We start from the raw sequence: 144,179 nt of genomic DNA on the forward strand, positions 1-144,179 counted from the left end.
GCTGACCTTTCTCAACAAGGAGCGCTCCCCAGAAGGAGCATCCATGTTTTTCACAGGAAGGACCTGTGGCAGACCCCTGCCCATGGAAAGCTCTTGTGACCTATCATTACCCAGGAGCACCCGTACCCACACATTCCCCACAAGGAACAGCTGTTTTCATCGCCCCCTTTTCTCACAGGGAGCATCCATGGCCACTCATTCCCCACAGGGAGCAACCGTTTTTATGGCCCCCTTTTCCCACAGGGAGCAATTGTCTGTTCACCCATGTTCATCCAAGGCCATCAGTGGCCACCAGTTTCACACAATGATCACCTCTGTCTGCCAGCTTTCTTGAAGGAAGCAACCATGGCTGACCTTTCTCTGCAAGGAGCGTTCCCTAGAAGCAGCATCCATGTTTTTCACAGGAAGGACTTGTGACTGATCCTTGCCAATTGACAGCTCTTGTGGCCTAACATTACCCAGGAGCACCCGTACCCACACATTCCCCACAAGGAACAGCCGTTTTCATGTGCCCCTTTTCCCACAGGGAGCAACCGTCTGTTCACCCATGTTAATGCAAGGCCATCAGTGGCCACCAGTTTCACACAATGATCACCTCTGACTGCCAGCTTTCTTGAAGGAAGCAACCATGGCGGACCTTTCTCTGCAAGGAGCGCTCTCCAGAAGGAGCATCCATGTTTATTACAGGAAGGACTTGTGGCTGATCCTTGCCAATTGAAAGCTCTTGTGGCCTAACATTACCTAGGAGCACACATACCCTCTGGTTTCCAACAGGGAGCACCTGTGACTGACATATACCTGCAAGAAGCATCTGTGTCTGCACTCATGCCGAACAGTTTCTCTTAGAGAACACCCATGCCTGCTGGTTTCCAACCAGGAGCACCTGTTGTTAACCCTTCCTGGTGAAAAGCACCGGTGGTCATCCCTTCTCTGTCAGGAGCATCTGTGTCCAGCTGTTCTACAAAGGAAGCTTCCATGCTAATTTTTTTTACAGGGATGACCTGTGGCTTGCTTAAGACCACAGCAAGTTCTCATGATCATTTCCCAGAAGAACCATCCATGCCTGCTGGTTTCCAACCCTTCACTGCAAGGAGCCCTTGTACCTGCCCCTTTCCACAAAGAGCACTTGTGCCCACAAGAAGCTCATGTGCTCAGCCATTCCCCAGAAAGAGCATCCATGCCCACAGGTTTTCAAAAGGGAGCACCTGGGGCCAACACTTACCTTCAATGAGCCACTGTGCCTGCCCCTTCCCTGCAAAGAGCATCTGTGCCAATCCATTGCCTACAAGGAGCACTTGTGCCTGACAGTTATTCACAGGGAGCATCTGTGCCAACCCTTCCCCACAGTAAGTACCTGTGCCCGACAGTTCCCTACAGGGAGCACCAGTTACAGCTCTTGTTCTCTCCATACTGGACTACTGTAATGCTCTTCTAGCGGGCCTTCAGGCATGCACTATCAAACCCTTGCAACTGATCCAGAATGCAGCGGCGAGGGTGGTCTTTAATGAGCCGAAGAGAGCGCACGTCACGCCTCTCTTCATCAGTCTGCACTGGCTACAAATAGCCGCTCGCATCAAATTCAAGGCACTGATGCTCGCCTTCAAAGCAACCACTGGCTCTGCACCAATATACCTAAATTCGCTTGTTCAGACTTACACACCCTCCAGGAACTTACGTTCTGCCAGTGAACGACGCCTTGTGGTGCCATACCAGAGGCATGAAATCGCTCTCACAAACCTTTTCCTGGACCGCCCCCACTTGGTGGAATGACCTGCCTATCTCAATTCGTGCGGCCGAGTCTGTAGCCATTTTCAAAAAACCTCTAAAGACACATCTCTTCCGGCAGCACCTGACCAATCAAGAATAGCACTTATCATTCTATTCATTTTCTGTCTGTCTAATTTATAAAAAATAAAATAAAAAAACTGTTCTGTGCTAGATTAACTGAGACTTGTTACAGCACTTGCATATTGTTGCCCTTGACTGTTCTAGTTGCTTCTATTGCCCTCATTTGTAAGTCGCTTTGGATAAAAGCGTCTGCTAAATGACTAAATGTAAATGTAAATGTACAGCCCCTTCCCAACAAGGAGCACCCATGATCAGCAATTCCATGTGCATTAGAATAAAACCTGTGCTTAGAGGAGAATCTCTTTCTCACAAAGGACACCTGTGCCCACATTTTCGGCACACAATTTTGAACAGAAAACACCTGTGATCATCCAAATATATATATATATATATATATATATATATATATATATATATATATATATATATATATATATATATATATATATATATATATATATATATATATATATATATATATATATTTTTTTTATTTTTTTTTTTTTTTATTTTGTGGAAATATTACAATAATATAATAATAATACAAATATTAGTTATTTTAAATCCCTTGTGCTGTCCTTGTTTTAGAATCACACTTGTGATCTCATTGGATGACTTGTAAACAATAAACAATAAAAAAATGTTTTTGGTATTCTGACCTCATTAATTCTTTTTCATATTTCATATTTTTTATTTGACAGAATTACACCATTTATTGACACATAAAATAACAGATTTTATGTTATCAGCAATACATACATTCATAATAAGTTAGGTTCATGCATGCGAAAATATAATATAATATAAAAAATGTATATAATATAATACAATTAGAATTTTGAATGCCATGACTTTCTATGTGCTGGGAAAAATGGGAAACAGGAAACAAATAGGCAATAAAAAAAAATACAGCAATGTTTTTTTGTTTGTTTTTTTACAATCTGTAAATCAACCACAATGTAGAAGAAAGCACATAGAAATGAAAGGGTGGGGAAATAAAACACAGACAGTGCAAAATACACACACACATAGAGTTACTTCATCTCTGTTCATCTGGTGACCTTGACCTCAGATCAGATTGTTATTTCTAATCTGTGAATAATAAACATAATTTTTTTTCTGTTCCTCTTCTGTTCCTCAAGTGCGATTCACTTTCAGGATCCAGTTAGACTATAGAGGTTCAGAAAGTTGATTCCAAACCCAGTCTATAGATCACTCACTGGAGCAGAGAAATTTGGTTTTTCCTTGAATCCAAAAACACATGGACAACACGAGGAGTTCACTGAAAACCCTGTAGGTCATTTAGGAAAAGTCAGAAAAGAAAATTAATTGTATCTGATGAAAATACATAAGTTCAATGACGTCAGCCTCAGAGCAGAACATTTTCCATGCCTTTCTAACACACACACACACACACACACACTGTATGACTCATTTCCCATGTAGCAACAGTGAGGTTTGCTGAGCTGGTGTTGGTTAGGATGAGATAAGCTCTGCTGGAGTTTAAGACACGGCAGGAGTGGTGGTTTTAATGACATCATGAGTCTGGCATTTCCAAATATTCACAGAAACTGAATCGGATTCAAATAAAACCTCTCCTGCATTTCACTTTACCTCTGCACACATTGTACTGCTCATGTTCCTGAAAACATCTTGAGCTTTAAGTTTGTTTCCAAGTCTAGAAGTATCTGAATGACTGTAACTAGCTGATTAATCAGAGGACAGGCTGAGATTTATTTTAGAACATTTATGAACAGTGTTGGGGGTACAAGCAGAGGTGGACAGTAGTGATTTTTTTTTAATTCTATTTCAAGTATATGTACTTTATGACAGTTTTTCTTTGGAAAACTTCTACTTCACTTTATTCCAAAGCACTATGTCGTACTTTTTACTGCACAATGTTTCATAAATAAACTTTTTTTTTTTTTTGCTTTAATACTTAATTACATTAAAAATGTAGTACTTTCTTATACAGTGGGGAGAACAAGTATTTGATACACTGCCGATTTTGCAGGTTTCCTACTTACAAAGCATGTAGAATTCTGTCATTTTTTATCATAGGTACTCTTCAACTGTGAGTGACGGAAATCAGATCAAATCAAAAATCCAGAAAATCACATTGTATGATTTTTAAATAATTAATTTGTCTTTTATTGCATGACATAAGTATTTGATCACCTACCAACCAGTAGGAATTCCGGCTCTCACAGACCTGTTAGTTTTTCTTTAAGAAGCCCTCCTGTTCTCCACTCATTACCTGTATTAACTGCGCCTGTTTGAACTCGTTACCTGTATAAAAGACACCTGTCCACACACTCAATCAAACATACTCCAACCTCTCCACAATGGCCAAGACCAGAGAGCTGTGTAAGGACATCAGGGAAAGAATTGTAGATCTGCACAAAGCTGGGATGGGCTACAGGACAATAGGCAAGCAGCTTGGTGAGAAGGCAACAACTGGTGGCGCAATTATTAGAAAATGGAAGAAGTTCAAGATGACGGTCAATCTCCCTCGGTCTGGGGCACCGTGCAAGATCTCACCTCGTGGGGCATCAATGATCATGAGGAAGGCAAGGGATCAGCCCAGAACTACACGGCAGGACCTGGTCAATAAACTGAAGAGAGCTGGGACCACAGTCTCAAAGAAACCCATTAGTAACACACTACGCTGTCATGGATTAAAATCCTGCAGCGCACACAAGGTCCCCCTGCTCAAGCCAGCGCATGTCCAGGCCCATCTGAAGTTTGCCAATGACCATCTGGATGATCCAGAGGAGGAATAGGAGAAGGTCATGTGGTCTGATGAGATAAAAATAGAGCTTTTTGGTCTAAACTCCACTCGCCATGTTTAGAGGAAGAAGAAGAAGGATGAGTACAACCCCAAGAACACCATCCAAACCATGAAGCATGGAGGTGGACACATCATTCTTTGGGGATGCTTTTCTGCAAAGGGGACAGGACGACTGCACCGTATTGAGGGGAGGATGGATGGGGCCATGTATCGTGAGATCTTGGCCAACAACCTCCTTCCCTCAGTAAGAGCATTGAAGATGGGTCGTGGCTGGGTCTTCCAACATGACAACGACCCAAAACACAAAGCCAGGGCAACTAAGGAGTAGTATGCTCCGTAAGAACCATCTCAAGGTCCTAGCCAGTCTCCAGACCTGAACCCAAAAGAAAATCTTTGAAGGGAGCTGAAAGTCTGTATTGCCCAGCGACAGCCCCGAAACCTGAAGGATCTGGAGAAGGTCTGTATGGAGGAGTGGGCCAAAATCCCTGCTGCAGTGTGTGCAAACCTGGTCAAGAACTACAGGAAACGCATGATCTCTGTAATTGCAAACAAAGGTTTCTGTACCACATATTAAGTTCTGCTTTTCTGATGGATCAAATACTTATGTCATGCAATAAAACGCTAATTAATTACTTAAAAATCATATGTGATTTTCTGGATTTTTGTTTTAGATTCCGTCACTCACAGTTGAAGAGTACCTATGATAAAAATACAGACTTTGTAAGTGGGCAAACCTGCAAAATCGGCAGTGTATCAAATACTTGTTCTCCCCACTATATATAAACTTGTCACATTAAACTGATGAGATGAATGTGTTTCACGATCGTCAACTCTTTGGATCTCTCAGCAGGATTACAGAAAAAAAAAAGAACAGACCAATCTGTAAAAACATACATTTTATTGAGGACGTCTGATACTTTACAGAGTTGTGTTATTAACAGTACATAATAAGATTTCCTCTTCTGGAATCCAGACATGTAGTATCAACATACAAAATTGCGGCAATATAAGAGGCATTTACGATACATGATATTTATATGTATAGCTTTAAATGTTTGGAGTCTTCTGAAGAGGATTTGAGATGGATATTTCAAATAAACTCAAGGTAAGATTGCAGAGCTCCTTCTTACAAGCATAAGCTTTAAGCAAAGTAATGAACCTTTAACCCATAATCAAACAAAGATGGAATGAAACATGAACCCTAACCATGAAAAAAGCCCTAAAATTTCATACACACAATTCAGCATTTGTTCAAAAAGAAAAATAACGGAAAAATAAAAGTCAAAAGTCAATTGATACACAAGGCTCTTACAAAACAGAACAGTACAAAACAATAAAACACAACGTCAATGTTGAGAAAAGGAAAACTTCAAACTTGGTCCTAGCTTTTGCATTTAAAAAAAACATGTTCCCCTGTGTAATCCAGCTATATAAATCCACACCGGCCATGCTCAGACAGCTCAGTCCGAGATGCTATGCTTTTGTACTAAAGGTCCATTCACCACCTTCCTCAAAATCAAAGCATCTGTGCTTTACAATATATACCACAATCAATGAACCTTGTAAGAAGTACAAGCTCACAAACGATGGCAAGCAGTATAAAGGTTAATGCAGTATTTTTACACTTATTTCGAAAGCATGTTAGATCGTTTGCTAAAGCTTTGCTTTACATTGCAAACATGCATGCGATCACAAACGTGCATGTGTGTATGTGCTGGGGGTCTAGCTGCACCGGGACAACTAAAGGCTCCCAGAATTGGTTGCTATTTATGATGAAACCTTTTCTCATCCCTCTCACTCTCATTCAACTAGTTCCCTAATTTCCTCCTCAGTACAGACCATGTGCTTCAAAAGTATTCTAGATGCAGAGATCTGACATTAACTAAATGAATAATCCGCCCCAAACTGAACGTTTTGTCATTTACTCACGCTCACGTTGTTCCAAACCCATATCCAAAATGTTTTGAAGAATCATCATGCAGATCTTCTTCATACAAAGTCCCTAGTGGCTATGTCTTGATGAAATGCAACCTTGATATGACAGCTAGAGCGAAGGGGAATATGATAAGTCTTAAATTTCGGTTTGTACCACACGCAGAACTATTATATGTATTCATTAAACTACATTTACGGTGCTTTTTTGGCAGCTACTGCATACAAAAAATAGCAGCATACGGGTTTGGAACAAATCAGCGCAAGATAACTAATGACAGAATTTTCTTTTTAGAGTGAACAATTGCTTTAATAAACTCAAAAACGAAATCCAAACTCCTATTTCCTGTCTGACCTCAGCTAGAGTATTTAGGTGTTAGTCTTTGGCATGGTATTAGAAAAGCCATTTCAGATTTATCTACAGGCATAATACTCTCATCTAAATCTATAATAGATAACTACATTACATAAATGCTTACTTGTGCAGTAAAAAGAAGAAAATGTCCCTTAGTGCATTGCTCGGTGGAAAGAAACTTCTTAGAAGTCTACAGTTTTAAGTCATATGTGAAAGCGGTCAAACCCTTGACCTTCATTTACACACCCAAGGTTGTCATTAGTGCTGATCTAGTACAAGTTTTTCCATCTCCAAATGACAGTGGATGAAAATGGGGCACTGATCTTAAATTAGCACTGTAATTCTTCAGACACAATATCAGCTGGTGTGTCTTGGGAACGGAATGCCTCAATCGGCAGCAAAAACGACGGGAGAACATGTATCAGAACGTGTGATGAGGCGCAGTGTGGAAGCAGAGTGTTTTTAAGACGACCAAGCTGCCCAATGACATCCACACACAGCCCCTGCTATAGCCTTCACGGCGAAGCTAACAGCAAGAGGCAGGACTTATTAAGGAGTGTCCACTACGATTCTCATTGGCTAACGCGGCTCTGTTCAAACCTGTGCTCCAAACCCAGACTCGACAAATCTAGATTTAGCTCACATTTAGCGGGGAACACAGCAGATCCAGTCCAGTTGAGTCTAGATTTGTTCGGCGTGAATGTGGGCGACAGGTTTTGATCCATGAAGAGATCACTACAGAACTTGTGTGCATGTAACCGTTGTAACCTGTTCCGTTTCATTTCAAAGAACTTTTATAAAGAAAAGGGCAATAAAGGTTTTACATTAGCAAAAAATAAAACAACGACAAAAAAAAGCTGCTAAAGAGTTGCAGCTATAAAAACAAACAACAATTAACAACAATAATACATAAAAAGATCATTGAGTATTAACATTAGGGAGGCAAAGTATCCAGTTGTGTCCCTTCTTCAGGTGAAGCGGCTCCCTCAGAGGGTTTGGCACAAGAGTCTGATCAGCTAGAGAGAGAGAGAGAGAGAGAGAGAGAGAGAAGGAGAGGAGAATATGCTCTACACATCCCTCTCTACTCGCCTCTGCCGCACTGAAAGAGAAAACGGAGACGTGTTAGTAATCGGATACATTCACGGCGCTCTCGGTCAACATTCTGTGAGAACATGCTGTGAGCTACGTGAAACTTTAATGAGATCAGCCCATTTAAGAGGCTTAATAAATCAAAGGTGTGTTAGTCAATCCTTTATCCTGTTTCAAAGCTACACACGATTAACAAATTCAGCCAGAAACTTGTTTGGTGCCATGAACAATCAGGTCCCCCTTTACAAACGGGCCCGCACTATGATCCCGGGGATAGTCATTTCAAATTGTAGCAGGTTTGCTATCAGTTTTCTGTTACAGTGCGCTAGCACTACTTTAGCCTGTTCATATTCTGGGTATATATTAAAAAATGTATTGTTTCGCAGTTTATTATTTTGTATGTTCTTACCAGATGTACAAATAATAAATATGTGATTTAATAAGCTAGCTGGCTAGCAGGATGCTAAGCAAGTGAGCCAAGCAGTGAAAGAGAAATATACAATTTTACAAAGGTAAGTATTTATTTACAACTTAAAGGGCATGTATAGTCATATTAAAGGTGTGGTATGTAGGATTGACAGCTAGTGGTCGAAATAGGTACTGCAGTTCAATATTAGAGATTGTCGTTTCCCCTGCCCCCTCCTCCTTAAGGCCTGTACACACCGGGACGAATATCGCACGCGCTTATCGCCAGCGTTTTTCGTGACGTTTTTCGGCGCGTCTTGAGTGTTCACACCCAAGCGATTTCCACTGGCGATGCGCCGAGTGAACGTGCACATTCAGTAGATGCGCTCCCGGTACACAAGGTGGTGCTGCGGCACTTACGCTTCTGACACTCGCTTGTCACACAGAAGAAGAGGAGAGACAGTATTTACGTGCTTGCCAAAATCACAGATATATTATGTCTATAGCAAAACCATTCACACACTTTTTGCTAACTGGCAAGCAGCATTAGCAGTTCATCTTCTTCTTTGTCTACTTACTACTTCTTCGTCGTATCAATGTGTGCTCGGCAAGACCGATTTTGTGCTTGAGCGCCACCCAGTCGTGTTTTACTGTCACTTCAGCTGCTCCAGGCACATGAACAAAAGCGCTGATCTCATTGGTCGGCCAGTTTTTAACGCGCCGCGTCAAAATAAAAAAACGAACCCGAGGCGTTTTTTTTTAATGACGCTTTTACGCCTGGCGTTTTACGCGTCGGTGTGAACACTCACATTGGCGGCCATTGTTTAGTCACAAGGCGTTAAACGTCGGCGATAAACGCGCGTGAAAATCGTCCCGGTGTGAACAGGCCTTTAGACTCAAACACTCACGTGGGTTGCCAACTTATGGACACAACAGGAGCGAGCGCAATTGACCTATCGGTAAGCCCCGACCCTCAAATGCAGATAAGCCAATTGCAGTTGAGTATCAGTTGCGCTGAGACCGGAACTTGGACATCTTTAGGTTTCAGCGCCATAGAGAAACATTGGAAAATCCGAATCTCTCATCGGTTTGATGGTGTTCATGCTACAAAAATGGTAAAATGATGAGCCTGGGGTACTTAAACACTGATTCCAGGAATCCTGAGAGGATTTTATGCTTGTCATACTCTCATTAAGTTACGATTAAAGTTACTGAGTCCCTGCTAACATACAAACCGAAATAACTAACTGTTCTCACGTCATGTTACATTAACAGTGTAGGTTAAAAAAAAAACATTAACGAATGTCTACATTTCAGTGCCTCTCCATATTAAACTGGTTAAATGTAAATTAATTTAATTTTATATATAAATTAAAAAAATCTTTTATATATTTAAGTCCCACTTGAATGCTCCTCGATGAGAGGTGGTCCTTCTGTGTCACAGACTTTGTGATTTATCGTCTAATTTGTTTTTGTATACATTTCTTATATTTCTGTGAGATATTAGATATGTTTAAGGTCTACATTATCTGTCTTATTAAGGAGGACTCCTATTTTGATGCGTATTATAGTCTATGGGGAGTGAAAGGGAGAGCTAGCAGTTTATCGAAGTTGTTTTCAGATCGTCTCGGTTACGTATGTAACCCTCGTTCCCTGAAGGAAGGGAACGGAGCCGCTACGTCAGTTACTGACGGAATAGCGAAACCCCCATTCCGTCAGTAATTGACGCAATTCGTAGTGTACTGACTGAAGAGGAAACAAAGTTTACAGTTTATTAGCACCCCCGAAAAGGCATACGGTCTGTATGTTTATTTACTGTTAGATGTATGAGTGTTTTGTATAATTTGCTGTGTATGTTAATGACAAGGCAACTGAGAGAGAGTTTGTGAATGAGACGTTAATGCGCACTTCTGCTTTGTTTGTTCAACTCTTAAAGTGATTTTTTTGGAGTGAAAAATTAAGTAATAAACTTCATAAACCATCAGTAAACTTTGGCCATCATTCAGACGGGGTCCGCTACATTCTGTGTCCAAAAACATCTTGGGATAAGGATTTCACTAGGGCTGGGCAAATTAACGCGTTAACGCGGGCGATTAATCTTTCAGTTTAACGCGTTCAAAATATTTTACGAAATTAACGCAGCGTTCGTTTTTATATCAATTTTTGCCCAGCATTACATTATATGATCATGCTCTTATTCATGTAAATGCTTTTAAACCATTTAAGCGTGACAAGACACAAGAGAACGCACTGTCCTGTCGGTGTGTGTGTGTCATGTCAGCTGGGACACACACATTCGCCGCACAGACAGACTCGCGCAAGTCTCATGGCACGTGCACAGATCGAGTTCTCTTTTGCTCTTGAACAAACAATAACAACAACACGGAGAATTTTGCCAAAATGCCAGTTTTGTCGAGTATTCTCACATTAGGAGTCTTAAATGAACTTAAAGAGTTGTGAGGAAATGAGATGCGCGCGGGACAGCGTCAAGTTCGTCAGCGGCCGTTCTTAAAGTGACAGGAGCACCGAAGATGGCTGTTGTTAATGTTCATCATAGAACAACAGGAACAGAGGAAAGTGTTGCTTTAATGATGATTCATCTACATTTAATTTATTATTTATGCAGTTAAGAAAGGTGTTTGATAACTATTACATTTTTGTATATGTGTAACAGGGAAGGGGTAACATAATGGGTTTATGTACAGATTGTTTTAAGTTCACTTAAATTAAAAGTTTTTTTTTTAAAGCCTAATAAATGTTGAAATTGGTAGCTTTCAGTGATACTGTAATGTAATGTCATTGATGTTTCATAGAGACATTAGTATCAGTGATACTGGCCTTCAGTCATAAAAAGATGACAACACATATTTAAAATATGCTGTCTTTAAATTGTTTCTACATTAATTTGGAGAGTAACTGAAATTAATACAATATCAAAATATTAAAAACTTAAAAACTTGCAATTAATCGCAATTATTTACAGAAAAAGATGCGATTAATTCATTTTTTTTAATCGATTCCCAGCACTAGTTTTCACACAAACAAGTGGTCATTGTAAGACTACAACTATGTTTGTTTGTCCGAGTTAGCAACAGTAACTAAGGGGGGGCAGGGCTTACTGATAGGTCAATTGACTATGAAAGCCACACTATAAGTTAATGAGTTGATTTATCTGCCTTTTAATTTGCTCTTGTTCATAGAGATTTTTAGATGGATGCCGAGGCTTTTTAGGTCGGGTAAAATCTGCAATCTCTAACCCAGTTTGTTTGCTGGCTTCCATGACAGCAATACGCTGTGATTTACGCCAACTGGCAACCTGTGGTGTTGAAATACTATTGGGTAAAACTGGTGGGCGTGCTGTTTCGCACAGACCAAAACAAAAACAGACATTACGACACGGAACGCACATTTAAAAGTAGATTATCTGACTGTAGCATTATTTTTCTCAGAAACAAGTAGGTGAAGTTAGCATGTTTTCTACATATCTTTAGTAAAGTGAAAAACTAACATACAGCACTTTTAACAGCCTCTACATCATTTACCCACCCTCATGTCAGATATTTTGAAGAATGTTGGCAACCAAACAGTTGATGCATATTGACATCTATTGTATGGGCACAGTAAAACACAGACATTTCTCAAAATATCTTCTTTTGTGTTCCAACCATACAGGTTTGGAACGAAAAAATGTACTGGGGTGGGGCTGAACTATCCCTTTAAGACTTCATATATAAATATGCATGTCAAATCTGCAGGTTTTCTAATTAGGAGTAATTAGAGTACAAATTAAAATACCTTTCGCCTATTTGTTCAGGCTGATGGCACATATAGTCTCGGGTGACACACCTAAAGTCCGTTTACCTGATTCATGTTGGAGTCAAAAATGATTCAGTTACACTTCTGACCGCTAGAGGTCTGCATAGGCTTTAAACTGAAGCCAAAACCTGGCCTGAACCCGAGATTGTTTGATCCAATCCAACCCGACTGGTACTGTTAAAGTTTAAGACCGAATCCGACCCGAACCCGAAATCCGTCGCTGTAGAGATGTACCTGCATTCGTGCTACCATAAGCCAAGACAGCTTTGTACCTACAATGCACATAAACCGCTGAGCAATTTATTGGTTGAAACGACAAGACCATATCGTACAATGTTTTTAAACATTTAAATACACATCACATAGTAGAAAATGTGTATGATGTAGTTTTTTTTTTTGATGGCAGCTATGGGATCAGTTTGCCGCCAAATTTATTGCAGTCACGCATAAAAAAATAATAAGCATGAATCAAAATTTTAAAAGCACATGTGAAAATATAACGCACAAAACTGAAAAATCAATGCAAAATTAACCAGAATCACAAACAACGCAGTCAAGGAAATAAAAATAATAAGCGCAAATCAAATATTTAAACAAGTTTAAAATTATATTGCTCAAAACTGAATCATGAATTCAAAATTATCCAAATCGCTCACAAAATCATGTTTTCTGCTCTTATTTTAATTTTTTGCATGTCCGTGCTCTTTTCTCCTTTGCTCGTTTCCACATTCTGTGCTTGCGGTTTCAAATGTTGCAGTTCAAGTTTCATGTAAATTAGGGGCGGGTCTTAGCATCACCATTGGTCCACTAGTTTTAGATTGACAGCTCATCCTCAAGCCAATCAATTGAAGAGAGAAGTTGACGTCACTCCAATGCGACTCATGCCGCAGTTCAGCCAGCCGCTGTTGAGCTATATACGAGTATAACGTGTTCTATATCTGCAAGGAAATACATTATTGTATTGTTATAAATATAATCTTAGGACTCTCTCCTTTTGTATGATAGACGTTTTAGGGGGGTTTCCTCACAATTAAAGCAGTAAAATGAACATGATCACGACTGGGTGCTTAAAGCTTGGCTGTGAGCGAAACGCTTTCACTATCCGTGCTTCACTATGCACGGATGGGCTTTTATTTTATCCGCAACCTTATCACAAAATCCGTCGGCCCCAACGTTTTTTGACCAATGTTCAAAGCTGCACCCGCCCGCCATCCGCTGATTGTAGCTAAAGCCTTGTTGGGCGATGCTGACGCCAGCAATCGTAATGCAAGGGACTGGCCTACATTAAACCTTTAACTAAAATAGTTATTGAGCTGTTTACACTGTCATATACAATAAAAGAGCCTGCACAGCGTCAGGAAAGGAAAATAACGCAAAAAACCTGCCTACCATAGCCTATAGAGCATTTGACTGAAGGAGCTCATGCACCGCTCACTGGTAAAACGACGTGCGCTCAAATCCCGCTCCAACATGACATTTCTCTGTACTGTAGCCTACTTTACTTGTTTTAGTTTCATATGTTTAAATATTATAATGTTATTTTTTTTCATTTCATTTAGCCTACGTTGATTATGAAATATTATTATGATATATGTGAGAAAACATGGGGGACAGAAATGATTTCGTTTTGTATAAATTGTTTCTTCATTTTAATCAACGTTTTGTCAACCAATTTCGAGGATTTAATAAATAATAAGCAAATATAGCAGACAATGGCATGGAGGCACCAGCGCAGCACGAACGGCTTAAATTAACAACTAGGAAAAATTAAAGCAGTAAAATTAACATTATCACTTACTGACGCTTGACTTACACTTACTGCAGCCTGTTGAGCTATAATGCGTTCGCTATCACCAGTGGTGGAAGTAATAGGCTACAAATAACCAGAGACATATTGACTTTAGTAAAAGTAGAAGTACCACAATGACAACCCTACTTAAGTAAAAGAGTACCTGATTTGAAAAGTAGCCTATACTTGCATGACAATTTATTCTATTAATGTCTATTCTAATAATTTTAAAAAGTTTAATTAATTTAGTTTTGGGTTAATGTAATTGTGCTTACCATCTGTGGCCCAGTTTGCGTAGAAAGAGCGGTAATTTTCCTCCAGAGCGACTTTCTGAAGATTTATTTAATTTCTGAAGCTCATTCCGCTCGCAGCACCCTCAACCCAGAAAGCCCTTTGTGACATGCGCTGGTTCGAATATAGGCTATCTGAAATAGCTAGGACTGCCCCCAACTAAAAAATAAAAATAAAATAAAAATTCTAGTAGCCTATTCATTCATTTAAGTCGTTGTTCACACAGCGCTGGCGCCTGTCATTGTCGGCTTACTCTGCTATATTTGCTTATTGTTTATTAAATCCAGGCAAATGGTTGATAAAACATTGATTAAAATTAAGATACAATTTATTTAAAACGAAATTCACTGAAAAGAAAGGCTTTCAACAAAACAAAACTTGTTTTGTCAAAAAAAAGTTGTGTCAAAATCAGTTCTGTCCCCCATGTCTTCTGACACATTGCGCATCTTATCCTGTTCACTTTCATAATCAACATAGATTAAATAAATAAAAAAAATTATAATATTTGAACATACGTGTTCTCGTTGTGCTTCATCGAGTTTTGATGTGTTTTATAGATGCGATAATGTTTATTATTCATATGCGGTTACATTCCACCACTGGCTGTGAAAAATATTTCTTTGGAATGAGAGTGGCACTAACCAACTATTTGGGGTCATGATTAACCCCTCTAAAATGTTGATTGTGTAAATTGATATATTTAATATATTCATGATTGTAAACAAATATATTTCCTTGAACAAACAGTGGGCCTTAGAGATGCGCGGTGGGTGGTTACAGCCGCGGACTCCGCGGATCGGGCGGATGACGTGACGAAAAATGATATTTTAATATTTTAAATTCGGGCGGGTGGTTCAACCATTCAAATTAATTATTAAAAAAAAACATAGGCCTACATTGTTAAATATTGTTGCAGCGCCTGGTAGGCCACTAAGCAAACCTGCAAGGGAGCCCGTACACTGCCTGGGTTTTGTTTCGATATTAGTTATATCTTAAAACAGCCAGTCATTGTAGTCACTCAGGGAATAGGCATTTAAAAGAGAGAACGCAAGAGCTAAACTTATACAAATTCAATAACATCCACAGCAGAAAACTAAAATATAATTGGAAAACTTTGCCCATTAATTAGACGTGCAAGGCAAGCAGGCAAGTTTTGGAGTTGTTATGGACAATTAAAAATGTGAACATGCGTTGCACAGTTGTGCGGTGGACTTTCAGCGAATTTCAGTGAACGAATAGAGTCTGTTTTTTCTTTAATATCAAGGCTCCATTGTTTATTGATTGTTAGGCGAAGACGCGCTCTCTTCCCATGCAGTCAAAATAACGGTTTAATTTCTTCAGGCTCGTCCTAGTAGTCACCCTGACATGACAGTGCGTAGAGTTAATTAGCCTATAATGTGAATGACTTGTTATTTTATTCTTTTTGGAATAGGCATTAATTGGTAGTAGGATAAATAGCAGGATGTTGAAATGATGTGCCAAATTGCGTTTATTACAATGATAAAATTGTACAGTAACATTCAGGTAACGTCAGGTTTGCCGATGTGCGTTTTATTTATGGTGTCTATTTATTTTTGTCCCTGTGCGCCGATCGGTTCCCTGCTGATATTCTGGGGTACAATATAGGCTATTCATAGCCAATATAGGCTAGCAGCACGGGAAGTGGAGGTGCTGCAAATTTGAGTTAATTTACATGTATTTATTTTTAGCATTTAGTAATTTATTTGTTGGGGAGAGCGGGGCACAACCTAACGCTTTTTGACTTTCCCAGTTTGTGTAAATCCACTTGGGGTTCAGAGTAGGCTATTTATTTTTTCCCCACATGAATTGCACACATGTCTAGTACAATTATGTGGTTTTGTTTCATTAATACAGTGTTTACTTTTTTCTTGATTTACCCCGAAAGAATGGAAGTTAAATGTGACAACATGCCCCATAGGTGGGGCACAATGTAACATGACCAAATAACTTCTTAAAATGTTACATGATCAAAAAAATATACAAGACAAACTAAAATATTTTGTCAACAAAATACAATTATTAACTTTTTAAAATAAAATAATGGCATTTTTTAATCATTAAAAATATAAGCATTTTTGAGTTTGACTATAAACACATCGCTAAATACAGCTATACAGCATAATTCAAAACAATAATAATGAATAATTTCTGAACATTAACTCTCAGACATTATTCACCCTTTTCTCATTCTCAAAAGAATTCATAAAAGTATATAATATATGGCATACTTCTAATAGGGGCTCATTGTAACGCAGTGTTAACACACACACCCCATCTGCAACTGGATTTAAATCTTGGCTCGTGTCTTCTGCTGGTTAGATCAGCATTAAAGAACAATAGCAACTGTTAAATAACAGATAAGATTAAAATAATATCGGATTTGTCTTATTTTAAATAAACACAAAAAAACAGAGATGAAAACTAAACTTAAGTAAGAAATGTACTTTTGCTATGGTTAAAAACATGTTCAGTAATATCTTCCAGAAATTTTTTAATTTTGGCGCTATTTTTTCTCTAAATAATGTTGATATGGCAACTAGTAAATACACTAAGTTTTGTAATTCTGGTATGTGTGGAAAGGGTTAAAACATGCGCGTTACAACTAACCCCGCATTAGGTTCTGCTCCCCTACACTTTACGTGGCCATTAAAAAAGGCTTAATATTTATATGTTGAATTATGTTTTTAAAACATACATGAGGTCATATTGTGACCATTGCGGTGTGCATACGGAATGCCTGAGCAGTAATATTTCCTATATATATATATATGAAATGTATAGCTAGGGCTGCCCCCAGCTAAAGTTTTTTTTCCTAGTTGTTAATTTAAGCCGTTCGTGCTGCGCTGGTGCCTCCATGCCATTGTCTGCTATATTTGCTTATTATTTATTAAATCCTCGAAATTGGTTGACAAAACGTTGATTAAAATGAAGAAACAATTTATACAAAACGAAATCATTTCTGTCCCCCATGTTTTCTCACATATATCATAATAATATTTCATAATCAACGTAGGCTAAATGAAATGAAAAAAAATAACATTATAATATTTAAACATATGAAACTAAAACAAGTAAAGTAGGCTACAGTACAGAGAAATGTCATGTTGGAGCGGGATTTGAGCGCACGTCGTTTTACCAGTGAGCGGTGCATGAGCTCCTTCAGTCAAATGCTCTATAGGCTATGGTAGGCAGGTTTTTTGCGTTATTTTCCTTTCCTGACGCTGTGCAGGCTCTTTTATTGTATATGACAGTGTAAACAGCTCAATAACTATTTTAGTTAAAGGTTTAATGTAGGCCAGTCCCTTGCATTACGATTGCTGGCGTCAGCATCGCCCAACAAGGCTTTAGCTACAATCAGCGGATGGCGGGCGGGTGCAGCTTTGAACATTGGTCAAAAAACGTTGGGGCCGACGGATTTTGTGATAAGGTTGCGGATAAAATAAAAGCCCATCCGTGCATAGTGAAGCACGGATAGTGAAAGCGTTTCGCTCACAGCCAAGCTTTAAGCACCCAGTCGTGATCATGTTCATTTTACTGCTTTAATTGTGAGGAAACCCCCCTAAAACGTCTATCATACAAAAGGAGAGAGTCCTAAGATTATATTTATAACAATACAATAATGTATTTCCTTGCAGATATAGAACACGTTATACTCGTATATAGCTCAACAGCGGCTGGCTGAACTGCGGCATGAGTCGCATTGGAGTGACGTCAACTTCTCTCTTCAATTGATTGGCTTGAGGATGAGCTGTCAATCTAAAACTAGTGGACCAATGGTGATGCTAAGACCCGCCCCTAATTTACATGAAACTTGAACTGCAACATTTGAAACCGCAAGCACAGAATGTGGAAACGAGCAAAGGAGAAAAGAGCACGGACATGCAAAAAATTAAAATAAGAGCAGAAAACATGATTTTGTGAGCGATTTGGATAATTTTGAATTCATGATTCAGTTTTGAGCAATATAATTTTAAACTTGTTTAAATATTTGATTTGCGCTTATTATTTTTATTTCCATGACTGCGTTGTTTGTGATTCTGGTTAATTTTGCATTGATTTTTCAGTTTTGTGCGTTATATTTTCACATGTGCTTTTAAATTTTTGATTCATGCTTATTATTTTTTTATGCGTGACTGCAATAAATTTGGCGGGAAACTGATCCCATACAGCTATTTGATTTACGAATGCGCTGTGTATATCATTCATAGAGTTTTCACTCATTCGTCTATAAATATTATCGTCTATCATATCGCCTCTCAAGGCTTAATACATTTAAATATACATATCAAATAGAAAATGTTTATGATGCAGTATTTTACTGATAGAACTCTTCACAAAGCTCAGCTATTTGATTTGCGCTGTGCTCCGTTTACACTCATTCACTTCACACACAAAATTGCGTAGTCATTTTAGAGGTTTATGTATAATTTTGTGCAATCTCCTGGCTCACCTGTTATCAAGTAAACACGAGGAGTGACTGGGACTGATCAATTATTTTCCTATTATTCGATATAATTAGCTGCAGTGCATAACTGTTTCCTCTCAGTAATTGTTTGTCTTACCACACTCATACTTCCTGCTCGTGCGCTCTTTCGGCCATAAAGCACACGGCACGCAAACCTTAAATAAATATATATAGTTTTTCTTAGTTACAAACCCAAATCTGAAGATATTAATGAAACAATAACCCGAAACCCATCAGGCTGTAATTACTTTTTGATTTTTAGTAAGCACATTTTATCCAAACCTCTACGGGGTTCTGTCTGTGTGGGCAGTGATTGGAGAGAATACGCAGCAAAGTGGACCAGACTTTATGCTGCAAGTCAAACAACTTCCTACACAAGACTACTGCTCTGTAGCATGTTAGTGTTTTTGTGCTTGTGTATGCAGTGGATTGTGTGTTTGGTTAACCAGTGTTGATTATTTCACATCTATATAAGGTCTGAATTCACAACAGTGAGGATCTGATAACTTATCACACTGTACAATGTACAGGTGAGTCAAACAAACACTCTTTAACAAAACTCACATCACGTCTTACAACATGTGCTGTTAGCATTCATGCCAAAGGGTAAATGCCAAACCCATGCGCTCACACATAATACCTAAAGACACTGGAATAGAGCTCGGTGCATGACATCATCTCACACACGTGTAAAGCACACCGAGTGTGTGTGGTATCATTATAAGTCTGGCGAACAGGAGACAGATCCAGACTTCATCCAAGAAACAGAGAAAGGAAGAGAAAGTCCCATGAATAAAAACCATTTCAAAGGACCTTATTCTACAGTTTTATAGTATCTTTTTTGTAGTAACCGATAACTTTCCGGCCCTGTTTACACCTGGTATTAAGATGTGTTTTGGTCAATTGGATCACAAGTAGATGAAGGAGACATTCCCATTTACACCTGGAGTTTAAATTTGTCTCTTTTGTCCACTTTGGTTTTGATTTCTTCGAGGGTAGGGTCTAGGGCCGGGTAAATGTATGGGCTTTTTCAGATCTTTTGATCTAATACAAAAAAGCTAGTGCAATTTAAAAATGAATGTAGAAGTAGACAATGGAGATGGAGAGCTTTTATTTCTGCTCTGACTTCCACAAGACCACATTGAACGTGGTGAGTGCATGTCAGAAATCCGAAACCAAACTTAAGTCTTCAATCGACAAAGTTTCAATTTGTCCACTGGTGATCGATCGACCAAAATGCATCTTAATACCAGGTGAAACAGGGCCTCTGTTTGGCCAATGTGTCGAAACTTTTATTTGGACTGCGCACAATCAACAAAAATCATTGATTTCAAACTATGCCGCGCTATAACCAGCTAGCTGCTGTCATATTAACGGTACTGCATGTAAAGTTAGCGCTACCTTATATTTACTATAAAAAGTGCTCACTTAGCAGAATGCACTGTTGGATAGAGTGATTACTTCTTTTTATTCTTAACTTTATAAAAAAAAAAAACTACTATAATAGGATTACAGAATCAAGAAGTATCCATCTAAATCAGTTTTACAGATTTATTTTCAAATTATGATTTTCATGTAATTCATTTATAAAGCTTTTATTTGTAATTTAGTAAATATTATGTAAAAAATCTATATAAATAAAAATTTTAGCCATTGTTATGCATTTGTTTTATTGTCTTTTAATTTAATAGTGATCATTTAATCGCCATTTCACCCTCATATATCAGCATCGGCCATAAAAAAAATAAAAATATTGGTTGACTGATATTGGTTTTTAGTATTATATTTCACCCTCTCTCTGAACTTAATACAGGCTGTTTTTACTACTGTGACTTTAAAACCTATATATGTAAACTCTGTTATGACTGGCTAACATCATTGCTTGTGAAATATTTAACAAGCTGCTGAGTACTGAATATGTCTTGATAAGTAAATTACAGATGTGCATCAGTAATGAAGTGGAAACATGTTTTTAAAGGGATAGTCCACGCAAAAATGAAAATTACCCCATGATTTACTCACCCTCAAGCTATACTAGGTGTGTATGACATTCTTCTTTCAGACAAATACAATCAGTTATTTTAAAATATGTCCTGGTTCTTCCAAGTATTCATTTAATTGGAAGCTCCAAAAGGGCTTCAAATTCAGCCTTCCGTATTCAACTTACGAAGAAAGTGTAACTGGCGCGACAATGACGTCGGACGTAGCCTAAAGGCCGATTTATACTTCTGCGTCGAGTGCACGCAGAAGGTACGGCGTACCATACGCATAGACGCATTCGATAGGCCGTACCCTACGCCGTACCACGACGCGCACCTCCCCAAAAATGTAACTCTCTCATTTCTGCTTTACAATTTGAGTAATTTCAATAAAAGTAACTTTTTTTCAATATCGATCAGCTCTAATTCCAACACGATCTGCTCAGTTTCATTCGTCATTTTTTTTGCCCGAAAGAGACAACACAGTGGAGCATAGAAACCCCACCGCCCACTAGCGTTTTGGTGGTGTAACTGCAGAACAACGCAGAAGTATAAATGCTCACGACGGCGTCAGCTACACGCGTAGCCTACTGTGTACACTTGACGCAGAAGTATAAATTGGCCTTAAGCGTTTTGAACTGCGCAAGGCATTACACTTTCTGTGTAAGTTGAATACGGAAGGCGGTCCGCCGGAAGCTAGATATTTTACTTTATAAATTTTTGAATATGGATATTTTCTTAATCAAACCAACCGATTCGCTTCAGAAGGCCTTTATTAACCATTAATCATTAATAACTTATTAATCATCGGGTAATTTTCATTTTTGGGTGAACTATCCCTTTAATCAAAAAGTTTCTAAACAAAGTCTCACTGCTTTCCATATTAGGACCACTATAAGGCTTTACCATGGTAAAAGCAAATTCTGTGGGCGGAGTTCTGAGGAAGCAGCATTGCTTTACAGAATGGCAAATGACAAATGACCTGTGCCTCTGTCAATTAGAGTGTATGGGTGTTAGGTCATGTTCTTACCCAGGTCGTTGTTTTTTGTGATTGCAGCAGCGGCACGGGCTCTGGGACCCTGCTGGGTGAATTGGTACCCAAATTTCACAATGCTCGTATTCTGCTCCAGCATCTTGGCGATCTCCATCTCTGCCGATGTACCGAGCTGCTGCCGCTGAGAACCAACATCACACACATCAGAAAGATCTCTATTAGACAGGCTTATGTAAGCCCACACACACACAGACATTTCACTACGAGTAACATTTGCATGCATAGTGTCTGAAAATAGCCAGGTTTAAAATCCTTTTCCATGTATTTAGTACCCAGACAGTGCTGAACCTATATTCATCACTAAATAACTGAATTAATACCCATTTATGCAGTGGCCTACTAAAAATTAAATACGGTTTTATTTTTGTAACAGAAACATTTCTTCATAAAAGAATTTAGATTTAGATCTAGATACTGAAATAGTCAACGATACAAGCAAGAACAATGAATCAAAAACATTATGAGAATTTACTGCAGCTTTATCATTACTAACATTTGATTTATTCAATTGATTCATTTTATTGGATTTAGTGAGTATGATCAGTTTGAGTTATTAAGCATTAAGGTATACAGTAGCTATATTATTATGATGTGGCCATTTTTGCTGGAAATTCAACCCCAAAATGCTGAAAACGTTTACAATGAGCAACACATTTGTTACAGAATTTATTCTTCTACTTAACATTAATTCAAATGATACAACTGTTCATTGTTAGGTCATAATAGTTCGGATCCATTAAATAATGTTTACAGATTCAACTACTGTTTATAACAATGTATTAGTAAATGTTAAAATCACTAACACGAATTTCTAATGAATAAATGCTTTGGAAATTTTTGAAAGCGGTTTTTCAATGTTAGTTCATATTAACGAATGTAGTTAACTAATGTTAACAAATGAAACCATAATGTAAAGCGTTAGCATTGTTGCAATTTAAAAAAAAACATTTTCTATTTTAATATATTTTAAAATGGGAAAAGCTTAATTTTTAGCAGCCATTATTTCATTTTTCAGTGCCATATAATCCTTTAGAACTGTTCTAATATGATTTGTTTTGGTGCTCAAGAAACATTTCCTAATATTATCAATGCTTAACACAGATGTGCTGCTCAATTTTTGTGGAACTGTGATAATTTTCTTTCTTCAGGATTCTTTAGAACAGAAAGTTCAAAAGAATCACATTTATTTGAAATAGAAATATTTTGTAACAATGTAAAGATCTTGACTGTCACTTTTGATAAATTTAATGCATCCTAGCTGAATAAAGGTATTCATCTTGTTCAAAAAACTGTATGCCATAAAGTTGACAAGGCAAAACACATTGAATATGCTGTAAAATATCCAAAAGATGCAAATCCTTGAGTAATCGCACATCATTTGATTTCTGTATGAATGTGGCAAGTTGCTCTGCACTGGTATGATCTGTATGTGACAGTCTGAAGAGTAGAAAATGGCTTGCTGGTTTTAAAAGCATGTGGTTGAGTCCATGTGGCGGTACCTGGTTGTCGATCTTGATCTCTGAGAGCGTGTCATTGTCCCGCAGAGCTTCTACCAGAGCCAGAACTCCTACACCAGTGATGAAATTAGACTCCAGATTCAAACTCTTTAGCGTCTTATTCTCTCGTAGCATGTCTGAGAAGGCCTGCAGTGAACAGAGAAACACACAAAGCTTTACAAGAGAACCGCATCTCTTCTATGATTACCTTTCGTCTCAACAAGCTACCAATTGTCACCGATCACTTGGTTTATATTGCTGTTCATGCTGGATAATCTGTATTTTACACATCAAATATGTTTTAAGATGCGTTTCAATGCAAAGTGAAGAATTACTTGAATCCTTACAACACCAGTAACCACAATTACAAGGAATTACATTGTAATGTATTATTTAGAGTTCAATATATTTAAAACTGGTTATACACATTTTGGTCAGAGGATTAATAAACCCTGGCTATTTAAAATGAATTGTGTGGTGCTGGAAACCACCAGCAATGATGGAAAAACAACAGCAGAGGTTTAGTTTGGAAAACACACGACATGCAGTACTGTACTGCACATGGAAGAGTCAATGCACTGTTCCAATCTCAACCCAGAACACACAAACATCTCAAGTGAAAGAATGATGTCCCTAACCACGGCAACAGGGTCATTGCTCCTGGTGGCAGCCAGACTGAACTTCTTCACATGAGAGTTCCTCTCCATGGCTTTGGCAAACTCCTTTAGAGTCGGGATTGGAATGTTCTGGAACAAAACAGAAAAGAAACATTATTGTTGTTGACAATTAGATGTTGACTCCAATGTCACTAAACTCATCATCATGGTCTTCAGATTATATAACAATCTCCATTTTGTGGGTTAGGAGTCAATAAGTGCCATTTTAGGTCCCAGTGAAAGAGATAAAATGATTAGCCATAATTTAATCATTAAAAAGTAAAAATGTTGGGTTGGGAGCTGTTAAAAAATAGATATGTTTTCTAGTTCTGGTTTGTGTCTGTTTATTGCATTTATAGAAAATATTTAAATGATTTTTAGACTTTAAGCAGCTAAAACAAATGGGTTTTTATACTAATGCCCATTATTTCTAGTTCTATTTGGAACAAGTACATCTTGCTTCGCCATTAAAAAAATGCAATTCTTTAATACTTAAATTTACTAATTGGATTTTCAGTATAACAATTTGAGTAAAAAGTTGAGAATGATTTAAAAGTGTTGTAGTATTCTCAGCATAATTTGAGAATGTTTTATGGAGCATCCTGTCCAGCAAGAAAATCAGGTCATCTGTACAAAGGAGTCACATGACCAATGTTACTAATTGAATTACTGACCTGGGAATACTGTAACGCACATTGCAAAACATTATTGATCTATTTAAAAATGTTGTTAAAAATCCCCTTCACACCCCCAAAAATATAATTTATTTCCAATCTTAATTTACATTTTTAATCCTAGATGTTTGGATTAAAGTGTATCTGGTAGTATTTTGCTGGTCATAGTAAATATCAAGATGATTTTAATGCAATTTTTATTTCGCCATTACATTTCATATGGTTTGTGTGTAATGGGGCATCATTTTAACATATTCTGTGCACTAAACTGATTCTCATTACCTTTATGTTGTTCATATTAACTTCGGTCAGTGAGGAATCATTGGACTTTATCCGCTGTAGGGTTTCCTCCACGTTTGTAGGGTTTGGTGGTTCATCGAAAACAGGCTTTACCTTCTCTCCTTTAATAACATCTATGACACAAACACGAAATCAACAAATGAGCTTTCACCATGTATGTTTACATGCACTAATTTTCATCATCCCAAATAAATCTAATCTGATTCCAGATTCTGAAAGTTCTGTTTATATGAGCATAATTGCAGTTTCTGGTGACACATTTACAAGGCAAGCTGACAACAGAAGACCCTTTTTAGCAAATAGTAAAAATTCTGTCTTCTCTAATGACCAATTCGTAAGATGCAAATAAACATATACACATGTTCATAAGGCATAAAATGCATGTAAATATGCGCAGTGCACAGGTGTGCAAGTCCATTGGTGTGAGTCAGATTAAAGTGTTAACATGCCATTAGACTACCTTTACAACTAGATGGGAATAACATTTGGATCGTTTGAGGTGTTTACATGAAGACATTTTAGTCCAACTGAGCCATCAATCCAATTATAAACAAATTGTCTGTTTTCCTTGACAGCAAATGTGAAATATATACATGTCTGTTTTTCTCTTTTTCACAGATGTTGACATTTTTAAACATTTTATCAAAGTGTATGCTATTAATCCACTGGAAAGATCAGTATGTTACCATTAAAATGTGTGCATCTAACCTCCAAACCACAAAGAATTCAACTGTGATCGAATCTCTTCCCAAATTTTAGGGAGACGAAAAGGTCAATAGATGTATAGTTTTTGTTATCACAAACTTTTTTTTATTTAGTTATCGTTTCGTTTTTAGTCAGTGAAAAATTACTGTTGACAAAAATTATTCATCAACAAATCAACACTGCATGTAAACACAGCTACTGTCACCTAAGCATAAGACATTTACAACTGAGGAAACAAGAAATAAGGAATTGAAAAGAACCATGAATATGATATTTTCTAATAGATGACATTAACTTATAGAATAAACTCACTGTTATAACCGTCTTTACAGGTGCTGTCATAACTGTGTGTGCTCGTCACCAGTGTGTTCACTCCAAGAATAGCTAGACAAAACAACACAAAACTGTTATTACAATATACACAAACAACAAGTACTTAAAAGAGCCCATGATAGGATTAAAATATTATAACATTGTACAAAGTATTGTAATTTGTAGCACATTTAAAATAAATGCTCTTTAACACTTATTTCACTACTATTTTTCATGCTATTATGCATGACACAGCATGAAGCCACTTTCACATTCCTGTTTTTAAGCACAGCTGACCAAAAAAACATGTTCAGCACCTGAAAAGAATAAAGCGTATCAGGTTTATAATGAAGCATGCAGTGAGGGAAACCAGCCATCTCTTAAAGCAATGTGCTAAAAGAGGCTGTTTAGAGAAAGAGGATGTTTGCTGTTTTATTCTGGAGCTGTGATGGATGCATTGTGGGCGTTCAGACCCACAGAGTCACAGAGGAGAGGTTATTGCAGAGAGAGTGATAAAAAAAACACTAGAACAATAGACGACACCACAAAGCTGTTCATTCCGGATGCTCATTAGAGCAATAAAACTAATCCTAGTGATATTAGTGTCCGCTTGTTCCCTCTATTTATGAGTCTCTATAGCCGTTTTTACCTGCCAGGTCACACAGTTCTGTGTCAGTAGCGCTAGAAAGTGCCTCCTCCAATTCCGGGTCAAGGGTAGTGACTTCCTCATGACGCAACTCGATTGGTTTCTGTTTGGGAATCCATACTTTTCCTGTAGAACGAAAAGACAAAAGGTGATCAGTAACATAAATCGCATGGCTTGTTGATTGGCTGAAATGATGATTCCTTTGATTAAGAAAAAAAAATACATTCATTTAAAATAAATATTCAATTAAAATGAATCCTTTAAAGCATTTTCAGAGCACATATTTAAATGGGTAGTTGATAAATGGATATACACTATATTGCTAATAGTATTGGTACAACCGTCCAAATCATTGAATTCAAGTGTTCCAATCACTTCCATGGCCACAGGTGTATAAAAATCAAGCACCTAGATATGCAGACTGCTTCTACAAACATTTGTGAAAGAATGGGTCGCTCTCAGGAGCTCAGTGAAATCAAGCATGGTACCGTGATTGGTTGTCACCTGTGCAATAAGTACAATCATGAAATTTCCTCACTACCAAATATTCTACGCTCAACTGTTAGAGGTATTATTACAAAGTGGAAGCAATTGGGAACAACAGCAACTTAGCCACAAAGTGGTAGGCCACGTAAAAAAAATTAAATATTCACAGAACGGGGTCTACTAGAGGTGCACAGTGCGCAGAAATTGCCAATTTTCTACAGAGTCAATAGCTACAGACCTCCAAACTGTTGTGGCCTTCAGATTAGCTTACACTAAAAGATCCGGGAAAATATTTATTTATTTTATGTGTCTCTCATGCCCTTAGCCATCTTTGGGAAGTAACACCTACGGATTAAGAATGGGATGTCATTAAAGTTCATGTGCATGTAAAGGCAGGCATCCCAAAACTTTTGGCAATATAGTGTACATACAATTGGAGTTGTTTTGTTTAACTTCTTAACCCGCACCGGTTCGTGGGCGGGGGGGGGTTGACGGAAGTGGGGGGGGGGGTGTACTTTTATTTACTTTTGTTTTATACAAAATATTCAATCAACTATCACAAACTATGCATCATTTGAAAGCTAAAACACTCAAGATTCATGTTCTGAACTTGTTTTTGCAATAAATACACCAGAGAGGAAAGGGTTAAATGAAACGCTAAAGGACCGTCCATGTAAACATTAGCAAAATATCAGCGTTACTCATCTTTCATCTCCTGTCGTTCAGATCAGATCGGACGAATCCAATAAACACCCGCATACATCTCTGTGTAAGAGTCCATTCTTCAAAATGCATCCCACTTTTTAATCCAAAACAACGAAAAAATAGGGAAAAAACTAAAAATCCTCCGTTGTTTGCAAGAGAGTTTTGAGTTAGCGTGATCAATCATGTCCATTTTCAATGAAATATCGATTCTATTCCGTGTCTGGCAAACTCCCCCTGCTAGAATAGTTTCTCCCACGTATTTTAAACCCTCCCCCGTCTCTCTCCTTCAATCAGAGTCTCTTCTGGGATGCATCATATAGAGGAAGTGCCTTACAGGCTTGGTGAGCTGTCAATCATTGCGCCCATGGTTTTCGTTGGATAAAGGCACTGGGTGCCCAGCCAATGCCTTTCCAACAAAGGTTTGATTGATGGACTTAGTAACCAATCAAAAGGCATTATCTTGCGCAGTTTGCGTAAGTAGGCTTTGGTGAATACTGTTTGTGCGCTGGCTGCGCGCTCTCCATGGCGCAACTGCAGTGGAGCGCGCAGTCTCTCACTGACGCTTCCCATCAGCTAAATGAGTTTTTTACACTTTGTAATCTCTGTAAATAGTTGCTTTAGTTTTTCAGTAACTGTTTATCCATTATAATTTGTAGTATATTGCAGTTTATTGCAGATTTATTTGAATGAAAAACTACTCTTTACAATAGCAAATGTTCTGAAATAAATGGCCTTTTTGAAATGACGCCTAGACTTTTCTTGACATAAAAGCTCACAGAAGCTACATTACTGAGAGAATCATCCTCATATTTGAATCATGACATGATTAGACATTCAGTTTTATATTTAAGTTATTTTCAGGCTCTTAACATTAAATTATAATATTTTTTTCCCTAAGTGAAAACAAAAAACAAAAAATGTGAGTCACTTACATGTATATTTACATGTATATTACTCTGTTCCCATATTACTTTGAGTTATTATGACTCTTGGGTAGCAATATTTCAAGTGTCTAGTTTAAAATAAGACCAGGTTTATGAATATAGACCATAGGGTTTAAGAGCTGCAGACATTTTCATTTGGGTATATCGTTTTCAAAGAATTCTCAAAAATGGGGCGCTTGTTAAGAGGTTAAGGTACAATGAGATTAGATTGTTATCATGATTTTATCAAGTTTTTCATGATTTTTAAACAAAATATTCCATTTAGTTTCTAAATGTTTTACAATTTTAAAAAGGCTGTTTAAAAGGAGTTAAGGCACATTCACGCCATGCTGCAATTACAGGATTACATCAGGATCACATCCTCGCAGAACTCTTAATTACAACTAGTAAACTGGGGATTTTCTGACAGCCCCCACTTGTATCACCTTAACGCTGCAGAATTATTGGCTCACAGTAAAATAGCATGTGTTGTCATCTCATAATTACGGTACTTACAACATGGTGTGAAAGAAGCATTAGATGGAGTTTAGCATGTCACGCCATAGGACATGTCGAGGTATTACGTTATTTTGACACATTGTTTTGAACAGTTGGACTCGTTTTTACTGTTATTCACATAAATACTGTACATTGAGATTTAACTTAGACAGCCGTACAAAAGTTGGGGTTTGCTGATATTTTTTTAAGTCTCTTATGCTCACCAATGCTGCATTTATACAGAACACAGTAAAAAAAGTATTATTATTATTATATAATTACAATTTTTGATAACCATTTTCTATTTGAATATACTTTAGAACATAATTTATTCCAGTGACCGCAAAGCAAAATTTTCATTAGCCATTACGCCAGTCTTCAGTCACATGATCCTTCAAAAATAATTATAATATACTGATTTGATGATCAAGAAACATTTATTATTATTAGCATTGTTAAAAACTATTGTGCTGCTTAATTTGTGGAAACTGTTGTGCATTTTTTTTGCAGGTTCTTTGATGAATAGAAAGTTTTAAAAAAAAACTGCATTTATTTCATATAGATTTTTCATAACAATGCAAGTCTTTCTTGCTAAATAAAAGAATAAAAAAAAACATGTTCTGACCCCAAACCTTTGAATGTTAAAGTATTTTATGAGAATTAATGCTGGGTAAACAGACAAAATAAGGAAGAAGTTCCACTTAAACAATACTAGAACTCAGCCTCTTCCTACCATAAAATAAATAATTTATTTGCTGCTCATCCAAATGATAAAAACATGAGAGAAAAGTGAACAACCCTTTACTTCACTGAAAATTGTCAAAGACTATATTGCTACCAAAGACCACATCAGGGAGAGTTGGTTAGTGGTCAGACATGATGTCCAGCTGTATAAATGGCTGCCGTTTATGAACTCGACAGATGATGAGGGCGTACAGCAAGCCCATCATGATAATAGCTCACCGCTTGACCTCATCCCAACTCCAGTCAGACTATCAGGCTCTCTCTGTGTCACTGATAATGAGGTTGGGTAATATGATGCTGGTCTTGTGACAAGCTCATTCTTTCTGGACAGTGAAAAACACACTCTCCAGCTTTATTCAGGACATGTGACTGCTGATCTCTCTCAAAATGAATGAGTGTTAAGAGAGGGAGAGAGGATGTTCTGCTAAGCTGAAAGCATTCAGCTTGTTTTCCAATAAAGCCCCACATAAAAGTTTCACAAAGAATATAAAGGCTACCGGAAATTAATTCTTCAATGTCCATCAAAATTTGTTCCGCTCCTCCTCAGCCCATTAGAAGCAAATATGGAATATTCCAACTCATGCTGGATTCTGAGACAATTAAAGGATCACTTTCCCCAAAAAATAATTTAGAATATTAAAGGGGTGGTTGCATGCGATTTCACTTTTTTAACTTTAGTTAGTGTGTAATGTTGCTGCTTGAGCATAAACAGTATCTGCAAAGTTACAGCGCTGAAAGTTCAATGCAAACGGAGATATTGTCTTTTAAAGTTATGGCAGTTTATTGCCTACAAAAACGGTCGGTTTGGACTACAACAAGCTCCTTCCCGGGTTGTTGACATCATAAACCCTTGTTATTAACATAAACACTGCCCCTGTGAACACACAACAAAGTGGGCGAACACGTCGCAGTCATTATGAAAGAGAGAGAGCTGTTGCTGAACTACAAACTACATTTGGCCATCTAACCAATCTAAGACCATTGCGTTTTTCGGAGGGATGGGCTTCACAGAAGCAGGAAGCAAACGAGCCGTTCAAAGGACAGTCGAGACAGCGATGTGGAATAAAGGTAAATTATAAGAAAAATATGGCGTTTAAAAAAAAAGAAGTATTAAGACATGTTATACTGCGCCCCATAAACACAACCAAGCCTAGAAAAAAAACACGGAACCACCCCTTTAAGTTGCTTGGACAAAGTTTAAGGTGCTTCTATGGTACTTTTTAGTGGCCCTGGTCACTATCCGCTTTAATTTCATTTAATTCCTTTTTCAAAAGAGCAGCGTTAACATTTCTGAAAACATCTCTTTTCAAGCCCCATGGAATAATGAAAAATAGTCGTATCTCAAAGTAATAATTCCATTCCATTCATTTTCTCCACAGGGAAATTGAACAATAACGTTAAAAGACAGACCTACTAAGAGCTATCAGGTTGTTTATATTATATGCTTTTGTTGCATTTTTTCAAATAATTTTTTAAGAGAGGACTAAAACAAAAACACATCATGAATTCACTATTATTCTGCTGAGAAATCTCCAACTATCAGAGAACCGTAAAACAAGCCAAAAGAACACTATGGCACCCACTAAATCCCATAAAGAACTGTGAATGATGTAAAGTCCTATGCTATCAAACTACTTAATGGTGAGAAATATGCATGCAAACATTTAGCTCATGTCAACACCGATATGTTTTCGTTTGAAAACGTATATTTTTCTCTCCGTTTTGGCCTTCCATCCACACTGAGACGGCGTTTTAAGTCAACAAAAACGTAGCTCCAAAGTGGATAAATTTGAAAACGCCTTCTTCGCGTCGTAGTGTGGACTGTGAAAACGGAGGAATTTGAAAACAATGACGCATGTTTAGTCATGTAACGCATATTGTACCAATAGGTATTCGTAAATACCGCTATGGTGCCTGTTATGTGCCATGTATAAAATATGTTACTTCGCGCACTCTTCATATCACAGTCCTGCAAAGATGACAATGTTCTCGCAATTGCCGTCCTGTGGCAAAAAATTGCGTTTTAGACCAAACACATTATGTTTTTTGATCATAATATGATGCGACCTGGATGCATCATATTTTGCTTAATAAAAATTATCCTGCCAGAAGAATTGTGTGATAACCTGATAATGTCTTGTTCGGTCTGTCATCTCAATGAGCTTTTATGAGGTTTAACGCATGCACAGTAAGGTGAATTTTGCGTTTTCCAACGTTTCAGTGTGGACAAGAAACTGTTGGAAAACGCATGATAATGCTAGTGTGGACGGAGAGCGTTTTAAAACGAAAACGTCGTTTTCAAATGTATCCGGATTAATGTAGAGATAGCCTTAGGCACACAGTCTTGTACCTTTGTCTTTTGTCTAATTTTCAAAAACTTTTTTTGCTTAAAATCAAAGTCCCTAATGTTGTGGTTCACCTTGTAGCTGGTCGAATGAAGACTTTTTTTAAAAACCCTTATGGGGAAAACAAATGGGGAAAATACTTTCTGAACCAAGGTCACAGAAAAGTTGAACAGGCTTTGTTGCACTCTAAAATAATAAAAGGTTTGAAACATGGCACATTTCATTTATTGGTAAAGTATTCCTTATTAAGGACCCAAGACGTTAAATGATGATTCTTGAGACCTTTATGTATGACAGAATCTTTCCAACTGTCATCAAAGCAGCTGCCAGCACAGAAACCTCTCATTACACATGAGACGTGAATAAACCTCAGCTCTGGCCTGGGCATACACTAGAACCATCTACTCTGCCCTCATATATAGTTTCTTTCCTCTCTGTAAAGGACGGCAACAGTACGTCACTCAGGCCTGTGAGGTTTGGAAACACAAACCACGCGGTTCAGAGACCACATTTTGTGTCACTTATTCTTCTGCTTTATTCCGGATTCAATGACTGTAAAACCCTTTAATGACTAAAAGAAAAGCAATAAGCCACTCTGTGTTACAGTTTTTGAGGGGGGCTGTTAGACACAACATGGGTTGTTGTTTAGTTTTTAACTATTGCTCTAGCTCTGGAGACAAGAACAGGCTTTGTGTTTGAGGTGTGGCTAAATTCCAAACACATGTTATCAGTGCAAAAATTAATGTGAACCAGGAAATAAAACAAAAGATCAGTGAAAACTATTTGCAGAGCCACTGGTGTGGAAATCATAGACGGCTGTGTTTTAACAAGAGTATTATAGAGTATATTCGCCATAAACAGATGATTTAATGTGTGTTTAGAGGATATCTACCATACACACACAGTCAACTACAATCAAATATTTAATAATATTCACATTAATTTCCACAGACAGATAAAGAATTAGTTTTTTAGTTTTCTATGTACCACACAAGGTTAATGCCTTCAAAACTCTGTGATTAAAATGAACAACATGAGTTAACAGTATGGGTTCTTATGCAAGAGGGGGAGAAAAAAAAACAGAACTGAAGTGAAAACAGCAGGACAGAATGATGCAGGTTAGATCACTCCTCAACTATTTTAACAAGACTAAATTAAAACATGCTTGAAATTAGCGAATTCTCTCCTGCTGTAGTAATGGAGACTCTGTTTTCCTGTACGGTTATGACCTCTTCATGTAAACACAGTAAAAACGGGTTTGGTTATTACACAGATGCTGTTATTTAATGTGACACAGACAGTATAACATTGGCAGCACAGTTTCTCTTCTCTAGTAACCTACGTTCTCATTCCTTGGTCACCTTTATCGGAGCTCAAACCTGCCTGATAATCAACCAATAGGCTTGCATGTGACTAACCTAGTCAAGTCAAGTCACCTTTATTTATATAGCGCTTTTCACAACACCGATTGCTTCAAAGCAGCTTAACAGTGATGATAGGAAATTAATTTGGTTTTAGATGAAAAGCTAAAGTATGTCTTAGTGTGTGTTTTGGTCATAATTTATACTTTTTAAAATCTCAGCTTTATCACATAATTAGGATTAGATTTTTAAAGTCCCAATTTCAACTGTTCATCTCAATGACTTAGCATGTCATATGTTTGACTTTTTATCTAATGATAAGGACTTTTAAAGTCATATTTTCAACATTTTATCATATAATTATGACTTAGCATGTCGTATTTTCAACATTTATCTCACTATTATGACTTTTAAAATCATATTTTCAACATTTTATCTCTTAATTATGACTTTATGATATATAGTTGAATATTTAGTGTCCCCAACTGAGCAAGCCAAAGCCAAAGGTAAACCTACACTACAATTGAAAAGTTTGGTATCAGTAAGATTTTTGTTTTTCTGAAAGAAACTAATACTTTTTTCCAGCATAGATGCATTTTATTTTTATTAACTTAAAAAGTGAGAGTAAAGATTTATAATGTTACAAGATTTCTATTCCAAATAAAAGCTGTTCTTTTGAATTTACTATTGATCCAATCCTTTTTTTATAAAAAGTATAAAAAGGTTGTATCATGTATCCTGGTATCACAAAAAAAATTAAACACAGAAAATAATAAGAAATGTTTCTTGCGCACAAAATCAGCATATTAGAATAATTTCTGAATGATCACGTGACACTGAAGACTGGAGCAATGATGCTGAAAATTCAGCTTTGCCATCGCAGGAATAGATTACATTTTAAAATGTATTGAAACAGTTAGAAAACCGTTACTTAAATTGTAATATTAAACAATATTATTGTTTTTACTGACTTTTACTAAGACTTTTTTTTTTTTAAAACATTTGTTAAAAGGTAGTTTGATCTATTGTTCAAAATGTTGGGATCAATAGGATTTAAAGAGCACCTATCATGGAATTTTGAAATTTACCTTTCATGTAGTGTGTAACATAGATCTAAGTGAACAAAAACATCCTGCAAAGTTTGAAATATGACAGTGCACCGTATATATAGTTATTTTCTTTCAAAAGTAAGAGTCGACTCAGTCATTTTTAAGAATCGTTAGAAGACCGAAGCTTTTTCTCTGACTAGATGACGTCAACTTGTCAAGTTATTTGAATACGATACGCCCACTTATTGCGCTCCAAGACGCCAGTGAAAACTAGAAAACATCATGGCCACGAGACGCTGTGTTCTGAAGTGCGACTCAAAAGCAAACTTTTTTCATCTGCCCAAGGATGAGCATTTGAAGACTAAGTGGCTTGAAGACAAACCATACATCGTCGCGATTGTGTGTTTATTAGTCTTCAAATGTCTCTATTTGCATGTTTCGCGATCTCAGGAAGCTTTTATTATGGACTTCTATTATGGCACATGGCATCTTCTCGTCTGTCTGTACCATATATGGACTACATGTGCACAGAGCGCCCTCCGGCTGCCAGTATGAATTGAGAACAACACATAAGAGACTCAATCGCTCATGATTAGGCTATCTGCGCATTTTGAGGAAGTATTTAATATAAAATACTCCTCTGTTTAGAAATTTGACACAGACATATGAGAATCTATCAATATGTCTCCTCATCTGCACACTTTTGAACTAAAATCCCTGAGGGATGTTGATTTGTCGCGAGTCTTTGTGAGGAGAATAGAGTTTTTTTATGAATGAAATCAGCTGAGGCTCATATTACAATCAAACGGTACCGACGCAGTTTTCATATTCATAACTCCTGACACATATTAACAAATTACTGTCACTATAAGACTTTGATGGGCGTTCCGTTTCCGAAAATATCTGCACAGACTATACCAATCACAACTGACTGGGTCATCGGACCAATCACCGCAGATTAGCGTCACGTAAAGGAGGGGTTTTGAAAAGTGAATCACTAAAGGAATCATTTGAGAATCGCTGTCAAAACAGGTAAAAATAAATGCATATTATAAGAAAACTAAAGTCTTTTTTGTCATTGCATGCATGCAAAACTGTTGTTGGGGACTTCTAAAACAATATTTGGAACATTTTAAATGCCATAATAGGTGCTCTTTAAAATGATATATACTTTTTTGAAAAAAAAAACAAATCTCTTATGCTCACCAGTGCTGTATTGCTTTGATCAATGACAGAGCAGATCTGATGCAAGAGCCAAAGTGAAAGTACTAAAGAAGTGAACTGGCAGCTTAAAACTGCTGGTTTTACAGAATAAATCACTTAGGCTATGGGGTGCAATAATGTCCTCAGCATAAAAGTTTCCAAAACAACAGCATCTTAGGGGGTATTTACACTTCGGCACTTCATGCATTTTTCAAGATTAGATAACTATCTGTAAATGCATCCGATTGTTCATCTGCTTATGAGTAAACTGTACTCCTTCCAAACAGATCTATGCAAGCATACAGTTGGTTTGGCCAGTACGTTTGGGAGCCCAAAGACAACCAATGAATGAAAACTTTAGAAGCTTGTATAGATTTTGCTTGACACATATAGTGTGTGTGCGTGCGTGCGTGCGTGAGTAATGTGTGTGTGGAGTAATGTGTGTGGCAGCCTTCGGTTTTCAACTTACTTTTATAATGGATGGAGAACTTTTTTGGGCTTCAAATTTTGGGCTGCCATTCACTGCCATTATAATGCTTGGAAGAACCAGGACATTTTTTAATATAACTTAGATTGTATTCGTCTGAAAGAAGAATGTCATATACACCAAGGGTGGTTTGAGGGTGAGTAAATCTTGGGGTATTGGGTGAACTATCCCTTTTAAACAAAAAGTTGTCATCTATTCTGAACTGGACAAAATTTTTTTTACAGAAATCTGAATCTGAAGGCCAGATATGAACAGAGCAGTTCTGTACTGGATCTGAATGCCCCATCTTTGTTAAGCAGACCTCACACAGAGAAAAGAGGGAAAGCTTTATTTAAGCCCTTTATTTAGCGGTTGTTTTTTGTTCTGTTCATGTAAACCACTGTGGTACAGAGAAAAGCCTGCAGCACAAAACCAGTCAGAACCAGAAGAGAGGAGCTCAGCCCCTCACAGTGGGTCTCTTGGGCTCAGCTGTGCCGCTGGGCTGATCTTGGCTGACCTCTACCTCCCAAACTACTTCCTGTTCTTTCCCGACCCAATCACAGTTTCCTCCCCTGTGGACCAGTACAGATGAGTCTTTCTGCTTAGGCTGTCACAAGCCAACTGTACTCTGAATGCTCCAGCAGGACAGGAGAGCAAATAGAGGAAATCAGAAGATCCATGGGCATCAACAAATCCATGGAGTCAAGTTTTCCACTGTACTAACTCACTATCAGTCAAGTAACAGATCTGGCCAAAGAGGTGAGTCCCATGATGCCTCAGCAAAAAACCATTTGTGGGGCATGTGTACCCTCCCTTACGGCATTACCATGGAAACATACAATATAAAGAAAGAGATAGACAGCACTTGGCAGAGATGCCTATCTCTCAAATTCTCTCTGTCGCTAAGGGCCGTTAAAACTTCATCCCAGAGGAATTCCAGGACTTCCTGTTACCTCATTTGTTCTCAGACACTGCGATTGAACAAACACTCTCAATTCCAGTCTCACAAATCCTAAACTAGAAGTTGTGAAAACACTTGTTAATGATTATCAATAATCATCTAGTGGAATTTCAAGCAGTTACAAGGTGAAAAAGACTGTCAAAATATTACAAAAACCATTTAATCAGAATAGCTTTTTTTTTTTTTTTTTAAGTTGTTTTAAGTGCAGATCTAAATTGAGAGGGAAGTACAATTTTAAGATTAAAACAAGAACAAATATTTGCAAACTTGTTAGAAAAGTTAAGTTTAAAGAAAAATAAAACTCTTATGCTTGCTCACCAAGGCTGCATTTACTTGATTAAAAATACAGTAAAACAATAATATTGTGAAATATTAATACAAAATTTTAAATAATGTTTTCTTTTTTTAACATACTTTAAAATACAATTTATTCTTGCAAACCTGAATTTTTGGCACATTACTCTAGTCATTAGTGTCACATGCTCCTTCAGAAATCATTCTAATTTGTCCAATTGGTGTTCAAGAAAGATTTATTTTTTCAAAATTGAAAACAGTTGTGCTGCCTAATATTTTTTGGAAACAGTGATACTTTTTTTCAGAATTCTTTCAATACAAACAGACATTTTCTGCTTTTTTTCCCCCAGTCTTTTTATCTAACGCAATTCTGCTTTGTTTTTTGCTAAAAACATATAAACATAAGACCAAAAAGAGTTTTAACAGAGTTTGCATTTGGACTTTGGACAGACACTAGACAGTTTTCGACAATCTGACCAGCTGTGTTGCGTTACAATCAAAATTGTAAATGAGAGGAGAAGGAGATTGATCGATAATTTGTGTCAAACCTTACTTTCTGCTGCCAATTCTAAAGATTGAATGATGAATAATTATATTTCATAATTATAAATAATAATTATTTACTTTAACACTGTAGCCTTGGGCAGCCATTTTAAGTTCCCTCCAACAGTATCGGTGGTCATTTGCCCTATATGGGTAGACCTTCATTCATCGCACCAACAAGCGGAAGAAATATGCTAGCGTTGTCACACCCCTTTACTGGAAACTCTCAGAAACTCAACAGCTTTATAAAAAAATTGAGAAAACTGCTGCTGGGGGTGAACTGCAACAACTGCAAAGGAGGCGGACAATGAACAGGCGACTTAAATGAGTACTAGAGCAACTGCTAAACTGTTGCTGTGTTTCTACTGTATCCGTCCTTTGGATGAGACTTTAAACCGAGATCCTGACTCTCATTAAAAATCCTAGGACGTCTTTTGAAAAAGAATAGGCCCATTGGCCTATTCGTCATCATGGCTTCCCAATCATCCCTATATACATATTGATTGTCTTCATCCCTCTGTCTCCTCTCCACCAATAAGCTGGTGTGTGTGTGTGGTGGGCGTTCTGGTGCAATATGGCTGCCGTCGCATCATTCAGGTGGATGCTGCACATTGGTTGTGCTTGAGGAGATTCACCCCTTCCATATATAAAGCACAGAGTGCAGAGAAAATCACCATAATAAATATAACAAATTATTACTGTAGACACTTGAATTAATGAGCATTCAGTGGCCTAAAGAACATAACACAATGCAAATGAACCGTGACTAACAGGAAAAGGGTGTGGGGGAAAGACAATTGCGTGAGTGTGTGCACGTGTTGGTCTGATTTTCACAGGTCTGAGCTGTAAATAACTGAATTTGAATCAGTATTACTCATTTTCAACACTAATATACGCACACTACGGTTCACACTAATGCTAAAACTGGAGTGTGTTAACCATTACAGGCTAATCTGATGTGTGTGTGTGCTGAAAGTAAGAAATATGATATTAAAACCATCTGAGATGATGGATTTAACAGACGAGAAGCTCATGCCAGGCAGCGAAAGATTAAAACATACTCTAAAGATCTTTAGATCTCTTTCTGTAGAGTTTTACTTTCCTGACAGTCCAGAAAATGGCTGGAAACATTCCCAGTATTCATAAAGCTATGACTAAAATCCTTCAGATGAGAATGACCACAGGTGATCAATACAGTCATCATCCTCTTCATGGACTCTTGTATTTGAAAATGGCTTTAAAGTGTTCAAAAAAAGCATTTCTCATTTGAGTCATAGGCAAATAATACCAGTAACCTGTTTTTAGAGAGTTTTTCCTGCTAAAATATATTGGCATTTCGATAGAATTAAAAAGAATCACAGTTCACAAGAGAGACTGACAGTGGAGATTCTAGCCGTTTAGCGTAGATCAGTTGTACACTCGTTATTGCAGTGCATTGTGGGATTGACTGAGTGCACTCGATAACATCCACTATGGTTTCGGACACCAATCATCCCCATATAAACTATTTAAGGTATAGGGGGCGATTTCATTTTTATCAATGCAGCGGTAGGGTTATGCTCATGTCACACTGCAGTTCTTCGCAATCATGGAAGTGTATTCACACACTGTTCTGACATGCGCTTCAGGTTTACACACTTTGAGAAGTGTATGCACGCTAAAGCGCACGCAAAGAACAAAAGAACACATTTCCTATTATAAATTATGATTCCGCTTAGTTCGTTGGGTCAGATTGCTTTCTCACCTCAACCGAACTGCCCTAGAGTTCGCTTTCAACTGGGACGAGGCCCAAGACCACTTCATTCAGGCAATCTCGGAGCGATTGTTTTGGTGCATATCCAGATGTAATTGCCCGCGTATATATATATATATGCCTAACTAACCAAACTAAGGGAAAAAACGCACCAGGCTCCAAAACAAATGGTCCAAACGAGCCAGGCAGTGTTCCTGCAAAATTGGGCTACTTTTAAGTAGTTGCCACGTAAAAAAAAATTAATTCTGCGGGTTGATTTCCACCCCTGTACATACAATTTCTTCACTCCACCACCGCAAAACACCCCCCAGATGTACAAATTCAGTGGAGAATTTGGCCGCCCGATGGAGAAAATCGCATTGGGCTATTTTTGGGCTACTTTTGTTGCACAGACCTTGCAACCCTGGAGCCAGGTGTGAAAATGCCCTTAAAAAACCAACATGAAAAAGAATCATAATATACTGATGTAACAGCAGCAGCTCTGTGAGCATGTGACCAAAAGCGCAAATGCTATTGGCTGGCCAGTTTTGTTCACAGTGCGATGGAAAAGAGATTAGAATCCCTCTCCTTCAAAAAAATCTGTTGTGTCTTGTTTAAATGTTTAAATCGCACTGAATCGTCGCACCAAATATTCGTTTTGGTGTGAACAGGCCTTGAATGCGCACACACAAAGCTAAACTTTCAGCGTTACTGTTAGACTTTTATTTAAGATCCTGTCCCTCCAAACACTATCTGCATCATGGAGCGTGCGTCTCAGCAACTTCAGTAGATAAAAAAAGCAGTGTGTATTTACTAGATGGGACATTCACGTTCCAATCCAACACTTACATACACACACAGACAATCCCACAGACAGATATGGGGCATCCGAGGTGCAGTGTGTGGTTATATAAGAACAGACAGTATTAACTAATCCTACCTGCAGATACAGCAGAATTTAAATCACTACAGGAGCTGATACAGCACTCTCACTACCACACACAGGAGGAGGACATAGAAGGTTTAAGGCCCTGATATGCTTTAAGCAAAATCAAAGAATAAACTGGTGTCGAGGTTTGCTTGCGGTCCATTTTCAAGAAGTACACATTTCCATGTCCTTTTCATGTTTTTCCCCAAAGTAGGCTATTTGCTATGCATATAATCCAGATTTACCAAGTTAATTTGCATCTGGGTTGCACAAACACTTTCATACGCAATTTATGACCCTGACTCATTTCCACAAACGAGACAGGGTCATAAATGTTCTTCTTTGTGTTGTTTACTGTAACACTTGTCTATACACAGGTTGTGTTACCGCCGCCGCTGACTGGAAGACTTCAGCAAACTACGGCAACTCAAATAGCTCAAAATACACAGCATTTTTTCCCCCTTGTGAACATGTCTGGCTAGCGCAACCATATCCTTATTGCTATGATCAGATTTTTTGTTTTGTTTTTGAGAGGAAAGCGTGCAGCACATATTTACATATTCCTCTAAACGCAGCTCTCAGCAGCGTGGCCGGCGTCGAGATGCTCGCAGAAGAAGCGAAGAAACAAAAATAATGTTCTGAGTATATCGGGGCCTTTACACACACAGTCTGTGCAGCGAATGATACACATAACAACTAAGTTCTGAAAACTTTGCCAAAACATCAACCAACACGAAAAACAGAATAACCCCATCCGGTCCCATCCCCAATCATATCAATGGCTGGATCTAAAAAGTTCCCTTATAGTAGGTGAAAAACAGTATGTGAAATAAGTAGTATGTCCGAATTCACAGTTTTCATAAAACAATAGGCAAAAAGTACCCGGATGACCTACTACTTCTGGTAAGATTCTGAAGTGGACACTTTACTATCCCAAGAGACCACAGGAGAGGAGTATGACAATAACATGAAAAATGTAGCACATCCAGATTACATTCATACTATATATAGAACATGCATTTTTCAGTCACACAGTAAGTACTTATTCAAAATAAGATCACACTCAGAGAGTATGCAAACCAACTACCATTACAGGAATAGTTTACTCAAATTCTGTCATTTATTTACACACTAAACCCGTATAACTAGATTTTTTTCCATATAAACAAAAAAGGATGTAATCGGTCAAGCTCCAAAAGGACAAAAGCACGTCTCTTAACCAGAGCTGCTTTAAGGCGAGCCAACTGCGGTACAATGGAGAAGAGACAAGAGGTAATTTCTTTTAATGGATGTCAAAGGAGAAGAGGCTTCAGTAACTGAATTAGCTGCTATTGTGAGGAAACAGCTTATCACTTAAATCAACAGCATATTGGCTAATCTTTAACATGTTTGCCATTAAACATTCATTTTGCATTCATCAATTTTTTTAATTTACTAAAAAAAAACTGCTGTTTTATCAGAGAAGACACAGACCATTAGGATTCAGTGTACAGCACTATCACACAATTCTGACAGAAATTAAATAGTTAAGGATGTAATGTGATTGTTTTCAAGGCACACATGATCCAGGATGACCGTTGTGCTTTCTCCAATGGTAAATCCATGGAGATAGAGCCATAACAATAAGAATAATACACAAAGATATGATGCCATTTTGGAGTTTGGCAGCTCATTATTTGGAAAAATAACTACCAACTACTAGAACTATTCTACTAAACATCTTTTGTGTTCCTGGAAGAAAAGTAAGTCAAAAGACTCTGGAATGACATGGGGATGAGTAAATGACAGACTTTTCCATATTTGACTGAACTATTCAGATCTTCAATCAAACAGACTCTTTTAAGCACTCAACTGTGCCATGTCATACAAACTCTGATTTATTCATTCTAAGAAACTCTACTAATTTGGAATTTAAATTTCTTAGTAATTTCTTAGTTTAGTAACAGTCATATATGTTAATTGAATAACCAGTGTTATAACAGTTGTGATAACTGAAACTCTTTTGTTTTTGTCATTAAAAACAAAAGCTTAGAATGGCTCTTCCTTTTGCTTTTAAAGTCTCTGCCTCAATAACTGAAATGACAATTATAGTAGGGCTGCGTATTGACACAAACTTCACGATTCGATTTCGATTCACAAACATGGAATTTGATTCGATTTCGATTTGATTCAATATCGATTATTTTGGATATATATCAGGTACAATGCATGGCAAATTTTCTCAAGGAAACAAATCTCTTAACTAATGCTGTAAACTATGGGAGTCAGTCGGTACTACATCCTACTATAATATTGAAGGTAGAAATTAACTGATTTGTATACAAACAATTACAACAATTACACTCAATTATGTTTTTTTTTTAGGGATGGGTAAATGAACGCGTTAAAGCGGGCGATTAATAATTAAAAATATTTAACGCAATTCACGCAGAGTCCGTTTTTATACCCATTTTTGCCCAGCGTTACATTATATGATCACGCTCTTATTCATGTAAATGCTTTTAAACAATCTAAGCGCGACAAGACACAAGAGAACGTGCTGTATGTCAATGTCCTGTCTGTGTGGGTGTCTCAATCCGCTCCCTAGTTCAGTAGTCAGGGCACTGATCAGGGAGTCATCCACATTCATGTACACTATATACTGATTCACCACCTAGGAAGCTAATCGAGGGACACCCTGACACACACACACACACACACACACACGTGCCAGTCTCGTGCACACATCAAGTTCTCTTTCGCTCTTGAACAAAAAATAACAACACAGAGAATTTTGCCAAAATGCCATTTTTGTTGAGTACTCATATTAGGAGTCTTAAATGAGTTAAATAACATCTTAAATTAACTTGTGAGAAAACGAGATGCGCGGGACAGCGCGTCAGATCCGCGTCATGTTCGGCAGCGGCCGATCTTAAAGTGACATCAGCACTGATGATGTCTGTCATTAATGTTCATCAAAGAACAACGGGAACAGAATTTTTTTTTTAGCTTTAATGGCGATTAATCTATATTTTATTTATTATTTATGCAGTTAAGAAAGGTGTTGATAACTTTATTCAATTTCTGTACAGTTTATGTCTAACAGGGAAGGCAATGGGTAAATATAACATTTATTATAATGGGTTTATGTAAAGATTGTTTTAAGTTCACTTAAATTAAAAGTTGTTATTTTTTAAAGCCTAATAAATGTTGAAATTGGTAGCTTTCAGTTATACTGTAATGTAACGTCATTAATGTTTCAGAGACATTAGTATCAGTGATACTGGCCTTCATTCTTAAAAAGATGCCATTACAACAAATATTTTAAATATGCTGTCTTTAAATTGTTTATTCATTAATTTGGAGAGTAATTGAAATTATTACAGTATCAAAATATTAAACTCCAATATTTTTTAATTGCGATTAATCATGATTAATTACAGAAAAAATGCAATTCATTAGTTGTTGTTTTTTTAATCGATGCACAGCACTAGTTTTTTTTATAATAATAAAGTTATAATATTAACTTTACAATTACATAATCATATTTCTACTCCAATTCGTTTTTTAAAATATAAACATTTAAATGGTGGCTGTCATAAAAACTTTCCAGATTTATTCAAACGTGCATTAAATATTGAAAAACATAAAAAATGTATAATGAATATGCAATATGGTGCATACATTTAGCAATATGCTCCTCTCTAAAGTACTTTTTTCTGGCTGACTAACGAGTTTATGGACACAGTTTATGGAGTTTTTTCTGACGTAAATATATTGTTACATGAAATTGTTTACAAGCTGTTTTACTGACGTCTTTCCATGGTTGAAACACTGATTGAGCGATTACATGTGACATGATAGGGATTTCAGTCAGTAAGTATCTTTTAACACACTTTCAGATGCTCATTCATGTCTGTTTTTTTTGCGCTGTAACTGGTATTAAGGCGGAAGAAAAGATCAGTTCACGTGCGCTGCCTCTTCTCTTGAGCTGAGCCAGAGCGATCTCATGCCAAAGTGGTATTTATGTTTTTGAATTTCGTTATAAAATGGACATTTGAAATCTGAGACTTTGTTTCATATCAATAGTAACAAAGCATAAAGATTATTGTGATTTATTGAATGGGAGGCACTACAATGTCCTGTTCATTCATCAACTGAAAGCAGGATGAATCATCGACTCTTGGGATTTAAGAATCGATATCGGTTTGTAAAAATTGATTAAAATCAAGAAATCAATATTTTTATTTACCCAGCCCTAAATTATAGTGTCAATTATAGTGACACTGAAGCGTGTCAACAATGCTCAATGACTAAACAAAACTTAAAACATATTCCATAAAGGTAAAAACTGTAACAACTTCCAAAATCCTCTTATCCATTTTGAATGTCTCGCACTGCTGCTCGCGTTGCTAAAATTGGCACCACTTGACGTCACGTGATAATTGGTTACATTCAAAAGCACACAGAATCGATATGGCAACTGCTGTATCGATACGCGCATCGTCAGAAGTTCATGACGATGTATGGTTGTCTCGATATTCTGAGCACAGCCCTACTAATAAGTTAATAAAGCTAATCTTCAAGACCTGGGCCCTTCCTGATAAAGTAACAAAGTTTAAAACCAGGCTGATATCAAACACGTCTCATCTTATTCTTGTACCTTTCTTCTCTCCGGTGAAGGGGACGACATCATCTATGTCTTTATGGTCCATAGCCTCCTTCTCCAGATACTGCAGGAGTTTGTCACGGTTAAAAGCACCGGTGGCCAATTTTGTGGTCTGGTCCTTCTGCCTGAGTCCGGCTGGCAGGAGAGCATTCTGGGTAATGGATTCAGAACAGATGTACCAGTTATAGTATGAAACCGAACCATCACAATGTTCACATCAAGTAAAAAATCCAATGACGTGTTTACTTTTTAAATAACCACCATCATTTGCATTTGTGTCCTGATGATCAATGGTCGATCTGAACACAGAATGTCAGAATTGTGTTGTTTACCGAGTAATCTTTGCTTGGTAGGAAAAAAACTGCAGATATATTTTTGCTTAAGAGGAAGCTCTTGTGTATAGGAGCAAACTTGAGCTCTGATAAACAACTCTCTGTCTGTTTGTTTATAAGTAAACAGAGGTCTTAACAGAAACTCCAGAAAGGCAGATTTACAGTTTGGAAAACCACTGATTTCTCAGCACTTTATCACTGCAGTTCAAACAAATTACATATGACCACACCCATAATTACAATAACGTTATTGTGAGTTACATCACCCTGTGATTGGCAATTTACCAGAAATGACAGGGCGATTGTTTGTTTCTGGTTTTTCTACTTCAGATTATTACATTCCCATCTTTAGGACCGGTTTTCCACACATTTATTACAAGTGCTTCAAGGGATATTCTATTTTCAAAAAATTCTGTCATTATTCACGCAACCTCATCTTGTAGCTTTCTTCTGTGGTACACAAGATATTTTGAGAAATGTCTCAGTGTTTTGTTCTTGTATCCACAATAGAAGTCAACGGTGACCAAAACTGATACCAACACCCTTAAAAATGTAATTTATGTTCCATGAAAAACATCTCTTTGATCCCTTTGTTTAAGCAGTGTAATCAAATTCCAGTACATTTCCATCAGCTGCTGTAAAAACAAGATATCAACACAAATGCAAGGAGACGTACTTCTACAACAACTCTTTTTTTATAATTTTGCCTCTGCTAATGCCTGTGGTGCTGAAATCATCAATCAAACATCTAAAAATAGTGTCACAAAACCCCTGTCTTAGCACTGGTCATTCACTTCACACTGCAGATTTGAAAAAGAAATGGCCGTGTAAAGCTAGGAAGAGGGGAGACAACCCTTTTGTTGTCTTCTGTGTATCTGAATAATCATCACGTTCATGATCAGACATTCCGCTGTATCAGACAGTGATATTTGCACATATTTATACTGAAGATGCGATGAAATATGTGCACATAGACAGTGCTGGTTTATGTTTGCTATATGAAATGTCGCCATAAACACTTGCTCCTGTCCTGTCCTGTGATCCACGTTGCAAGTTTTCAGCACAGAAACCAATTAATGAAGCTTGGACAGATTTGATCAAACGGTCTGAAAGTGTGAAGAAAAGTGTGTCTCACCTCTGGGTCGATCTCATCTAGAGCACTCTCCAGTTGCTTGAGCTCCTCCTCTGACAGCTTGTCCAAAATCTCATCCTCATCGATCTCCTTATACTTCTCCAGATCTTTCTTAAAAGGAAGAGCCATGATTCACACTGTCCGTCAGAGAGAGACCGGGGTCCAGTTTGATTGAGTGTCTGCACAGAAAAAAAATGTGTTACTCCGGTAACTAACTATAGAAATGTCAACAGTTTAACTAACTTACTCAGCAAGATATTCTTCAAACTGTTACAATGACAGAAGACATGAGAAAGAAAACTGATTGTAAAAGACAGTACACTAATGTACACTAATTTTTTTTTTATCTTTAAAGGGGCTATATGCAACTTTTTCCCCAAAATAAACGTAACAATAGCCTTTTTATTTTACCATTTATGACTCAAACATCTCCTGATGAGCATACTGACACCTTGTCCGCTCACAGTGGGTGCACCTATAAGCCTGTCTCCTATTTTTCCTATTTTCTGGCGGGTCGTCTTTTCCCGCGCTGTCTGCGGATGTGACGTCACCACCGCTGCGAGAGCGAGCAGAAAATGAGAGCAGTTCTGTTTTTTGGCCACAAGTGTCAGTCGCGAGTTTAAATTTCAGAAAAACGCATATAGCCCCTTTAAGAAACTTTTTGTTGTAATTGAATTCATTTAAGGACAGACAATTTGTTCAGTAACAAATTACTGTTCAGTTTTTTTATTTAAAAAAAAAAGTATATTTCGTTTTTCCGCCCATGCTATACCGAACCCATACCAAACAGTGACTTCAAACCCGAGGTATGTACCGAACCATCAGTTTTGTGTACCCTTACACCCCCATGACTGACGAAATATTAATTTAATATACATGAAAACAATGTTCTGCCATCAGAATAAAGGCCTGTCCATAAAAATTCAGTCCAACTTTTGCATACAATGAGCTATAGGCGTTTTTCCCTATTTTGCACCACGCTTTTAAATTGCTAATTTGAAAGTGAAAAGTAAAACGTGCACAGCCGCACTGGCATTCATAACGGTACGGAGCACATTGAGTGTTTTTAATTTATTCATATGGATGTTGATCTTTCATAGGAATGAATTGAAAACTCTCGCTCCACGCACCCTTATGAATACATTATTTAATGTACATTGTGATAATCAATTATCAAAACTTCGTTGCGAAAGGTAGTCAGTGGAAAGACAGTGGTGTATCAGAACTCACAAGTATTACAGTGACAGCTCTATATACAAGCAAAACATGAGGACTTGTTTTTTCACATCCTCGTCTTTGTTTCTTATATAGCCTGTGCATAAATTTGCCCACGATCCCACAATAAATACACGCGGAAACGCATACTTTGATGTGCTCTGTGTCTACTTCCATGTGATGGCGTGCTGCATGACGTAGCATACTTGTGTGCATACTCAGTTCTGGGAAAATACCGGTATATATTTTATTTCAAACAGAACAAGATCATGATTTTGCTCATTTCGGTATATATGCTGCTGTTCCGAAGTTCACCGCTAGGTGGCAGTGCGCTACCCAAACTGACATGAAACCGGCAAATGTGGCAACATAGAACAACAAAATGATTACAGCAGTTGAATCTCACTCAACACACACAAAACTAATTAATAAAGAGAAGAGTAGACGTGAAATTTGGAATTACTTTGCTTATAAAACTGATGAAGAACTATCAAACCTTGCCAAGCATCTGTCACTTGCCATTCCGGTCTTGTACAAGACATTAAGATTGACAGGTCAGTGCGCAACTCAAACAATCTAATTTAGACAATTATTTTCTTTGAACACTGATCAACGCACATACATAAGATCGTATTGTTTAAATATCATAATCTCCAGCGTTCGATTTCAACCAGTGACGTTTAGATCTCATAATATTTGCACGCATGCTATTGCACTATTTACATTCACGAAAGACATAACCAACTGTGTTTATGTGACTACTCACAAAAAAATGAAATTTTTTACATAATTTTGTGTGTATTTGACTAAGGAATACCAACTTAATTTGGAATGCTAGAGCTCTTTAGGCTCTTCGGGTGTTTGTTGTTGGTATGAGTGCAAAGATAACTCTCTCAAAGAGCTCTCATCCCATGTATTACGAAATGCTATAAAATCGCAAGTGATTTCCGTCAGCTCTCCCGAAATGAAAGCGAAAGTGTTGAATCCGAGCACGCAGATTGCTTTAATAGTGCAGGTGCGATGTAGCTTTTGAAGCTAGAAGCAATTTGCTCATTTTGAGAGCTAGGGAAGGGAGTATTGCTGAAATTACTTCTCACAAGAAAGTTTCCAAATGACTGATTTGATGTGATAATCTTTGTTCATTAATTTAATAATAAACATTTGCGGTAATTTCCCACTTCATAAAACCCAAAACTTGCTAGAGTGAGTAAAATTATGCGCAATACCCGTGCCAAAATTCAGACCCTGTATGGTATCGATTTAATATCGGTACTTCGGTATTAGATTGTGGTACCGTACCTAGGCCTGTCGCGATAGTCAATAAATCAATTAATCGCACGATAAAAATAATGAGCTCAATCATTTTTCCGGCCGCGATAATTTCCAGCGACCGTTTTTATATACATTTTTTGCAGAGCGTTATATTATATGATCACGCTCTTATACATGTAAATGCTTCTAAGCGCGACAAGACACAAGAGAATGCGCTGTATATCAATGTCCTGTCTGTGTGTGTGTGTGTGTGTGTGTGTCAGTGTCCTGTCTGTATGGCTGCGTCTCATGTCAGCTAATCGAGGGAGTGTCTCTGACACACACACACTCGACGCACAGACAGACTCGCGTAAGTTCTCTTTTGCTCTTGAACAAACAATAACAACAACAACACAGAGAATTTTGAGTACTCATATTAGGAGTCTTAAATTAATTAAATAACGTCTTAAATGAACTTAAAGAGTTGTGAGGAAATGAGATGCGCAGGACAGCGTCAGATCCGCGTCATGTTCATCAGCGGCTGTTCTTAAAGTGGCAGGAGCACTGATGATACCTGTCATTAATGTTCATCAAAATTGTCGCTTTAATGATGTTTAATCTAGATTTCATTTATTATTTATGCAGTTAAGAAAGGTGTTTGATAACTATTACATTTCTGTATAAGAAATGTAACCGGGAAGGCACAGGTAAAAATAACATTTATTATAATGGGGTTATGTAAAGATTGTTTAAAGTTTTCCCAGCTTTTTATTCAAGTGCATTTTTTGTTAACAGACTGAGAGTCCATTGCTTTTTTTTGTTTTGGTTGTTTTACATTTAAATGTATCTATATTTATGCATTAGATTTACGTTTTGGTCATTTATTGTGGATATTTAAAATGCTTTCCGCTTTCAGTGTTAAATAGTCTTTAGAAATAAAAGTTTATTGATCTTTGAAAAGATGTACCTGCATTATTATGCCATTATCATTATTTTAGATGAAAATGGCCTCAGAACGACAATATTATCGTTTATCACAATAATTTCTTGGCCAATTTATCGTCCAGCAAAATTTGTTATCGTGACATGCCTAACCATACCGAAGGCAAAATTGTGGTATCGAGCCATCCCTAGTCAGTTAAGGACCATGATCGGTTCACACTGGAATCTGATATTAGCCACATTTAAAACAACACAGTGAACAGCTATACAAAAAAATAAAAATAATCAGAACTGAGCAATAAATCAGAATTGATCACGAAGGCTGTCGTGTAACAGCTTTATCTTCTATACACTGCGCTGCACCGGAAGTTGAAGTGGCCACTTAAGGGGCTTGTCACACACTGATCGTTCCATTGACTTTCATACGAATGCAAATGTGGGAGACAGGAAACTAATGCTTGTGTGAATATTACTGCGTTTACTGGGTTCCAAATTCATAGGCCAGTCAAACTCTGACCTGCGAATTTGTATCATGTGAAAACGTGTGACCAATAGAAGATTGATGCACTATGCGCCAAGCAGAATTAAAATCATTTACATTTTGCATGATTTATATGTTGAATTTTTTTTTTTAAGAGGCTAAATGCGGACACAATCAGTTCAGAGTGCATTTGTCTGTTCAGACCAATGCATTAAAAAAAACGGCAGACCGGCTGAATGAAAATGCACAATCACTCTGTAATAAGTACACACATTTATAGACTAACATTAGCCTACATAACTAACATTTTTCCACTAATCAATGAGAGAGAGAGAGATTACTGAATTGATACTATGTCCTCTGTGTGATATCTGACAGATGCTCCCCATGTAAACCTCCCACTCATGACCTTTAACCTCAGGCTAGATCTTAATTTTCTTAATCTCATTCCCATATGGAAACACCTTGACCTTTGAACTTCACTCCCCTGCAGAACTGCACCATCTCCAAATTCCTCAGCTACTTCGTCAGGCTGCAGTGTTTCAGTAAAGATATGAATCAACATCATTGCTGTAATCTTGAGTGGAACACTCAGCTAGACACAGCAAAAAGGGTCTTGATTTTTGGGTTGCGAATTGTGACTAAGGTTGCGGTTTTAGACAGGGAAGCCTAAATAAAGCCCTGCCAGCTCAAGTCAGCCATCAGACCAATAAAACGTGAGGAAATTCCAGCAACCAAAAATACTGCAGGAATAACTGATGTCATTTATTGACCAGTTCATGAATAAATTGTCCTTTTGGCCAACAATTCAAAGACTAAAAAAAGGGCGTCCTAAACACAAATTAGATGTTGCCAAAGTATGTAATGACAAACCCTGGGAAATACCACAGCACAAGATTATAGTTTATTCATAGATCCTGCAATTACAGAATTTCTTTGTTTCAATTATAACTTTACTTGAGCTCTTCTGACTGAGTGAGTAATGAAACTAAACCTAGCAGTCAGTGTTGTTCAGTGGTTAAATTGGCTTTTGTAGGGAGGGGGAGCCCTTATTTACGGTGAATGGTCATTCAAAATCGCGCCGGAAAAATACTTAATGTGTTTTTACACCAAAGGGGCTCTTTTTCCAGTATTACTGTGTAAGTTAGAGTTGAGTTATTCAAACAAAGAGAAATACTTTACAGTTCACTTAGGACCACAAGCAGGTTTTTTTTTTAAATCAGTGAAGTCCCAAATTTGAGGTAGTTAGGGGGGTTCGGGGGAATGCTCCCCCGAGAAAAATTTGATTTCTCTGATCTACATTATGTGCATTTTTAATAAGTTTGAAGGCCAAAAAATGAATAATAAATAGCTTGTCAGTGGGCAGTCGATTATTTGACAATACTCCCCTAAAGATGAGTGTCCCTGAAAAGGGTTGGGAACTTTTTTTGACCAAAGAGCCATTTTTTTTTTTCATTTTTGTTAAATGCATTTTTCCAAAAGAGCCACAATCAAAAATTATATAAAATTATTATTAAAAAGCTTTTTTTTTCCCAATAAAATGTCAACAATAGTAATTATTAGGTCCACAACTAAAAACAAACAATTATGCAGCAAACAATAAATAAGTTGCAATATGGAATTAATTGTGCAGGGCTCTCACTGTGAGGTTGGCCAAATGATGAGTATAAATCCTCTTCGTGTGTGTGAACGCCCACAGTGCTTACATCTACTATGTTTATGTGAATACTCGAATACTTTTGATAGCCTATATTTCTGTGTTTATTTGGCCGTTTAGGCGCGCAACCGAAGACAAAGGCTAGAATGCTTGTCCGTTTGTCCGTGTTGCGCTCGGAGCGCGCACAGCATCCTGTCAGTAATTCAGTTGTCTTTCGTGACTTATTATGCTTTTATTGTTTATTTTATCATGACACTCGCGAACAGCACTGAACACACAACTTGAATATTATGATAAACTTGTCATTAACTTCGGTAGGCTGCACAACAAGGGAATTGTAATTGGCTGCTTTTTTCTGCAGAGAACGGATCTCTGTTGATGCGTGTGTCTAATATTTTTATCGATCATGTTAGTAAATGTTAGATATGTTGGTAAAGTGTGAGAGACCTGGCGAGCCATAGGTTCCCGACCGCTGCTCTAGCAGTTCGCGGATTTCCATGGTAACTCACTGTTAGAATTGTGACGGGTTTACCTTAATGGCTGTTGGCGCGGTGCTGAACCAGAGAACGCAGCGATTAATGCCTTATGGCATCTGATAATTCCATATAGCCTGTATTTGTCAGGAGACGAACAATAATTAAAGTCTAATAATAATATTTCGTGCTGAAGGAGACGGAGCTGAGCTCCAGCAGGGTGTGTTGTGGACCTGAGGAGGCGGAGCTGCGCTCCGGTGCGCTCCGGCCCAATTTAACCTCTGGTGTTGTTAAATAGTTTAGAGTAAATGTGAAGGTGGACAAAAGCATTAAATCAGACTGTGGCATTGGAATAAAACGCTGTATTAATGATGGAAGGAGCTGTATTTAACCGGCGCTTCAGCCAAAGCAGAGAGAGAATTCAAGCCGTGCGCCGATCCATCAATGAAATAGCATCAGTGTTTTTCATGAAGAGTTTTAAATTCAGTGTTGTTATTGTGTTGAGCCAAATGCTATAACAAAACACAGAAAGACTTTATGTTCAACTCAATCTAACTTATGAGTGCTTAATGGATAAGTAGACTTCCGCTAATACTAAGAAAAACCTGTGGTAAATCCGGTAAAATGCCATTGGGCTTCTCAGCAGGATTGGTGTCAGCTTAACTCTCAGTCTTAAGATGAGGTGTAGAAGACCCTCACAAGGTAAAGATCCATAATGTTCACATTAACTTCCAATTAAACATGCAAACGTGCATCAAGGAAGTTACATACTAGCAGCAGCTGACTAAAAAGCGAATGCATTGATTTGAAGGATTCCCTACTCACAATGTTTCTTGTTACTGTAGAAGACAAAGCAACACTTAAACCAGAAGAAAACAGGGGCTAATGTGGCTTATGGCTAAATGGTGCTAAAACTGGAACGAATTCAGTATCCCTTTTGAGCCTGGGCTGTCCCTTAGATCAAACTGAGATCCTTAACCACAAGCCTCTTTCCTTTTCCTGAACACGTCCAAATACGAAAAAGAATCGTATTAAGGATACTCACAATTAGGGCTGTAAAAAAAATCCTGTTCGATTTTTGAGACACAAGTGTTCATTGAATCGATTCTAAAAATCGATTTTAAATGACGTTTTCATTTTCAACGCTAAATATAGCCTACGCCAATCCACGGACAACTAACGGGCATTAGGATGAAAGTAAAGAGAGCGCTTGAGACGCACAAGTCAGCAATATTTCTGATGATTTATTTTGTGCACAATGACAAACAGGAGTGCAACATTCTGGGAAAAAAACAGGCAGAGTGGACTGCCATAACGTCAAAGAAAAACATTAGCTACAGACTTTAACATGGCTGTGTTTACGATTATAAATTCCACAACAACAAAAAAAATTGTAGCCCACGAAAAGAGGTTGAAAATAAAGCTTAAAAATTTACTAGCCTACACTGAATGTGAAGTTCGTGTGGATAGTAATTTGACGTAATTATTCAACCGTTCAAAATGAAACTTTGAATTAACTTAGCTTGCGAACAGGCCATGTGTTTTTTTAATTGAACGTAACCGACACTTAGGCTATGCAGGCATTACCGATGCATACAATGACATGGAGGCGCTGGCTTCGCGTGAACAACGGCTTAAATGAACAACTACTACCCTACTACGAAAAAAGCTTTAGTTGGGGCAGCCCTATAGCCATTTATTTCAGATAGACCTATATTTGTTCCAGCATGTCACAAAGGGCATGTCGGGTTGAGCGAGCGGCGCTGAGAGGAATGAGAAAGCTGCTCTCCATTCTGGAGGAAATAGCGCTCATTCTTTTCTACGCACACAGCATTGTCACCATATGACCTCATGCAAGTTTTAAAAACATATTTCAACATATTAATAATACCTGTTAACAACTTTTTTTATTTGTTTAATTCGTTCATACATATTTGGTTAAAATCGATTCCCTATTTTCGTTTTCGAAACTTGTGATGGCTGGTCCGATCGGTTTGTGCAATCGATTTTCGAACGTAAAGTGACAGCCCTACTCACAATTAACCGGTTAACCATTAATGACAGTAAATCACTGTTTTCAAGAAACATTTGCTGCATGGTTAAAAAAAATACGCTACACATATTTATTTATTTATTTTTAAACAGGTTACAAAAAAGGTTACTTTTAACCTTTATGTAATTTGTACAGTGAAGATTATATACAGTTTTGTTTTACATTTGATTATTAAATGCATGTACCTGAAAACTACTGATTATTTCATTTATATCTTTGTTCTATTGCATTTATATATTTGTGCTATTGCTTGTAGAATTATTTGTTCTTTTTTTTTATTAATGATGGTTTACGTGTCTTTAATCATCTTTGAAATGTACATTTCTCACAGAAAATCGCACAGTGTGTACCCGCCTTAAGACTACCTAGCAACCAGTACAATCTAACAATCAGCCACTAGTGGCACTTTTCCACTGTGTGATATGGCTCGGTTTGCTTATCCACTGCAGTTTAGTACCGCTTCAAAGTGGGTGGGATTATAGACTGATCATTATAGTTGCGCCACCTCTACTGCTGTGTCATAATCGTAAACGCGACAAACAAACGCACAACATGAGCAATGGAGCATATCTATGGAATGGTGTTCTTGATTCTCGGCATGTGGATGTTTTTCACTGCGAGGCGAAGAAGTTTGCTTCTAGAGGGTTTGGGGCCTTGTTTCGCAAATCCAATGACACTGTTGGTTACGATCCTCTCTGACCAATCAGTGATCTGCAGTGTTTACACATTTTAGTATCGGTACGGCTCGCTTGGAACCTTAACTGAGGTGATAAGTGAGGCGTACCGACCGAGCCGTATACCATGCACTGGAAAAGCACCAGCAGCCTCATCTCTGAGACTTTTGCATCACTCTCTCTTTAGAAAATATCAAATCTAGTTATGCAAGTTATTCTCTGTGACTGTCCATCAGACAAACCTTATCAACACCTCTTAATCCGGCAGACAGACAAAATACAGAGGAAGCCAGTCCCGCTCCTTCCTCTTGTCTGCTGTAAGTGCATTACGGGACAAACCCATAATAAGGATGAAAAGAGAGGGCAAAAGGTCACAACCACGACAGAGAAGAACAAGACATCAGCTCAGAATGGAGCTCAGAATGACAAGAAGTTGTTGTTGTTTTTATTGATTAAAAAATAGTTTGGTTCAAAGCTTGATTATACAACCTTTCCTAATGTTACTTTCAAAGTAACTTTATCTTCATTCATAGACACTACATTTTTATTGTTTTGATGCCTACACTGTTGTAGAGTTGTATGTAACACTTTATTTTACAGCGTCCCTGTTACACATCTTACATGTACTTAATACTTACTATAGTAAAAACAGTAAATTATGCATTATTAAAACTAACCGTACACCTAACCTTAACCCTAATTTCACATTGTAACAAGGGCACCTTAAAATAAAGTATAACTGAGTTGTAGCTTGTAGTGTTGATTATTTTAGGTTGTATAGATTTTTAATGTTAGTTATTTCTAAGCCTTACATGATATACAGTACATTACAATTCAAATGTTGGGGTTAGTAAGACTTTTAATGTTTCTGAAAGAAGTGTATTATGATAACCAACTCATTTATTGTTGTAAAATATTCTTACAATTAAAAATAACTTCTCCATTTTATTTTTTAATACATTAAAGGCACAATAAGTACGATTTTTTTATTAAAATATCCAAAAACCACTAGAACAGTGTTATATATTTTGTTGACGTGTGTACACATTATCCCAAATGTTTCCAATAATGTTTAAATCCAGAGAAATAAGCAATTTTAACAAGGACACAGACCGTGTCTGTGCGTCGCCTATCAATGACATCATACCCGCGTTACCCTCGATTTTATCTTGTAGAAACCATGGAAACACCAAACACGTTAATATATTATGAGTTTTATCAAACAGATGAGCAACTGTTTGGACACATTCATTGACAGCAAACTAATCACTGTTATAGATCTCAACACAGTCTTATTGTTTAAATCTCGTTTTCATGATTTACTGCAAATACCATGTTTTAGCATGCCTAATATTGATCTAGCTTACTGCATTGTGCAACAAGTGTCTCATAGTAGCTGCCGAGCGAATGCACAGAGTAGCATTATAAGAAATTTCAACACACTCAGTTTTTTTAAAATGTTGAAAATTGAACTCAAACTTTTTAAAGTTAATGTTTAATATTGACTTACTGGTGTCAATATTGGTTCTGTATTCACGCAAATTCAATTTAAAAGAGGAAATGTAGTTCTGCTTCATTACTCTAGAAAGGGAAAAAGGCTAAAATTAGCTGGGCTCCTGAGAGTGACAACATTGAGAATCTTTCTGCGGTTCTCTCTCACCCAGCACTTCCTCTGAGAGACAGAGACCAAGGCTTATGGAACCCAGATGGAGGGTGGGTTATTTTGAAATGTTTATTGCGTAAGAGGTACAACAAGCAATCGTTACTTTAGACAAGCGCTCTTTAATGTGCCATTTCAGGAAGAGAAAAATGAATTACAAACAAATGTATAATGTTGCTGTTTGAGCATAAACAACATCTGCAAAGTTACAACGTTCAATGTTTAAAGCAAAGGGAGATATTTGCTTTTAAAGAAATCAATTTATAAGGACTACAGCAAACGGCCGGTAGACATTCATCCAGGGTCTCTGACATCACCAGCCCCAATATTTACATAAACCCCTCCTCCGAGAATATTAAATAAGGGGGGGGGGGGGGGGGGGGGGCGAGGCCATTTTGTATCGCCGCGGGGAAGCGTTGTTGTGGTATAGTTAGTAGGCTGGAGTGTTGTTGCCGCAGTGCCGACGAAACACTGTTATTTTCATCCGGATTGCAGGTCCACTTTGTTCAGCCTTCCTAGGGACCAGTTTGTTAAATGCTCATTCATACTTAACGTTATCCGACAAACGCCTAACGTTACAAACGTTTTTTTAAATCTCAACAGCGAACTTGTCATTTGTGTAAATTATTCTTTGATTAGAGCTTTTATGTATTGTTTACCTACAGGTAGGGCTGGGCGATATGACGATATTATGGCATATCGACGATGTCTCGCAAATATCTCGATGTCGATAACAGTCAGTGTTATCAGACGATAATTCACAGTATCATAAAAATGACGACTGATAAACTCACAGGACATTGCGTTGCCAAATACATTATAAATAGCTTAGTAGTTACCATACACTTACCTTTTTAGTGTTTTGATGCATAGCTACAGTAGCCTATATGTGTTAAAGCAAAACATTGAAGTATATGGATAAGATGTTGGTTGTGGTTGTGCGCAAAGAGAAGCACGTTACAAATTAACGAGACATAGGTTGGCTTGACTAAATGTTTTAAACAGCTCTAAAAATATTATTGGCTATTAAATTATAAATAGAATAGCCTATTAATAATACAAATATTAATCAAACATGTAAACCTGGAACATTTAACCTGGAACATTTAAAATACTAACGCTAAAAATAAAACGAGAGAGCGAAACCTTTGAAAAAAAAAAAATATTCAGGACACAATGCGAACGATATTCAATCATTTAGACAAATTGCTTTTATCAGTAACATATTCAAAACGTTTTTAAAAAAAAATCAAAATATGGGTAAACAAACATCACCTCAAAATAACTTTATGCAGGTGATCTGTAAAACACCGTAAATGTGGTTTACCCAGCATGTCTTAACAGTTGCGTATGAAAATCATAAATGCATTTTTTTTAAATCATCAGTAAAATCTTCAAAAAACTAAATCATCATTCAAAATTAAAACAATTGATTTTTTTTTTAATTAGACACCTTAATAATAAAATATAATCCAAACACAACGTTATTTAATTGTCTTAGCAGTTGCCATGCATTTTTAAAAAAATCATTAAAATCATCAAAAATCTAAATTATCATTCAAAATTAAAACAAATATGTTTTCATTTTTTTAAAATACATTAGGCTAGTTCTCAGAAATAAAATATAATCTAAACACCACGTTATTTAATTGAACCTATGCATTTATAAAACATTAACGCAACAATCTAATGCAGGTTTCTAGACACAAAATTTTGCATGATTTTGCTTAGAAAGCCCTTCTTTAATGTGAATTTCGTTTTGTATAAATTGTATCTTAATTTTAATCAACGTTTAATCAGATAATTGCCTGGATTTAATAAATAAGAAGCAAATAGTCTATAGCAGACAATAGCCTAATTGCGGGAGCGATCACATGCTTTGCGCATGAACTTGAGCGTGTCTCAAATAAACCCAAACTCAGCAGCTACTTGTCTCACAAACATGAGAAATATGTTTATATAAAGCTTGAAATGTCCACTTTTAAACGTAACGAAAATAGTCCAGCAATGCGCAGTGTTCAATAGTGGCAACGATATGCGTCCGTTCATTCACTCTTGTCAAAGACGCATCCGTTTACAAACCAATCAATGTCCCACATAGATGAAGACGAGTGGACGCAAGTGTGTCATGTTAAGTTCTTCGCTCGAATAATTGGAATGTGAAACCAAACCAAAACTAACCGAATGTATAAAATTTATCAAAACATGAACTTCGGTTCGGACCTTGGTGCGGACTTTCAGGTGTGAAAACGCCCTACACTCTCCAAGAGCTATCTGCCAAATAATCTGCTGTGTGGCTCTCAGGCACATAAATCGTTCCGAGACAGTTTGATTGTAGTACCCAGTTTTTGTCTATGTAATGAGCAGTAATTGACATGTAAGGTGTGGTGTCATCGTATTGCTGCTCGACCACATATCCGTCGTAAGAGCGACGTAGGCTAATCCGCGCTACTGATGTTAGTCATAACCTCAGTTTTCTCTGTATTATACAGCTGTGGAATAGCTGTTCTTGAGAAATAATTCCGACTGGGTACTTCATACTGCCGGTCAAAAGTTTGAAGCATGGACCAGAATTCTGCCTGGTCCACAAGACTAAGAGGCATCATATCTTTAACCAGAAAACGGGTCACAGCTAGAGTGCACTGTCTCCATTTTAAACTGGATTTATCGTACTTCTTTCCACAAGCGAACGCAGAAGCAATCTGAGTTAAACTAGAACTTTTCCCGCTTTGAGAAGCGGCTGCAGAGCGGGGCTCAAATGAGGCCGCTACACTGGATGGTGTAGCCTATGTGGATATGGCAGCGGAGATTAGTGGGCTGCGCATTTTTTTTTTTTGATACTTTTTTTTTGCACAGCCTGCAGATAGCCTCTGTTGGATCCGCTGGTTCTCCATTTGCATTTGGTTTTAAATCCATAATACTGCCAAATTACCGGTGTGCATCTTTTCTTTGATATGAAGCCGTTGTCCTCCATTTTATGCCTGGAAAATTTTGACACAGACATGAGCAATGGCGCGCGTGGGCGAGGTCAGTGCGGAGTAGACGATATTATCAAATATCGCGATATTTTTGAAGGCGATTATCCCCCCCAAAAAATTCACATATCGCCCAGCCCTACCTACAGGCATGCTAAACATGGTTCTGTGTTTGATTTGGCTACTAGTAAAGCCAATGTGTAGTGTTCGTTTTGGGTTAATAGTTCTTGCGACAGAGATTTGGCTATAATCGTTCTAAAAATACAAAAGTAACAGTGCCATTCAGTAGCGATCACTATAGATCCGCAGTCTTTACTCTTGAGGACTGAACAGGTTCTGCTTGATCATCTTCACTAAAATTGTCTGGGTCTGATTCGGGCTCAAATTGGTATGGTTTTATTGACGCCATTGTTTCTAAAACTACCCAAAGCACAGTCTACTGGTAAAGGTAAGGGGCGTGACGTTTCCGACAAACGTGCACTAGGCGGTTAGCGAATCACAACACACGGGGCCAGCTAACCAATCTGAGCCCATTGCATATTTTTGAGGGACTGGCTTCATACAACCTGGAAACCATCAGACCGTTTTTACAAGGAGCGACAGCGCAGTGTAGAATAAAGGTAAAATATATGAAAAAATGCAATTTTTTAAAAACGAAGCATGAACACGTTACAGTGCACCGCACAAACACAATCAAGCCTTTGAAAGAATGTGTTTTACCACCCCTTTAAAAAAATTAAATGTATTAAGTTTATTATTTATGATGATAATCATTATAAGTAAATAATACATAAACATTTAAAGGCTGTATGCTGTTTAAAAGTAAACATTGTTAAAAAAAAAAATCAAGTGAAAAATAATCAACCATCTAGGCATAATTATTATTATTAGTAGAGACGCATTATTATTACATAGAGACGTAGCTAAATCTACTGTAGGCTACAACAGTAGCCTAATATATTGCCAATTAAAAAAAATTTAAACCAAACTTTTATTTTGACGGGTTGCCGTGAAGACCTTTGAGGTCTTCATGATATGACAGTTTTCACAAATGAAACAGTAAATTCTCATGAAGTGACGGCTTACGCGCTCGGGTCCTCATATAGTTACACTATAAGTGTGCGTGCGCGCCTGCGCATCGCCCGACAGCCCGTCATTCAGAGAGACGCAGAACATGCAGGAGTAATATTTAAATAGTATTTTGCAGTTTAATATTCACAGACACTAGTATATATTCGGCTAAAGTCTGGAGCCCTGCGCTTAGATAAACACGGAAGCCACTGAACGCAGCTGCGGGTAACGTGGGAGTCGGTACTACAGAAATGCTGGTATCGCCACATTTCTATAATTTCAGTACCGACTTGGTACCGAAGTACCGGTACTTGTGACATCCCTATTCAGTAGCCTAACAACTTTTGGATTTGAAATAAAAAATAATGAATAAATGCTGTGTTTGTGGTATACAGCCCAGGATCAGTTACGCACTGCAATCGCGGCATATGTGATAGCACAACAGTGCGAGCGGCTCCTGCATCGCATACGTACTGCAACACACACCGCATATGCACTGCAGACGGAGTATGCGTGAAACAGGCGTAACTGGCACACCGTTGGACGTAGCGCAAACAGTTCGAACTGCGAGAGCGGTTACACTTTCTGCAGTTAAATACGGAAAGCGGTCTGGTGAAAGCTAGATATTTTACTTTAGAAAGTTAAATATGGATATTTTTGTTACAAAACCTCATCGATTCGCTTCAGAAGGCAACCCGGAGCCGTGTGAATATGTTTATGATGGATTGGATGCACTTTTTTTAAGCTTCAAACTTAAAGGGTTAGTTCACCCAAAAATGAAAATTCGGTCATTAATTATTACTTACCCTCATGTCGTTCGACACCCGTAAGACCTCCGTTCATCTTCGGAACAGAAATGAAGATATTTTAGTTGAAATCTGATGGCTCTGAAAGGCCTCCATTGGCACAATGGCACGGTTCACTCTCAAGACCCTTAAAAGGTACTAAAGACGTCGTTACAAAGTCCATCTCACTACAGTGGTTCTAAAATAACTTTATAAATCGGCGAGAATAGTTTTTGTGCGCAAAAAAACCCCTAAATAACGACTTACAAAGTGATGACGATTTCAAAACACGCCATCATGAAGCTTCGAAGCGTTATGAATCAGCGAGTCGAATCAGCGGTTTGAATGGCCAAATTTCAGCAGTTTGGCGGTTTGACACGCGATCCGAATCATGATTCGACTCACTGATTCATAACGCTTCGAAGCTTCATGATGCCGTGTTTTGAAATCGTCATCACTATGCAAGTCGTTATTTAGGGGTTTTTTTGCGCACAAAAACAATTCTCGCCGATTCATAAAGTTATTTTAGAACCACTGTAGTGAGATGGACTTTGTAATGACGTCTTTAGTACCTTTCAAGGGTCTTGAGAGTGTAAAGTGCCATTGTGCCAATGGAGGCCTTTCAGAGCCATCAGATTTCAACTAAAATATCTTCATTTCTGTTCCGAAGATGAACGGAGGTCTGACGAGTGTCGAACGACATGAGGGTAAGTAATTAATGACAGAATTTTCATTTTTGGGTGAACTAACCCTTTAATGGACAACGCCATTATAAAGCTAGGAAGTGTCAGCCAGGATATTTATTAATATAACTCTGATTGTGTTCATCTGAAAGAAGAATGTCATATACACCTAGGATGTCCTGAGGGTGAGAAATCATGGGGTAATTTTCGTTTTAAAGCGAACTACTCCTTTAAAATCCAGAAAGAAAAGAAACCTTTGATCACCCATCACCAGTGTTCCAGTGCTACATCTCACATCTTGTCAGCATTCATCTATTGAAGCGCCACATTGCTTCTGAAAAGAGCTACAGGTCTAAAAACTGAATAATAAATGGAGCAGCAGCTGAATAGCTGTATTAGTCTCTAGACAGACAGACAGATAGACAGATAAAACAAATTTCAAAGACCCTAGAGTATTCTGAAAAAGAGTATTCTGCTGATCTCAGTCAGGAGCTCTTTAATTCATCCATCATCATCTCTGAAAGCAGAACATGCTCGTTTGTGAAAAGTTTTCATTCTCACTCCATAATGCCTTTGTGAGCAATGAACTCATATTGTGTTATACTATATGCATCAAATCCCATGAGTCAGTCATGTAAAACGATGCAGAGTCACGCCCCGGGTGGAGACCACACCCGTTATAACGAGACACGAGAGCTCACACACAGCTGCGCTCGCTCTGTGCGAGACAGCTAAATAATAATAATAATAACAGGTCACTATATAAACATACAATTAAGCAGCAACCATGACCTGCACGAGACCGCATTATCCTCAGCATCAGCGCGTGCACGCTGTAGTGTCTGCAATGCTTGTGAACGGATCTAAATTCAGCATTGTCATTAAGAAATCATTTACATTATGTAAATGTGGCCAATAATACAAAACTTCATTTACACAGCCGATTTTAATAACTATCAAAATGTCTAATCTAGTAAGACATTTATGTAAGACGTAGTAATCATATATCAAATATGCATTGTGAGATTTAATCCAGCTATATTCTTATTCAACTGAGAATTAATTTTGTATGTAGTTTTTTTACAGTTCATGTATGATTTATTATGATGGGTGCCCATATCACATATGGTCTCAAGTGTTACCATGATCAAATCAGTGAAGCATGTGTTAAATAGTTTTGATCATGTGTCCGGTTTAACATATTACTGAGTATATATAATAGGCTCTGTGTGCTATGATTATAATCTCATTCAATAGTTTTGGATAATTGTAATATCGTAAACTGTTGGCCCATCTGCTCACACTCATACGGATATCAGCGCTCGAGCGCTTAGCCAGCTAACTCCTAAAGCACACAAACCTCTACATTTATAACCTCTACCTAAATGTAACCATCACACTGAGAGAGGACGAAACATATTTCTTACCTTAGAAAAATTCCCGCGAGTGTTGTACCCTTTATTGACCTATTCTTGGTCGGAAAGCAAAGAAATTCCCGCACCCGTCTTCACTGTCTCAGCCCAAGGGCGGTAACACAGGAAACCAGACACTAGAAATGCCCTGATGATTGACATCCACAACAGCTAATCGGAAGGTAAGAGCACGCCCATAAACCACTATTCCCGCCTACTGGAAACACGCAACCAATCAGAGGCTGTAGAGTTTTAGAGGTCCAAAGGAGCTTGGAACGTGAAGTCCACAGATGGCGTCATTGTTTTTTGCCCGATTGTGTCGCTATTTAAATTGAATAATGTATTGGTTATTGAGTATATCATTATTTATTTAAATAATTTCCATTATATTTTACTGAATGTTTGTATTAATTAGTAATTAGTAGGTATATTGTTATTTAATTAGAATTTCTCAGGTGGCCACATGTTCAGATAAAGTTTTTTTTTTTTTAAGTATGCAATCATTTTTTTAAACAATCAAAACATCCAAATATTTCCTTTACAAAGAATAAGATACTTGTGAAGACCTGTAGTCAAACTGGTCAGATCAGTAAACACTGCTGAATGACGTGTCACATCCACCTAAAATAAAATGTGATGGAGTGAGGAAATATTTCAAAGCATTTTTTAAGTTGAGGCTTTTGCTCTTCACTCAGCAATCTTGCAGTAGCTTTTGTCAGATGAGATCAGAGGAATACTATATTTTTGTCACAGAAGCAACATAAAAGCACATTGCGTGAATGTGAAATTTTGCCGCAATATTTAGGCAAAAAAAAACAAAAAACACTGTCTTTTGCCAATATTAGAGATGCATGAAGCACATAGTTCGCACAGAAGTCAGTATCAAACCAAGCAGTTTTCTGTTGGTCAATGCGCCAACTCTGTGTGGCCAACAAATCATATTTTGCGTGGTTCTTATTGAAATGAATGGAGTTTGCCAAAATTTGCAGAACAGTGGTAAATGTGAACGTAAGTCGGCATGAAACAGAAGTTGTGTCCTAATTTAAAGCTGCACTATGTAACTTTTCCGTCCTCTAGAGGTCGCCTATTCAAAACAAAGGCGTAGTTTGATGACGCCAAGTTTGAGCGCAGAATCTTGGGACAGGTGGTCTTCACCTCACAGCCGGGGGAAAAAAATCAGGATAGGACTCGGTAGGGCTGGGCGATATATCACACGATATTGTTAGGCGCATCTCGTCAGTAAAGCCGGTTCCTTGATTAGTAGTAAATCGCCATCACCTGCTTTCAAATGGAGCGGCATTTACTACACAGAGCCGTAGTTCACTGACAAGCTGAGCCATGTCGCCTTAATTATGACGGACGTATAGCCTGCGATATTAATGCGATATGGCTCAGCTTGTCAGTGAACTACGGCTCTGTGTAGTAAATGCCACTCTATCTGAAAGCAGGTGATGGCGATTTACTACTAATTAAGGAACCGGCTTTACTGACGAGATGCACCTAACAATGTCATGCGATATATCGCCCAGCCCTAGGACTTGGGCAGAAATCATGTTCATGGATGTGATTATTAACGTTACTGTATGAAGCAGAAGCAGGAGCGATTGTTAATAAGAAGAGTGCAACACAAGCCTCGCGAGCAGCGGGACCTTTATTATGGCATAGTCGCTGGCGGGACTCTTATTATGCTACAGTCGCCGGCGCCATTCCAGTCATGAATATGAGGCAAGTGGCAACCTCCCGCAGTTTCTCTTGAAGCCAATACGGAAGTGACATATACTGCAATTCATCGACTGGCCGCTAGAGACAGGCTCCAGAAGGGAGCAGAATCTCATTGAGCCCCATGTTAAAATGCCCAACTTTACAGCAGAAAAAAAATATGTTTACAGCCTGGTACAAATTGTGGTTTTGGTCTATACGGCTAATTTTGCCCTTCATGACAACTGTGAGGGGGGTGAATTTTTTTATAACTCATTCGTTTACATTATCCATCCATCCATCCATCCATCCATCATCTTCCGCTTATCCGGGGCCGGGTCGCGGGGGCAACAGTCTAAGCAGAGACGTCCAGACTTCCCTCTCTCTAGCCACTTCCTCTAGCTCTTCCGGGGGAACCCCGAGGCGTTCCCAGGCCAGCCGGGAGACATAATCCCTCCAGCGTGTCCTAGGTCTTCCCCGGGGCCTCCTCCCGGTGGGACGTGCCTGGAACACCTCCCTGGGAAGGCATCCAGGAGGCATCCGAAATAGATGCCCGAGCCACCTCAGCTGGTTCCTCTCGATGTGGAGGAGCAGCGGCTCTACTCCGAGTTCACACCGACTCCACAGCTCATGACCATAGGTGAGGGTAGGAACGTATATTGACCGGTAAATCGAGAGCTTTGCCTTGCAGCTCAGCTCCTTCTTTACCACGACAGACCGGTACATCGACCGCATTACTGCAGAAGCTGCACCGATCCGTCTGTCAATCTCCCATTCCATCCTTCCCTCACTCGTGAACAAGACCCCAAGATACCTGAACTCCTCCACTTGAGGCAGGAACTCTCCACCCACCTGAAGCGGGCAAGCCACCCTTTTCTGACTGAGAACAATGGCCTCGGACTTGGAGGTGCTGATTCTCATCCCAGCCGCTTCACACACGACCACAAAGTCGATCATCGACCTCCGGCCTAGGGTGTCCTGGTGCCACGTGCACTGATGGACACCCTTATGCTTGAACATGGTGTTCGTTATGGACAAACCGTGGCTAGCACAGAAATCCAATGACAGAACACCGCTCGGGTTCAGATCAGGGGGGCTGTTCCTCCCAATCACGCCCCTCCAGGTGTCACTGTCACTGCCCACGTGGGCGTTGAAGTCCCCCAGTAGAACGACGGAGTCTCCAGTCGGAGCACTTTCCAGCACCCCTCCCAGAGCAGGGGAAGCGACCCTCTCGTTCACCGGGGTGAACTCCAACACATGGCGGCTGAGCTGGGGGGCTATAAGCAAACCCACTCCAGCCCTCCGCCTCTCACCATGGGCAACTCCAGAGTGGTAGAGAGTCCAGCCTCTCTCGAGAAGTGTGGTTCCAGAGCCCAAGCTGTGCGTGGAGGTGAGCCCGACTATCTCTAGTCGGTACCTCTCGACCTCCCGCACAAGCTCAGGCTCCTTCCCCGCCAACGAGGTGACATTCCACGTCCCTAAAGCCAGATTCCGTGTCCAGAGATCGGTTCGTCGGGGGCCTCGCCCGATTCACAATGCACCGGCCCCTTACGCTCCCTCCTGCAGGTGGTGAGCCCACAGGAGGGCGGCCCCACGTCACTCCTTCGGGCTGAGCCCGGCCGGACCCCTTGGGGGGAGGCCCGGCCATCAGGCGCTCGCATACGAGCCCCAACATGCCGGGCGACGTCACGGTCCTTGGTGTGGTTGTGGTCATAAGGGTTTGTGAATATGTCGTTTACATTATATAAAGCATTAAAGTTCTGCATAATTAAGGGCGCGGCCACTTCGAGTGACAGGTGGATAGCCATTTATCTGCTGTCTGTTAGTCATCTTGTCACTTCAGCTCCGCCCACGTCCCGCCTTTTTGCCCATTTTCTGTTATCCATGAGTGACGCTCGATAACGCGCTGCCAAGATGGCAACGGCCAGCTCGACCCTACTTTGCGCTTCAGAACGGCTCATCAGAATCCTATGGGTGACGTCACGGACACTAGGTCCATATTTTTTTACAGTCTATGTTATGTGGTAACGCAGTTCTGTTTATCATATTAGACACACTTGAGTGTGTTGAAAATGATGTTATGACGTTACTCTGTGCATTCGCTCAGCGGCTGCTATATGACACTTGTTGCACACAGCAGTGAGAGTAAAGCGTTTCTGCAAAATAAAACTGGAAACCGAGGTTAACGCAGATATGATGCGATTATGCTTGCCCATTTTTCCTGCTTCTAACACATCAACTTTGAGGACAAAATGTTCACTTGCTGCTTAATATATCCCACTAACAGGTGCCGTGATGAAGAGATAATCAGTGTTATTCACTTCACCTGTCATAATGTTATGCCTGATCGGTGTTTGCTGACGACGTGTTAGTTTATCTTTCTAATCCAGATATATCACTTCTCATTTGACTTTCTTGAAGAGTATATGAATGGTTTTCGGGGTAAAAATTAAACAATATATAAACAAATATTGCAATTTGGTTTCAATCCAATAAAAGAACTTAGACAAAGATTAAATATTAATTGAGCATCTGGGTGAATGATTAACACAAGATTTAACAAAGTTATATAAGAAGAACTATAATATAATCAATGGGGAATTAAAAAAGATCTTAAGCGTTGGTCTTTTCTACCACACTTGAATTTTAGTTCAAGAATTTAATGCATTAATGTACATTATTATCTCTTCCTATCACTTCCTGTGGAAATACCATCTAAACAGTTTCAAGAATGGGATAAACAAATATCTAGATTTATTTGGAATGGGGAAAAAAATCAAGAATTAGATATAAAACATTGCAATTGGATAAATCTAAGTAAGGGTATGTCACTCCCCAATATGAACGATTATTATTATGCCGCTCAGCTGAGACTATTGGTGTGTTGGTGTGATTTAGAGGTGGAGACAAAGTGGAAGAAAATAGAAAGCGAATTTCAAGGGATACCAGTTCAAGCTCTAATGGGGTGGGGTGGGGGGGGGCTAATTTTCAAAGGTTAGTCTAATATGTTAACGCAATTTACTTTGAAAAGATGTACCTTTTGAAACGGTATACCACCGAAGTGACAGCGTTTGTACTTTTTTTCTGAAAATGTAGGGGAAGTTATTTTGATTAAAGATTATTATAAAAATAAAAAAAGTGCACAGATAACCTAAATCATTTATAATAAATACGGAAATATTCCATGAAAAATAAGAATTGACTATTTTAATTTCATGGTAAGCTATTTATCCTTAATTAACTGTCACCGTCCCACAGGTGGGACGCCTAGTGTTCTTTTTTTGATCGCCTTTTTTCGTATCATATATTTAAGTAGTTATCATAAATTAGGTATCATTTGAAAGCTTAAAACTCAAAATTCATCCTGTGAAAACCGTTTTGAAATCGGCCATTGTGTTCCCATGGAAACGGTACTCTAAATTATTCTAGCGGGCTCATCCCCAAGTGGATGGTGTCATGTTTCATATTACAACAATTATTTTAACTACTTCATTATCAAAATCTTTTCCAATCTTGACAAAACACATATTGTCGGAAAGGTCTGAGCCTCAAGGGTCCATATTTGATGACTGTTTTGTGATGGAAGTGATATTTGGACAGAAATTTACAGGAAAATGCATAAAAAAAACAATCAATGGAATTTGAATGACACCCAGTGGCTATTTTTGGTATAGTGCTTAAACAAAATCTCATGGGAACTTCCATTTTTTTTATATCAACTTCAAATTTGGAACACAACTTGGTTAGACACATGGCTTTGATTTAATATCGCCGAAATTTTATATGAAATAAAAATTATTTAGTACAGTGTTTTTCATTTACAGTAAATTTTAACTTCCATAACTTTTTCATACTTTCATATTTTTAATTGCTTTGTGTGTGTGTGTGTGTTTTTTTTTTTTTTTATGTGTGCTTTGTGTGTTGAATCTGCAGAGTGTCTTCTTTAAAACGAGACCAAACTTTGGTCTATATTCCAAAGCATTCTTGAATTACAGCCCTTTAAGTTTGGATAGTGCATTTTCATGTGTATTCTCAAAAAGTTGGGTGACAGTTAAGGGGTTAAACTGAATCAGAAGTATCTTTATAAACACTTAGGCTACTATTATAGATTGTTTTGGTGTCAAATTATTAAGCATTTGAGCTCCTTAAAATGTGGTGAGGCCAACACTCTAAAAAGAAGTGTTTCTTTTTAAAGGGCCCAATTTTATAAAAAATCATGAAAAAAGGTAATTTTCACAGGTGCTTTCCTTTTGAATTATGCGTTGCTCTAGGTTTTCGGATTGAAAAAAAGCATCCTTAAACTTAACAGAAAATGTACTGGCAGAAGATTACCAGTCCCTTTTCTTATAGATTTTAGGGTATTTGCTTTTCCCTGAAGACTGTGTTGCCTGAAGCCATCAGCATTACATCATGTTTATGTCATTCGAAGACAGAAGATTAACTCAAATGCAACACAGGACACAGGTGAGTAAACAGGAGAATGTGGAAACAAGGATGCACTTAAGGCCAGATGCACACTGTATGATTTATAATAGTCCTTTACAACTGTTGCTTGTCAGACTGTACAAACATGATCATCCCTGCTGTAAGACATGTCACACTGTAGGATTTCAGTTGTCATTAATGTTAGACTGTGCAGCAGTCAAGACACGTTAAAAACGGATGCACATAAAGACTCGTCCGGAGTTTTACATCATCAAACCGAGACATGTACACGCAGAAATATGGAAGGCCAAAAAGGCCAAAACGTGTGAAATATATATAATGCTTATTGAGAATGAGGAGATACGTCATGGTCGTGGGCGGAGTCTGAGCCCTACACCATTCTGGGATCCCACGCTATCGGTTGCCAGGGGTAACATTGTAAGAGCGATACAGAGATCAGAGCAGGAAAGACGGCTCGAGGAATTGTCATCGCGGCGTTTAAGCAGAGAAATTACGAGAAAACTTAGAAGAAATGGAGAAGAAGAGGTCTCTTACAGGGAGAAACTTACTACCAGCGCCAAGCTGAGGTATTTAGAGAAGCTGATATCAAAAACGTTGACCCATACGAGCTGCCACGGCAGAACTCCGAACTCTTTACCACCTTGCACTGAAATGTTTCTATAAATATATTTCCTGTGCATTCTGAATAATAAATATATCTCCCCACTATCCTGCAGCAGTCCAGTGCTCGTCATCATTAGCAGTGTTTTTCTCTTACTGATCATATTTTATACCTGTTGAGTTTATATTTTTAAATTAATTTGACTAAAAATTTAAATGATCGTTTGTGTGCGCTGGTGCTTTTATTCCAGCCTTCTTAAGTAGAATGAATGCTCGGTACGTGCCTTAAATGGATGTAACGTTAACAATGTTAAATATTGAATTAATCTAATAAACAGTGATGCACACAGTAGAGGAAAATGACAGTCAACTAGGCCTACCTTGAATATCAATTAAGCGTTTTGGGCATAAACATGTTTATAACATACAGTAAAATGACTGACAATGAAAAATGACAGAATAGTGATCAACATGTTTAATACAAATAAATAAAGGTTCGTATTGATCAAGTGTCGCACACTTCAGCATCGCGCTTACTAGTTAAGACCATGACTGACACCCTGTGGTGAAATAATGGCTTTCTCAGATCGGCTTGGGTGGATTAAAACTTCATGTTCAGTTGAGTTTGGAAAACTATGTACATAGTAATCATCAGAATATCTCTTCTCCAGTCTCTGTCCGAATCCATTACCTGGCGGGCAGACCCCCAAAATGGCGGAAGGGGGGCGGGGCGCTGTGTCGTGACGACATCTCCTCATTCTCAATAGGGATGCACGATATATCGGCAACATATCGTTATCGGTCCGATAAGAAAATTTGACCGATATATTCAAGCCGATCGATAATGTATTATTTCCTTCAGCTGAGACAGACGCGCTGTCCACCATAATGGGTTTGAATTGCTCTAAATATGATTGGAATCACTTCGAAAAGAAAAATACAGTTATGTGCAACATGTGCAGCACAAGTTTAACATATAATCTACACAAAATGATAATGAGAATACGGCTGTAAAAGAACGTTGTGTTTGTTGCACGTTTGTTGAGGGAAGAGCGCGCCCACGGAGTTAATTAACGATGCAGTAAAGCACTTCATTGTACCGGTCTTTAGCTTCAACGTGCGCATTTCAAACAGAAATGCACAGCATTAATAACTACTGGGAGTGTCCTATACATAACACTGCAATGAGAACATTTCTGTTATAAAACGTTGTGAATTATCTGGGTTTAGTTGTTGTGTTTCAGCGCGCTGTTGTTGGAAGCGTCCACAATGCATTCTGACCAGCACAGTCAAGTTCGCTTGTGCATTCGCGTCATTTTAAGCATATGTAAGTCGTAATATTACGTTTTTGTAGTATAAACATCTGATTAATGTTATATAGGATGCGTTTCGTTAAGTCAATAACCCGCAGTGCTTCATTTTACCGGTGATCATCTTCAGTTTCAACGCGCGCCCTCAAACAGGGGAAGAGCATCCACAGGAGTTTTAGGCCTTCACCTGTGTGTGATTTTGTGCAAATATAAGTTGTAATATTATTTGTTTATTATTAGTTTAGTTGTTAATTAACCTTCTAGCGCTTCAGTTTACGGTTGTTCGTTCATTCTCTCCAGCTTCAGCGCGTGCTCTCAAACAGCAACATTATTCCTAATAGACTAGACTAATATTAAGGATGTTTACTGTTACTGTAATATTAAACTTTTTTTTAATAACTAGCATGTTTATTGTTCTCTTATCATTTCCATCAACAGGTTTGATTAAAACCATTTCCTTGTCTGTGCGGAGGCTATTTCATGCACGGCACTTGCATTCTGATTCTTTATTATGCAGCCTAAGCAATGCTGTCCAATAACTTGTTTGCATTATTTAGGTATATTATTATTTTTTTTTTAGGCAATAGAATTTTTGGTAACATTTTAAAAATAAGGTCTCATTTGTTAATGCATTTACTAACACAAACAAACAGAGAACAATAACCTTTGTTAATGTTAGTAATAAAATGTTTGTGTTTATTAACAGTCCATTCACAGTGCATTACTTAATGTTAACAGACACAACTTTGGATCTGAAAATGTTGAGATTAACATGAACTAAGATGAATAAATCCTGTTGAAGTATTGTTCATTCATTGTTGGTTAACTAATGCTAACAAAAATTAAACCTTATTGTAAAGTTTTACCATTTTTGGCCATAGGAGTGTAAAATTAATTTGAAAAGGTAAGGAATCTTACACTGGTTCAAATAGGCGACTGTACAGTATAGGTTTGATTTATGTTGAAGTGTTTGGGACATGGCTTTTAATGGTGAGCCTTTTGTTTTTGTAATCAGGCTCTCAAAGGTTATTAAAATTTGTATTTAGATTTATCGACCAATATATCGGTTATCGGCTTTCAAATATAAAGAATTATCGGTTATCGTATCGGCCAAAATTTTCATATCGGTGCATTCCTAAATGCTTCAGATTTAACTAAACCAAAAACCAGTCATACAACTAATTTATAAAAGGAAACCTACTGCAATAAAATACTTTGTTTAACAAAGCATAAACATAAATCAGAGACTCCCATTGAATATAAAATATTGGTAATTTATATTTAGTAAAAAATATTCAAGCAAAGCATGGCAATAGTCATTTCATTTAAAACCTTTCATCCAAATGATTTACACCAAATCAAAAAACAACAAAAACATATGTGAAGATAGAGTTCAAATCAAGTCAGTGTCCGTTGGTGATGAGTTAACCCTTTTACGCGTACGATCACACCAGTGTGATTAGAATGTCAAATGTGTCACATGACCAACTACTAAATTCAAATATGCTTTCTTGCTTTGGCTGGCGCTGCACTAGAGACGGACAAGCTCAGCGCTAGTCATAAATCACAACTATTCAGTGTTTTCAAACATAATGTTTATTCTAGGTTTCAGACATTTAAATACACATAAGTAGCAAAACTTGTTTAACTTAAAAATGTAATCCAACGGCTGGGTTTGTCCATATTTGACCCAAATTTGGGTTGAAACATGTTAGACATTAGAGTGAATACATGTATAGTTTGGAAAATACAAGCTAATACCTTTGGAAGCTGTGAAAATAATCCTTTGTATTATAATGTGACAAAGTGTTTTAGTCATAATAGAGACACATTGAATAGGTAACTATAGTTTACTCTATTCTTTTCCCAGTTTCACCGGTTACTTACTTTCATGTATTTCGGGAGAAGTGAGTGGATTTACGTGATGTAAATCTGACAGATCCGATTCTCTGAATTGCAGCACAAAAAAATAACATGGTGGCGCCCATCGCTTTTTAAATGACAAAACACATTCACCTACACATATTTGAGAATCGGAATATCAGATAGTTCATGATATAGGCAAGAAGTTTGTAAATATTTTGAGAAAAAAGCGAAAAAGAAATGAAAGTGATGCATCTGCCATACAGCGTTTGTGGCTGCGGGGTGTCAAGTGACAAGCATGACGTGTTGCCAAGAAAAAAATAAGGTGATATGTTCTAAAATAACGGTCGCCTTAAACTCATGGTGGAGGCTCAGTTAGAATATTGCAAACTTATTTGCGAAAGGGTTAAGAGCAATGGAGTCAATAAAGTCTTATCTGAATTCCATTTGATGTCTCAAAATGTCCATACTGTATATATATCAGTGGTGTGCGGTGGTGTTTTAAAATGAGGCAAAGTCCTAATTTTTTATTTATATATATCTCAAGTAAATGTATGTACCTGTTTCACATAATTTTCCTGGTTAAATAAACATTACATAAAAAAGAGAGACCAAATACTGTTCTATTTTGTATCAATTGTACTAATCACGCATTATCTGGCAATCCGATAGATGAGTCTGGGTTTGGCGGCTGTCAGGAGAAAGGTACTTGCCTGACTGCATTGTGCCAAGTGTGAAGTTTGGTGGAGGGGGGATTATGGTGTGTTGGTATTTTTCGAGGGTTGGGCTTGGCCCCTTAGTTCCAGTGAAAGGAACTCTTAATACTTTAGCATACCATGACATTTTGGACAATTTCATGCTCCCAACTTTGTGTGAACAGTTTGGGGACGGCCCCTTCCTGTTCCAACATGACTGCAAAAACCAAGGTCCATAAAGATATGGATGAGCGAGTTTGGTGTGGAGGAACTTGACTGGCCCGCACAGAGTCCTGACCTCAACCTGATAGAACACCTCTGGGATGAATTAAAGCGGAGACTGCGAGTCAGGCCTTCTCGCCCAACATCAGTGCCTGACCTCGCAAATTCACTTCTAGAAGAATGGTCAAAAATTCCCATAAACACAGCTCCATAAACCCTATGGATTAGGAATGGGATGTTATTAAAGTTCATGTGCATGTAAAGGTAGGCGTCCTGAAACTTTTGGCAATATAGTGTATGTAACGTCCTGCATTCCATCAAGTTAGTGTTTTTACGCATTTTTACATTTATTCCAAAATAATAACTAAAGGCAGTAACAATTTAAACAATATTTGTGAACTAATGTTCAGCTGTCTTTGTAATAGTCAACAGCTGTCATTAAGCTTGTACAAACTGGTCACAGATACGAAGATGTATCTTTAATTTCCCCACGCTGATTGCTTATTAAAAAAACCCAGAGTCAACATTTTGTCTGGCCATATCAAGTTTGATTTTGAAGTGACATAAAGCGATGATATCTAAATGGCTGAGCCAGAGTTGTTTACTTACTTTTGAATTAATCTTCCCAATAACAGTATCATTCAATTGGGCATATTCCAAAACGCGCACAAAGACAAGAGGCGGGATTTATCGCACAAACCAATCATAACCAATCATGTCAAATCATAGCATGATGGAGGCACTGCCTCCTCTAACGTGACTTTCCCCAATTTATTTCAATTACCCCCACAAAACCCACCGCACGCATTATGGTGTCTGTTTTAAGTCAATGGAGACAGATGTCTGTGTTATTGTATGTTTAAAGACATCTAACAATTGAAGAGTCTAGTAACATGTAATAACACTATAAACTTGAAACATGAAACAATACATCTTTGGTATGAAATAATTTTTTTTTAAAAAGCATAATTTAAAAAAAAAAAACACTCAACTGAGCAATAACCGGCAAAGTCCTTCAAGAAATAAAGTCCTCGCAAGACTCCCCTTCGGCCAACACCAACGGAGCCAGGTGTGCAGTCTTTGAACAGTTCACTGCAATGCAAGCAATATGTCAAGGAGTACGGAACCCAAAACTGCTCCTGGTTTTGTCTAGAAAGAACCTAAGAGACTTTTTACAGTACTCACTATTTATTAAGAGTTAAATAACTTACTGTCCAACCAGATAAAGTGGTCCTGTTCTCTTGAATTTGGTTCACTAACAATGTCCCAAATCCATTATACAATAATTATTGTAATAATTTTACAAAAAAAAAAAAAAAAAAAACTTAAATTGCTCTACTCCAAACCAGAATATGGAAATATCTTTTAACTATACCTTCTGATCAAAATTAAGTGATTTTATGATTAAAACAAGAACGAATATCTTTTGATATCAAATAATCATGTATTCGGTCTTTAATTATTCAATCTATATTTCTATTTCTAACAGTCCGATCACAGGAGATGGTGCAGAAACAGTCAGGGATAGCCTACTCTTAAAATGTCTAATTATTGTTAATAAGAACAAAAAGTAAAACCAAGACAACCCGTAAAGTAAATTCAAACTGTAACTCCAGATTGTTCACACAAAACATCAACTTGATTGAATACCCTGACTGGAAACAAGGCGCAGGAGAAAACAATGACACGGGATACAATGGTGGAAAAAATGAAAATGAAATACAATGAGGGCATCTAGAGGTCAAAAAAAAAAAAAACGACACGTGATACAGGGGAAAAAATGAAAGAGAAATACAATGAGGGCCTCTAGTGGTCAAAACAAAACAAAGACACACGATACAAGGGTGGAATTTTTTTTTTAAATGAAACACAATGAGGGCCTCTAGTGGTCAAAACAAAGACACACGATACAAGGGTGGAAAAAATTTAAAATGAAACACGAGGGCCTCCAGTGGTCAAAAGGAGTCCCCGATAGTCCCGACCAGGTCCTGACAAACTGCACTTTACACATGTCCCAAATTTTGTAACAGCCAGGGTTGCATAATCAAGCATGTAACTTAGCATTTTAAGTTCAGTACAATTAATGTTAATAGTATCCAAAGAAAATAACTGGAACATGATTAAATGGTCATGTAAATCCAGATATGCGATGTTAACAGATATGTACAGGTTGCACATTGCTGAAAACAATGAAGCAACGATAACACTTAGACTATGTTTATTATTAATTGGAAAGTTCTTATTTAAAATATCTCCAGGGCTTTTACTTTATAAAAAGGGCTTTTATTTTATAAAGTGTTACCGGAGCTTTAAGTTTACAAATCTTCAACCGGAAGTTGATGTTATTTACAGCCGGTGAGAATGGCGGACATGGACGAGCTGTTCGGTAGTGATGGCGATAGTGACAATGAGCAACGAGGTACTTTACACTTGCATTATTGCAATAATCATTGAAAATGTGTTTCATTTAAAGGTTAGTTATGTTTCTCTCAGCAGAGCTCTCGTTTAGCGATATGTGCAGACAGTTCTAAGACGGACAATTTTTCATCAAATTTATCAGTATGATGAGCTATTATCTTCACAAAATAAGCACAATAAACAAATATATCGCGCACAATTACAAGTATTTTAAAATTGTATGATCTATAAAAAAAACTATCAGTCTTTCCAAATGCGCCTATATTCTATAAAATATGTATTATATATATGTATATATATATCAGGATATTTATTGTAAAATGCAAAAAACGTGCAGTCTAAATTCGTCTTTAATAAACCTCTTTCACAATGTGCATGTTGCTATTTTTTGCCATTAAATATAAAATGTCATGATTATACGACTGTCCTGCTTCACTGTTTATTATTATTATTATTTTTTTTTATTATTATTATTTTAAACGTATTCTTTTCAAATCAAAGTCATATGATCCAACCAATTGCAGAAAGAAAGCATAAAATATGTAGATATTTCAGAGAAGTCCCCAATATAATTGCATGTCAAGAGTTAAATCTCAATATCTCTCTCTTTAAATATCACATAATTTAACGTTTTTATGACAAGGCAAGGTTAGTTCAGGTTTTAAAATATGTGGTGCAACTTCCCAAAATCTCAAATGAATAAACAACTACTAGTTGTACAATTGTATAACTGTTAAATTCAGATAAAATGCTGATAAAAGCATATCCTAAATGACAAGTTACTAAATTAGTGTATGTGTTGATGTGTTTCCTCCAGAGTCTGGCTCTGGTTCTGGCTCTGAATCTGAGCATGAGAGACCCAGATCTGCCAGCAATGCTTCTGGCAGTGAGAGCGACAGGGATCATGACGAAGATGAGGATGAAGATGGGGTAAAGCCAAGCAATAAAGAGCTGTTTGGAGATGACAGCGAAGACGAGCGGGGGAGCCAGCACAGCGTCAGCCAGCACAGCGTCAGCCAGCACAGTGTCAGTCAGCACAGCGTCAGTCAGCACAGCATCAGCCAGCACAGCGGCAGCCAGCACAGCGGCAGCCAGTCAGAGCGATCAGTCAACCAATCAGAGGCGAGTATGCATTCGGACAACGAACACAGTGGGTCAGAGGGCCATCGCGAGGAGCACGAAGAGGACGACGATGATGATGAGAGAGGCCACAGATCAGATGTAGGAAGTCCAGCCTCAGGAGCAGGAAGCCACAGGTCTGACAGGGGAAGCGGAAGTCCAGTGTCAGAGGTGGGCAGCCCACGCTCTGAAGCAGGAAGCGGTCATTCAGACCCTGGCACACCTCATTCAGATGGAGAGGGGTCAGCGAAAGATCTCCATTCCGGAGATGAGAAGTGGGGTGGGGATGGAAAAAGTGACCAATCAGAGGACGAGGACAAACCCCAGAACTCAGATGATGAAAGGGACCATTCTGACGATGAAGGGGAAAGACAAAAATCAGGTGAGGTGTTTTGGCAGCATGATTCAGAACTCCGCCCCGAAAGCGGATTTCATTGGTTAAGTCAATCTCAGTGCTGATTGCTAACATACTATTAACATGTGCGTTCAGAACTGCGCACTAAGATAATGTGAAAAAAAGGGGGGGTATTTAATTATTTGTCGTTTTGATGACATATCAAAAAAAAAAAAAACTGGCATTTATTACAAACATACGTTTGTATGACGAAAATCGTATGTGAAAATCAAAGATCTTATTATAAAAGGGCTGTGGTAAACGCACAGTAAATGTCATAAACGGCACTGCGCATGTGCGCAAGGTATTTTTGAATCCCAATTGAGAGGATGGTGGGATTAAAGCCGCGTTTACATGCTTATTTTTCCCTATTGATCAGGTTATTTCAGGTCTACACCATCCCTTTCAATTTGATTGAAGTTTAAATATGGATCAAGCTCAAATGAATGAGGTGTTTATGTGAAACCATTTCAATCCAACTGCGCAATCAATATGATTAATAACAGATTATTTGGATTCATGTAAACATAGCTATTGAATTTGTGGCAAAAAATAAAGGACTACCTAATCAGACAACACTTTCATCTGATAATAACATGTTTATTCTAACAAATCTTTCTGTCTGTGGTCATTCATTTCAGAGTCTATCAAGGGCAGTGACAGCGAAGATGATTTTACACGCAAGAGAAAGAAAAAAATCGCTTCAGACTCTGACTCGGATTCTGACCGTGATTCACAGAGGGGTGAGTTGCTGCGATGAAACACGGCGGCAGATACACACAGCAGCTCTTTTAGGGTGTGTTCACACTTGGCATGTTCGGTTTGATTAAAACAAACCCTGGTACGATTGCTCTGTTAGTGCGGTTCATTTGAATATGCGTGACTGCCTTACGAACCCCGGTGTGCACCAAACAAGTGAACCGAGACCACTGAAAAGATGGGTTTCGGTCCGCTTCCAAACGAACTCTGGTGCGGTTTGAATGAAATATGAACACAACATGGACCAAATGGGACATGATATCACAAGATGCGGCCCTAAAAAGGACAGAATGCTCAAGCATGCCTGTTATTTCTCGTCATAGTCACAGTTCAGTACAGGCATCACAACCGCGTCTCCTCAGCAGATTTTCGTCTGTGTGTGTGACGGAGGGATTCCTGCCGCTGTTTTGGCGCCTTTACACATTTTATAAGCTCTTCAGTAGTTCTCCTGGTCAAAATACTATCATATGTAGGCTAGCGCATTTAGCCCAGCACACAGCGTTGTTTTGGATGTTTAGTAGTTCTCGCGAAATAAGCGTAATAAAAGCTGACCAATCAGGTTGTGAACATCCCTGTGCCTTTAAGTTCTGTTTTAAAATGCCAATGTGAACACTAAATGGAGGTTCGCACCAAACGAACTGAACTACAAGTGTGAACATACCCTTAAACCAGGGGTTTTCCAAACTTTATGAGGTTAAGGACCCCCAAATATGATGACCCTTTATGGGGGACCCCCTTCCTAAAATCCATCTATATATTTTTATGTATGAAAAAAAAAACATTTTAAAGTGTTAGATAAATAGGAAGTGACATTATAAAAACTTAGAAGAAATGTTTCAATTAAAAATGATTTGTATCAGCAACTTTCACAATAAATGTATGTAAGCAGCTTACGTACTGCGTTAAGAGTACTGCCTTACAACCCCAGTGAGCGAGATAAAGAGGACTATAGTGAGAAACTCACTAGAAAGATACAAAGCAAACACATAAAATTCTGCAAAGTATGTATACGGCAAGAAAGGAGAGAACCATTTAAACTGTTCGGTAGACTTTATCCATTTTTGCTTTGTCTTTTTATTCTCTGAAATATTCTGGGGACCCTTCTGGAGGACCCCCGGGGGTCCCCGGACCCCAGTTTGATAACCCCTGCCTTAAACTGTGTTTGTGTGCTTGTAGGTAAAAAGCCTGCAGCAAATGATCTGTTTGGGGAAGCAGATGATATTTCATCAGACAGTGACGCAGATAAACCTCTCACACCTGGCCAACCAATGGTAAGACATTTACACGCACAACATAAGAATAAATGAATCTGCAGAGTAATTATTTATTTTTGCAGATTTTCTCAAGCCAAGCCACTTTTCTTGAGTGGTTTGAAATATGATTAAATGGAAGTTGTGATAGGTTATTGTGACATCTGAGTGAAACGGCTTCAGGAACAAGAGAAAATGTAGGGCAGCACTTGATATTGAAAATGATTGTATCGTTCTGGTTTTTCTATTGCTGTGATGTCATGTGAGTGACAGGTTGTCCCGCCCTCGCACCGGTAAACGTATCATCAGAGAAGAGATGTCGCTGCAAGAGGGAGGGGAACTTATTTTAATTAAATACTACGAGGCACATTAATTAATGAAAAATAATGATGTGCCTGGATAAATCATTTATAATAAATACTGCAATATTCCATTAAAAATAGTAAATGTTCATGGTGACTAACGCTTGAAAGCAAATAAATTAAGACCGCCATACATTTTATAATTTAATGAAAAATTATTTTTAATAATAATAATAACGTCTTGGGCATCTTGTTACCTTTCTCACCCTTGATGATGTTGTTTTCCTATTTCTTGCTCCCAAAACATAAATTATTTACACAATATTCACCTAACACCTAGAATTGAACAGGTTGTTATATTTTACTGTACTTTTCAGTAGGCAATACTTTATTTTAAGGTGACGTATTTACACGTTACATGAACTTGCTATACTAATAACAGTAAATGATGCATAGTTTTAGTAACTAATCCTAACCCTGATAGTAAGTTAATATAGTTAATTAATATTACTCTGTACTTATTTGTGTAATTACACTGTAATAATATCACCTTAAAATAAACTGTAATCCTTCAATATGCAAATTATGGATCAGTTGCATTGATCTGAACTGAATAAATAGGACGGTGAGGACGGTCTGGAGGGAGATCAGCCCGAGGAGGAGCCGGCTCCAGAGACGAGGATCGAAGTGGAGATTCCCAAAGTCAGCACAGATCTGGGCAGTGAGCTCTACTTTGTCAAGTTGCCCAACTTTCTCAGTGTGGAGCCCAGGTGTGTGAATGTCTCCCAGAGAACTGAAGGAGTTGCTAAATGCTCCAGCCTAACAATCTCAGTCAGTCAACAGTTCTCCTCGCTGTCTCTCCACAGGCCGTTTGACCCTCAATACTATGAGGATGAGTTTGAGGATGAGGAGATGTTAGATGAGGAAGGACGGACCCGTCTCAAGCTGAAGGTGGAGAACACCATCAGGTGGCGCTCTAGGCGCGATGAGGAGGGCATCGAAGTCAAGGAAAGCAATGCACGGATCGTTAAATGGTCAGACGGAAGGTGAGGAGACATGCAGAATTCAGTGCTGAATAACTGTACAGAATCATTTCAGCAGGTGCTGATTATTGCTCAGATGATAAAATTCTGCAGAAATATGGAAATCGGCATCACTCTTCTCGTTCTGCAGCATGTCTCTGCACCTGGGGAATGAGGTTTTTGACGTGTATAAAGCTCCACTGCAGGGTGACCACAACCACCTGTTCATCCGCCAGGGCACAGGACTGCAGGGTCAGGCTGTGTTCAAGACCAAACTCACCTTCAGGTGTGTGTCTCTCTCTCTCTCTCTCTCTCTCTCTCTCTCTCTCTCTCTCTCTCTCTCTCTCTCTCTCTCTCTCTCTCTCTCACTCACACTCACACGTCTCTTCTACAGCAGTTATGGGCTGCATCTGAAAGCTTAGGCAGCTGATTTGTTTCCTTGCTGCCCTATCAGGCAATAACTTTGCAGTTGTTTGCGCACAGTTACCTCACTAAACTGATTTTGGACAGACTTCTGAGGCAGCTCAATGGTTTTATGTTCTACTACAACAAAATAGAGAGCTTTTGTGATAACTAAATGAATACACTGATCAGGCATAACATTATGACCATTATGAAAGTGAATAACACTGATTATCTCTTCATCACGGCACCTGTTAGTGGGTGGGATATATTAGGCAGCAAGTGAACATTTTGTCCTCAAAGTAAATGTGTTAGAAGCAGGAAAAATGGGCAAGCGTAAGGATTTGAGCGAGTTTGACAAGGGCCAAATTGTGATGGCTAGACTACGGGGTCAGAGCATCTTCAAAACTACAGGTCTTTTGGGGTGTTCCCGGTCTGCAGTGGTCAGTATCTATCAAAAGTGCTACAAGGAAGGAACAGGTGAACCGGCGACAGGGTCTTGGCCGGTCAAGGCTCATTGATGCACGTGGGGAGCGAAGGCCTGATCGAACAGACAAGCTACTTTAGCTCAAATTCTCAAGAAGTTAATGCCGGTTCTGATAGAAAGGTGTCAGAATACACAGTGCATCGCAGTTTGTTGCGTATGGGGCTGCATATCCGCAATCCAGTCAGGGTGCCCATGCTGACCCCTGTCCACCACCAAAAGCACCAACAGTGGGCATGTGAGCAATGAGCATCAGAACTGAACCACGGAGCAATGGAAGAAGGTGGCCCGGTCTGATGAATCACGTTTTCTTTTACATCACGTGGATGGCCGGGTGTGTGTGCTTCGCTTACCTGGGGAACATATGGCACCCGGTTTGAGGAGCACAACAACGAGTTTGAGGTGTTGACCTGGCCTCCAAATTTCCCAGATCTCAATCCAATCGAGCATCTGTGGGATAAATTTACATTTATGCATTTAGCAGACGCTTTTAGCCAAAGCGACTTACAACTGGGGAGTACAGGAAGAGATTGGTCATGAAGAGTCGAGTAAGCGTAACAAGTGCTTGAAATACTGATACCGTGTACATTTCTCAGTGTAGCACAGGCTAGGGTAGGGAGGAAAAAAAGGGGAACAAAGAGGAAAGGAAAGGTTTTTTTTTTAAGGTTAAGTGGTCACTGAAGAGTTGAGTTTTTAGTTGACTTTTGAATGTTGTCAATGATTCTGCGTTTCGGATGGCGGTGGGAAGATCATTCCACCAGCTGGGAATGTTAAATGAAAATGTTCTGGAAAGGGATTTTTTGCCTCTCTGTGATGGTACCACAAGCTGTCGCGCCTTCGCTGAGCGAAGGCTTCTGGTGGGGGTGTGGATTTGTAGAATCGAGTCAAAGTATGCAGGAGCTGAGCACGTGGTGGCTCTGTAGGCAAGCGTCAGCGCCTTAAACTTGATGCGAGCAGCGAGTGGTAGCCAGTGCAGAGAGATGAAGAGGGGTGTGATGTGGGTCCTTTTGGGCTCGTTGAAGACAAGACGTATATCCAAGACAAGGATGTGCTGAACAAATAAGTCTGATCCCGGAGGCCCCACTTTGCAACTTACAGGACTTAAAGGATCTGCTACTAACATATTGGTGCCAGATACCACAGCACACCTTCAGGGGTCTACTGGAGTCCATGCCATGGCAGGTCAGGGCTGTTTTGTCAGCAAGAGGGGGACCAACACAATATTAGATCATAATGTTATGCCTGATCGGTGTACATAATTACTACAATACTAATTTCTAGAAATTACATCAAAAGTGCAAAAAGTTGGTAAAAATTGACATTTATACAAATTGACCTCCAACCTCAACTTTTAGATGCCATATTTTTTAGCTCAACTGTTATGGAATAGAATGCACAATTTTGTGGGATGTCAAAGGCAGCAAGGGATACATCTATGCTGCCTTCAAAAAGTATCTCAGTAGACTGGATGTTGCACTTTCGTAGTATTCGGACGTGTCTTGCTGCCTCCCTACCTCTGTATCCTTGTATTGAACAATCAGCATCCAGGACTAAATGGTTTATAATGATATTCCCAGGGCAAAGCCTGAGTTTCATTGAACGATCTTTTAGTTTAGTTTGCATAAACTTTGGAAAGAGTTTTAACAGATGGATTATTTGTTAAATCAACAGCTAGTCAACAACTAATCCACCAGCAGAGGTCGCTCAGGGTTGACAAATGGCATGGACATGAACATTGTGTTTTGTCAACATCAAGATTTTAGGTTTAAATTTAAGCCTTGTGAATGTATAAGAGTGCATATTTCTTTAAAGTTCTTCAACATTTTTAATCATCTTTAAGCTTTTTTTTGCTGTGTGACTAGTACAAATGCCACATGTATTTGTAAATTCTAAAATTTAAAAATGTTGTTTGAAATAGTAAAGCGTATCACACTTCAGGATGCTTGTATGTGTATTTCTACAAGTAGCTGACATGCATGTGTGTGTTTGTAGACCTCACTCCACAGACAGCGCAACACACAGGAAAATGACCCTCTCTCTTGCGGATCGCTGCTCAAAGACACAGAAGATCCGAATTCTGCCCATGGCTGGCAGAGACCCAGAATCACAGAGAAATGAGATGATCAAGGTAAAACGCACACACACACACACACACACACACACACACACACACACACACACACACACACACACACACACACACACACTTGAACTCATCAAATAGTTTGAGATTAGGGATTAGGGTTTAGGGTTTCAACACAAAGTGCAGTGTGTTTTCAGAGGGAGGCTATGTCATAACTTGAAAATTGAAAATGAAAATTGTCATTTACTCACCCTCAAGTTGTTCCAAACCTATATGAGTTTCTTTATTCTGCTGAACACAAATGAAGATATTTTGAAGAATGTTTGTAACCAAGTAGATAGAGCAACCATTAACTACCATAGTAAGGGAAAAAATACTATGGTAGTCAATGGTTGCTCTCTCTGCTTTGTTACAAACATTATTCAAAATATCATCTTTTGTGTTCAGCAGAACAAAGAAACTCATACAGATTTGGAGCAACTTGTGGGTGAGTAAATGATGACAGAAATTTCATTTTTTGGGTGAACTATCCCTTTAATAAAAAGCTCTTCCTAGAACCCTTGAGTTTTAGAACTAAATCATAGAACTGTCCTCATAGGGTGTTTAAGCATTATGATTTGAATTTTAAAGGGTTAGTTCACCCAAAAATGAAAATTATCCCATAATTTACTCCCCCTCAAGACATCCCAGGTGTATATGGCCATTCTTCTGTCAGACGAATACAATCGGAGTTATATTAAAAATGTCCTGGCTAATCCAAGCATTATAATGGCAGTGAATGGCAGCCCAAAATTTAAGGCCCAAAAAAGTGTATCCATCCATTATAAAAGTAATCCACGGCTCCAGGGGGTTAATAAAGGCCTTCTGAAGTAAATCGATATGTTTGTGTAAGACAAATATCCATAGTTAAAACTTTTAAAATATGTAGCTTCCACCAGACCGCCTTCCGTATTCAACTTACAAAGAAAGTGCAACGGCTCACATTTCAAAATGCTTACGCTACGTCCGATGTCATCATCACGCCAGTAATGCTTTTTTTGTAAGTTGAATATGGAAGGCGGTCCGCCGGAAGCTAGATATTTTACTACCTTTCAGTAGCTGGTTGACTGCATTACAAACAAAAGTTTTTTTTAAATTATGAATGGATTATATATAGAAAGCGAGAAAATAGCATCCGTTTATAGTGTGCCTGAGCTCATGCAAAACTTTAAACTACACACTGCACAATGAATCTCATTTACATCATACCTAAGCTTTTGTTTTATGATGAGCGGATTTGCCGGTGTGTAAGTCTCAGCCAGTTAACTTGCGCAAAACAAATACTCTTGTTTTTGAAGAATGTTGAGCGGCAGGCATCGACTAAACTCACACACATGGAAAGCTTTATCGCACACATGCAGCAAATTTATTCATCGCGCAGACCGTTTTTTCTTTTTTGTTGCACTCAGAAAAGCTCTTTGCTGTCCTATGCAATACCTTATCAGATTTTTACAGTCACATAAGACTTATCAGACACTTTGAAGATCAGGCCATCTCAGCTCAAGGCACGTTTCCTCACACACACACATACACAGCAGATCTTGGCAGCAGCAGGTTATGCACGTATGATTTGACCCGTGTTATCTAAACAGATAAAACATTTACAGTACTCCTCTTTAGTTTTCAGACAATCTATTTCCTCTCACTCGTTTATCTCCCTCTGACCAGAATTCTAATGTACCAAGAGCCTGATTTCATATCAGATGTATGACCATAAGTTAGTCAATGACCCAGACACCATTAGACAGCCTTGCTGGAGTTGAAATGTCATAAATGAAGTAAATAATCATGCATAAATACTGTTTATGCTGCCTGGACCCGTTTATGACTTAACTAGGCCTGTATTTACTTTGTATATTCACTACCTTTCAAACCTTTGCGGTCAATAATACTTTTTTTTTTTTTTTTTTTAAGAAATTAATACTTCTATTCAGGGTGCATTAAACTGATAAAAAAATGAGAGTAAAGACTTTTGTTACAAAATATTTGTATTTCAAACAATTGCTGTTATTTTTTTTTAAAACTTTCTATTTAAAAAAGAAATCACGGTTTCCAGTACAATATTAAGCAGCATATCGGTTTTCAACATTGATGATAAGAAATGTTCCTTATCAGCATTTTAGAATGATTTCTGAAGAACCATGTCACACTTAGACTGGGTAAACCCAGTCCGATCTGCCAGCGATTTGATTTCACCCTGCAGAAACCTGTACATATTTCTATCCTGCTTCTGTTACAAATTTGCGGGGACCAATCACAAATCGGCTTATCCACCTGGCGCGCTATTGGCGGGTTTAACACAATGACGGACAGAGAAGCGATGGATCGTTGGTCTGATTGGTTGAAGGACTGTCCAATTGCATACAGAGTAATTTGAACAATGCCCGTTGATAATGCCTCCTGTGGTCTGATTGGTTGAAGGACTATCCTGTTTCGTACAGAGTCATTTGAAATCTGCCCGTTGATCACGCCTCTTGTGCAGTTGAAAATCCAGAGCAGACTCCCCAGACCAATGTTCAATCTTAAAAGATTGAGCTTGGTCTGTTGATAGCCAGACAAATGTGACACAGGGCTAGAGTAATGACTGCTGAAAAGTGTGGGAATCCTGGATTAAAATTTTATAAATGAGTATATTTATTAAATGCAATAAGGTTTAGTTCTTAAATCCTTTCTCATTACTAAAATGCTTCTATATTTATGGATGTTCGTTCAGTGTAATCCTGCAGTGACATCAGAGTTGATCTTTTTGTGCCTCTCTGTGCAGAAAGAAGAAGAGAGATTACGTGCATCTATCCGCCGTGAGTCCCAGCAGAGGCGCATGAGAGAGAAACAGCATCAGCGAGGTCTGAACGCCGGGTACCTAGAGCCAGACCGCTATGACGAAGATGAGGAGGGTGACGAATCCATCAGCCTGGCCGCCATCAAGAGCAAATATAAGGGTGGAGGTCTGAGGGGTAGGTGGCGTGCAAACCTTACACATGGCGGGGGTTTCATGTATAAAATGCTCAAACATTTTCAGATTCTATGTGTAACAGATCCTTGCATAGATCTAGGGCTGCACAATTCTTGCTAAAATGTGAATCACGATTTTTCTCCATGGGAATTGAGATCACGATTCTCTTACACGATTCTCATTTTTTCTTATACTTTAAAAAAATGAATCAATTTTAAATAAAAGTAAGTAGTTACAATTAAATTAAAATGTAGAAACAACAAATGTAGACAGACTAGATGTAAATATATGCTTATTACTGTTTATTTCTATTTTTATGATTATTTAATATCTTGCCTTGTGGAGAGAGGGTTTTTGTTGTCTTATTTCGTTGTTTCATTTTGTTTTTGCGTTTTTGTAAAAAATGAAAACTATAAATAAAAAAAATTGCAAGATTGTCATTTTATACTTTATACTTTCGTTTTTTGGGGCACTCTCCTTCTGCCATGGCGCTCCAGTTTCTAGAGACACTGAACTGATTAATTCGGTTCGGGAGAAGAGATAAAAGCCCACACTGACAATTGATTGGTTGACTTACCGAAACAAGCCAATCAGGATGCTCTCCGTCTTACATGCGCTTCATTAGGTGCACACCAGCACACACACGCAAGGTCTCTCGCTCTCTCTCCCTCTCTGCCGTGCGCGCATGCACAGTTTGCGGTTAATTTTTACCTCTTACCGCTACAAATCTGACTCCGTTTAGGTCTGCTCTGCCGTCTTGTTACACGTCAGTAACAGCGAACATGGCCAATGAGGGAGAGGAGAGAAGTGGAGATTTATGATTGATTGGTTAGTGTTTTGTTATTGTGTGAGTGTGACAAGCTCTGGTGTGACCAATAACGTGTGAACGCAGCATGATCTGAGGGAAATACACGGAAGTGAAGCGCCAACATTAAGAAATGAGATCGCATTTATGTTTGAATCGAGATCGTGATTTTTTTTCGATTAATCGTGCAGCCCTACATAGATCACCCATTTAGTGTACGTGCATGACTGAGATTGTTTACATGTTGTAGTCTATCCACGTTGTGGGCACAAAATAGACACTGACACAGTCAACGGTGCCATCTAAGAAGCGCTAATTAGGTGCCCTCCAAAACCATTTCATCCAACATGCTCTATTGGGCAACAATTTTTGGTTGATGGAATTTCTGTGCATCACTAATCATTTCCATATGCTTGTAGCCATTCAGACACATGGAACCTCTTTTTCGAGGAAAAAACCCTTTACACCAACTAAACAAACTGAACTCTGACATCAAATTTGCATCTGCACCAATGGCTGTAGTGCGAAAAATGTCCGCCTCTACAGGATGTAGGTCAATTGAAATGGCCTCTGAACTGCAGTGGGGTGCTGTGTCTGTCTTCTTATATTGTATTCCCTCGCTCCCCTGTGGGTCAGTGTTTCTGCACAACAGATTCTTTGAGTGAGATTGAGACCTGCTGCGATCAGCTAGAACATTCTGTACAGCAACAACAGCTTGTGTTCCCAAAACAGTACGTCTCACGCACACTTTCTCACTGACAGTAACCGTAACAGCCGTTGGCCGATTACCTGCCGACTCCTTAATACTGCGTTATGCCGGAGTCCTACTGAGATTTAGATTAGTTTGTTCAAGTTTGATTTGTTTTTGCCAGTAAGGTATTTAGGAAAGAACATCTCTCTGGAATGCTTGAAAATGAGTCCTGAATTCTGAGCTGTGATTAAATGTTTGTTTGTTTGTTTGTTTTTGTTTTTGTTTGTTTGTGGGTCATAGAGGAGCGAGCCAGAATCTATTCGTCAGACAGCGATGAAGGTTCTGATGAAGACAAGGCCCAGCGGCTGATGAAGGCTAAGAGACTGGACAGTGATGAGGTGAAACTTTCAGTCCAAATAGACAAAGAAAAATTGAAAAATGAATGTGATATGATGTTACAACCATGGGCACAACAGTGACCGGCCGCCCACTTTTTCACCAGCCTTTGTTACATAAGTATATTTCCCATTCTTTTTCTTCAGTAAAGAGATCAAAGCCATGAACCAAAGTAAACAACTTTAAAGGTTTAGTTCTGTCATTCCAACCCCATAAGGCTTCCGTTCATCTTTGAAACACAAATGTAGGTATTTTAGCACCTGAATACACCAAAAGGACTACAGGCGACTGTAGTATGCGTGAAAAAGAGATTTATTAGTCTATATTCGTAATTTAAAAATGGAAAGCGAAACTAAGACTGCAGGTATACAAACCATAAACAAAGCAGCGCTTGCTTAAGGCCCGGGTATACTTCGGCCGTCCGCGTTCGTGCACCGCCCGCATGACGTAATTTTCGTCACTCGGAGGGCTCGCGGCCGGCCGCACACCCCGTCCGCGTGCAGCCCAAATTTTGTGACCGCGTGGACGGTCCGCGTGCAACAGCGCATGCGCCAGCAGTACAGAAGAGTCCACTAGGTGGCAATAAACACAGTATTGAGCACAGTGTTCAGCCGTCGAAGAAGAGTGTGCAAAGACCGGTTTAAAAACAACACGCTTGGGAAAAAAAGAGAGAATTGTTGATTCTTCAGTGTTTCTTCCAAACTATGTAGCAATGGTGGATGCACTACAGTTCTTCTCCGATCATGCCCAGCGAATGTCCCGTTGATGACAGGACTCAGTGCTGCCCTCCGATGTCTGGTGGAGCATAGACACTTTTTTACTGCGCATGTGTCGAACGCGATCCTCCGCGCGCATCCGTTGTGTAGTATACTTTGAAAGACGCGCGGACAGGGCTGCGCGCGTGACGCGTCCGGGCGCGGTAAGTGAAGTATACCCGGGCCTTTACCCTACTACGCAGTGTTGCTCAGTTAAGATGACGTAAAATTATAACAGCCTTCTGTCTGTTCAGTTTTGACTTGCTTGCTCGCTTTCATCATTTTTTCTCTTATTCTTGTGCACTTGTAATGGGAGATATAAACGATATGCAATTTAACGATACAAAATTGGCCTACGATAGAGATTTTAATTATATTGCACTATACACGATAATGCATGTTGATGACGCAATCTACCCGCAAAATTTAGAGCCACAAGCTGCAAGTGTCAAGTCAACTTTATTTATATAGCGCTTTTTACAATGCAGATTATTTCAAAGCAGCTTCACAGTGTTAAACAGGAAAATAATGCAACAGAATTTGATTCGGCTGTACAGCCGCTCTGGAGAAAACGGTGATGTCATCAGCTCAGTTCAATTATCATACAGTGACAATGTGGGCAGATCAGTAATTTAGTTGATATAGTTAATTTAGTTTAGTAATTCAATTTATTTGGATATTTAGTTGAAAATGTAGTGTCCCCTACTGAGCAAGCCAAAGGCGACAGTGGCAAGGAACCAAAACTCCATCAGGGGCATAATGGAGAAAAATAAACCTTGGGAGAAACCAGGCTCAGTCGGGGGGGCCAGTTATCCTCTTGCCAATTAACAAACAGTGTATGATTATTATTCTGGCAACCTTATAGGTCAGAAGTCATATTAGATCGGAATATTCAAAAGATCATCACTCCGGAGACAGGTTTATTGAGGATGACATGTAGATTAAACAATTATTAAATAGGACTATTTGAAAGATCGGAGTCATCACGCCAGAGACGGGTTTATTGAGGATGACATGTAGATTAAATGGTTATTAAATAGGAATATTCGAGAGATCGGAGTCATCACGCCAGAGACGGATTTATTGAGGATGCCGTGTCGGTGAGGCATCAAGAGATAACACGACTAATCTGTTCTACCACCTCAAATAATTGCCTAATACTGGAAGTATTTCCCTAATAGGGGATGTCACAAGTATCTCCTAAATGTCCATCATTTAGGAGGTTGACTAAATGATGACAGAATTAAACATTTTGGGTGAATCATGCCTTCAAGATTAATCACAACATTTGATTCCTTTGCCATGATTCCTATTTCTTTGGAAACAGATCCTTTCACTTTTGGTAACAATCCTGCCATCAGGATGGTTCGTAGTGAATTATCGCTTGAGAAAATGAATTCGAGCTATACTTTTCAAATGTTAATAATCATAAAGTCATTTACACATTGAAGTCTTAAAGATACAGTATCAAAAAAACAATTCTAAAGCTCTGAGAGGCTGGAAAATGGTTATAAACTAAATTTGTCTTGGTGTTAGACACCTTGACTTGCATCATGAGTGCACTTTAAGGAACTAAAAGTAAAAATGTATTACTATCATTTCTTTCAGGAGGGAGAGAACTCTGGAAAGCGAAAAGCAGAGGAAGATGATGAATCTGCTGCCACCAAGAAACCCAAAAAATATGTCATCAGTGATGAAGAAGAAGAGGAGGGAGTGGAGGGAGTGGAGGGAGTGGAGGGAGTGGAGGGAGTGGAGGGAGTGGAGGGAGTGGAGGGAGTGGAGGAAGTGGAGGGAGTAGAGGGAGTGGAGGAAGTGGAGGAAGATGAGTGATTTTCATTTGTTCGTTGTTTTTTTTTATCGTTTTGTGGTTGTTTAATCACAATAAAATAGGTGGTTAATCCGTAAAATCAAATCTGCAGTTATTTGTATATTTTATAAGGATTGAAGATGCTCATCGTTACAACACAACAATAAAGAGCAATAACATCCATGTGGCCTGCTTGTGGTTTATTAAATGTGTAAGGGAAATATTGCACTGTAATATGTCCATTTTATAATAAAATCACTGTTCTGAAGGTTTGACCCCTGAACTGTACTTCAAGGGGAAATACAATACATTTCCAATATTAAAATACATTTTAAGTAAATGCAAAATGTTTTAAAAAAGTATATATTTTGGATAATATAAATGTCCAAACACTATATAGTAAACTATTAAAATGTGTTAAGTGTATAAATATTTTACAATCTACAATATACACTCACCTAAAGGATTATTAGGAACACCTGTTCAATTTCTCATTAATGCAATTATCTAATCAACCAATCACATGGCAGTTGCTTCAATGCATTTAGGGGTGTGGTCCTGGTCAAGACAATCTCCTGAACTCCAAACTGAATGTCAGAATGGGAAAGAAAGGTGATTTAAGCAATTTTGAGCGTTATGGTTGTTGGTGCCAGACGGGCCGGTCTGAGTATTTCACAATCTGCTCAGTTACTGGGATTTTCACGCACAACCATTTCTAGGGTTTACAAAGAATGGTGTGAAAAGGGAAAAACATCCAGTATGCGGCAGTCCTGTGGGCGAAAATGCCTTGTTGATGCTAGAGGTCAGAGGAGAATGGGCCGACTGATTCAACCTGATAGAAGAGCAACTTTGACTGAAATAACCACTCGTTACAACCGAGGTATGCAGCAAAGCATTTGTGAAGCCCCAACACGCACAACCCTGAGGCGGATGGACTACAACAGCAGAAGACCCCACCGGGTACCACTCATCTCCACTACAAATAGGAAAAAGAGGCTACAATTTGCACAAGCTCACCAAAATTGGACAGTTGAAGAAATGTTGCCTGGTCTGATGAGTCTCGATTTCTGTTGAGACATTCAGATGGTAGAGTCAGAATTTGGCGTAAACAGAATGAGAACATGGATCCATCATGCCTTGTTACCACTGTGCAGGCTGGTGGTGGTGGTGTAATGGTGTGGGGGATGTTTTCTTGGCACACTTTAGGCCCCTTAGTGCCAATTGGGCATTGTTTAAATGCCACGGCCTACCTGAGCATTGTTTCTGACCATGTCCATCCCTTTATGACCACCATGTACCCATCCTCTGATGGCTACTTCCAGCAGGATAATGCACCATGTCACAAAGCTCGAATCATTTCAAATTGGTTTCTTGAACATGACAATGAGTTCACTGTACTAAAATGGCCCCCACAGTCACCAGATCTCAACCCAATAGAGCATCTTTGGGATGTGGTGGAACGGGATCCCACAAATCTCCATCAACTGCAAGATGCTATCAATATGGGCCAACATTTCTAAAGAATGCTTTCAGCACCTTGTTGAATCAATGCCACGTAGAATTAAGGCAGTTCTGAAGGCGAAAGGGGGTCAAACACAGTATTAGTATGGTGTTCCTAATAATCCTTTAGGTGAGTGTAAATATTATGTTCATTTTGTGTGGGTGCAGATTAATTTGAGCTGGACTTTATGTCCTGGTAAAATGATCAACCTAATTATAACCTGTAATTTATGAACGCTTTTGGGTGAGAGCACATCCATCACAGGTGCAGTTTTATTATTGACATGGCGACTGTCTGTTTTTGTTGCTGTGCATTTATTTTGCAGCACCTGCTGAATCTTCCAGCTAGAGAGATATTTGTAAGGCTGTTTATGTACAGATCTCGCCCCATGGTCCCAGAATGACGCACACAAACACACACACTTGTACTTCCTGGAAGGTAATACAGGCCTTACTCTGCATTTGTTCTCTTTTATTACTGCAGAGCTTCTGATCTGTCAGTTCCCTCTCTACAGCTGCATGCGCATTTAACCAGCTTGCTGTGTTTGGCTCTTTTTCTTTTAGTGGTGTATGCTGACATACTGCGTTACTCCTTTAGTTAGTAACTAATTAGCTAATTGTAAGTAACTAATTGTGTTACTAGTTACTTTTTATGGAAAGTAATGTGTTGAGTTACATTTGCGTTACCTTTTCTCACCTGGGCTGGGCTTGCTTGTTTGTTTTTTAATAACAACACAAAAATGTATTTATTTGGCAAATGTAAAGGCCCTTTCACACCAAAAGTGAAATTAATAAGCCTCAGGCTGAAGGAAAAGCAAATGCATACCTTTACAGTAATGGGCACAGCTCAAACAAACCAAAGAAATGTGATGTTAATATAGAGTAATTATACTTATTAGTATGGTTGAATTGGATCCTTGAAGGTCAGCAGTGAAGACATTAATAAAGTGAGATTAAATATATAAAGTATTGTTGTGTTATTTAACATTTAAAGGCACAATATTTAAGCAGAAACCACTAGAACAGTGTTATATATTTTGTTGACTTGTGAAGGCCTACTTACATTATCCCAAATGTTTCCAAGAATGTTTAAATCCAGAGAAATAAGCCTTTTTTGTGTGTCGCCTATTAATTACATCACACCCGCGTTACCCTCGATTTCCCGTTTTATATTGTAGAAACCATGGAAACGTCACACTAGTGACACTTTAAAATTTTATATTTTATTAGACGGGAGCAACAGAAAACGAATCATTGTTATCTAGCTCAACACAGTTAGTCTTATTGTTTAAATCTTGTTCTCTTGATTAACTGCGAGCAGTACCATGTTGTACTATAGCCGCGTTTCCACCGCAGGAACTTTCCCCTGGAACTAGGAACTTTGGGGTGGAACTCGGTGTGTTTTGACCACAGGAACCAGGGTCTAAATGAAGTTCCGGGTAAATATTTCCCCCTCCAAACGGACCTGCTCGCGAGGTAGTACTTTTTCAAAGTTCAGGAACTTTCAGGGGTGGGACTTGGGCGCTAAAAATGCTGATTGGTTGAGTTCACGCAGCATTAGGCCTATATTTCAACCGTCATTTTCCGAACCAAGTCTTGCGAGGTTCGTTCTGCGTTCAGTAAATATCAGTCTTGTGCCCCGTTTCCACCAAAATTACCCGGAAAAATTTGTACCAGGAACTTTTTTTTACAGGAACCGCTGTTTTTTTTCCCCCCAGACCTGCTACTGTGCCGCGAAGATTAGGCAAATTAGTCCAGAGACGTGGGACTGCACGCGACCGTTCCTCCCAGTCACAGACGGACAGTAACACTGACCGTGAGATTGCCGAGACAACGCGCACCATCAGACAGAAAGAGCAAGATTGATATTCATTTACTGAACGCAGAACGAACCTCAGAAAAGACTTTTAAAAATGCTGGTTGAAATAAAATGCTGCGTGAACTCAACCAATCAGCATGTTCAGCGCCCAAGTCCCACCCCCGAAAGTTCCTGAACTTTGAAAAAGTACTACCTCGCGAGCAGGGCTGTTTGGAGGGGGAAATATTTACCCAGAACTTCATTTAGACCCTGGTTCCTGTGGTCGAAACACACCGAGTACCACCCCAAAGTTCCTAGTTCCTGGGGAAAGTTCCTGTGGTGGAAACGCAGCTTTGCTCTTTCTGTCCGATGGCGCGCGTTGTCTCAGCAATTGCACGGTCAATGTCCGTAATAACTGATAATAACATGTGTTGTCTTATTTTAAATCTAGCTTTACGAGCTTTCAGAATACGCTTTAGTATCAGTGCTTGTCTCTTTTCCGCAGTTTTGTTAATTACATCTTTAGTAAACCAATATATAACCAGCAAAAGCAGCGCTGCTTGAATCTCCTCCCTACTTGTTATTATTGCTGACAGTGTCGCGCAAAAATTATTACTGTCCGTCGCTGACTGGGAGGAACAGTCGCGCACAGTCCCACGTCTCTTGAATAATTTGCCGGTACTTTAGACCGCAGCGGAAACGCAGACAGTAGCAGGTCTGGGGGAAAAAAAGTTCCTGGTACAAATTGTTCCGGGCAATTTTGGTGGAAACGGGGCTTATGCCAATCAATCTAGCTTACTGCAGTGTGCAGCAAGTGTCTAATAGTAACTGCTGAGTGAACGCACAGTAATGTTAGAAGTACATCATTTGCAACACTCAAATGTATTTAATATGATAAAACAGCGCTGCGTTACCCCACATACGCTTGACCAAAAGAAGCAGAAGCGGCAACTGTGGCATAATAAAAGTTCCGCTGCTCTCAAGTGGTGTCTCACGCTCGTCTCCCATTACCAATTACTCCAGTAACGTTAATAATCTCATCGATGAACATGATTCCCATCCCGATTTTTTTCCACCGGCTGTGAGGTGAAGACGACATCTCCCATGAAGCCGCGCTCGATCACGGTGTCATCAAGCTACGCCTTTGTTTTGAATAGGCGACCTCTAGCGGTGAAAAACTACATATTATGCCTTTAATAATCTGATTTTGCATTTCACAGTTTTTTATTAATTTTGAGGAATACTGAATCTGTTTTTGTGCAAGTGAGATGAGTAAATGCATGCTCACATTTAGTCTCGAACTACAATAACCATAATGTTTACAGTACACAGCGCACACAACACCTCTGTACTTTCCTCACGATTTATCTCAACACGGGGACAGGAGAGGGGTCAGTCAATAAATGGGAAAACAGTAACTGGCATTACTTATGTGAAAAAGTAACACCATGTTGTAAATTTAAAAGTAATGCTTTACTAGTTACTTGAAAAAAGTAATCTGATTACATAATTGCGTTACTTGTAATATGTTACTCCCGCTGATTATAATTATGTTTTGCCCCCCACAATAGCTTTGATCATAAAACTGCATTTAAATATAATATTTATATAACATTATTGGGAGATACAGTGACAACTGTTATTTATATGCATTTTATGTAAGTAGTCTGCTTAGAATCTCAATTATATATGTACATTACAAGCTCACAGAATATCATCATACTTTGATCACAAATATCAACTGCACAAAATTGAATATCAGCTTGGGCTTCTAAAAAAAAAAGCTGACAAATATGATACTCAAAAAACATGATTTTTTTTTTTAGATTAAAAAAAGATTTTGGATAAAGGTTCAACTTCAATTTCAGAAAAAAAGGTTTTTTTTGTAAAGATCAAATTTTTGTTTAGTTTTTTCTCCCATGTTCCTGTATTTACCCAGGTGATTTAGTCGTGGTTGCGTAAAATTACTTGATATTCATTCCACAACACTCCTCCGTTCATCTGCACACAGAGGAATTCCCTTTTCATCTTCATTTTGCCTCAGGGTTGTACTGAACTGTTATGAAATCATAACACACGTAAACGTAGCCTACATTGCGACTGCACTCGTGTCCTGTTTCTTCATCGGTAGGTAAACACACACAAGCGCGTTTCTGATGCTCACGGGTGTTTTCAGGTGTGTCAAATCCGCAGATGCGTCACATAAATTTGCATTTTAGGAATGTTGAACGTACATAGTAAGCCAAAAATGCTGTCTTGTCATTGCGGTGTGAAATGGGTGTATGAACTGCAGCTGAAGGTGTGAGAATCCTGCAGTGTGTCTGTGCGTGTTATTATATCCCTGGCTGGCAGTCCCCCTCTCTCTCTCTCTCTCTCTCTCTCTCTCTCTCTCTCTCTCTCTCTCTCTCTCTCTCTCTCTCTCTCTCTGCAGTAGTGTTATGTAATGGTGTGGCAGTGCTCATAGGCCGTGGACACAGACACAGACTGGGGGGAGTGGGGGGGTCAGACCTCTGCAGCATTTCCTCACCGTCTCCCACCTTCTCTCAGTCCACTGTAGCTGTGGCCAGTGCTGCAGTTGATAGTTGTATACAAAATGGAATTTACTGCACACTGTATAATGTAGGCCTACAGTGCTGATCATAATTTAAAAAATCGTGTGTGAAACAGCATGCAAGTGGGTGGAAATGTTTAGTCAGGTTGTTATTGAGAAATAAACTGCTAATTTATGAATTATTAATTTGAGTTTAAATTAATTCGTATGTGTGAATAAAGATACTGCAGGGTGATAGGCCATGAGGTGCAGGACATATGGTTTAGTGATCTTTATATAAATATTTGACCGATTATACCAGAATCAATCTTTCCAGAGGATGATATTTCATACTCGTTTGCTGTGTTTGAAATCACACCTCTATACCCTCATTCACTAGTATCCGCTACACTAGGCTACTCCACTAATATAGTCTTGAAGGAGTGAAAGAAAACGAGTGAGTGAATTCAGACACTGAGTGCGCCGGAAGGGCTGCCACTTTTGCATAGTTTGTGCTTGCTGTTTAGTAATGATTCAATAATTATTTGAAACGTGGCAAACTGGCAGCTCCAAAAAATATTTATATTGAACTCTGCCATGGAAACTAGCATGTATAAACTGCAAGTAAACAATTTAATAATCAATTAAAAAAGAATTTAATGTATACCTGTATGATATTATGCTGGACCAGCGCAATTTGAAAAATGGATGGATGGAAATTGATTCAACTGTCTGCATCATCTCCTGGCGAGACGCTGGAATTCATTCAGCGCGTGGTGCATTGTGGGATTGAATGAGTGCACTCGATAACGTCCACTAGGTTTCAGACACCACTACAAATGGCTGTCCCCTCAAATAGATGCGTATTTAAGGGTATAGGGGGCGATTTCGGACACAGTCGTTAACTCAGGGTATGTTTACACGACACGTTTTCAACCAAGTGTGCCACACGAGTGCTGAAAAGTGAAGCCAACATGTCTCGATCGCCCCCAGGTGACTGGATGCAGTATAGGTCATAAAGCCCACCCTCTCCATGAAATGTAATGGGACACAGACAAACTAAACAATCAAATTACACTTCAAATAATTTTTTTCCAAAGATGGTTTCTGTCATTTTACGCTGATGTTAATTCAAGTGTTCGTTCTTTAAATAAATGTAGTTTTAGTTAGTTATTTGATGCTATAAAACAGGGTGTGACGTTATGATTGACAGCTGAGATTGACAGCTTCTCTGAGTGAAGTAGTCACTGAGGCACTAATGGAAATTTTTTGTGAACTTCGGGAGGAGATTGGAGCTTTAACTTTAATCTCTACATTTCCATAACTGTTTATTTCACAAAAAGTTGTTGATTAGGCGGGAGTGTGGGTGGGACCTTGATATCGTGAGCTCCAAGTTGCTACTGCGCAGACTTGAGATCAAACATGTCAGCGCCATATTTGAACACTGGTGGCTTCACTTACGTCAACGAAAGAAAGTGAAGGCACGTCGTCCATCTTTTTTTTACAGTCTATGTTTTCAACTGAAAACGGAAAACGTTTATGCGTTTTGGCCGTTCATTTCCACGGCAACAATGTTTTGGGGGCCTGAAAACGCTAGGTTTTGAAAACGGGTTTCAAAGTGCAAGGTTTTGAAAATGATACATTTACCATCTCAATGTAAACAACAAAAACGTGCATCTGTGAAAATGGTGACGTCATGCGCATGTGTTTTACATGTTCACGCATGTTCGCAGGGTGTTTCTTAACAAAGAATTATTTCTAAGGCTTATTTCTCCAACTACTATCCTGGCATGCATAATACAGCATTTTTCGTGTGAATGGGGATCGTTTGGACAATGTTATCATCTGTTTTTTAGTGCATCATTATCTTGTAAACATACCCTTATTGAGCTTATGGTATTTCAATTCCATCCATACAAAGAATGCAATTCTTTTGGATTTCATTTGTAATGAATTCACTGTTTTGAAAGTTTGTCCATGAAAATGTGACCCCAAAGCGTATGAAAGACAAAAAACTATATAGAGCACTGCTCTATATAGAGTATATTGATTGACACATCAAAAATGTATAATGAATAACAAAAAGGTCTCAATGAAATTCACACACGTAGGTAATGTTGATCTGGTCTTCTGTTCGGTGAGTTTAAAAAAATAAAGATTTATAAATTATATTAATTATATAATATATTTAAAATTATATATTATAGATTATATAATTATATATATAAAAAAAAATTATACTCCTCTCCTTGAACTGTCACCTTATCGTGGTGGAGAGGTTTGAGTACCCGAATGATCCTGGGAGCTATGTTGTCTGGGGCTATATGCCCCTGGTAGGGTCTCCCAAGGCAAACAGGTCCTTGGTGACGGGCCAGACCAAGAACAGTTCACAAACCCTTATGACCACAACCACACCAAGGACCGTGACGTTGCCCGGCATGGCGCAGCCGGGGCCCCACCCTGGAGCCAGGCCCGGGGTTGGGGCTCGTATGCGAGCGCCTGGTGGCCGGGCCTCCCCCCATGGGGTCCGGCCGGGCTCAGCCCGAAGGAGTGACGTGGGGCCGCCCTCCTGTGGGCTCACCACCGACGACCCGATCTCTGGACACGGAATCTGGCTTTAGGGACGTGGAATGTCACCTCGTTGGCGGGGAAGGAGCCTGAGCTTGTGCGGGAGGTCGAGAGGTACCGACTAGAGATAGCCGGGCTCACCTGCACGCACAGCTTGGGCTCTGGAACCACACTATTGGATTTCTGTGCTAGCCACGGTTTGTCCATAACGAACACCATGTTCAAGCATAAGGGTGTCCATCAGTGCACGTGGCACCAGGACACCCTAGGCCTGAGGTCGATGATCGACTTTGTGGTCGTGTCATCAGACCTTCGGCCATATGTCTTGGACACTCGGGTGAAGAGAGGGGCGGAGCTGTCAACTGATCACCACCTGGTGGTGAGTTGGATCCGATGGCGGCGGAGGAAGCTGGACAGACCCGGCAGACCCAAACGTACTGTGAGGGTCTGTTGGGAACGTTTGGCCGAGCCCCCTGTCAGAGAGATCTTCAACTCCCACCTCCGGCAGAACTTCGACCGGATCCCGAGGGAGTCTGGAGATATTGAGTCCGAGTGGACCATGTTCTCCACCTCCATTGTCGCTGCGGCCGCTCGGAGCTGTGGCCGTAAGGTCTCCGGTGCCTGTCGAGGCGGCAATCCCCGAACCCGGTGGTGGACACCGGAAGTAAGGGATGCCGTCAAGCTGAAGAAGGAGTCCTATCGGGCCTGGATGGCTTGTGGGACTCCGGAGGCAGCTGACCGGTACCGGCAGGCCAAGCGGACTGCAGCCCGGGTAGTCGTGGAGGCAAAAAATCGGGCCTGGGAGGAGTTTGGTGAGGCCATGGAGAAAGACTATCGGTCGGCCTCGAAGAGATTCTGGCAAACCGTTCGACGCCTCAGGAGGGGGAAGCAGTGCCCTACCAACACTGTTTACAGTGGAGATGGGTACCTGTTGACCTCAACTGGGGATATCGTCGGGCGGTGGAAGGAATACTTTGAGGATCTCCTCAATCCCACCTACATGTCTTCCGTTGAGGAAGCAGTGGCTGGGGACTCAGAGGTGGACTCGTCCATCACCCGGGCTGAAGTCATCGAGGTGGTTAAAAAGCTCTTCGGTGGCAAGGCACCGGGGTTGGATGAGATCCGCCCTGAGTACCTCAAGTCTCTGGATGTTGTGGGGCTGTCTTGGCTGACACGCCTCTGCAACATCGCATGGCGGTCGGGAACAGTACCTCTGGACTGGCAGACCGGGGTGGTGGTCCCTCTTTTCAAGAAGGGGGACCGGAGAGTGTGTTCCAACTATAGGGGGATCACACTTCTCAGCCTCCCTGGGAAAGTCTATGCCAGGGTACTGGAGAGGAGAATTCGGCCGATAGTGGAACCTCGGATTCAGGAGGAACAGTGTGGTTTTCATCCTGGTCGTGGAACACTGGACCAGCTCTATACCCTTTCCGGGGTGCTGGGGGGTTCATGGGAGTTTGCCCAACCAGTCCACATGTGTTTTGTGGATTTGGAGAAGCCATTCGACTGTGTTCCCCGTGGCATTCTGTGGAGGGTGCTCTGGGAGTATGGGGTCGGCGGCGGAACCACACGATTTTGTCACTGCTTTTTGCAGATGATGTTGTCTTGTTGGCTTCCTCGAGCCAGGACCTTCAGCGTGCACTGGGACGGTTTGCGGCCGAGTGTGAAGCGGCTGGGATGAGAATCAGCACCTCCAAGTCCGAGGCCATGGTTCTCAGTCGGAAAAGGGTGGCTTGCCCGCTTCAGGTGGGTGGAGAGTTCCTGCCTCAAGTGGACGAGTTCAGGTATCTTGAGGTCTTGTTCACGAGTGAGGGAAGGATGGAACGGGAGATTGACAGACGGATCGGTGCAGCTTCTGCAGTAATGCGGTTGATGTACCGGTCTGTCGTGGTAAAGAAGGAGCTGAGCTGCAAGGCAAAGCTCTCGATTTACCGGTCAATCTACGTTCCTACCCTCACCTATGGTCATGAGCTGTGGGTCATGACCGAAAGGACAAGATCCAATGAGCTTTCTCCGCAGGGTGGCTGGGCGCTCCCTTAGAGATAGGGTGAGGAGCTCGGTCACTCGGGAGGAACTCGGAGTAGAGCCGCTGCTCCTCCACATCGAGAGGGACCTGCTGAGGTGGCTCGGGCATCTATTTCGGATGCCTCCTGGACGCCTTCCCAGGGAGGTGTTCCAGGCACGTCCCACCGGGAGGAGGCCCCGGGGAAGACCTAGGACACGCTGGCGGGATTATGTCTCCCGGCTGGCCTGGGAACGCCTTGGGGTTCCCCCGGAAGAGCTAGAGGAAGTGGCTAGAGAGAGGTAAGTCTGGGTGTCTCTGCTTAGACTGTTGCCCCCGCGACCCGGCCCCGGATAAGCGGAAGATGATGGATGGATGGATGGATAGATGGATGGATGATAAATTATACTCTGTATGTGGTGGCCATAAATTGAACATATATATATATATATATATATATATATATATATATATATATATATATATATATATATTTTTTTTTTTTTTTTTTTTTTTTTTTTTTTACCTTCAAATGCAAAGATGTATTACAAAATGTAGGGTATTTCAAGGGGCAAGAAAATACATTTCCAATAATATAAAAAATAATTTGGTAATGTATTGTTTTTAATAAACAATATCTAGGATAGCAGGATGTTTTGAATGCACAGCAAAAAGAAATGGGACATTTCCAAGGACAGGTCCAGCTGGGACAGGCCAGCATAAATGGAGTCTACCCCAGAAGAACAGACATCTGGTCGCCTTAAAAAAGACTGTTAAAAACAAAGAATAAGCTCTTTAAAACTTAATTGTATATGAATATTTGTGCAAGACACCCCCCAATGCTACAGTTTGAATTCTACCAGGTTTAGCATGTGATATGCATTTTAGACACTACAATGATTAATATCTGCAAGTTTTCAGTTGTGCTAAGTACATTAAATGTATATTATTTTAAATTAATATATGGTAAGCTGGGTGGTAATATCAGAAATCTTGTTTAATAATGAATTAATGCTGTCTTAAAAGCTGTAAAACCAACATGAATCAACACCATACAGTTTTTTGGACATAAATTTGCATTTTAAAACTGTTTTGCTTACAATTATTATTTTATTATCTTAAAAACCTTATTTGTCATTGACCCATATACAGTTGTTTTTGAATGGCCAGCAATGGAGAAATTATGCTTTTTGCCATTATCATAATGTAGTTATGATATCTACCAGCAGGGGCTAATGGGGTCGTGATAGAAAGCCAAACCTTGACCGCTTGTGAACCGCACATTGGTGTCTCCATAATCTTACACCATGACATCACAACTCATCAGTTCATTAGAGACTTCATGACCTGAAATGAATGGCTTGATTCAGAATAGCATATTAGCAACTCTTGCCATTTCTGCTATATAAAGAAGATACTAGAGTAGTAAGCTAGCATGCTACACACGACACACATGATCTCAATCCATTGTGGCTTGTTCCAGGGTTATTATGCTAACTAAAACTAAACACACACACACACACACAACATGTTCATTACCTGAAATAAATGAAAAAATATATAGGCTAGCCCAAAAAAATTAACTTAAATTGAAAATATAAAAGGACTGCTGTATGCAAGGCACCTGCATCAACTCTTTAAATGCTGAAGGTGTCTAGCTACATGTCTGGATATATGCCTGGTTATTTGCCTTGATTATGATTTGATGAATTGCTGCTGCCATGATCACTAGAACATGTAAACAAACATCACTTAATTAAAATTACATTTACCATCTGCTTTCTGTGGGCTGTAATAACACAAAATTGTTTATAGTAGGCAGTAAGTGAATAAGGTATAATAAGTATAATTTGCATGGGTGTGTAATGAAAGAATGACTTAATATCCCTAATGTTGCACTAAAAGCAGTAGTGTGTGGGAATCGGTTAAGACTGTGGGTGGTTTGTGCTAAAATATGGACTAAAGTGCCTCAAATGTGTAATGAATTCACCTCTGAATGTATTCTCAGGCCTATAATTTGGCCCACAGACAAATTAGTACGTGAACTTAATGAACTCAAATTGAACTGTATATTGATTTTATAGTTCTGCGGCTGCAGATCTTTTAAACCACAAAACGTAGTATCTTTTGATGCATCTTATAGGTGGTTATAGAGGTTCCATCAGCCTCAAGTAGTTCTCTGCTGCCAGGCTTTCTTGGAAAGTCATATGATCTCTGTATAGACGCACAAGTGTTCCTCATCCGTCTTGTTTTCCCTGTTTCCCCCCTCAAGCTTCTGAGGAAAGTATAATCGTAGGAACCAACATAAGAGCTCATTAGTGCTGGAAACATCTCATGGTCATGGGTTTTCTGCTGAATTCCATTCAAAGTCAGATAAGAAATATTCCTCCATATTCCCTTCCGACCATAATAGGAGTTCCATTATCTGACACTTGAACGATGATGATTTAAAAAAAGATAACTGTTAACTTTGTAGCAACCGAACTGTAGAGGATAAACAAACCATGCTATGCTAGCCTTTGTGCATGGATCAATAAACAGACATTATTTACCATGTTTTACGCACGTCTCTGTAATCATTTTCTAAACAGATTTTATTATGTATTTCATTAGCTTTATAGTTAATATTTTTCATCAACGGTGTACATCTCCCTAAGTGCTGCCATGTTCATTATCTATGAAGTCTACCCTTATTCTTATGAAAAAGAAGTGTGCTTAATTTTATTGAATAGGCCTACACTTTTAACCCTGGTTTAACAGACAAGGTTTAAAGGGATAGTTCACCCAAAAATTAAAATTACCCAATGATTTAAATAGAGTCTGGCTATTCACCTTCAAGCCATCCTAGATGTAAATTACATTCTTCTTTCAGACGAATACAATCGGAGTTATATTTAAAAAGTGTCCTGTCTAATCCAAGCATTATAATGGAAGTAAATGGCATCCCGAAATTTGAAGTCCAAAAAAGTGCCTCCATCCATCCAGTAATCCACACGGCTCCAGGGGGTTAATAAAGGCCTTCTGAAGTGAATCGATGGGTTTGTGTAGTAAAAATATCCATATTTAACACGTCATAAAGTAAAATATCTATTAGCTTCCGCCAGACCGCCTTCCGTAACTTACGAAAAAAGTGTCTCTCGCAGTTCAAAACGATTATGCTACGTCTGACGTCATGCGTCACGCCTGTTACACTTTTTTCATAAGTTGAATACGGAAAGTGGTCTGAGAGAAGCGATATATTATATTTTATAACGTGTTAAATATGGATACAAACACATCGCTTCGCTTCAGAATGCCTTTATTAACCCACCGGAGCCGTATGGATTACTTTTCTAATGGATGCACTTTTTTGTGGCTGCCATTCGCTGCCATTATAATGCTTGTAAGAGCCAGGACATATATTAATTCGTGCAGTGAATCGATTAAAAAAAACATCTAATTATTCACATTTTTATTTATTTTATTTTTTTGTATTTGAAGATTAATCGCAATTAAAAAAAACATTGGAGTTTTTAATATTTTGATATAGTAATAATTTCAGTTACTCCCCAAATTAATGAAGAAACAATTTAAAGACAGCATGCATATTTTAAATATTTGTTGTAATGGCATCTTTTTATGAATGTAAAATTCAGTATCACTAATGTCCCTATGAAACATTAATGACGTTACATTACAGTATAACTGAAAGCTATCAATTTCAACATTTATTAGGCTTTAAAAAAAATAACAACTTTTAATTTAATTGAACTTAAAACAATCTTTACATAAACCCATTATAATAAATGTAATATTTACCCCTTCCCTGTTAGACATACAGGGAGTGCAGAATTATTAGGCACGTTGATTTTCTGATCATATTTTTTTTCCAGGCACATTTGACCAATTCAAAACCACAGTAAACCTAATAACTACTATTGATTTAGTATTTAATAATGTATAAGTGATATATAATTGTTCATGAAGGCTGGAAATGAAAATCACCTTATATTCAGGTGTGCAGAATTATTAGGCATGTTTTCTTTTACAGATAAATTGAGTCAAAAAAGAGATTTAACTCAGACTGAAAAGTCAAAAAGTATTAAATGCCCATGAGAAGGATGCAATACTAATGTAATACTAGACATTGCATTTAAGGCATGACCATTGGACAGTGAAATGCTCGTTGGGTCAGCAGGATCTGACAAAAACAGGTGGTGAAGAAAAGACACCTGTTAACTGCAAAAGAATTAAGAATTAAGGTGAAGAATTAAGGGTGAAACCATCAGGAACCCTTTAGTCTCCAGCGCCACCATTTTCCAAAGCTGCAACCTATCTGGAGTCTCCAGAAGTGCAAGGTGTCAGGATCTCAGAGACTTCAGTTAGGTAAAGAATCCTAAAAAATGACCCCCACTAGATAAGAATCACAAGCTGAAGTGTTGTAAAATACATGAAGAAGGTTTTTTTATAGGCTTTATGGACAGATAGGTTGAGAGTGACTCTTGAAGGACCAGCACCACATCCTCTAGTACCACTGTTTGAAGAATTCATCTTCCAGAATCTGGCAGTACGTTTTGGGAGTTCATTTTTAGTCCATCTCTGCAAAACGGACTTCAGGATGGACTAAAATGAACTCCCAAAACGTACCGCCAGATTCTGGAAGATGAATTCTTCAAACAGTGGTACTAGAGGATGTGGTGCTGGTCATTCAAGAGTCACTCTCAACCTATCTGTCCATAAAGCCTATAAAAAAACCTTCTTCATGTATTTTACAACACTTCAGCTTATGATTCTTATTTAGTGGGGGTCATTTTTTAGGATTCTTTACCTAACTGAAGTCTCTGAGATCCTGACACCTTGCACTTCTGGAGACTCCATGTAGGTTGCAGCTCTGGAAAATGGTGGCGCTGGAGACTAAAGGGTTCCTGATGGTTTCACCCTTAATTCTTCACCTTAATTCTTAATTCTTTTGCAGTTAACAGGTGTCTTTTCTCCGCCACATGTTTTTGTCAGATCCTGCTGACCCAACGAGCATTTCACTGTCCAATGGTCACGCCTTAACTGCAATGTCTAGTATTGCATTAGTATTGCATCCTTCTCATGGGCATTTAATACTTTTTGACTTTTCAGTCTGAGTTAAATCTCTTTTTTGGCTCAATTTATCTGTAAAAGAAAACATGCCTAATAATTCTGCACACCTGAATATAAGGTGTTTTTCATTTCCAGCCTTCATGAACAATTATATATCACTTATACATTATTAAATACTAAATCAATAGTAGTTATTAGGATTACTGTGGTTTGGAATTGGTCAAATGTGCCTGGAAAAAAAATATGTTCAGAAAATCAACGTGCCTAATAATTCTGCACTCCCTGTAGTCTACACATACATTTTATAAAGTTATGAACACCTTTCTTAAATAATAAATGAAATATAGATTAATCATCATTAAAGCTACATTTGTTTTCTGTTCCCGTTGTTCTTTGATGAACATTAATGACAGACATCATCAGTGCTGCTGTCACTTTAAGATCGGCCGCTGCCGAACATGACACGGATCTGACGCGCTGTCCCGCGCATCTCATTTTCTCACAAGTTAATTTAAGACGTTATTTGACTAATTTAAGACTCCTACTATGAGAATACTCAACAAAACTGGCATTTTAGCAAAATTCTGTGTTGTTGTTTTTGTTCAAGAGCGAAAGAGAACTCGATGTGTGCACGAGACTGGCGTGCGTGTGTGTGTATGTCAGGGTGTCCCTCGATTAGCTTCCTAGGTGGTGAATCAGTATATAGTGTACATGAATGTGGATGACTCTCTGATCAGTGCCCTGACTACTGAACTAGGGAGCGGATTGAGACGCACCCACACAGACAGGACATTGACATACAGCGCGTTCTCTTGTGTCTTGTCGCGCTTTGATTGTTTAAAACCATTTACATGAATAAGAGCAAAAATGGATATAAAAATGGACGCTGCGTTAATTGCGTTAAATATTTTTAATGCGTTAAACTGAAAAAATTAATCACCCGCGTTAACACACTAATTTGCCAAGCACTAATTTTAATATAACTCAGATTATATTTGTCTGAAAGAGGAATGTCATATACACCGAGGATGGCTTTAGGCCCCACAGACTCTTTTAAATGTCTTTCAGAACCTTTCAAATTAAAAGCTCTCAATTCATCCCACAATAAAACATTGCTGCAAAAAAAAAAACGTCCTCATAATTTTTTTGCAGGCAGAATCACTAAAGACAAATTGATTGTGAGTAACTGTTGTTGTTACAATATCTCCGGTTTGCACGGCCCCCGCTCCAAGCAGTGCTCAAACTCGAGTCTTTCCGCATAGGAGGCGGACGTTCTAACAAGGAGGCTAAAAGGCTGCAACCTCTAGTGTCAGTCACTAGAGCGTCACTTGGCATCAGGGAGCGAAATTTACCTGCACAGCTCTCACTAGCTGGCCTCCGTTACACTATCATGACAGATCTATTTCAGAACCAGCCGCTATCAAAATATTCTGGCTGCGGGCGAGGGCCAGATATTATTGCTGGCGGGCCAATTTTGGCCACCTGTTGCCGACAACTGCTTTAGGGTGAGTAAATCATGGGGTCATTTTCGTGGGGTCATTTTTGGGTGAACTATCCCTTTAAGCCAATCCCAGACTAAAATGCCTGTTTGAGCTGTTTTAATTGAAAACAACTTGCTCTGACACATCTTAAAATATGTCAGTGGCATTATTTTGTCTCAAGATGCACACCAGTAATGTTTTTTTTCTAAGACACGTTTATAAAAGCTACTTAAATGCATGCCTTAGAAAAAAAAAACATCTTGAGACAAAACAATGGCTCTGACATATTTTAAGAAAACAGCTCAAAAATGCATTTTACTTTTAAGCCTCGCCTGTGAAACCGTGCCTTAAAGTTTTAAAATGTGCTAAATTGCAGCTTCATCAATACAAATGTAAAATTTCAAATATAGGCTATTTAAATAAATGACATACACCTTTGAATAAAAATGACATTTAAGTATATTTTAGTCTACTTGTGGGTACATACGCTCCGAAGCTTCATGAAGCAGTGTTTTGAAATTGGCCATCAATAAGTCGTTATTTAGTTTTTTTTGGCGCACAAAAATATTCTTGTCGCTTTATAATATTAATATTGAACCACTGTACTCACATGGACTGATTTAAATATGTTTTTAGTACATTAATGGATCTTGAGAGAGGAAATGTCATTGTTGGCTATGCAGGCCTCACTGAGCCATCGGATTTCAACAAAAATATCTTAATTTGTGTTCCGAAGATGAACGGAGGTCTTATTGGTGTGGAAAGGCATGAGGGTGAGTAATAAATGACATTATTTCATTTTTGGGTGAACTAACCCTTTAAGTCCTACTAAATTGGATAAAAAAAGCTCTCTTAACTTCAACTGCATTTAATATGAATTGAAACTATAATACATTTTAATTTAATTGTAAATGACATGAAATTAAGTGTCAGAAAACATTATATTCAGTTCAAATATATTTTTTTAAACCTTTGATGCATGAATGTTTTGGCAATCATTATTACATATAGATCCGGGTCTTTAGTGACCCGGATCTATATCTAACACGGATGGATCTCTACCTGTCGCGGTAATATAAAACTCTCCTGATATTAGAGTAACAATTACAGAAGAATAAAATAAAACTTGGAAGGGTTCAGTTTGAGCAGATGTTTTATTCCATCATCACTGTCCTCGTCAGAGCTCATTTCCCAGTACATTCAGCATCTGGCTCATATTCGCAATCTCAAACATATTCTCAGAACTATCATTTTCAACATCTTAAAAATCAGTTTTGATCTCTTCACCAGATCAACTATCAAGCAACAGTGACGTTAATATTTGATTGTATTTAGTACTTGCTCTGCAGTAAATCGCTGAGCCATTTCAAGTTTGCTGATGATACTTACTATTCTTTTGTTTTCTGCCTGCTGTAACTATGAGTGAAACGTCACTTCATAATTGTGTATCAGACATTGCCACCTTGTGGAAAAAGTCAATTGCACTTATTCAGTCATCAAAGATACTTAAACTATTACACACCCCGGGTCGAATGGGAAAACAAGTGTTCCTTTATAATTCTTTTTTTTGTTTTTCTTGTTATATTTTTTAAAAATAATTGATTGAGGAATACTAAGAAGGTTTTTGATGTATTTGAATTTCCACTAAAATCTGAACATCAATAGTGTAACACTTTTTTGTGGTAATAATCTCGTGGAGAACCAGGTTAAAATCCCAGATGATCACGCTACAATGCACAATTAAGAAGCAAAAGCACATTTGATTGTGTTTTATGATTTTAATGTCATGATTAACGTGGCATGTATAATTATGTATCAAATATTTTATGGAGAGGTTACTCATGGCACCTTTAATTATAGTCCAGACCTGTGGAAGATAAGAGACTATTGCACTTTCTTAACTCTTCAGACACTTTGCAACCTCTAACCTAATTAATATAACTATTATCTTATCAAATATTTCTCCTCTGTGTGCCTTTCCGGTCTGGCTGTAAAAGGTCAGAGTCTACCCATCCCTGCAATAGAGCCACTAGCATACAGTACCACACCAACTGGCTTAAGTTTGCTGCTTGTAAAGTCGCTGATTGATAGCATGGTGATTTTGTTCAGAGGGTTCAGAGAGTGACTACTCAAGGACAACATCATCTCATGTGCGTCAGCAACTGTACACAGAGCCGAACACTTTACAAGACCAACTTATCAGACGATAGCTTTACCTGGAGGGTCACACTTGATTAATGTTAGAGCACTTTCAGAGAAATGGGCGTAATCGCTGTGGATATGACCTGTGCATGCTTCAAACATGATTTCTACTCAATTACAATTTAAATGGTCCTAACAGTGTCCAATGTGTTTTTGTTGGTTTGATGTGAGGAATATGTGTGTCACCACGTAGATTTTTGGAGGAAAAATACATTAGACTTCCTGAAGAAAGTTGTTGAAGACAGCAATGTTTTGACATGTATTTACTCACATCTCTTGCATTAGTATAGATCAGACTATCGTTTTTACAATTTAATTTTAATCATCTTATACTTATTTAACTGAAATAAGTATACTTTGGCTTTGGCTCTTGGTTAATTTTGATCCTTCATCCAAAAGTGAGCCTTCCATTATTACTTATGTTGTTCCAAACCTGCATGACTTTGTTTCATCTGTGCAACAAACAACATTGAAACCTACTTACATTATAAGGTCAAAAAAAGAAAAGAAAAAAAAGAATAAGAAAACCAAATGGTTAGATTTGGGTCCAATTCTTACTATCAATTAACTATTAACTGACGTTTGCCTAAATTAACTCCTAATTACTGCTTATTAATAGTTAGTACACTCTAAAAAAAATGGTGCTATATGGCACTAAAAGTGGTACTTGGCTCGTAATCATAGGGGAACCTTTTTAAGTGCTGTATAGCACCAATTTTGGTGCTTCATACCCCTTTTCCACCAAGGCAGTGCCAGAGCTAGATCGGAGCCAAAGCCTAGTTTCAAATCGGTTCTTTGTGTTTCCACACCCAAAGCCCCAGCTCTGAGCCAGGAAAAGTGGTTCTTAAGTAGCACCAAAACATTGCTGGGCTAGAACAGGGCTAGAAGTAAGAACCGATTACGTCAGGCGCTGAGGGCGGGGTCAACAAGACCAACACAAACTTGAGATCCGCCATTGTTGAAATAGCAGCTAATGGAGCAAACAGCTGCTGCTCGTTTGTAATCTCCGTCTATACAAATTACGGCGAACTGCATGAATGCGTTGGATTCGCTGTGTTTTCGTTGTGTTTTGATGCCGATGTAGGATCGTAAAGCCATGTGAATCAATAGTAACGCAACGTTTGCATTGTTGGTGGAAGGCTTGTTCACAGCAGTGCTGTGCAGACCGATCGCCGTATGATAACGAGTCCAGCGAGAGCATATGACTCCTTATGCTTTTGATTCACTCATGCGTTTTTTTTTTATATCATACGTGGATCGGTCTGCGCAGCGCCGATGCATCTCGAACAAGCCTGGTGTGTTTGTGTTTCCCGCTGCCCGGGGTTGCCAGGTTTTCACAACAAAACCCACCCAATTGCTACTCAAAACAAGCCCAATCGCGTTTCAGGGGAGCTTCCCCGGTAAAAATCACATTTGGGGGTAAAATATGTGTTTTTTATGGCATGGTTGCCTACTAATATTCCATTCCCGGGGCTAAATATCACATAATTGGGGTCCCTTCCACCCGCGGACATGAAAAACAGCCCGCGGCAACAGTGATGAAGTAGCCCAATTCTGCGGGAAAACCGCGGACTTGGCAACACTGCCGCTGCCTTGCTAGCGTTGCTGAGAAAGATGAGACGTATACAGTGACGTAAGACCTGGCTCTGTTGTGGCTCTCAGCATGTGGAAAAGCAAATGGTTCTTAGAAGGCTCCACAGTCGAACCAACTATGAACTGGGACTAGCTCTGGCTCTGAACTAGCTCTAGCACTGCCTTGGTGGAAAAGGGGTATCAGTGGTTCTTCAGCAGTTCTTCAGCGGTTCTTCACCGGTTCTTTTGCTAAGGTGCTATATAGCACCACTGACTAAAGGCCCGGGTATACTTTGGCCGTCCGCGTTCGTGCACCGCCCGCATGACGTAATTTTCGTCATTTGGAGCGCTCGTGGCCGGCCGCACACCCCGTCCGCGCACAACCCAAATTTTGAGACCGCGCGGATGGTCCGCGTGCACCAGCACATGCGCCAGGCCCAGCAGTACAGAAGAGTCCACTAGGTGGCAATACACACAGTATTGAGCACAGTGTTCAGCCGCCGAAGAAGAGTGTGCAAAGACCGGTTTAAAAACAACACGCTTGGGAAAAAAAGAGAGAATTTTTGATTCTTCAGTGTTTCTTCCAAACTATGTTGCAATGGTGGATGCACTACAGTTCTTCTCCGATCATGCCCAGCGAATGCCCCGTTGATGACAGGACTCAGTGCTGCCCTCCGATGTCTGGTAGAGCATAGACACTTTTTTAATGCGCTTGTGTCGAACGCGATCCTCCGCACGCATCCGTGGTGTAGTATACTTTGAAAGACGCGCGGACAGGGCTGCGCGGGCGCGGTAAGTGAAGTATACCCGGGCCTTAAGGTGCTATATAGCACCGCTACCATAAACAGAACATGTTGAGATATGGTGCTATATAGCACCAAAAGTGGTTCCTCTATGATTATGACGTAGAACCACTTTTAGTGCCATATAGAACCTTTTTTTTTTTTTAGAGTGTTCTTGGCTCGTAATCATAGGGGAACCACTTTTGGTGCTAATAGCACCATATCTTAACAGGTTCTGTATATGGTAACGGTGCTATATAGCACCTCAGTCATTTAAAGAACCGCTGAAGAACCACTGAAGCACCAAGATTTGATGCTATACAGCACTTAAAGTGGTTCCCCTATATGATTACGAGCCAAAGAACCACTTTTAGTGCCATATAGCACCATTTTTTTTAGAGTGTAAGGTAGTTGTTAAGTTTACCCAGCAGGCACACAATGTCATAAGACGTTGATATTTGGTTACATTTTGGTTGTGACGTCAGGTGACCAAAATTCAACGTCAGCTCAACGTGTAATGCCAACGTTAATTTGACGTCCAATACCAACGTCAGACTGATGTCAACATCCAACGTTGGACGGACGTTGCATTTTGGTTGAAAATGAAAATCAGGTTGACGTCAATCTGACGTTGGGTTCTGACGTCAACCTGATTTTCATTTTCAACCAAAATGCAACGTCCATCCGACGTTGGGGTCCAACGTCAATCTGACATCATATTGACGCCCGGTGCCTGCTGGGTAGGTATTGGGTAGGAATAATGGATGTAGAATATAGTCATGCATTAATATGTACTTTTAAAGACAGCCAATATCATTGTAATATGCATGCTAATCTAGTTAATAGTGAGAATTGGACCCCAAACTAAATTGTTACCAACCAAATAAGCACGGAGGCATTTCTCAAAATATTCTCTTTTATGTTCCACGGAAGTATGGAAGCTTGTTTCTGCCACAGAATAAAAATGAAACAATTCTGACTTTTTTCTTGCAATTGTGAGTTTATATCTCACAATTCTGACTTTACAATTGGCAATTGCAGACCCGAGAATTTTGACTATTTTCTCGCAGTTCCTGTGAAAACAAAAGTCAGAATAGTTCATAACTCAAGTCAGAGAAAAAAGTCAGATTTGTGAGATAGAAAGTTGCAATTACCTTTTTATTTTTAATTCTGTGGCAGAAACAGGCTTCCATTAGAAGGTCATACAGTTTTGTACATAATAAGGGTGAGTAAACTCAGATGAACCAGATTTTGGTTGAACTATCTCTTTAAACAGAGAAGATTCTTCAATAGTTTGCTTTTCCAAAGGATAATTTGGTCAAATCTTGCTATTTCATAGTTAAGTAGACATAGCTCAGGAAAAATTGGTCTTGGAAGGATTTAGAAAAATGTATAATGAAATCTCTGACTTCGGTCTTTGCATTAAATCAGATGACAGATTGAGAGACTCTTGAGGAAATGACTGGTGTTCTTCCCAGAAAAAAAAACAGTCAAGCCAGGAGCAGATCTAGAAAATTATTTATGGGGTGGCAAGGGAATGGTATGAGGACTATGAGAAGTGGCAACACCAAAGCAAGCATCCATTTATGGCCTGATTTACACATTCATGTTCATATATTTGTAATACAACTGCATTTACACAGTGGAACCAGAACAATCATCTTACTGGTGATGTTAAAAATGAATAAATAAAATCAATCTACAGAGCAGAGAAACATTTTTTATCAAGCCAATCATCAGATTCTAAATGTACCTAAGCTTGGTGTTTAGAAGTATAGGTTTATGATTTAAAATTATTATTATTTAAGTATTCGTGTATTTGGATCAAACAAATTACAAGTGAGTTTAATGCTATAAATATAATATACTTGCATTTATAGGAATACGAAATGTATAAACTACACCTTAGTTCTTCCCATAAGCCAGATGCACTACAAACTTGGCCGTTTTTCCCTTTTTTTTTGTGGAATAATGTTGAGAATCAACGTGCACATTACACTGCATTTGGTGGAGAACAGAACTTCAGAATCATGGCTCAGGAGGAAGAATGACCTGGCAACTGACACAATGCTGGCCAATAATCTTCTTGACCTCATTGGGAAATAGTTTTTCTTTTTCTTTCCAAAAAGAAACAAAAAGTCCTTTCTACTGAATCCCCAAATGGCAAAAAATGTTTTAGAGTTCACTATTTCTTATAGGCCTACTACTTTATAGAATTTATTCATTTATTTATATATAGTTTTCTTTAAAGAGATCTCATTTGTGATTTTGTCCTGTAATATAGAATATAGCCCTATTCGGACAGGATTAGTGGTACAAGGATAGATAGAGTAATGTCATTGTATCACAGCATGTCTGTAATATGAATGGCCAATTCGCACAGGATGAGATATCTCAGTTAAACTACCAGAAGTGGGAGGGGTAACTTGATTTACGCACAGCTGTCACCTCCCTGTCATCATGTGTGTACATGTGTGCAGCACGTAGGGAGCGAAGGCTGGCCTGTGTGGTCCAATCAAACAGACAAGCTACTGTAGCTCAAGAAGTTAAAGCTGGTTCTGACAGAAAGGTGTCAGAATACACAGAGCATCACAGTTTGTTGCGTATGGGGCTGCATGGCCGCAGACCAGCCAGGGTGACCATGCTGACCCCTGTCGACCGGCAAAAGAGCCAAAGGCGTGAGCATCAGAACTGGACCACGGAGCAATGGAAGAAGGTAGCCTGGTCTGATGAATCACAAATTCTTTTACATTACGTGGATGGCCGGGTGCGTGTGCGTCGCTTACCTGAGGAATATATGATACCAGGATGCACTATGGGAAGAAGGCAAGCCGGTGGAGGCAGTTTGATGCTTTGGACAATGTTATGCTGGGGAAACCTTGGGTCCTGCCATCCATGTGGATGTTACTTTGACATCTACCACCTACCTAAGCGCTGTTGCAGACCATGTACACTAGGGGTCTCCAAACTTGGTCCTGGGGAGCCACTATCCTGCAGAGTTTAGCTCCAACCCCAAATAAACACACCTGAACCAGCTAATCAGTCTCTTACTAGGGCCTAGTAAGACACTAATTAGCTGGTTCAGGTGTGTTTAATTGGGGTTGGAGCTAAACTCTGCAGGACAGCGACCGTCCAGGACTGAGTTTGGAGACCCCTGATGTACACCCTTTCATGGAAACGGTATTTCCTGGTGGCTGTGGCCTCTTTCAGTAGGATAATGCGCCCAGCCACAAAGGAAAAATGTTTCAGGAATGGTTTGAGGAGCAAAGAGTTTGAGGTGTTGACCTGGCCTCCAAATTCCCCAGATCTCAATCTAATCGAGCATCCATTTGATCCATGGAGGCCCCACCTCGCAACTTACAGGACTTAAAGGATCTGCGGCTAACATCTTGGTGCGAGATACCACAGCACACCTTCAGGGGTCTAGTGGAGTCCATGCCTCGACGGGTCAGGGCTGTTTTGGCAGCAAAAGGGGGACCAACCCAATAGGCATAACATTATGATCATATAACATTATCATAATGTTATGCCTTATCGGTATATATATATTGTATTCTCAGCAAACCAGTGGTTGGTAAAATTGTGTATTTTTTGTTAATCTATTTAGTATAAATATGCCATTATATTCTATACTTTTATGAATTCTTTTGAGAAACCATGAGAAAAGGGTGAATAATGACTGAGAGTCAATGTTCAGAAATTATTAATTATTATTATGTTTTGAACTCTGCTGTTTAGCTGTATTTAGCGATGTGTTTGTTGCCAAACTCAAAAATTCGTATTTTTTAATGATTAAAAAATGCCATTATTTTATTTTTAAAAGTTAATCATTGTATTTTGTTGACAAAATATTTTAGTTTGTCTTGGATATTTTTTGATTATATCAGATAACATTTTAAGCTGTCATTTGGTCATGTTACATTGTGCCCCACCACATGTTACAATGTATGGAATTCCAAACCTGCCATTATTAAAAATAAATATACAAATAAATGTAAAAAAATAAATAAAATAAAAAATATATATAAATAAATATACATAGAAAAGCAAAAAAACGAAAAAAAATAATTATTTATACATTTATTTCCTTATTTATGTATATTTAAATTTTTTCCATATTTATTTTTTTATTCTTTTATTTATTTCCACATTTATTCATTTCTACATTTATTTATTTATACATTTATTTATTTTTACATTTATTTATTTCTACATTTATGTATTTCTACATTTATTTATTTCTACATTTATTTCTTCTTACATTTATTCCTGCGTAGGGTAATGAGGAGGGCGTGGTTTACCTCAGACATAGCAATCGAGCTCAGAGTAGGCGAGGGCGAAGGGTTGAGGCCACAGTGACACCCTGTGATCGACATACAACAAAAGTATAGCTTACTGACGTTCATACTGTCTTTGACTTCGATAGGTATATAGTCAAAATCTTAAATCTTACTGTATGACAGTTCATGAATACACTGTAAAAAAAAATTGGGGAGAAAAATTGTGCAAATTGATCATTACATATTGGCCCAATAAATGACTTCCAAATAATTATCGCCATGCAAAAGGATGCATTGTACTAATCATAGCTTAAGGTCTTCACTCAAAATTAAAATTGTATATTCACAGAACATATTTAATTGTGCTCAGTCAATCTATGAAGTCGAAGTGAAAAATCCATGTTGGCTGAACAAGTCCTACGTCCGAAAAACAGTATACGCATGCGCAAAATGCACTTGAAGAAAACCGTTCATGCGGAGATTTCAAATGCGGAGCGAGGGAGCGGCAGCGCAAGCGGAGCCGAACCAGCAGGTGCTGAAGACCGAAACAGACATTCCCAAGAGAATAGAGATATTCATCTCACAAAGACGTTGGTGAGTATTTAGCACTGAAATTATTCTCCAGAGTTTTGCTTTATGACCGGGTATGAAGTTTAAAAGACATTTTGTAGAATCACGAGTTCATGCATTCATTGGTTTCATGAGTGTGTTCTCGTTTACCACATAATTATCTAATGGTAGCCTGTAGACAATAGTTTATTTTCCTCATGTCTTATATGTCTAAAACAATAGGTAATAAGAAAATTAAGTCATTTGTGTGATATGTGCGGCATGCGACTGTTGAACACGATGCGTTTGGCGTCGGCCTCTTTCAGGGCTTAAGTTATTGCCTTTTAATATCAAACACGTCAAGCTCGTGATTTTCTTATGTCCATTCATTCGTCTCATCCTCATTATATAATGAAGAAACTTGTGATGTGATGCAGGGGAGCTTTGTCATTAATGTTAGTTGTTATTTTTATTTGCAGGTTTTTAGCCTGCAGTGCCGCGTTTTCTTCACCACTTTAAGACATCCTGTTATGCAGAAGACTTCTTGAATGTATTCAGAGTTTTTCCTTATTGAAAATAAGGTTCACCCAAATATCCTGTGTTGGAATTTACTTGTTAATAAAGTATTGTGATAAAATGTCAACCCTGTTGTCTGTTTCTGTATTTTGCTTAATATATTTATGTTTTTAGTAATTTTTGTCTTTTGGGACAGTGAGAAATAAACAATTGTTACTACAATTTAAAATATTTAATTGGACCAACCACACAGTTTCACTGTAAAACATTTCTCCAATTCAAAATTTTCTAGTGACTGATCACATCAAAATATTTTAGTTGGCCAAATTGAAAAATTTAGATGTGATCGGTCACTAGAAAATTTTAAATTGGAGAGGCCTGACATTTTTTACAGTGTTGGACAATTACATTTTTCCATTGGCATAAATATTATTTCTAATTGAGCCCATGTTAACAGACTGTTGCCACAATGGATACAATTCAATTCACAGAAATTCAATTTGGCCAATTGAAAATTTTAGAAGTGACCAGTCACTAGAAAATTTTGAGTTGGGAAGATTATACATTTTTTACAGTGTATGAAGTGAAAATGTGGTCTCTTTCCAAATGCATTGATCAATAAGCTTGTGTCGACTGTAGCCTATATATATGTGCAGCTTCCTTTCTGTGTGTTCTGACCGCTATGGAAAATATAAGCGTTTCCATTTCAGAGTCCCTGTCTGTTGAAGATGTTGCTGATCATGTTTGTTAGCCCAGGACATTTTATAAATCCAGGCCGGACGATGTTCTACGGCCATGATCGGAATAAAGAGTAGCCTATCCATGTCATACAGTAAGATTTAAGATTTTGACCATATACCTATCGAAAACATAGACAGTATGAAAGTCAGTAAGCTATACTTGTTGTATGTCGACCACAGGGTTTCGCTGTGGCCTCAACCCTTCACCCTCGCCTACTCTGAGCTCGATTGCTATGTCTGAGGTAAACCACGCCCTCCTCATTACTCTATGCAGGAAGAAATGTTGGAAGAAATAAATGTAGAAATAAATAAATGTAGAAATACATAAATGTAGGAATAAATAAATGTAAAAATAAATAAATGTAAAAATAAATAAATGTATAAATAAATAAATGTAAAAATGAATAAATGTGGAAATAAATAAAAGAATAAATAAATAAATATGGAAAAAATAAATATATACATAAATAAGGAAATAAATGTATACATTTATTTCCTTATTTATGTATATATAAAATTTTTCCCAAATTATTTATATATACATAATTATTTATTTTGTTTTTTTTGCTTTTCTATGTATATTTATTTATACATTTTTTTTATTTTTTTTTACATTTATTTGTATATTTATTTATTTATTTATTTATTTTTAATAATGGCAGGTTTGGAATTCCATACTGGGTGTATGGGTTCAAAAAATGTTGGATCAAAAATGACCCTTTGGTTCTTTGAGTGACTTTGATGGAGAATGGTGACAGCCTTGTATTTGGCTAAAGCCTTGAAATAAATTAATTTGTATAATACATTTTACTAAGTTACCTCAGTAGTACAGGGCCAGAGACTAATAAAGTAGTATATATTTTCAGGGAGTATGGCCGCTCCCTTTTCAAGACAGGGAAAGCAACAGAGTAAGATCACTGTAAGACAAGTATTGGAACAACTTGAAGCTGATGATAGTGACTTTGGCCCTGAATTGGACCGCGATAGCGATTCTGATTAATTGTTTCAACCGCATGAAAGTGATGGTGGTGAATCTTCTGCCCAAGACAGTGACTCGTCCAAGGACTCGTCCAGTGATGACAATGTGCCGTTTGCCGAGACTGCTAGCCCACAGCGAGCCAAATCGTGCCGCAAAAACTTACAGTTGGCGAAAGAAAGGCTTTGAGTTGCCTGACGTGAACTTTCAAGGTGAACAGGTTGAGTCGTACCAGGATGCCACGACAGACACGCCACTGGTTTACTTTCAACGCTTTGTTTCCCTTGATATGTTGGAAAATATTGTTGAGCATACCAATCAACACAGTGTTCAAAAGCATGGGAAATGTGTAGACACTTCAGTAAAGGAGATAGAACAAGTTCTAGGAATGTATCTCTGATTATTTTCCTAAATTTAAAATAGTTTGAATTGACAGTGTTTGTTATTGTGATTCTTTGAAATGATAAGCCTAAAGCCCAATGGGTCAAATTTGGCCCTAATCCTAAATTAGGAAATAAAGGGTTAAAATTGAAAAAGTGGATATTTTGGTGTTCAGTGAACTTATAGCAGTAATTTAATGCATAGTTCATAATTTTCCAAAGAAAAAAATGGTTCTTGGGGTTCTCCAGGGATTTATTAATGTGATTTTCTACAGAACATTGTTGAGTACTGTGATTACATAACAGTACATAATTGGTTATTGTGTTTTCTACAGTGCAATGGAAATTGCTGTGATTGTCAAGTCACCTTCATTTATATAATGCTTTTCACAACACAGATTGCTTCAAAGCAGCTTTACAGTAGGAAATAAATTTAGTTTTAGAAGAAAAGCTAAAGTAAGTTTTTGATTGATTAATTTCTGTTGTAAACTGATTAGTTATTTAATTTGGCGCCACTTAAACAACACCATCCTCAACTAAAACAGAAAACCCCCAATGCGTTCCGGACCCCATCTGCACGGCAACAGCACTTGGTGGCCTGAGAACGCAAACCATGAAATAGTTTTACAGGAAATTGCTGGTTAATGTGACTCTCACAGTTCTTCTTTCATTAATGCAATTTTTGACTGAATCTACAGTATTCTACTGTGAACTTTTTTTTTTTACAGTGTACTTTTAAACAAAATGACGGAATATTAAAGTACATATTTACAGATGGTGTGTTCGCATATAGGATAAGCATTACCTGAAGTAATTTTTCCGGACCTCTTTACAGAAGGTAAAAGTGGCTGTAATCTTTACTGACAATGTCCGTAATGATTACTAAAATGGCACATTTGAATGGGATTAAAATCACTGAGAATATCGGGTACCCCACTTCTCCATGTAAAACTAATCCCATCCGAATAGGGTTTATCTTGACAAACATTCTCAGGGCATTTCATAACCTACAGATCTGTGGAATCTGGTACCTAGCTGTGATCAGCACACTGACAGAACCATTAACTTGAGTCAAACGGTGAGAAACACATATCAGCACTCTTTCCCTGCAACCCTCGTCACTAGAACTCACGTCCGCCTGGGAGATTAAGTAACAGGAGAAACACAGAGAGAAAATTACACAAGAATCAAGTTGTGGAGCTTCTCTGTTTGTGTTCAGAGGGGAGGGGAAAAAATGGAGATGTGCAGCAGCCAGATCAACGCAGCATCCAGTCGATCAGCCAGAAATAAGAGCATAACAGTGGTACAGATATTTGAGATGAGCCTATAATGTGTTTTACACCCACAGCTCAATCGTTCTGCATCATAATCATGCACGATAATTGAATGAAACAGGGTCATTTATGACGCATTTAGTAGCTGTGCGTGTCCTTGGAGCAGCTGCAGTTCCTGATTTTCTCAGATGTGGTAGCAACTCTCTTTTGTATAGAGAGCACGAGTCAGTCCCACCTCTGCTCCTGGCAGCCTGTTATTATATAATTTATGTTCTTATCATTTTAGTTGCTTTTTCTCTTCTGTCTTCTGTCTCCTCTTGTGTTAATAGCTGATTTGTGTTAAAAATTATAATCTCAGGGTTGTCACCTGTCTCCTTGCAATATGTCCCTACCAGCTTTCAAACAAAGCATACTCTCTTGTGATAGCATAATTCAGATAATTCCATTTTGGGAGGATTTTTAAAATCATATTAAAATTGTTTGACATTTTGGTAGGCCTATACTTTAAAATTTTGGCATCCAATTTGTGAACAAGTCACATCATCTTGTGACATCATGTCCTGTTTTTTGTCTTTAGTCCGTGTTGCATTCATATTTCATTCAAACCGCACCAGAGTTTGTTTGGTACGCAATATGGCGTTCACATTTATTCAAATGAACTGCACTAACAGAGCCATCCCACCAGGGTTCGTTTTACAACAAACATGCAAAGTGTGAACACACCCCAAAAGGACAACATATATTGGACCAATTAAATGATACAGGATCCTGCCTTAAATTAGACAAGAGCCAATGCATCAAAGTTTGACTGGTTAGCATGGTCCATTTAGCCTCTGCATGAAACTACTGTAATCACACCATATTTTCTGCATTGAAAGCCATTCATAAGTAGCTGTGTATTCTTGCCCATGAGCAAAGATGGTAGCATGCAGGTTATATGCTTGCAGGTCACTGCATATGTTAGTCTAGCAACTGCCATTGTGTTAAATTATCTTTCTCCAGATCACACACAAACACACACACACTCTCATGTATGCACGTAGGTTTGGTCAGTACATGTAGGCGTAATCATTCACATTACTAAACTAACAGTAAAATACACACCAGATGAAAAGTCGGTCAGTGCCACCTCAGTTGCATGTGTGTTTAAATAAAATAAAAAAATGCTAGGGACATCTGTAATGAGAACCAGCTTTTATTTCTAATTTCCAACACTGTTACTTGCCCTTGCAAAATAAAAGCTGATGACTGGCCGGTTGGGCTGAACAGAGCCTGCTATTGTAGCTCTGAGCCTGGATTCAGATCTCTTTCATAACATGCAGGTGACCTCCTGCTTGACAGTAATCTCACATTCAACAAGAAACGGCACCATAGCAGTTTCAAGGGCTGCTTTACTAGTTTAACACTTAAAGGAAACTTTCCCACATCTTTGTAATTTGACTCTATTGGTATTACCTTCACATAGTTTTACTAAATGTGACACGTACTAAATTTACATTTAAATGTAAAATGCATCTAAACAGTGCAATAAAAGCTAGGAGTTAATGCATATGGAAATCTTATCTTAGTTTGTCAAAAACAAATTGCATGTAGGAGATGAATAGACACGCCTATAGAACATCCAGACAAGGCAGAACAACGTATGGAAGCTTGTTTCCACAACAGAATTAAACAATAAAAAAAGGTAATTGCGACTTTTTATCTCATAATTCAGACATTTTTTCTTACAATTCTGACTTTTTTTCTCAGAATTGCGTGATATAAAGTCAGAATTGCGAGTTAATATCTCACAATTCTGACTTTATATCTTACAATTGACTCGCTATCTTTTAAAATGTTTTATTCTGTGGCGGAAACAAACTTTCATAGCTTTCCGCTCAGCTCAATGTAATATTTTTTTATATATATTTGAGGTTGCTTATACTGCTGTTGTTCTATTTCTGTCATCTCAAAGAGAGTAGTGGCATGTTCCGTCAAAAGTAGCAAAAGGGCATCAGCTAAAATGCATGCGAATGTTACTTCCTGAACATGTGCGGTGCAGAGTTCGAGTTGCTTTCACATTCACACGAACTGCACCACAGTCCCTCTCCCTCATATTGGAGATGGTGATTAAACACCAGGGATGGGAAGAATGGGCGCATACAACCTGCCCACTAGTCCCTGCCAACTGCAAGAAGGTTGCAGAGGGGGACATGTGGCCAAATTAATTCAGGTCACACAATTATATTTTAACTTACCGGGTACTATGTTTTCCCGACAATGCTCTATTACTGAGCATGTGCGAGACATGAGTGCAGATTAACAGGTTGATGCCCCTCATCCACAAACACATGCTTCAAGTTCTACATGCCCAGCAATAAGTGGATAAGCCATTGTAAGTCCTGAGGGTATTACAGCTGGGAATTATCAAGGAGTTTCACAGCCCTTGGTCCAGTCCTGTTGTCATTGTCCCAAAGGTAGTACTTTCCAATTTTATGACAATTTAACATATTTATCATCCTCAGACGATGTGATAATGAGGCGCTTGCGAACTACACACATCTCTCTCTTTTCAAACAGATTACATAAACAGAGAATATTTGTTTTACGTTATTTAAAACATGACATTTCAACGTTTCTTTAGACATATGTCTCATGTTTGTGTGACAAGTATTCACTAAGTTACATTTCATTTTCTGACAAGTATTAGCATGGACTTCATTGAGAGAGAGAGAGAGAGAGAGAGAGAGAGAGCAGATTGCGCATCATGTTTGTTTTCTTTATTTTACAAAAACACCACATTTAGTTTTTATTGTGAATGTACACAAATAAAACTAGAAACTTAACAGATTCTAATGATGTGTAACACTTATGTTAATTATTTGAGTCTCTTTCAGACGAATAAGAAAAAAAACATGGTGAAAGCACCAGCGACTTTGCCAACCCCTGGGGGTTAATATAATATCCTATTATATTCTATCCAATAATATCCTGACGCTTCCAAGCTTCAATGGAAAAAGCATAACTGGCGTGATGTATGACTAGGACTTAGGACGTTTTTAACTGTGAGAGGCGTTTACACTTACTTACTTACACTTACACATCGCAAGTTACAAAAGGCGGTCTGACGGAAGCTAGATATTTGATTTTATAACATGTTAAATATGGATATTTTTCTTACACAAACGCATCGCTTCATAAGGCCTTTATTAACCCCTCGGGGCCAGCGAATGTTTATGATGGACTTTTTGGGCTTCAAACTTGTAGGCCCCATTCACTCCCATTATAAGGCTTGAAAGTGTCAGGATATTTATTAATATAACTCTGATTGTGTTCATCAGAAAGTCATATACTGGCTTGAGGGTGAGTAAATCATGGGGGTAAATTTAATTTTAAAGTGAACTAATCCTTTAAATGCTTGAACTCGGGTGGATTCTGATTGGTCAGTGTTTTTATCATTCATCAGCTGCAAAAAAAATCGTTCTGAAAGGGATTCTAACAATATCGTTTCTCTGTGCCGTTTTCGTTATAGCTGTGGTGTGACCTCTGCTATTCTTTAATATTGAGAATGATTTTTAGAACCATAGGTGCGTCCCAATTCGCATGCGTATGCACTATTATATAATGGTTTTAAGTATAAATAGTGTAAGTAGTGTGTTCACACTGAAAATTCCAACAAGAAAAAGTGCACTTTAAATACCCGGATGATGCACTTAATTAACGGAAAAAACTAATGTGTGGAATGTTGGACACTTCATGCACTCAACTGCCACAGCTTTAATTACGTAGTGGAGGGGGAGGCACTACCAGATTCCGATGTTGAATACCAAAATAACCATGTAAAGTTCATACACTACATGGTTGAGTACATAGTGTATAAGTGCATAGTGTATAGTGCGTCATTTGGGACACAGCTTATATCTTTATTGCTATCTTTATAGTTATCGTCCTTGGTGTGAATGGGCCTTAACTCATGTTTTCCAAATGGTCAGGTCTGGTGAATTTAACACTGTTGGGTAAAACTCCTTCATACCGTTGTGTAGACTCTAACTGTGACTGAACCATTTTTTGCCTGCTGTGTTATGAAAGTCAACTAGGTTTACAGCTAAATGCAGTGCCCTAAGAAAAGACACTCTACAAATTGCAAAGATGTTTGACATGATGGCTAACTGTGTAATCATTAAAAATAATTAATTTAGCTAGATTTAATCTGAAATGTTGGATGTGCTAACACACCAAATGCTGTTACCCAAATTAACCCTTCATCCTTGATGCTCTTTCACTCTTGCCATTTCAATTTCACACCATCTGCCATTTAGCCACCCCCTCATTATATGTCTCTCTCTGTCTGTCCTTATGGAGCACCCTTCCAAGCAAACACCACAGCAGCTATAAATAGAAGCCAGCTTTTAAAGCCCTCATGTCTCTCTACTTTTCTTTCTCTCTCTCTTTGATGTTGCTTCATAGATAGCAGATGACATAAATAGCTCTCTTCCATTCCCCTCTATCGAGTTTTCCACCCCAAATGGACCACGCTGCTCCTAAATGATATAATATCAGCCTGTGACCTGATAACATTTCAGAGGGAGCATTCACACCGGGCCTGTTTCCGTCAAGTCACTCTGAATAGAAATAGAAAGTCATAGAATCTTAATGGTGATTACATTCTTCCTGGCTATGTTCATAATTAAACTGAGTATGTTTATAATACAACCAGTATACATACAATATGGATACTGCACATTTTATGTATATTTTTTGTTCATGGAGTGAACCGCTCAGATGACAAACTTTCTACAGTTGTTATATACAATAGGACACACTGCATGATTTTGTATTTAAACAAGACACCAATGAACTCGATCAGTAACAAAGAGACCAACAAAACGGCAAGGTGGAAAGCACTGACATAGTGGAGTGGAGTGGAGGGCCCAGGCATATCTGCAGGGCCCGAAGTCTGTGTTGGAGCCAGTGAGATGACAGACCAAGGTGTAGACATAAGGACGAGGGACCCTGGTGGTGCCAGAAGGATTACAGGCCGCGGTGGAGCCGAAGGAACGAGGAGCCTCAGTGGAGCCAATGGATCCAAGTTGGAGTCATTGGCTCGGAGGACTGATGTGGGAGGATTCAGGATTTAAAAGTTTCCCTTCCAAATACAATGGATGAATTGGCTGGCCAGAAGACTGTGGTTACGTCGGTGGATGAGGGATGAGCCAGGAAACTGGGTGGAACCAGTGAAGAAAGCAGAGCCAAGGAACTGGACGGGACTGGCGAAGGAGGTGTGGATCTAGGTGAAAGCGGTAATTTATTAATCAAAACTTGAAGCAACCTGACAACTAACAACTGAGGGCTATAAGTACATAGACTATAAAGAAACCAAGGAAACATGAGCTAAACACAGAAAACAAGAAGGGGGAACAATGGAACAAAATTAATACCAAAATAAGAGTCTACTTGGATTGAGTAGATTTTACAGAACCAGTATACTGTGTAATTTTGAAGACATTTTTGTACATATAAAACGAAAACACATGTAAAGAGTTTAGGTTGACAAACGGAAAGAATGACAAAGAGATCTAGAGTCAAGATTAGGAGGTCTGCAAGCAGGTCAGTCTAACCCTCTGATTATAGTTTATGTAATACAGTACTTATGAAAGCCTCTCCTCTTATGTTGGAATACAGGCATAAAACAAGAGCGCCTGTCACAGATGCATAGTCTAAATGATTACAATTATTCTCCTCACTATAAGTGAAACAGACAGCTGTTCTAGACAGTTCAGAGGGACGTCAGTTTAACAGACTGTGTATGCGCCTAAATGTTGCTCTAAAGTGAAGGTAACTTGTAGGTTAAATTCTGTCTGGGGTTTACCATTGTCTAGTTTTGTATCTTCATTTTCATATCTGAATATGAGCAAGCCTTAAAGGGTTAGTTCACCCAAAAATGAAAATTCTGTCATTAATTACTCATGTCGTACCAACCAGTAAGACCTTCGTTCATCTACAGAATACAAATTAAGATATTTTTGATGAAATCCGAGATACTCATGTGGTGCTCACGTGAACAGCGTTGGCCAATAATGAGCTGGTGTTCTGAAGTAGAACCTGTGTTAGACAACGGGTCTTCACAGGCCCGCTGTCAGGCGAAACTGGGTTTGCCCCAAAAAAAACCGATTCTAAAGAAATACTGTATGGCAATACTCGCAGAGTACTTCTGCACTGTGTTTACTACGTGAACAGCATAGGATAATGACGTTGAAGAGAAGAGATTGTTGAATAAAGTCGTTATTTTTGTTGTTGTTTTTTTCGCTCAAAAAGTATTCTCATCGCTTCATAACATTAAGGTTGAACCACTGGAGTCACATGGACTATTTTAACGATGTCTTTGCTAGCTTTCTGGGCCTTGGGGCACGCCATTATTTTTGCACTTTGATACTGCCATAGTTTTACTTTGGTAATGCCATAGTTTCTATGCAGCTTTGTGTACTATGTAAATAACATAGTATATGGTAATCCTTCAATACCATATACCATATATATCAAAGTATCTGTTACCATAACTGTATTATGTCCTCATTCAAGTAGGGGAGAGCAGGGCACAACCTAACGCTTTTTGACTGTCTCAGTTTGTGTAAATCCACTTGGGGTTCAGAGTATTTATTTTTTCCCACAATAATTGCACACTTGTCTAGTACAATTATGTGGTTTTGTTTCATTAATACAGTGTATACTTTTTTATTTTATTTACCTCAAAAGAATGGAAGTTAAATGTGACAACATGCTCCATTGGTGGGGTACTTTGTAACATGTGAGGGGCACTTTGTAACATGAATTTATGGCAGCTTAAAATGCTATCTGATATAATTAAAAAATATCCATGACAAACTAAAATATTTTGTCAATAAAATACAATTATTAACTTTTTCGAATAAAAATAATGGAATTTTTTATTCATTAAAAATAAACTAATTTTAGAGTTTGACAACAAACACACCTCAAAACACAGTTATACAGTGTTACATCCAAGGAGTAAAAAAAATAGTAATAATTATGCATTTCTGAACATTGACTCACAGTCTCTATTCGCATTTTTCTCATGGTTTCTCAACAGAATTCATAAAAGTATAGAATATAATAGCATATTTCTAATAGGGGCTCATTGTAACACAGTGTGACAACATGCCCCACCTGCACAACTGGGATTTAAACTCGACTCGTGTCTTCTGCTGGTTAGATCAGCATTAAAGAACGATCTCAACTGTTATTTAACAGATATAAGATTACAATAATATCAGATTTGTATTATTTTAAAGTAACACAAAAAACAGAGGTGAAAAATTAACTTAAGAAATGTACTTTTGCTATGGTTAAATAAATTCAGTGATATCTTCCAAAGATTTGTAAATTTTGATGCAATTTTTACTCTAAATAATGTTGATATGGAAACTAGTAAATACGCCAAGTTTCGTTATCCTGGCATGTGTGGAAAGTGTTAAACCATGTGTGCTACAACTGACCCTGCGCTAGTTTGTGCCGCGCTCTCCCCTATCTTTTATACTGTTGGTAATATTGGAAGTATTTGAATATTTAAACTTTCATAGGAATTCATTGAAAAGTTGAAACACTCACTTTGCTCCGTACCGCTCCGTTATGAATGCCCGAGCCAAACGGCAGCGGCCGTGCGCATTTGCATTCTGTGAGTGAGATCCCATCCCTGTGAGCAGGTTGAAAGCATGCGGAACTAGCTCCTGTAGTCTCTAGCCTCTGGCCAAAAATCCTCCGATGACGCAAAATGATGATATTTGCGTCATCGGAGGATTTTTTTCCAGAAATAAAATGCATAAGTCTCTCGTCTCAGGGGGACATGAGGGGGGAAAGTACCATAATTCCAATATACTACCGGGTTTCTACTGATAAAAAGCTTAATGCTAAATCACTGAAGTTACCCTTTAACAATAAACCATAACAACAAACATGCAGGAGCACAGGAGAAAAACTGGAACACAGGAGAATAACAACCAACTAAAAATAAAAATAAACTCAAGAACAACTCGAACTGAGGGATATATATAACAAAAGGGCTAATCAAAGAAATCAATCAAACAATGAGACAACAAATGAGAACCTTCTAGAAGCCGAGAAAACACAGGAAAGAAAGAAATACAAAGTCTTTGAGAATGAAACGGAAACTTTAAAAAAACAAAGTATCTAAAGTTTTAATAAACTGTTCCATTTAAATAAAAGAAAAAAAAATTCTGACTATGTCAGGCTTTACAGGGTTACTACAGGTCAAAAGTCAAATGAATGTAATGTTATAAGAATGTAACCATTTCTCTGCCATTGAAACAACTTTCGTTTATGTCTGACATCGCCAAGTCCTTTTATTGTCCAGCCCTCCCCTTTTTACTAGCCAGTCAGTTCACGATGGAAATAATCCCATCTATTTTCTTATTAAAAGTGCTGTTTTACGTCACGTTACTGATGTAGCCTACAATGGGTTCTGCCAGCCATTTATGTTGACTTTAAAGAACTACTTCAAACATCACAGAACGCTGCATTGTGTGCACGTGCAAGTGTGCATGGGTTTCTTTTGTTATAAGATTGGTGTATTTCTCAAGTGGGTTTCTCAGAGCGTGGGAAGAATGTCTCAGGGTACGGAGGCGGCCCCTGTGTACAGAACACCTGATCACACACACACACACACACACACACACATGCACACACACACACTTTATCCCAGTAGACTCGACTCAGAACACTCAGCAGAAACACAACAGAACACTTAAACACACACTCATTATTCCAACAGGCCTCATGGAGAACATGCATATAAAAACACATGGAAAAGATCACAAACACACACACACACCCTAAAGACCAATTCAGCTGTCCCATAGAGAAACAAGAGTGGAGTCTTATACTCAAGGAGTAATGGAAGAGAAAGAGTGAGATCTGTTTGTTTGTTCTTATGAATTTTCTGGAGATTGTTGTTAAGCCTTATTCAGATGGGACTAGTTTTACCAGAGGAGAGCAAACACATTTATTATTTTAATCCCATTTGATTCCAACCCATCTGTGATTATTTTCCACACAACATCGGTGAAAATGATGGAGCAAATTAGACACTGTTTTTGTGAAACCTATTTTAAAGCACTACACAAATGGTAATTGTTTTTAAAGGTGGCGTCTGTAAAAGAAAAAGTGCATGGCTCCATTGTGTTCATACTTATGGATTCAAAGGACAATTTATTCACAAGAGACAAGTGAGTTTTGTACTTATGAGTTCTTATGAACCTGGATAAATCATAATGAGCCACATTGCCATGTCCAGAATTGCAGAAAGTATGGTGATCATATGGCCCTAATAGTAAAATATAATTTATAATATTTATATATACAAAAGCACTAATCGTGCAGTGCCATAATCAGTATTTTAAAAAATCTAAAACTTTGGACAGGGATTGCCACACTTTTTAAGTATTTACAGAAAAAAAGTGGGCAGAAAAACACTGACATTTCTAAATCAGACATTTCTAAAACATTAATCACTGCTAATGTCCCCATGTAAAACAATTACAGAATTATTATTACTATTTTTTTTAACTTAAAACATTTTGACCATGGACTGCTCAATGGTTGCAATACAATTTCAATCACCACATGAAGTTCCCTGTTAATAATTGTTACTAATTATTATTATTATTATTATTATTATTATTATTATTATTATTATTATTATTATTATTATTATTATTATTATTATTATTATTTTTACATTTTACATTTTACATTTAATTTTGTTTCTGTCATCTCAAGAAATAAGCCTGTGATTTCCATTATTACGAAGTCACTACACCTTCAGCAAACTCATTCAGCCATATAAAGCCCTTTTTGTACAGAAGAAAAGGAGAATTACAATGTTGGAAACAAAAGAATGAAGGACTGTTTATGAATCCGTCACAATGCAATCCATACTTTTCAAAGAGGCTGAAGGATGTAGGACTTAAAAACTATATTTGCACGACAGCAACCCACAGCTCAGAAATAGATGCAGCAAAGCACTGTTACTCATTTCACATGTGACGAGTATGTTTACAGAGGACTCTTAAAGGCCCAACAGCCTATTTAACTGCAACGGGTCAGAGAGAAGGCAGAAAATGGGAAAAATTATCATTAAAAGGCCACCAAAAAACGTTTAAGTTTGCTGAGACACTTCCAATGCCTGAACAGCAAAGAAAGTTTCTTTCAAAGCCACTGACCCTTATGTTTGATTCTTTGACAACCCTTCACTTGAGTTTATGCCTCTAGCAGTTTCTGCCTCTGATTCACGAGCTCCATGACTTTTGCACACGCGGACACTGCGTCTGGTGTCCTGATATTCGGTTTCTCTGAGCTCCACTGAGACACAACATCACTGACTCGCTGATTTGTCAGCTATTGTCATCATCCTCTGTCTGTCTGTGCAGCGCTTCAGTCTCTGATTTTCCTTCAAATCTGAGAGGGATTCTGGGTGATTTCCTTCCATTAGCCTCTCTTTTTGTGCCTCCAGGTATCAAAAACTAAGACCATATTGAAATACTACTAACAAGAAAAAAATTATTCTTACTTTTACTTTATAAAAATAAGCCAAAACAACAACGACAAGAAAAAACATGAATACCATGACCTAAGGGGGCACAAATTATAATAAAATACCTTTTATTTGCTAAAAAAAAGTAGAAACTACCAATCAGATGGCAGTAGGCATGTGTAAGAAGGTGTACAACAGGTTTGTCCGGTTTTATAGCCTGAGTCCATAGAGGATTTTTTTAAAGTTCTACAGAACTTTTTAAGAACTTTCTATTTTAAGAACATAGGTGCTTTAAATAACCTAGAAACCGTACCTTATGAACATCAATAACTTTGAATTCCCCAAAGAGCCATATAACCAACTCAAGTTACACTGTAAACCTGAATGTGTTGTCAAAACACTTTTTTTAAGTTAAGAAATGTAAACTTTAAGTAAGCAGAACTTGCAGATATTTATTTGTGTAATCATACATTTTAATTGCTCTGAACTTGAAATATTTGAGTAAGCTATTTCATACATTTAACTTAAAAATATCATGCAATTTAATTTTTTTTTTTTAGTGGACTAGCATTAACTAGCTAATTCAATAAATGCCACCTTTCTAATTGGTTACACAATGCTTTGGTAGCATTAGCATAGCACTTGCCAAATGAGAACAGCAATATACTACTGTAACACATTAACATGTATCTGTTCTCAAACTAAGCTCATGCTCCACTCGTCACCGTGATGGTAAAAAAAAAAAAAACATAACAGAAACTCTTCTAAACTAGCATAACAAAACATTAAAGGGTTAGTTCACCCAAAAAAGAAAATGCTGTCATTAATTACTCAATTACTAATTACCCAACAATAGTTCAACAGTTTTGTTCTTCAAAAATATCTTAATTTGTGTTTGAAACGACATGAGGGTGAGTAATTAATGACAGAATTTTCATTTTTGGGTGAACTATGCCTACACTACTAAATCTCCAACTTAACGTTAATCTTGCACAAAAAGAAAAACACTTAAAATAACACTTAACACTTAATTTTGGCATTTACTGTCCCTTTTGAGTGTCATGGCAAAACATGCTGGGAAATAGACATCCCAGCCAAGTTTCAGGTAAATTTAAGGTAGTCTAAATTAAAAGAAACAAGTTTAATTCAGATTACTTAAAATGTTTCAGTTTTGAGAACTCAAAAGAAAAAGAAAGTTCTAAATACTCATAAAAGTTAATTTGTTTAAATTGAGTTGGCTCTGCTCAAACCAATTAATAATTTTGAGCGTTAGGGTTTACACAAACTACTAAAAGTACCAAGAGGTGATTGACAGAAAGATGAAAGAAGGTTTAGGCCTAAATGTAGAAAAGCGAGTATAATGGGAGGTTATGAATTATCCTCAATGAATATTCTGTGTCCTGTATGTCTTGTTCTGTTAAAATGGTCATCTTTTCTGTCAAAAAAATCATCAGATTGTTTCAGCCAATGCCAAAATGATGTACGCCCATGTCTTTCCTTTAACTGAAATCTTTATAATAAGCGAGAACTATCTTACACTTCTCAAATTCCCCAAGTGCTGAGGGAAATTCTCCACCTTTCCATTTCCAGAACTGACCATCCATTCTTTGAAGTTCACATTGTGACTATCACCCATTTAGACTGGTTAATTTTTATTTATAACCTATGCTTGGCCTTCTACTTGGATGAAACAGATACTCTTTCCAGACTCTTTTCAGAAAACATTCCGTCCCTCCATCCATTCTCATTCTACTTGGTCATTTTAATAATCAGTGTGATGGTACCAACTGAAGTACCAAAACCTGCTTGTGAGTTTATCAAACCCTTATGGCCAACAACACTTTTCCAGAGTTCCTTGTTTGAAAATATACTTCATACATTTATAAAGTTACCTGCAACCACAAAGTTATATAATTTAATTCTGCCTATCCTTTCCTCTACTACCATGCATCCAAATTCTACAGGAGCAATCCTATGGGATTTTAAAGTAGGCCACATAACCAAATACCCCTCTTTGATGTTAGAAACCAGTCTTACCACACTCTTTTGTGACCAGAGCTTTGTGATGTTAGTCTTTCTTATGGATAACAATGTGTGTGTTGCAAAATCAGAAGGTTATTATGCCCATAATATGATGTTAAACGTCAGGCATTACAACGGTATAAAACCATCAGTCAGATCAAACAATGGTGCAACAGCCTTTTAACTTAAAGTTTCCTAGAATTGTGCTTCAAATGACGCCATCACACCCAGTAGTCTAAAGTTTAGTGATGATTAACAAGAGTTATGCAACTTTTTCAGAGAGTGTTGTTGCTGAAAACAACCCCTGATATAGAGGTCGCCTAACGGCCCATTCATGGTCATTTTTTTATGAGTGATTACAATCAGTGAGAATCAGTGGAAATTTGATTCCATGCTATTGCATAAACATTTTCATATGAAAGCCAGAACAATCTCTTTATCACACTGTTACATCACATGTAAAACCTGATCATCTGAGAGTGACACAACTATAGCCTACAACTGCCATTTTTATGTTAAACATAGGAATACAAATAAAAAATGATCTTCAATTGCATTTCATACATTACATGAATGGGTTCAAAAAGCACACTTGCCAACCATTAAATGCAAGGGAAAAAATGGCTTTGGCAAACAAAAAAACAGGCCAGTAACCTATTTATCAACATGGTATAAATCGAGAATAGTGAACCGATTTTGTTATTTTATTGTCATTTGAAAAGGAAAAAATGCACATCGATAGTTACACATAAATACTGAGTAATGTATGATGACAATGGCTTTTCTGCAAACATATACTATTAATTCATTAATATACATTATATTAATTCATATGCCATGCTAAAGTTTCAGGTCAGTTTTATTTTTAAGACATTAAAGGTCCTGTTCTTCGTGATCCCATTTTTCAAACTTTAGTTAGTGTGTAATGTTGCTGTTAGAGCATAAATAATCCCTGTAAAATTATAAAGCTCAAAGTTCAATACCAAGCGAGATATTTTATTTAACAGAAGTTCCCTTTCAAAGCCTACAGCGAACGGCTGGTTTGTACTACATCCCTGTACTTCCTGCTTTAAATGATGTCAATTGAACAGTTTGTTGACTAACCTCCGCCCACAAGAATACACAAAAAAGGGGGCGTGGTCTTGTTGCTCTCCCACGTTGAGAAGAGGAAGTGTTGCGTTTGTAGAGTGTGTTTGTCGCCATGTCGTCGAGACGCTGTTATTTTCATCCCGTAGTCAAATCACCTTTGTTTGGCCTTCCTAGGGACGCTGTACTTAGAGATCAATGGGTACAATTTATGTTTAACTCGGTTCCCGAAAATGATAATCCAAATTTAAAACTATGTGCAGCACATTTTGCTGAGGACAGCTTCCTCAATCTTAATCAGTTTAATGCCGAATTCGCACAAAGATTATTCTTGAAAGATGGAGCAGTTCCCTCTTTGTCTGGAGAAGGCGTTGTTTATGGACCACAACCGGTAAGTGTATTTTATTATTTAAGTTGGTGCGTTTAACAGTTTCTGTAACTCATTACACAAAGGGCAACGCTAAGGTAGGAATAAACAATGCACTTATTTTTAAAATTCAACAACACCATCGTTAATTCGACATACGGACAAAACCATATACCACAAGCTTTTATAACAGTTTGTAACATTTAACATTACAATTTGTAACAGCCAAACGTAAAAGTATGACAACTACTAAATAAACAGCTTACCATTGTGAAACATCCTGCAAAAGTCTTTCTTGAACAGGTTGTAATCGATCCTCTTTGATATTCTCCGGGTCTGATTCCGGCTCAAATTGATATGGTAATATAGACATGTTTACAATAACATTGAGCGCATGCATCTCCCCATTATGGTAAGAGGCGTGACCTTTCCGGGCAACGTGCGCTAAGCTGCTGTCGAATCACAACACGGGAACCGCTGGCACAATCAGAACTCGTTACGTATTTCTGAAGGAGGGACTTCATAGAACAAGGAAATCATCAGGCCGTTTTTAGAGAAAACAGCGGTATACAGATAAGTAAATTGTGTGAAAAATACTGTGTTTTTTTACACGCGAAACATGAACACATGTTATATTGCACACTGTAAACACAATCAAAGCTTCAAAAACACTGGAAAAACGGGACCTTTAATACTTTTATTCAGCAAGGACACATGACAAATATGACAGTTTTACAAATATGACAGTTTTATTACAAAAAACGTTATTTTATAAATTCTATCACGGTTTCCACAAAATATTCAGCAGCACAACTGTTTTTAACATTGTAACATTGTAAGTTTCTTGATCAATAAATCAACATATAAGACTTCCAAAGGATCAGTTACAAGACTGGAGTAATGATGCTGAAAATTCAGCTTTGTCATCCCAGGAATAAATTAACTTTTAAAATATATTCAAATAGAACTTTGACATTTTAATAGTATTTCACAATATTATTGTTTTACTGTGTTTTTTGATTTTTAAAAATGCAGCCTTAGTGAGCAAGAACTAAGTTTTCCAAAAAAAAAAAAAAAACATTTTAAGGTTTCATGACCTCACAATTTTGAGCGTTGTGTATATTTGTCACAATCTTCAGTCACCAGCCCAGTCACCACTGCACTGTTTCCCAGCATCCCTCCATCAACCATGCTGCCACCAATCACCTTCATCATGAGCACCACATATAAGCCTGCAAGTCACACACTCCATTGTCTGGTCTCGGCTAGGACTACCTGTTTTTTTCCTGTGATACTTACCTGACACAAGATGGCTGCCTGAATGAAGACTATGGCCCTGTCCCAAATGGCACACTTCATATGCACTTTCGGTCTTGTGGACTTACAATGGCTGCCGCGTGCATGTGTCCGTTAAGACCACGAGACTGTAGAGTGTCCCATTTGTCATTTTAGGTCTCAGAAGGGTGCTCGCGAGCGCCCCCTTTGCGGTCGATAGGCGCCCTCGATGCGCACTTCTGCCAAGCCCGCGCTGGTGTTCCGTAGCGCACTTCTTCCCAACAGTCAAAGCGGTGTTACGTCATGAATGCGCGGACTCGTAGGAAGACCGCAAGGGTTTAGGGTGCCATTTGGGACAGGGCCTAAGTGGAGGAGTTCCTTGAGCTCTCCCACTTGGTGCCGTGGAATGATGACACCATGAAGACAGTGATGTGGAGTGGATTCGATGACCATCTATTCTGTCAGGTACCAGCAGCTACCACATGTTTCCTAGCATGTTAAATTGAGTATATGCTGTAGCTGAATGGTGAGGTGGATGAAGATGCCATCACCTCACAGTCACCCCAGTCCACTCCATTTCTCCTGGCACCAGCGGTCTTCATCGAACCACCACAAAACCTCGGCACTCCCCCCATTTTCATCACTCCTCATATACGCCTTTCCCTGGGCCTGGAAGGCTGATTCCAACAGTGTGGACCTGACAGACCTAGCAGACCCTCCAATCATGTCCGTCAGGTTGACTCTAAAAAAGAACTCCACTCTTCGGTCCCCACTCCCTGAGTCCATTCCAGAGAGTGAAATCCCTGAGTCTGTTCCAGAGACAGAAATTCCAGAGCCTGCTCCAGAGACAGAAATTTCAGAGACCCCTCCAGCCCCAAAGCTAAGCCCAGAGAATGCAGCGCTGTCCTTGATGGCTACAGCCATTTTGTGTGTGTGGGCGGCACACACATCCAAAGCTCCTCCCAAGAAAATTGTTGGTGGAGGGCTACCCAGCTACAGTGGCTGATCCAAGCTCCTTGCTCCCTCGTCATGCCTACGGAGGCCGTTCCTTCCTCCTCCAACATGGGTATCGTCCCATACCCCATGTCTCGGTTATGATGGTCATTGTGATGTTATCTGTTCTCTGTGTTCTCTCATGGTCTCCACTCCAGGCGCCCATCTCCCAGCTGGCACTTCTGTTGTCATCAATACTGCCGGCACCGCCATGGCTTCCTGTACTGCACCTCCCCAAGCTACTGACACCTCCCTTGCTCCTTGTATTGCCGTTGCCGCACTGGAGGCTGCACCACCTTGATCACCTGCCCTCTACCTGTAAATCGTCCAACTCTGGGCACCCTCCCTCCCCCTCAGTTGGACTCATTTTGGCGCAAGGTCACTCCTTCTGGGGGGGGATACTGTCACGATCTCCAATCACTGCTGCACCACGTTTCCCAGCATCCCTCCTGGCTCCCACCTGCAAACACTCAACCACACCTGCCACCAATCACCTTCATCAATCAGCACCACATCTAAGCCTGCAAGTCACACACTCCATTGTCTGATCTTGACTAGGACGACCTGTATGTTCCCTGTGATATTTATCTGCTTGCCTACCTCCTGTTTTTGTCCCTCGTTGATTCTCCTGCATCTCCAAGCTCCAGTCTCCTGTGGCTCCTCCTCGTGGACCTGTAAGACACTATCAAACTATTATACAATTACCATCAACGTTAACTTGTGTGTGTGTGTGTGTGTGTGTGTGTATGTGTGTGTGGTGTTGTACTCGCCTTTTAGACACAGTCCGGGTCTCTCTCATTTACCTGTGATCTGCATTGTCCTATCTCATATTGCTGCTTCATTCACTCTAACTCAATATATATATATATATATATATATATATACGGTGTATGCATTTTTTAATGTCTATACATATAAACTTTAAACTAGAAGAAAGTGAGAAATTATGTCTTTATTTATGTAATATACTCTCACCTAAAGGATTATTAGGAACACCTGTTTAATTTCTCATTAATGCAATTATCTAATCAACCAATCACATGGCAGTTGCTTCAATGCATTTAGGGGTGTGGTCCTGGTCAAGACAATCTCCTGAATTCCAAACTGATTGTCAGAATGGGAAAAGAAAGGTGATTTAAGCAATTTTGAGCGTGGCATGGTGATTGGTGCCAGACGGGCCGGTCTGAGTTTTTCACAATCTGCTCAGTTACTGGGATTTTCACGCACAACCATTTCTAGGGTTTACAAAGAATGGTGTGAAAAGGGAAAAACATCCAGTATGCGGCAGTCCTGTGGGCGAAAATGCCTTGTTGATGCTAGAGGTCAGAGGAGAATGAGCCGACTGATTCAAGCTGATAGAAGAGTGACTTTGACTGAAATAACCACTCGTTACAACCGAGGTATGCAGCAAAGCATTTGTGAAGCCCCAACACGCACAACCTTGAGGCAGATGGGCTACAACAGCAGAAGACCCCACCGGGTACCACTCATCTCCACTACATCTTCAGAACAAATAGTTCTGAAGGCGAAAGGGGGTCAAACACAGTATTAGTATGGTGTTCCTAATAATCCTTTAGGTGAGTGTATATTTATATTTAAGATATATAAGCTGATGGACATGATGAAGTCCAATTCATGAGCAGCTTAAAATCGACCACATTCCATGTTCCTGGTATCCATTATTGATCAGTTAATTTATGACTGGAATGGCATAGGCCCTAGCCAAGAGCAAAAGAGAGGGATACAGTTTATGTCATGAGTGGCTGTTATTGTGTAATAGCACAGTAATCAGGATTGCTATAACTTTGATCTGGCCCTGTTCAAAATCAGACAAGAAGTAATTCACTGTCCTAAACCAATTTATCTTTCATTAATCATGGTGAAGAAGGAAAGATAATGCTGTTCACATTTTCCTTTGCATCCTGTAGCAGGCTTCTTGACTATAGCTTAAAGCAGCAAGACTTCTTTTCTAAACGACCCTCACCATCTAAATTTTGTTGTATGAAGAGCATGGTCCACCAGCTAAAACAATCAAACAAACCTGACTTAGCATGGAAATTAGGTTGTTATAGATCATTCTGTCACCTCTTAGTTATCTTTCAAAGTGTCTTTGCTCTTTTTTCTATAAGAAAGAAAGTTACTCTAAATTATTATACTGGTTTATTTTAGCTGTCTTATCTGAATGAATATACAACATTCAGACGAACAATCACAAAAATGTGTACTAGTAAAACATCCAAACAGGCAATAGAGGCAACAAAGACTCCTCCAAAACATCAAGGTTAAAAGTTTACCATGTTTTGGTGGTATGTGGATAGACCTCACTACTTGAATATTTCTCTTGTGAAACTGGGCTGGACAAGGACGAGGTGGACTATAAGGATATTGGATGTTGATCAAAAGTAAAGTCAAAAGGCAAAAACTGACCACCACATGAGGTCAAGTGAAAAAATAAGAAAACAAAACAAAGCAAATGACCTACTGAACCTGTTTGTTATTCTCAGTGTAAAAGAGAACATCCAGAAGGACCTTCAGGAGAGCATAACAATGTCATAAAGTCACAGAGAAGAAGAAATGAAGGATAGGTGGGGGAGCAAGAGACTCCCAAAGGCTGAAACCAAGAAAACAGCCAAGCACAGTAGGCACGTGTGCATGACACTCAAATATTTAGACACATGGTATGAAATCTCAGCTTGATTCCAAGAGAGCCTGCATTGTCAGAACTAGTCAATGTTCGGCCATTATGACACTTTCTTTCTTTAACACTTCCTTGTCAAAAAGCTTTTTTACTATTTATTGCACACATGACGTAAGTGGAATTCCCTAGGATACACTCTAAAAAAAAAGGTTCTATATGGCACCAAAAATGGTTCTTGGCTCGTAGTCATAGGGGGACCTTTTTAAGTGCTATATAGCACCAATTTTGGTGCTTCGGTGGTTCTTCAGCAGTTCTTCAGAGGTTCTTCACCTGTTCTTTGACTAAGGTTCTATATAGCACCGCTAACTAAGGTGCTATATAGCACCTCTACCATATACAGAACATGTTAAGATATGGTGCTAGCACCAAAAGTGGTTCCTCTATGATTACAACGAAGAACCATTTTTGGTGCTATATAGAACCTTTTTTTTTAGAGTGTAGGTACTCTCAGCAGGTAGCTGAGATTACACAACACATGCCAAACTGAACTTCAAAAGCTGAGGGGAACACCAAGAAAACAATACTAAAGTACTAGATCACTACTAAACTATTAACATGTTAGATATTAGATATTTTATGGTCTTTTCTAAATTTTCCAAAAGTTATTGGCTATTAAGAAACCATAAATAGCTGGGAAGTTTAAAGCCTTGTTTTGACATAATATTGCATTATGTACCTTGTGAGGCAGTTGTTCAGACAGTTATTATTGGATGTTGTTCCACCAATGACAATGTGTTTAATTCAAATACTTGTACCTATTGGAAAGACTGGTAGACCTAAAACATCAGATAATTTCTATAGGTTAAATACAATTTATTATTATATAAAATTAATTTCAGTCATGTCAACTCTCTGAACTGATTTAGCCAAGATACACGTCAATGTTAACCGAGTTGCTACTGACAAAAGATAAAACAGACACACTGTGAGCATGTAAGATATGATGCTGCTTCGGGAATAGGCATTCATAAATCCCATAGCAGATCTAGACAGATGGAGCTGGGGCAGGTGGAGCTGGGGGAGGTGGAGGGTTTCAGAGGAACTCTGTTGTAAGTGTTGAGCTTCATTAATCAATCAGGTCACAGCAAATTCAATACTTTTAACTGTTAGAAGAAAACATTTTTGATTGGAGCAGGATGGAAATTGATGGTGTTGCTGGATTTTGCATAGGCTTCATTGTTCGAAGTTTAATCTTACACATATACAGACTACATGAAACCAAACTAACCCTGACTTTAAAGGGTTAATTCAACCAAAAAGGAAAATTCCCCAAATTTACTCCCCCTCAAGCCATCATGACTTTCTTCTTTCAGCCAAACACAATCAGAATTATATTAAAAATATCCTGGCTTTCCAAGCTTTATAATCGGTGTGAACAGAGTCAGAGTTTTGCGCATCCATCCATCATAAAAGTAACCATATGGCTCCAGGAGGTTAATAAAGGCCTCTTGAAGCGAATCAATGCATTTTTGTAATAAAAATATCCATATGGCTTCCGGTAACGGCTGTACACAAGTCTAGTTCCGGCAGAAGAGTGAACTCTGACCCGACACAATGTCGGAGGAGCTTGAGTTTGTTGCCCAGCCCTATTTGTTTGTAGCGTATGGTAATACGCTACTCCTACATGTCATGCGTCGTTTCAGAGGTCACTCTTTGGCCGGAACTCGGCTCGCATACGGTCGATACCGGAAGCCAGTGATTACAGTTTATAGTTATAAATATGGATATTTTCATACAAAGACGCATCACTTCGCTTCAGAAACCCTTTGTTACCCCCTGGATCCGTATGGATTACTTTTAGCTTCAAAAACTCCATTCACTTCCATTATAAAGCTTGTAAGAGCCAGGCTATTGTTTAAATATAACTCCCATTGTGTTTGGCTGAAAGAAGAAAGTCATATGCACCTAGGATGACCTGAGGGTTAGTAAATTATGGAATCATTTTCATATTTGGGTGAACTAACCCTTTAATCTAGGCCTCTCAAACCTAAATGTCTAAAACTGTCCATTAGCCTAAAATATTAGATAGCTGCCAAAGATTTAAACTGCTCATCCAAACCACCATGACACATATGCATGCATTTAAGTTCAGCTTTGTTTTGCATTAAAACACAAAGGACAATCACAAAAGCATGACAGAACAGAACACACTG

The 144,179-nt window shown here is 38.6% G+C and overlaps 2 protein-coding genes across 3 annotated transcripts; one reads left to right on the forward strand and one right to left on the reverse strand.

Moving 5' to 3' along the window:
• Window positions 1–5,519: 5,519 nt before the first annotated feature.
• Window positions 5,520–64,454, reverse strand: tmod2 (tropomodulin 2). 2 transcript variants are annotated; one of them, XM_079825925.1, is made up of 11 exons: window positions 64,322–64,454; window positions 46,978–47,153; window positions 45,505–45,661; window positions 26,628–26,750; window positions 25,979–26,050; window positions 24,944–25,074; window positions 23,970–24,077; window positions 23,335–23,478; window positions 21,812–21,956; window positions 19,443–19,553; window positions 5,520–8,025 (listed from the first exon to the last, which is right to left on the reverse strand). In XM_079825925.1, the coding sequence occupies exons 2-10, from the start codon at window positions 47,101–47,103 to the stop codon at window positions 19,477–19,479; spliced, it is 1,083 nt and encodes a 360-aa protein (XP_079682051.1). In that variant the 5' UTR covers window positions 47,104–47,153; window positions 64,322–64,454; the 3' UTR covers window positions 5,520–8,025; window positions 19,443–19,476. The 2 variants fall into 2 exon arrangements, with proteins under 2 accessions (XP_079682051.1, XP_079682052.1); XM_079825926.1 differs by lacking the exon at window positions 19,443–19,553 and having other exon boundaries at window positions 5,522–8,025.
• A 13,018-nt stretch (window positions 64,455–77,472) lies between these two features.
• Window positions 77,473–93,002, forward strand: leo1 (LEO1 homolog, Paf1/RNA polymerase II complex component). Its single transcript, XM_079824875.1, has 11 exons — window positions 77,473–77,559; window positions 78,376–79,059; window positions 79,713–79,814; window positions 81,007–81,101; window positions 82,004–82,152; window positions 82,249–82,428; window positions 82,556–82,690; window positions 85,283–85,418; window positions 88,177–88,366; window positions 90,162–90,259; window positions 92,621–93,002. The coding sequence occupies exons 1-11, from the start codon at window positions 77,502–77,504 to the stop codon at window positions 92,840–92,842; spliced, it is 2,049 nt and encodes a 682-aa protein (XP_079681001.1). The 5' UTR covers window positions 77,473–77,501; the 3' UTR covers window positions 92,843–93,002.
• The last annotated feature ends 51,177 nt before the right edge of the window (window positions 93,003–144,179 follow it).

The sequence above is a fragment of the Gobio gobio genome (genome assembly GCF_949357685.1).
Source record: "Gobio gobio genome assembly, chromosome: 9".
Taxonomy (NCBI): Eukaryota; Metazoa; Chordata; class Actinopteri; order Cypriniformes; family Gobionidae; genus Gobio; species Gobio gobio.

Excerpts from the sequence above, each read along its gene's own strand:
- tmod2 (XM_079825925.1), bottom strand. The coding sequence starts at position 47,103 with ATGGCTCTTCCTTTTAAGAAAGATCTGGAGAAGTATAAGGAGATCGAT. Across the intron at positions 26,751-45,504 it reads CTTCACCGGAGAGAAGAAAG|GAAAAGTATGGATTCCCAAA; the intron begins GTACAAGAATAA and ends TTCGTTCTACAG. Across the intron at positions 26,051-26,627 it reads AGAACTGTGTGACCTGGCAG|CTATTCTTGGAGTGAACACA; the intron begins GTAAAAACGGCT and ends TGTTTTGTCTAG.
- leo1 (XM_079824875.1), top strand. The coding sequence starts at position 77,502 with ATGGCGGACATGGACGAGCTGTTCGGTAGTGATGGCGATAGTGACAAT. Across the intron at positions 77,560-78,375 it reads TAGTGACAATGAGCAACGAG|AGTCTGGCTCTGGTTCTGGC; the intron begins GTACTTTACACT and ends TGTTTCCTCCAG. Across the intron at positions 82,153-82,248 it reads TTTCTCAGTGTGGAGCCCAG|GCCGTTTGACCCTCAATACT; the intron begins GTGTGTGAATGT and ends GTCTCTCCACAG.